Genomic DNA, 115,107 nt, shown 5'->3' with positions numbered 1-115,107 from the left:
CAAAACATGTGACGAAGATGTGTTTGTTGTGCTTCAGGTGACAATTAAATACTCTAAACGTGGACGGGAAGATTTTGACTTCAAACATTACAACAGGACCTTGTTTGCTGGCCTGGAGCCGCAGATTCCCAACGCCTACTGTAACTGCATGATCCAGGTAAGAAGCTGAAGGTTCACAATGTGTACATTTAATTTTTAATATGAGACAATTTGTCAAATGTTCCATGGGTCTTTTATGTTTGCATCTTAGGTGTTATACTTCCTGGAGCCAGTTCGCTGCCTTGTTCAGAATCATTTGTGCCACAAGGAGTTTTGTTTGGCTTGTGAACTCGGCTTCCTCTTCCACATGTTGGATTTGTCACAAGGAGATCCATGTCAGGTAAGTTTCTTTCTTTCTTTGTTTTCAATCTGTTGGGGATTGCAAGGCTCTTACTTTGAAATCTCATTTTGTTGTGACTGCCCAAAGTAACCTCTAATGTCTTCTTCCTTAACAGTAGCATCCCCAGGCTTCTACCTTTCTACCTTTAAAACCCGGAGAGCAGCCAAATGGCTGGTAGGCTTTTAGCTAAGCTTTAGCTTCAGCCAAGTGGAAGCTAAATTGGCTAGTCATTCATATGTATATTAGGTTGTTACCTGGGAATTCTGGAGGGAGGGGAGTGGGGGTTTGAGTGGATTGAGGAATTTCCCTGCGAATCTTGTTGACTGTGCCGAGGATGGTGGTTTTCCGTCTAAGAAGTTTTTGCGCAAGTGAAAGCGATGTGAAAAAATTGTCCGTGGTAACATTTCTGCCCTTGTCTACTCCTCTAAGAGTCGTTGACTGTTCCTGCATTAAACGTTAGGCTCACAGGTTTCAGGGTCTGAATCAAGGTGAGTGCGGCTGAGTTTACATGAATACAGGTGTGAATTCTTTGGGAGACGTGGGCATCGTGTCATCATTAAGCCCACATTAAGGTGTCAGAGGGGGGTCGACCCAGTTTTTGCCTGAGCGTATTGTTTCTGAATTGCACCAAGATAATGAGTTTGATCAGACTGGGAGGACCTCGTTTAGCACGCTTAATCCACACCTTGATTAACAGCCGTCGTCAACAGGTCGTCAAAAGCACCAAATTCCTTGATGTCCGAGATGCACCAGATGTTGAGTTTGATTCTTCTGAGCTTCTCCAACAAATTTGCTGCATGTTGGACAACAGTTATGTTACACATATTGTAACAAACTAACCATGATTTAATCAATTAAATGGTCCTTTAGCGTGACTGTTGTTAAAATTCACTGGATTAATGTCAGAGTTCAGTCTTGATCCTGTGTATCCAGGTAGTTGTTGTTCTGAAGTGGTGATCAAAAAGTTGTGGAAATGGATCCATATAGATGAAAAACATTATCATCAGTGGTGAATTCAACATTTCAGTAACAATTAAAATAAAAATTGACTGGATTAATCTCAGAGTTCAACATTGATTAAATGAAATTAAAGCTTTAAACTTTACAGGCTTTATTTTCTCATCCACTTAATGAAAAATACAACTTTTGGTTTAGTCCTAGCTGAAACCATATAATCCAAATTTGATGCCCTCATTGGTTGAGTCAGTTTAATTGAAGCTAATAGTTGACTGTTGATTAAAGATAGTTTCAGCTATTGTCTGTTATCTGTTTCAGTGGTATTGATTAACCTTGGAATGGTGATTGTTTGGTTTTAATTAACAAAGGACCATCAGCACTTATCCAAACTGCATTTGTGTGAATAAAATAAATGACAACCAACATTCAAAAACACAAAAATGAGCACTTTTATTGATTTCATCATGTTCCTGTTTCCATCAGTTTATTCAACAAACTAGCTATAACAAGTTTATGATCTTACAATAAAGACACTTAAGTCATTTTCCTCAGCCTGTGCTTTTCTGGGTCAACTTCCTGTTTCATGTTTGACCCACTCACCTGTGTCACAGCAATAGAACATGAAAATTTAAGCTTTTTAACTTTTTTAGCAAAGAATTTAACTCAGGAAAATAAACCCTGCCTTAATTCAGCTTTTAACATGTTTAGTGTTACTAACAAAGAAAAGATCCACAGACATGATTTGGGCCGAAACAAAAGAAAAAGTCTTTTATGGGGCAGGCTTGTTGGAGACCAGGCGGGGCTCATTTATGATTCACACCTTGATACCAGCTTGAAACCTGTGACCCTAAAAACAAAGACAAGCTCAACGACTCTCAGGACCACACCAACCATAAAATTAAACAACAGTTTGTCCCAATTTTTGGAAAACATCTTTTGCTTCTGGAGTAAAATAAAACAAATACTATAAAGATTAGTTTGAGTTTCAAACACAATTTGTCTAAATGTTGAAAAAGCCTGAATATTTAAATACTGTTTAAGTCTTCTTTGATCTTTTATTTCACAGTCTGACTTACACTGCAGCTGCCATCTTGTTGCCCTCCAGGAAAAATAAAATACATAAATTTGTATTACATGAACATTGCCAAGTCATTTACTGGCTAATAACTTATATTTATCAATTACATTTAGTACATTTAGGACCTCTGAAGGGTAACATCCTCTAGTGTCTCAAAAATGTTTTTACTTGCTGGTTTGACACAACCTGAGCTGTGATCTGATGAATGTTAACATTCAGTTCAACCTTTGTCCCATTTATCTACATTATATTTCATCCATATGCACAATGAAACAAATTGTTTATACTTTTCTCATTTTACTCAGCTTTTCAATCAGGTCCCAATCAGATATTCTTTCATTGATGTTTTGAATATGAGAGAGGGATCGAAATAATAATGATCGAAAGGTTGCGCTCCCGCTCTGTCTCTCTGTTTCTGCTCATCAGGAATAATTCTGATCAGTTATGGAACAGCAAAACTGAGCTGAACTTGTCGATCTTGCATTCACTGTAATGTACGGTTATGTTGGTTGTTGCTGTAGTTTCCCTGCTTTGTTGTTCTCTTCTCGCATGTTTTTCCTCTGGCAGGTGATCCAGTTAATTTTAGTGTCTTTTCTCTCTGTTCCATCTATTTTCTTTCCATCTCCTTTGTGGAGCCTCTTCCCAACTTCTCTCGTCTATTGAAACTGTTGGCTTCAACAGTTTTGTGGAAAATCCTTCCGCCTGCCTCTGTAACCAGGTATGTAAAAAACTTGTTTCTCTTTTAAACTGTCATTTTTACAATATTGTAATAAATTTACAAAAAAAGTTAAACCCATCTCCACGTGGTGTATTTTAAGTTTTTTTCCCTGTTTGTTGTTTGCAGGTCCCTGCAAATAAAGAAGGGTCACCTGTTTATTACAACCACATCCCTGAATCTCTAACAGAGAGTGATGAAGAGCCGCTCCTTCACACTGTTCCCGAAAAGTACAGAAAGGTTGGACTTGTTATGTTTCACCCTGGTGTTCATAGAGATACAGTTAAATATGATATGTAACAATTTCTAGAGTGTTGCTACAAGCTTTGATTTCCAAAACATGTGACGAAGATGTGTTTGTTGTGCTTCAGGTGACAATTAAATACTCTAAACGTGGACAGGAAGATTTTGACTTCAAACATTACAACAGGACCTTGTTTGCTGGCCTGGAGCCGCAGATTCCCAACGCCTACTGTAACTGCATGATCCAGGTAAGAAGCTGAAGGTTCACAATGTGTACATTTAATTTTTAATATGAGACAATTTGTCAAATGTTCCATGGGTCTTTTATGTTTGCATCTTAGGTGTTATACTTCCTGGAGCCAGTTCGCTGCCTTGTTCAGAATCATTTGTGCCACAAGGAGTTTTGTTTGGCTTGTGAACTCGGCTTCCTCTTCCACATGTTGGATTTGTCACAAGGAGATCCATGTCAGGTAAGTTTCTTTCTTTCTTTGTTTTCAATCTGTTGGGGATTGCAAGGCTCTTACTTTGAAATCTCATTTTGTTGTGACTGCCCAAAGTAACCTCTAATGTCTTCTTCCTTAACAGTAGCATCCCCAGGCTTCTACCTTTCTACCTTTAAAACCCGGAGAGCAGCCAAATGGCTGGTAGGCTTTTAGCTAAGCTTTAGCTTCAGCCAAGTGGAAGCTAAATTGGCTAGTCATTCATATGTATATTAGGTTGTTACCTGGGAATTCTGGAGGGAGGGGAGTGGGGGTTTGAGTGGATTGAGGAATTTCCCTGCGAATCTTGTTGACTGTGCCGAGGATGGTGGTTTTCCGTCTAAGAAGTTTTTGCGCAAGTGAAAGCGATGTGAAAAAATTGTCCGTGGTAACATTTCTGCCCTTGTCTACTCCTCTAAGAGTCGTTGACTGTTCCTGCATTAAACGTTAGGCTCACAGGTTTCAGGGTCTGAATCAAGGTGAGTGCGGCTGAGTTTACATGAATACAGGTGTGAATTCTTTGGGAGACGTGGGCATCGTGTCATCATTAAGTCCACATTAAGGTGTCAGAGGGGGGTCGACCCAGTTTTTGCCTGAGCGTATTGTTTCTGAATTGCACCAAGATAATGAGTTTGATCAGACTGGGAGGACCTCGTTTAGCACGCTTAATCCACACCTTGATTAACAGCCGTCGTCAACAGGTCGTCAAAAGCACCAAATTCCTTGATGTCCGAGATGCACCAGATGTTGAGTTTGATTCTTCTGAGCTTCTCCAACAAATTTGCTGCATGTTGGACAACAGTTATGTTACACATATTGTAACAAACTAACCATGATTTAATCAATTAAATGGTCCTTTAGCGTGACTGTTGTTAAAATTCACTGGATTAATGTCAGAGTTCAGTCTTGATCCTGTGTATCCAGGTAGTTGTTGTTCTGAAGTGGTGATCAAAAAGTTGTGGAAATGGATCCATATAGATGAAAAACATTATCATCAGTGGTGAATTCAACATTTCAGTAACAATTAAAATAAAAATTGACTGGATTAATCTCAGAGTTCAACATTGATTAAATGAAATTAAAGTTTTAAACTTTACAGGCTTTATTTTCTCATCCACTTAATGAAAAATACAACTTTTGGTTTAGTCCTAGCTGAAACCATATAATCCAAATTTGATGCTCTCATTGGTTGAGTCAGTTTAATTGAAGCTAATAGTTGACTGTTGATTAAAGATAGTTTCAGCTATTGTCTGTTATCTGTTTCAGTGGTATTGATTAACCTTGGAATGGTGATTGTTTGGTTTTAATTAACAAAGGACCATCAGCACTTATCCAAACTGCATTTGTGTGAATAAAATAAATGACAACCAACATTCAAAAACACAAAAATGAGCACTTTTATTGATTTCATCATGTTCCTGTTTCCATCAGTTTATTCAACAAACTAGCTATAACAAGTTTATGATCTTACAATAAAGACACTTAAGTCATTTTCCTCAGCCTGTGCTTTTCTGGGTCAACTTCCTGTTTCATGTTTGACCCACTCACCTGTGTCACAGCAATAGAACATGAAAATTTAAGCTTTTTAACTTTTTTAGCAAAGAATTTAACTCAGGAAAATAAACCCTGCCTTAATTCAGCTTTTAACATGTTTAGTGTTACTAACAAAGAAAAGATCCACAGACATGATTTGGGCCGAAACAAAAGAAAAAGTCTTTTATGGGGCAGGCTTGTTGGAGACCAGGCGGGGCTCATTTATGATTCACACCTTGATACCAGCTTGAAACCTGTGACCCTAAAAACAAAGACAAGCTCAACGACTCTCAGGACCACACCAACCATAAAATTAAACAACAGTTTGTCCCAATTTTTGGAAAACATCTTTTGCTTCTGGAGTAAAATAAAACAAATACTATAAAGATTAGTTTGAGTTTCAAACACAATTTGTCTAAATGTTGAAAAAGCCTGAATATTTAAATACTGTTTAAGTCTTCTTTGATCTTTTATTTCACAGTCTGACTTACACTGCAGCTGCCATCTTGTTGCCCTCCAGGAAAAATAAAATACATAAATTTGTATTACATGAACATTGCCAAGTCATTTACTGGCTAATAACTTATATTTATCAATTACATTTAGTACATTTAGGACCTCTGAAGGGTAACATCCTCTAGTGTCTCAAAAACGTTTTTACTTGCTGGTTTGACACAACCTGAGCTGTGATCTGATGAATGTTAACATTCAGTTCAACCTTTATCCCATTTATCTACATTATATTTCATCCATATGCACAATGAAACAAATTGTTTATACATTTCTCATTTTACTCAGCTTTTCAATCAGGTCCCAATCAGATATTCTTTCATTGATGTTTTGAATATGAGAGAGGGATCGAAATAATAATGATCGAAAGGTTGCGCTCCCGCTCTGTCTCTCTGTTTCTGCTCATCAGGAATAATTCTGATCAGTTATGGAACAGCAAAACTGAGCTGAACTTGTCGATCTTGCATTCACTGTAATGTACGGTTATGTTGGTGGTTGCTGTAGTTTCCCTGCTTTGTTGTTCTCTTCTCGCATGTTTTTCCTCTGGCAGGTGATCCAGTTAATTTTAGTGTCTTTTCTCTCTGTTCCATCTATTTTCTTTCCATCTCCTTTGTGGAGCCTCTTCCCAACTTCTCTCGTCTTTCTCTTCCTTGTCCACCGATCTAAAACATGTTTCTTTTCAACAGGTGGGCTTCTGGGATGGACCCAGAAATCCCACAAACTATTGAAACTGTTGGCTTCAACAGTTTTGTGGAAAATCCTTCCGCCTGCCCCTGTAACCAGGTATGTAAAAAACTTGTTTCTCTTTTAAACTGTCATTTTTACAATATTGTAATAAATTTACAAAAAAAGTTAAACCCATCTCCACGTGGTGTATTTTAAGTTTTTTTCCCTGTTTGTTGTTTGCAGGTCCCTGCAAATAAAGAAGGGTCACCTGTTTATTACAACCACATCCCTGAATCTCTAACAGAGAGTGATGAAGAGCCGCTCCTTCACACTGTTCCCGAAAAGTACAGAAAGGTTGGACTTGTTATGTTTCACCCTGGTGTTCATAGAGATACAGTTAAATATGATATGTAACAATTTCTAGAGTGTTGCTACAAGCTTTGATTTCCAAAACATGTGACGAAGATGTGTTTGTTGTGCTTCAGGTGACAATTAAATACTCTAAACGTGGACAGGAAGATTTTGACTTCAAACATTACAACAGGACGTTGTTTGCTGGCCTGGAGCCGCAGATTCCCAACGCCTACTGTAACTGCATGATCCAGGTAAGAAGCTGAAGGTTCACAATGTGTACATTTAATTTTTAATATGAGACAATTTGTCAAATGTTCCATGGGTCTTTTATGTTTGCATCTTAGGTGTTATACTTCCTGGAGCCAGTTCGCTGCCTTGTTCAGAATCATTTGTGCTACAAGGAGTTTTGTTTGGCTTGTGAACTCGGCTTCCTCTTCCACATGTTGGATTTGTCACAAGGAGATCCATGTCAGGTAAGTTTCTTTCTTTCTTTCTTTCTTTGTTTTCAATCTGTTGGGGATTGCAAGGCTCTTACTTTGAAATCTCATTTTGTTGTAACTGCCCAAAGTAACCTCTAATGTCTTCTTCCTTAAAACAGTAGCATCCCCAGGCTTCTACCTTTCTACCTTTAAAACCCGGAGAGCAGCCAAATGGCTGGTAGGCTTTTAGCTAAGCTTTAGCTTCAGCCAAGTGGAAGCTAAATTGGCTAGTCATTCATATGTATATTAGGTTGTTACCTGGGAATTCTGGAGGGAGGGGAGTGGGGGTTTGAGTGGATTGAGGAATTTCCCTGCGAATCTTGTTGACTGTGCCGAGGATGGTGGTTTTCCGTCTAAGAAGTTTTTGCGCAAGTGAAAGCGATGTGAAAAAATTGTCCATGGTAACATTTCTGCCCTTGTCTACTCCTCTAAGAGTCGTTGACTGTTCCTGCATTAAACGTTAGGCTCACAGGTTTCAGGGTCTGAATCAAGGTGAGTGCGGCTGAGTTACATGAATACAGGTGTGAATTCTTTGGGAGACGTGGGCATCGTGTCATCATTAAGCCCACATTAAGGTGTCAGAGGGGGGTCGACCCAGTTTGTGCCTGAGCGTATTGTTTCTGAATTGCACCAAGATAATGAGTTTGATCAGACTGGGAGGACCTCGTTTAGCACGCTTAATCCACACCTTGATTAACAGCCGTTGTCAACAGGTCGTCAAAAGCACCAAATTCCTTGATGTCCGAGATGCACCAGATGTTGAGTTTGATTCTACTGAGCTTCTCCAACAAATTTGCTGCATGTTGGACAACAGTTATGTTACACATATTGTAACAAACTAACCATGATTTAATCAATTAAATGGTCCTTTAGCGTGACTGTTGTTAAAATTCACTGGATTAATGTCAGAGTTCAGTCTTGATCCTGTGTATCCAGGTAGTTGTTGTTCTGAAGTGGTGATCAAAAAGTTGTGGAAATGGATCCATATAGATGAAAAACATTATCATCAGTGGTGAATTCAACATTTCAGTAGCAATTAAAATAAAAATTGACTGGATTAATCTCAGAGTTCAACATTGATTAAATGAAATTAAAGTTTTAAACTTTACAGGCTTTATTTTCTCATCCACTTAATGAAAAATACAACTTTTGGTTTAGTCCTAGCTGAAACCATATAATCCAAATTTGATGCTCTCATTGGTTGAGTCAGTTTAATTGAAGCTAATAGTTGACTGTTGATTAAAGATAGTTTCAGCTATTGTCTGTTATCTGTTTCAGTGGTATTGATTAACCTTGGAATGGTGATTGTTTGGTTTTAATTAACAAAGGACCATCAGCACTTATCCAAACTGCATTTGTGTGAATAAAATAAATGACAACCAACATTCAAAAACACAAAAATGAGCACTTTTATTGATTTCATCATGTTCCTGTTTCCATCAGTTTATTCAACAAACTAGCTATAACAAGTTTATGATCTTACAATAAAGACACTTAAGTCATTTTCCTCAGCCTGTGCTTTTCTGGGTCAACTTCCTGTTTCATGTTTGACCCACTCACCTGTGTCACAGCAATAGAACATGAAAATTTAAGCTTTTTAACTTTTTTAGCAAAGAATTTAACTCAGGAAAATAAACCCTGCCTTAATTCAGCTTTTAACATGTTTAGTGTTACTAACAAAGAAAAGATCCACAGACATGATTTGGGCCGAAACAAAAGAAAAAGTCTTTTATGGGGCAGGCTTGTTGGAGACCAGGCAGGGCTCATTTATGATTCACACCTTGATACCAGCTTGAAACCTGTGACCCTAAAAACAAAGACAAGCTCAACGACTCTCAGGACCACACCAACCATAAAATTAAACAACAGTTTGTCCCAATTTTTGGAAAACATCTTTTGCTTCTGGAGTAAAATAAAACAAATACTATAAAGATTAGTTTGAGTTTCAAACACAATTTGTCTAAATGTTGAAAAAGCCTGAATATTTAAATACTGTTTAAGTCTTCTTTGATCTTTTATTTCACAGTCTGACTTACACTGCAGCTGCCATCTTGTTGCCCTCCAGGAAAAATAAAATACATAAATTTGTATTACATGAACATTGCCAAGTCATTTACTGGCTAATAACTTATATTTATCAATTACATTTAGTACATTTAGGACCTCTGAAGGGTAACATCCTCTAGTGTCTCAAAAACGTTTTTACTTGCTGGTTTGACACAACCTGAGCTGTGATCTGATGAATGTTAACATTCAGTTCAACCTTTATCCCATTTATCTACATTATATTTCATCCATATGCACAATGAAACAAATTGTTTATACATTTCTCATTTTACTCAGCTTTTCAATCAGGTCCCAATCAGATATTCTTTCATTGATGTTTTGAATATGAGAGAGGGATCGAAATAATAATGATCGAAAGGTTGCGCTCCCGCTCTGTCTCTCTGTTTCTGCTCATCAGGAATAATTCTGATCAGTTATGGAACAGCAAAACTGAGCTGAACTTGTCGATCTTGCATTCACTGTAATGTACGGTTATGTTGGTGGTTGCTGTAGTTTCCCTGCTTTGTTGTTCTCTTCTCGCATGTTTTTCCTCTGGCAGGTGATCCAGTTAATTTTAGTGTCTTTTCTCTCTGTTCCATCTATTTTCTTTCCATCTCCTTTGTGGAGCCTCTTCCCAACTTCTCTCGTCTTTCTCTTCCTTGTCCACCGATCTAAAACATGTTTCTTTTCAACAGGTGGGCTTCTGGGATGGACCCAGAAATCCCACAAACTATTGAAACTGTTGGCTTCAACAGTTTTGTGGAAAATCCTTCCGCCTGCCCCTGTAACCAGGTATGTAAAAAACTTGTTTCTCTTTTAAACTGTCATTTTTACAATATTGTAATAAATTTACAAAAAAAGTTAAACCCATCTCCACGTGGTGTATTTTAAGTTTTTTTCCCTGTTTGTTGTTTGCAGGTCCCTGCAAATAAAGAAGGGTCACCTGTTTATTACAACCACATCCCTGAATCTCTAACAGAGAGTGATGAAGAGCCGCTCCTTCACACTGTTCCCGAAAAGTACAGAAAGGTTGGACTTGTTATGTTTCACCCTGGTGTTCATAGAGATACAGTTAAATATGATATGTAACAATTTCTAGAGTGTTGCTACAAGCTTTGATTTCCAAAACATGTGACGAAGATGTGTTTGTTGTGCTTCAGGTGACAATTAAATACTCTAAACGTGGACGGGAAGATTTTGACTTCAAACATTACAACAGGACGTTGTTTGCTGGCCTGGAGCCGCAGATTCCCAACGCCTACTGTAACTGCATGATCCAGGTAAGAAGCTGAAGGTTCACAATGTGTACATTTAATTTTTAATATGAGACAATTTGTCAAATGTTCCATGGGTCTTTTATGTTTGCATCTTAGGTGTTATACTTCCTGGAGCCAGTTCGCTGCCTTGTTCAGAATCATTTGTGCCACAAGGAGTTTTGTTTGGCTTGTGAACTCGGCTTCCTCTTCCACATGTTGGATTTGTCACAAGGAGATCCATGTCAGGTAAGTTTCTTTCTTTCTTTGTTTTCAATCTGTTGGGGATTGCAAGGCTCTTACTTTGAAATCTCATTTTGTTGTGACTGCCCAAAGTAACCTCTAATGTCTTCTTCCTTAAGTAGCATCCCCAGGCTTCTACCTTTCTACCTTTAAAACCCGGAGAGCAGCCAAATGGCTGGTAGGCTTTTAGCTAAGCTTTAGCTTCAGCCAAGTGGAAGCTAAATTGGCTAGTCATTCATATGTATATTAGGTTGTTACCTGGGAATTCTGGAGGGAGGGGAGTGGGGGTTTGAGTGGATTGAGGAATTTCCCTGCGAATCTTGTTGACTGTGCCGAGGATGGTGGTTTTCCGTCTAAGAAGTTTTTGCGCAAGTGAAAGCGATGTGAAAAAATTGTCCGTGGTAACATTTCTGCCCTTGTCTACTCCTCTAAGAGTCGTTGACTGTTCCTGCATTAAACGTTAGGCTCACAGGTTTCAGGGTCTGAATCAAGGTGAGTGCGGCTGAGTTTACATGAATACAGGTGTGAATTCTTTGGGAGACGTGGGCATCGTGTCATCATTAAGCCCACATTAAGGTGTCAGAGGGGGGTCGACCCAGTTTTTGCCTGAGCGTATTGTTTCTGAATTGCACCAAGATAATGAGTTTGATCAGACTGGGAGGACCTCGTTTAGCACGCTTAATCCACACCTTGATTAACAGCCGTCGTCAACAGGTCGTCAAAAGCACCAAATTCCTTGATGTCCGAGATGCACCAGATGTTGAGTTTGATTCTTCTGAGCTTCTCCAACAAATTTGCTGCATGTTGGACAACAGTTATGTTACACATATTGTAACAAACTAACAATGATTTAATCAATTAAATGGTCCTTTAGCGTGACTGTTGTTAAAATTCACTGGATTAATGTCAGAGTTCAGTCTTGATCCTGTGTATCCAGGTAGTTGTTGTTCTGAAGTGGTGATCAAAAAGTTGTGGAAATGGATCCATATAGATGAAAAACATTATCATCAGTGGTGAATTCAACATTTCAGTAACAATTAAAATAAAAATTGACTGGATTAATCTCAGAGTTCAACATTGATTAAATGAAATTAAAGTTTTAAACTTTACAGGCTTTATTTTCTCATCCACTTAATGAAAAATACAACTTTTGGTTTAGTCCTAGCTGAAACCATATAATCCAAATTTGATGCCCTCATTGGTTGAGTCAGTTTAATTGAAGCTAATAGTTGACTGTTGATTAAAGATAGTTTCAGCTATTGTCTGTTATCTGTTTCAGTGGTATTGATTAACCTTGGAATGGTGATTGTTTGGTTTTAATTAACAAAGGACCATCAGCACTTATCCAAACTGCATTTGTGTGAATAAAATAAATGACAACCAACATTCAAAAACACAAAAATGAGCACTTTTATTGATTTCATCATGTTCCTGTTTCCATCAGTTTATTCAACAAACTAGCTATAACAAGTTTATGATCTTACAATAAAGACACTTAAGTCATTTTCCTCAGCCTGTGCTTTTCTGGGTCAACTTCCTGTTTCATGTTTGACCCACTCACCTGTGTCACAGCAATAGAACATGAAAATTTAAGCTTTTTAACTTTTTTAGCAAAGAATTTAACTCAGGAAAATAAACCCTGCCTTAATTCAGCTTTTAACATGTTTAGTGTTACTAACAAAGAAAAGATCCACAGACATGATTTGGGCCGAAACAAAAGAAAAAGTCTTTTATGGGGCAGGCTTGTTGGAGACCAGGCGGGGCTCATTTATGATTCACACCTTGATACCAGCTTGAAACCTGTGACCCTAAAAACAAAGACAAGCTCAACGACTCTCAGGACCACACCAACCATAAAATTAAACAACAGTTTGTCCCAATTTTTGGAAAACATCTTTTGCTTCTGGAGTAAAATAAAACAAATACTATAAAGATTAGTTTGAGTTTCAAACACAATTTGTCTAAATGTTGAAAAAGCCTGAATATTTAAATACTGTTTAAGTCTTCTTTGATCTTTTATTTCACAGTCTGACTTACACTGCAGCTGCCATCTTGTTGCCCTCCAGGAAAAATAAAATACATAAATTTGTATTACATGAACATTGCCAAGTCATTTACTGGCTAATAACTTATATTTATCAATTACATTTAGTACATTTAGGACCTCTGAAGGGTAACATCCTCTAGTGTCTCAAAAATGTTTTTACTTGCTGGTTTGACACAACCTGAGCTGTGATCTGATGAATGTTAACATTCAGTTCAACCTTTATCCCATTTATCTACATTATATTTCATCCATATGCACAATGAAACAAATTGTTTATACATTTCTCATTTTACTCAGCTTTTCAATCAGGTCCCAATCAGATATTCTTTCATTGATGTTTTGAATATGAGAGAGGGATCGAAATAATAATGATCGAAAGGTTGCGCTCCCGCTCTGTCTCTCTGTTTCTGCTCATCAGGAATAATTCTGATCAGTTATGGAACAGCAAAACTGAGCTGAACTTGTCGATCTTGCATTCACTGTAATGTACGGTTATGTTGGTGGTTGCTGTAGTTTCCCTGCTTTGTTGTTCTCTTCTCGCATGTTTTTCCTCTGGCAGGTGATCCAGTTAATTTTAGTGTCTTTTCTCTCTGTTCCATCTATTTTCTTTCCATCTCCTTTGTGGAGCCTCTTCCCAACTTCTCTCGTCTTTCTCTTCCTTGTCCACCGATCTAAAACATGTTTCTTTTCAACAGGTGGGCTTCTGGGATGGACCCAGAAATCCCACAAACTATTGAAACTGTTGGCTTCAACAGTTTTGTGGAAAATCCTTCCGCCTGCCCCTGTAACCAGGTATGTAAAAAACTTGTTTCTCTTTTAAACTGTCATTTTTACAATATTGTAATAAATTTACAAAAAAAGTTAAACCCATCTCCACGTGGTGTATTTTAAGTTTTTTTCCCTGTTTGTTGTTTGCAGGTCCCTGCAAATAAAGAAGGGTCACCTGTTTATTACAACCACATCCCTGAATCTCTAACAGAGAGTGATGAAGAGCCGCTCCTTCACACTGTTCCCGAAAAGTACAGAAAGGTTGGACTTGTTATGTTTCACCCTGGTGTTCATAGAGATACAGTTAAATATGATATGTAACAATTTCTAGAGTGTTGCTACAAGCTTTGATTTCCAAAACATGTGACGAAGATGTGTTTGTTGTGCTTCAGGTGACAATTAAATACTCTAAACGTGGACAGGAAGATTTTGACTTCAAACATTACAACAGGACGTTGTTTGCTGGCCTGGAGCCGCAGATTCCCAACGCCTACTGTAACTGCATGATCCAGGTAAGAAGCTGAAGGTTCACAATGTGTACATTTAATTTTTAATATGAGACAATTTGTCAAATGTTCCATGGGTCTTTTATGTTTGCATCTTAGGTGTTATACTTCCTGGAGCCAGTTCGCTGCCTTGTTCAGAATCATTTGTGCCACAAGGAGTTTTGTTTGGCTTGTGAACTCGGCTTCCTCTTCCACATGTTGGATTTGTCACAAGGAGATCCATGTCAGGTAAGTTTCTTTCTTTCTTTGTTTTCAATCTGTTGGGGATTGCAAGGCTCTTACTTTGAAATCTCATTTTGTTGTGACTGCCCAAAGTAACCTCTAATGTCTTCTTCCTTAACAGTAGCATCCCCAGGCTTCTACCTTTCTACCTTTAAAACCCGGAGAGCAGCCAAATGGCTGGTAGGCTTTTAGCTAAGCTTTAGCTTCAGCCAAGTGGAAGCTAAATTGGCTAGTCATTCATATGTATATTAGGTTGTTACCTGGGAATTCTGGAGGGAGGGGAGTGGGGGTTTGAGTGGATTGAGGAATTTCCCTGCGAATCTTGTTGACTGTGCCGAGGATGGTGGTTTTCCGTCTAAGAAGTTTTTGCGCAAGTGAAAGCGATGTGAAAAAATTGTCCGTGGTAACATTTCTGCCCTTGTCTACTCCTCTAAGAGTCGTTGACTGTTCCTGCATTAAACGTTAGGCTCACAGGTTTCAGGGTCTGAATCAAGGTGAGTGCGGCTGAGTTTACATGAATACAGGTGTGAATTCTTTGGGAGACGTGGGCATCGTGTCATCATTAAGCCCACATTAAGGTGTCAGAGGGGGGTCGACCCAGTTTTTGCCTGAGCATATTGTTTCTGAATTGCACCAAGATAATGAGTTTGATCAGACTGGGAGGACCTCGTTTAGCACGCTTAATCCACACCTTGATTAACAGCCGTCGTCAACAGGTCGTCAAAAGCACCAAATTCCTTGATGTCCGAGATGCACCAGATGTTGAGTTTGATTCTTCTGAGCTTCTCCAACAAATTTGCTGCATGTTGGACAACAGTTATGTTACACATATTGTAACAAACTAACCATGATTTAATCAATTAAATGGTCCTTTAGCGTGACTGTTGTTAAAATTCACTGGATTAATGTCAGAGTTCAGTCTTGATCCTGTGTATCCAGGTAGTTGTTGTTCTGAAGTGGTGATCAAAAAGTTGTGGAAATGGATCCATATAGATGAAAAACATTATCATCAGTGGTGAATTCAACATTTCAGTAGCAATTAAAATAAAAATTGACTGGATTAATCTCAGAGTTCAACATTGATTAAATGAAATTAAAGTTTTAAACTTTACAGGCTTTATTTTCTCATCCACTTAATGAAAAATACAACTTTTGGTTTAGTCCTAGCTGAAACCATATAATCCAAATTTGATGCTCTCATTGGTTGAGTCAGTTTAATTGAAGCTAATAGTTGACTGTTGATTAAAGATAGTTTCAGCTATTGTCTGTTATCTGTTTCAGTGGTATTGATTAACCTTGGAATGGTGATTGTTTGGTTTTAATTAACAAAGGACCATCAGCACTTATCCAAACTGCATTTGTGTGAATAAAATAAATGACAACCAACATTCAAAAACACAAAAATGAGCACTTTTATTGATTTCATCATGTTCCTGTTTCCATCAGTTTATTCAACAAACTAGCTATAACAAGTTTATGATCTTACAATAAAGACACTTAAGTCATTTTCCTCAGCCTGTGCTTTTCTGGGTCAACTTCCTGTTTCATGTTTGACCCACTCACCTGTGTCACAGCAATAGAACATGAAAATTTAAGCTTTTTAACTTTTTTAGCAAAGAATTTAACTCAGGAAAATAAACCCTGCCTTAATTCAGCTTTTAACATGTTTAGTGTTACTAACAAAGAAAAGATCCACAGACATGATTTGGGCCGAAACAAAAGAAAAAGTCTTTTATGGGGCAGGCTTGTTGGAGACCAGGCAGGGCTCATTTATGATTCACACCTTGATACCAGCTTGAAACCTGTGACCCTAAAAACAAAGACAAGCTCAACGACTCTCAGGACCACACCAACCATAAAATTAAACAACAGTTTGTCCCAATTTTTGGAAAACATCTTTTGCTTCTGGAGTAAAATAAAACAAATACTATAAAGATTAGTTTGAGTTTCAAACACAATTTGTCTAAATGTTGAAAAAGCCTGAATATTTAAATACTGTTTAAGTCTTCTTTGATCTTTTATTTCACAGTCTGACTTACACTGCAGCTGCCATCTTGTTGCCCTCCAGGAAAAATAAAATACATAAATTTGTATTACATGAACATTGCCAAGTCATTTACTGGCTAATAACTTATATTTATCAATTACATTTAGTACATTTAGGACCTCTGAAGGGTAACATCCTCTAGTGTCTCAAAAACGTTTTTACTTGCTGGTTTGACACAACCTGAGCTGTGATCTGATGAATGTTAACATTCAGTTCAACCTTTATCCCATTTATCTACATTATATTTCATCCATATGCACAATGAAACAAATTGTTTATACTTTTCTCATTTTACTCAGCTTTTCAATCAGGTCCCAATCAGATATTCTTTCATTGATGTTTTGAATATGAGAGAGGGATCGAAATAATAATGATCGAAAGGTTGCGCTCCCGCTCTGTCTCTCTGTTTCTGCTCATCAGGAATAATTCTGATCAGTTATGGAACAGCAAAACTGAGCTGAACTTGTCGATCTTGCATTCACTGTAATGTACGGTTATGTTGGTGGTTGCTGTAGTTTCCCTGCTTTGTTGTTCTCTTCTCGCATGTTTTTCCTCTGGCAGGTGATCCAGTTAATTTTAGTGTCTTTTCTCTCTGTTCCATCTATTTTCTTTCCATCTCCTTTGTGGAGCCTCTTCCCAACTTCTCTCGTCTTTCTCTTCCTTGTCCACCGATCTAAAACATGTTTCTTTTCAACAGGTGGGCTTCTGGGATGGACCCAGAAATCCCACAAACTATTGAAACTGTTGGCTTCAACAGTTTTGTGGAAAATCCTTCCGCCTGCCCCTGTAACCAGGTATGTAAAAAACTTGTTTCTCTTTTAAACTGTCATTTTTACAATATTGTAATAAATTTACAAAAAAAGTTAAACCCATCTCCACGTGGTGTATTTTAAGTTTTTTTCCCTGTTTGTTGTTTGCAGGTCCCTGCAAATAAAGAAGGGTCACCTGTTTATTACAACCACATCCCTGAATCTCTAACAGAGAGTGATGAAGAGCCGCTCCTTCACACTGTTCCCGAAAAGTACAGAAAGGTTGGACTTGTTATGTTTCACCCTGGTGTTCATAGAGATACAGTTAAATATGATATGTAACAATTTCTAGAGTGTTGCTACAAGCTTTGATTTCCAAAACATGTGACGAAGATGTGTTTGTTGTGCTTCAGGTGACAATTAAATACTCTAAACGTGGACGGGAAGATTTTGACTTCAAACATTACAACAGGACGTTGTTTGCTGGCCTGGAGCCGCAGATTCCCAACGCCTACTGTAACTGCATGATCCAGGTAAGAAGCTGAAGGTTCACAATGTGTACATTTAATTTTTAATATGAGACAATTTGTCAAATGTTCCATGGGTCTTTTATGTTTGCATCTTAGGTGTTATACTTCCTGGAGCCAGTTCGCTGCCTTGTTCAGAATCATTTGTGCCACAAGGAGTTTTGTTTGGCTTGTGAACTCGGCTTCCTCTTCCACATGTTGGATTTGTCACAAGGAGATCCATGTCAGGTAAGTTTCTTTCTTTCTTTCTTTCTTTGTTTTCAATCTGTTGGGGCTTGCAAGGCTCTTACTTTGAAATCTCATTTTGTTGTAACTGCCCAAAGTAACCTCTAATGTCTTCTTCCTTAACAGTAGCATCCCCAGGCTTCTACCTTTCTACCTTTAAAACCCGGAGAGCAGCCAAATGGCTGGTAGGCTTTTAGCTAAGCTTTAGCTTCAGCCAAGTGGAAGCTAAACTGGCTAGTCATTCATATGTATATTAGGTTGTTACCTGGGAATTCTGGAGGGAGGGGAGTGGGGGTTTGAGTGGATTGAGGAATTTCCCTGCGAATCTTGTTGACTGTGCCGAGGATCTCCGTGGATCGGGTTTCCTCCGAGGCGTGGGCACCTATAAGCAGAGTTTTGTCTTTACCCTATAAGATTCAAAATTATTCAAAGTAACACTCAGGTTCAGCAGGTTAGTTACAGCGCCGGGAGTAGCTTGGGAGAACAAGGAAACACAGACTGCTTCAGGTTGCTTTCCCAAAATCAACTCAAAGGTTTATTCATCAGACAACAGTTTATATAGAGGAAAAAGGTTCGTGTGTCAGCAGATTCTCAGTTCAAACCGGTACAGACCAAATAAGGAAGCGTCTTCCTGCCCTCTGAGCAAAGAAGTATCCTTTGTATAGTTTATCAGTTCAGCTACAATTTATGATTATCCCAGCAAAATACTCTCCTAGACATAGAATACAGAGTTCTTTCATTAGTGAATTCTGAAACAAACCACCTGGCCTTTAACAAGCTCTTTTCTAGGAGATAAAGAAGGGAGGATGGGAATAAGGAAGTGATCTCTGTGGTATTTTCGACCTTGGTACCAGCCTGTGATTCTTACACATTAATTCTTGGGTCACAGAGAAAGAGAAAAACAACTAGTAAATGGGCCTTATTGAGTAACAGTTTTCCTGTATAATATCACTATAAAACAATATCCTGTAAATGCTACCATGGTATCAAAATATCACAACAGTTCCCTCCTTTTATCATGAAATGATAACATAGTATAAAGACAGAATGTAATAACATAATCTAAAGACAAATCATAAACATAAAACAAATCATAAATGTAACTGGTCCTTCTTTGCTCGATCACTGCGGGTGGACTTGTCATCAAAGCGTAGGTGTTGCATGATGTCTTGGAAGCGGTTTCGTGCCATAGTTCCAATTATCTGTGGGTTTCCCAGGTTTGCTGACCAGCAGTCATTTAGAGATGGAACCCTGTTAACCCCCCACAAGATGACAATTGCAATAAATGCCATTAGTTCAGGGAGGTCCATGAACCAATGAACATGCTCCATGCACCACTCAGCAGGCCATTTGTAAATATGTGTACAAATGGTTGGTTTTTTGTACTGTTTTTATCAATAAATCTCAGCAACAAAGGACATACACCCATGTGTGTTGATTTCTCCCTAAGATGGCAAACTGAAACACTCCAAGTTGGTGACTTTTGGAGATTTGTTTCCCTGGATGATTGAGAATGCATCAAGATGAAACACAAAAGGAAGCTCACCGCTTTTAGCAGCTCCCCCACCCCCTCAATCACACACCCCCACTCCCCTCCCTCCAGAATTCCCAGGTAACAACCTAATATACATATGAATGACTAGGCAATTTAGCTTCCACTTGGCTGAAGCTAAAGCTTAGCTAAAAGCCTACCAGCCATTTGGCTGCTCTCCGGGTTTTAAAGGTAGAAAAGCCAAATGGCTGCTCTCCGGGAGTTTAAGTTAAGGCCAGCAACTTCCTCAGAGCACTTCGAAACGTACCTGAAGCCAAAGAGATGGGCCTGATCCTCTCAAACTGTGAGGAGACGATAGGAACAGTCGAGCTGGTGTTAGATTATAACTTAACTTCAAAAAAGACACTGGTCTGACCAACCAGTGAAGACACAACAAATTTAGTGGTAAAAAGAGTCAAATTGTGACATGTTTTCTGCTGATTGATTAATACAAGTGATTACTGAATGAAGGAAAATCCCATTTTTGGGCTTTTAAACATGATCTTAAGAATTTTAACATGTACCTGTGTTGTCCTGTCGACTTGGCGGGTCATGAGTGGATTATATGGTGAGAAAAAACAAAAAAGGGGGAGAGAAGGCTGACACAGGGCCTGGTCCCGTTGTTTCGCCCCTATCTGAATAACGCAGCCAAAATAACATCATTTTCCTGTTCGTTTGTTTTTGTTTTGTTTTTTCTCTTTATGTTTGATTACAGGCTGCTTTGTCGGCCCGGAAAGCCGAGGCTGACCCTGGACTCCTGCTCCCCCCCTACCATCTTTGCTCTCTCCTCTACCATCTTTAATGTGACCCTGACCAAATGCTACAGCAGCTGGACCCACAACAACAACCTGAAAATGTCAACAGTGCTGCAGGAAAACGATCTCATGCAGCGGAGACGGAGAGCGTTAAATCCAAGGCCCGTTTCACTACACGGGGGAGATTTCCAGACAGCTTCAGCTGACAGAGCTGTGACGAGACGCCCATTAAGCCCGGAGGAAAAGTGAGGCCAAGCAAGACAATGCTGACCTTAACAACTCTGCATTAAAACTGTGCAGGACAGTGACGGACCAACACGGATGATCGGGCAGCAAAAAGGGCGTGCCAGAGACAGGAGGAGTAACTGAGGTCAGGAGGCACCTCGGAATGAACAAAAGCACCAGGAGAAAATAAGCTGAAGGCACAGGTGTCGGGGCTCGGCCAGGAGCTGACCTCTGAGAAGAGCCGAACAGCAGAGCTGTAGAAGGCCGTGGAGCAAAGCAAGGGAAACATCAATGGACTTCAATCTGACTTGTACGGAAAAGACTCTGAGGTTTCTGCCCTCAGTAAGAGCTCAAGGCATCAGAGCAGGAACTGAGCATGGCTCAGAAGGAGCTGGCTGATAATCGAACCAATCAGGCTTGGAGTCCCAGAGACAGGACTTGAAATCAGGCCGGAGCTTGCTGGAGCAGGAGGTCGCAAAAACCTGACGAAAAAGCTCCAACAGCAGGAGCAAGCCCTGAAGGAGGTACAGAAGCAAAAGGGTCAAGTTAAGGAGGAGCGGAACAAGGAGAAGATGCAGGACACTGGAGAAAAGCACTGCCTCAATTGGGGCCAGAACCAGTATGGACAGAACTTTGAGCAGCAGCACCAACGGATGCAAACGGACTGAAAAGGAGGAGGGCAGGACCCCAGGGCACGCTTCAGGCCGTGGTTTACCCAGAACACCAGAACAGGAAAGTGATGAACACAAACACCCACACAAACACACACATCCACATGCACTGACTCAGAATGAAGTGAAACACACATATGCACTCGTTGATTGAGTGAGAAATGACACACACACACACGTGCACAAATCGAAATGCTGATTCAATTCACTGAGAAATGACACACACATTCACAAGCTTGTGCAATGAAGAATGCTTTCCTAACAAATGCTGCACACAAACATCCAAATACGGAGTCGGTTACAACAACAAGAACCCATTGATTGTTTATTGGTTAAATGCATTTCATGCCACCCAGAGGGCATTTGTGTAGATTTAGGGGACAAGGTCTAAAGTAGTTTGGTTGTGAAAACAATGTCTGTGCGTGATGTCTGTTTATGGCTTAAGGCCTCCACTGAATTGTTTACTGTGCTTCACACAGCCTGATAAGGAGCAGTGGTACAGAGTGAAAATGATGAATTAACGGGGTGAGTTTTATTTCGGAGAGAATATGAAAAGGTTGTGTTGATTTGACTCAGTTGTTTACGTTTCTGCCAAAGCAAAGCATTTGTGTGCAACCAGTGTCCACTATTGAATTAAGTCAATCCAACATGTTTTTGTCAGTGCAAAAAGGAGTTACGGTACCTGTATGCTTACACAACATTGTCCCGGGAGGGAGAAAAACTTTCTGGTGAAGTTTTGGTTGATCTTTGGGTTTTGTTTGACACTAGGTTGATTCTATCAGTGAGGTTTGGATTGTTCTCTTTCTCTAAGAGAGAGAAGGATGGTTTTATGCTTGGACATGTTTGCAATGGGCCCCAGTATTTGTTACTATATGAGTATTTTATTGTTTACGTTTGTTTTTGCTTTTGTTACAGTGCACTGAGATAAGAACATCAGAGAGGTGTGATCCACCAGTGATGATATTTTGGTATTTTGTGAGTTCCTGATTTAACAAATCAGCTCTTTAATCCAGGCCTGAGAGATTGAACTTTAAAGCGCTATAAAATATTCTTACTGAAAACAGTCGCAAAGTATTTTTCTCCATGATTATAATGGGCTTGGGAGAAATTCACTTATATGGGACACTGATCGAATGAGAAGTCCTGAGCTTAAAAGGATTGCAGCGAGTCAATCCAGTCCAAAAAAGGAAAAAACAAACAAGGAACTGTTTCCTTTAAAATGATGACGTCATCTTGCTGGTGATGGAGCCTCGAATAGGTTGCGCGTGAGACTCCATTATCAGCAATATCTGGTATGAATGTGTGTGGATGTATGCATGTGACTGGACTGTGACGGACTGACGACTAAAAGTTTTAACTGACTTGGTACTGAGACAAAAACGGTACTGGCTTTAGGATTAGTAGATGTCCACAGACAATTCACCCAGCCTGTAAAAGAAGGGTGGATGTTTTGTCTTGCTTTGTTTTGTTTTTGCAAGGACAGAGGGTTGACAGAGAATAAGGGGGGAGGCTGTAGCTTCACACGCGTGTGAACTGCAGACTTAACCCTTTGGTTGCTAAAGTGAAGAAAAGGTTTGATTCCACTCATGACTGAGCATGTTATTATTAACTATGGCGGGCCACTGTAAAGAGTCAATCAACTTTTATAGAGGTAAAAAAAAAAACTAAAAAAAACCCTCCATTGAGGTCTATGAATAACAGGGGAATGATAGACTTGCCACACTCAAAATGGAGATATGTAATGATAAACACTGGTCCCCGCCTTTTGGGTGCTTTCTTGAAATAGTCAGCAATTTAAAAGTAAGATAGAACCGACAGGGGCATGTGCTGAGGGGTGGTGCTGCACAAGAACAAGAGCAAGATAAAGAAAAATATTCTGTTTAGCTTTGAGAAATTCAAATTAAAATGTACCATTACACTCAGAGGATCAATATGAAGTTCGATATATGCTAATTTCGTATGAAGTACATGACTGGTGACTGTTCTGTCCTGAGCTTTTGTTTTTACAGCACCCGCTTGACCACACCAACAGTTTCTCACCTCCGAAAAGGAGTACTTGCAAAGAATAGAGAATGGGGAGGAATATCATCAAAACTGGGAAAGGTAAGCCCCAAAGGGGGTGATAACGACATAACTTTCACTTATGGTCAAATTCTTAAAATTTGGCCCCGAACTTGAAAAATTCTTCAAACATTTAGAGACAGAGTGGAGGTTTAGATAAACATAATGTCACAAACCACATAAGGATGGAGCACTTGAATCGATAAGATGGTGCATTGACACGCAGTAAAATGTGGATCATGTTGATTATGTTTATTCCAGTGTGCAGAGCAAGGTTATCATTATTAAAGAAAACAAATGAAATAAAGAAAACTAGAAGTGAAAAAACATTTGCGTTAACGGAAATAAAATCAAAACAAAAATGGAAAACTAACTAAAACTGTAATGAATGTTCACAAAACTAACTAAAATTGACTGGATTTATAGCAAAATGTGTTTAGTTTCATTGATGTGCGCGTGCCCTGCAATAGAAGTCAAGGCAGTACGTTAGTCGAGTCGTCTGTGTTGCTGCTCCGTCCATGCGCAGAATCATGTCAGGAAAAGTCGGGAGAAAGCGCCAGAGTCCAATTTGGGATTACTTTGAATATGACTATTTTTTAGATATAGCAAGTGTCTTGTAGTGGAAAGAGACACAATGTCCTCCTGAGGCCCAGGGAAAGAAGAAAAAAAAAAAAAGGAAAAGTATTTTCATTTTTTCTTTTTCTTTTTCTTTTTCTTTTTTCTTTAAGATAAATCAAATGTTGGGACGGTAAAAAAAAACACATTACAAAAACAAAATTGTTTTTAACTAATTTTATTTAAATTCTACAACATGTGCACTACAGTGCACAAGGGGAGTTCATTGATCACGAATGTGAAACTAACAACATTCAAGAGCTATTTAAGAAAATTAAAAGCTCCACTGAAATTTTTGTAAGCAGGATATTAAAACGTATTTATATAACAATATCATAAAAATGTAGATCAGGGATCAACTTAGTAGTCACTGACACTTCACTAGCTGTAAGCCATTGGTTCAGGAACAAGTGATTGCACTGGGCTTTCTATTTCACAAAAGTCAATTCATTTATGATATCTGAGGAAGTACTGTGATTTTTTATTTGGAGACACAAAGGAACATTTGGCACTTCCCACATCTCACATATGTTTTACTGTTGCACCCAACCATTCTACAACTGAAATGCTTTGGACTGTTAACCATTTCAGGCAAGTGGAGTGAACCATATTTTGTTACACTCTCATCTGATTGGGGCCTCCTTTTCTTGATTTTTGGAGAGAACTCTTCATTACTGGTATTATTCAGGTCTTGTTCACATGTTTGTCCCAGGTTTCTCAGCCAAGAGGAGCTTGAACTCCAGATACTGTGAGTTCTTTTCGCACATTGAGATCACTGATAACTTTTAGCAATGACGTGATCTTGTAGAAACAATTAGGTGTCATGGATTCAGCTATAAATGCGACTCTTATTTTTTACTTTACTGGAAAACATTTCTGCATTTTACCCATATTTTATTTTTAACTCAAAATCAAAAATTCCAGATTCTCCTACATGTTGGTTTTGGACCAGATAGGACGACAGATTTCAGGTGGCCCTGTGTTTTTCTCTATTAGATCTGCCACTGCATCTCGATAATCTTTGTGTGGCTCCTCCTGGGTTCTCACCCTCTCCTATCTGGCTCACATGACTCTCATCTTCTGAAGAATCTATGTCTGAATCTCGCTCAATTATTCTGTTAAGAATTCTCTCCGCCTTTGTTAAAGAGTTGTCTACTAGGAAAAAGTGAAATAAATATAAGTACAAAGTCCTGACGTGCACTAGAGTACACAGTAATAAATTAGTCATTTCCTCTGTGAAACTAAATAAGCTTAATTCTTAAAGACCCCTCAAATTATTTACTAGATGTTTATTTTTGAAAATTAATAAAAATCTGAGTTTAACAAAACATTTTAAATGTAAATATCAAGCTTACCTTTCTTTCTTCCAGAAAATGTGCTTGTGGGCATGCCAGCCATTTTGAAAAACAATTGGCAAGGCCACACCCCCACACATGTGATATAATTTTAAAGGTACTGTTGTCCTCTTTAAGAAACATCAGGACTTAGATGAGTGGCGAGTATGAGAGCTACAAGCAAAAACTAAATGTGTACTACAGTGCGCAAAAATGAAGTACTGGGTCATCAGGGGGTTATGAGGGACATTTATAAAACGAAAAATCCCACAAACCTTGAAGTGCACTTGAAAAGCTCACACAAGAAGGTTAACTTATCTTGAAGAGCTCATCAGGGGGAGCACACTCCCCCTCCTTGAAGAGCTCCCCCACTCAACCCGCATCCCAAGACAACAGGACTGGGACATCTAAATAACTGTGTGAGTCAATCGCCTTCAAAAAGTTTATCAATTCACTTGAACCAAAATTAGGCGCACCCGGTGCTGCAAGAGTTAATAGTCTCAATACCCAAGGATAAGCAGAAGAGCATGACTGATATGATGGAACTGGGATTTGGTTACACTTAATTTTTGCAAGACACTACTAAAACTATAACTGGCGCTAATCAAAACTAAGCTGAAAACTAACGATTTTCAGAAAATAAAAAAAACTAGACTAAACTAGCAAAGAATTGGTAAAAACTAATTACAACTGGTATAAAATTGAAAATCTGGAGTTGAAACTAAATAAAAATAAAAACTAATGAAGATTGCAAAACAATTAAAACCCTGGTGCAGAGATTGGCAAATCTGACCAGGAAACGTTATAAAATGGATTGTCGGAACAGTCAGCGTTAAAGTCACCTTTGACAGTCCAGACTAAGATGGCGTTGAACATCTTCAGGGCGGAAAAGGGTTGGTGTGACCAAGGTGTGGTTTGGCTTGTTGTATGTATATTTCGAGATCATATGGCTCTGGATGGACCAGTTACCAGGGCATGGAAGGAGGACAGACTCAGGGAGTTTAAGTCAATCAACCATGAATCCAGCTCACCAGATTCATCACTGAGCCCCACCGTCACTGGGGTCTGACAGGGTGGCGCTGCATACTCTTCCTTTAATGTCACTATTTTCAACCTGTTAATTAGAGTGCTTAACCATGAAGTAAACTACGTCCACAACAAGTCAATACAGCTGTAAAGGTGGCCAATTATCAATCTATTACCAATCAATAACAACAGATAGCTTATGTTTTATGCATGCTTTCAGTCAACCACACACCCAGAGGATCTCCAATCCCAGAAAATTCCTTCTCCTCATTTAAAACACCTGCAAAGCCAGGCTTCTACCTTTCTACCTATAAAACCCGAGAGCAGCCAAATGGCTGGTAGGCTTTTAGCTAAGCTTTAGCTTCAGCCAAGTGGAAGCTAAATTGGCTAGTCATTCATATGTATATTAGGTTGTTACCTGGGAATTCTGGAGGGAGGGGAGTGGGGGTGTGTGATTGAGGGCGTGGGGGAGCTGCTAAAAGCTGTGCACTTCCTTTTGTGTTTCATCTTGATGCATTCTCAATCATCCAGGGAAATAAATCTCCAAAAGTCACCAACTTGGAGTGTTTCAGTTTGCCATCTTAGGGAGAAATCAACACACATGGGTGGGTGTATGTCCTTTGTTGCTGAGATTTATTGATAAAAACAGTACAAAAAACCAACCATTTGTACACATATTTACAAATAATAATAAAAAGTAAGTGAGTTTACTGTTTACTTGTTATACCTCGCATTTCCAAGTGTGAGCCTTTGCATGCATGACGGAGAGAAAAGGACGCATTGACAAGAGGTTCCTCAGCTCAGGGCACTGCTGAGCCACCTTGGTTAAATAGGGGAAATATTTACAGGCCACATTGGAGCAAAGGAACGTAATATGTCCTGGGACGCTAGCTGCCAACTTCCTCTGGAGAAAAAGAGGGTAAGCAAAGATCTCCCCTTGAAACATGTCCAATGCAGCTAAGAGGACTCCGTGGCGACAAACAGCTATTTCCATGTACTTAACTTAACATCAATGGTACTAAGAGTAGCTGTAGATAATATTACATCTGTGGGATGATTATTGGTAATTTTTTCTCTAATGATAAAAATTTTATTTGTGAAGAAGTTCATGAAGTCATTACTAGTTAACGTTAAAGAGATGGTTGGCTCAAAAGAGCTCTGACTTTTTGTCAGCTATGCTAACAGGACCGTCCTTTCCCCAACAGAATCCGGTTCACAGTGATGAGCAAGCCTCCAGAGGAAGAGGAGCAGGAGAGGGAGTGTGAGGATGTGAGCGTGGCCTCCCTGAGGATCCCTGACATCCTTTAGAAACGGCGAGACATGACGGAGGAGCGTTTGAACGGTCAGCACGCACCAAAAAGATAACTACTTACTGATCAATCGGTAATCTGTGGCTGGTTTAAAAGAAGCTGCAGCAGGAGTTTGTGTAGTCTCAGCCGTGTTTCAGCTTTTAGTTCATGCTTAACATCAGGAGCTTGTCATCAGTGATGTAAACAAAGTAAACAAAGGTCAGCGATTAGCTAATGAACCTTCTAACGATGGCGTCAGTGAGCAAACAGACATCAGGTGCACCTGAATGCACGTGATGTCCTCTGCTTTTGCGGGTTCACAGATGTTTCTGCAAAAAGCCTGGAAGACAAAACTGAGACATGAACACACTGCAGGTCCGCCTCAGATTTAGACCTGCAGCCGTGTGTGTGTTTTAAACCTGTGAATAAAGAGGACTGTTCTGAAGTCTGGTGTGAGTCTGTGGCTCTGTAAATATAATTTATCATTCGTTCTGAGTTTCAGCAGCTTCACACTCTTCTGTAGTTTTGCGGTTTGTGCGTGGGAAATAAAACGTGCCTTAAATTTTATCTTTCCTGTACAAACATTTATATTTTGTGCTCTAACAAAGAGAACATGTGTCTGCAAGTGTGGCTTAGAAATAAATAAATAAATCATCATGTTTCTATTTTTGTCACTGGCTGTCATTTATGGATTTCAAATATTATTATTGTTATTTTATTTTTTGTGTTCACAAGTTTCCCCGTACTCACACGGGGCGTGTGAGTGTGTGTATGACGTTGAAAAAATAAACTCACTCACAAAACGGTGTCTAATTTATACTATATTAGGGGGAAAAGACAGTTTGGAAATTTATGACAAATATCTGTAAAATTCTTTTGGAAAGTCTAAACATTTTAAGTCAAGGAGTAAGATCTATGTATTTTATTTTCAAGGTTATAATGGAAAAATGTAGACATTTGAACTGCTAGTAGAAATAATTAGTAAATATAGTTTTATAGAACACCCACAAATTAAGGCTGACAACAAGCTACAAGCTCATCTGCTGCTCACTGCGAGAATAGTGTGCAGGGACCATCTACAAAGTGCAACACCCAAATATGTAAAACATGCATATTCAGCAATAACCATGGTGCCTTGTAGTGTTACCACTGCACTGGGGTTTTCAGACTAAAAAGTCTGAATTTTACCTCACTTTCCTTAGCCCGGCCCATGGCTTCAGCTGCAACATAAAAGTGACTGGGGAATTTCAAGATGTACATCATAGACCTTTCTTATGCTACAAACCGCAGGTCCTTTTAAAAGATGCCAAACGGCTCTTAAAGAATGAGGAAATTTTGAGAAAATGTCCTACAATCCTTTGGCATTCAATAAATCCATATTTTAAAACACCCCTGTGGAAACGTTAAGAGTTCACAGATTGTCCAGCAGGGGGCACCGTTACATTTAAATGTGATTTAGAGCGCTTCACCAATCAAAACGGAGTTTTTCCAAGCAGGTCGCTGCTGGGATCTGATCACCGCCTGACTGGGTCAGGCCATGTAATGTTTAAAAACCTGCCCTTCTTCAAGAGATGTTTTATCTACAATTATAGCAATCTATAATTTTTTTCTTTTCCTTTTTAATGACATCGGACCCATGATTTTATACGAGCGATCTTTATGACGCACATTTCCACGAAATTAAAGTTAAGCTATATATGTCTAAGTAAGTGACTCGCGGTCGTCTTTAAAGCTCCAGAAGCCACTTATCAGTAAAATTATTCTTGGTTTGGGTGGTGCTCCTTCCCCGTGTTTTGTTTGTTTTGGAGGCGACTGTTGTTGTGATTTGGCACTGAAAAAATAAAATAGAATTGAATTTAATGTAACAGCAAAAACAATCTACAAATCAGTTTTCCAGTAACTGCTGTTAAAATATTTGATGCTTCCAGGTCTTGGTTTGTTTAAAAAACGAGAAGTTTAGAGGGAAGATGTTTCTGTAGTAGATCAGCTAACACAACACACGTCTGAAACTTGAAAAGGAGTCCAACTAGACAGGGTACCCTTTTTGTTTTTTTCTGCATGAGGGAACAAAGGCAATGAAACTTCACTTTATTTAAATCACAACTAATTCTGACAAATCCAGACAAAAAGGTGGAGGGGCCAGATGTGATGTAATGTAGTTTTAGCTTATTGGTATTGACTAACTTCAGTGATCCATTGTGTTTGGAAATGCTCTCTGGTCACAGTTGCATTTGAATACATTTTTTCATACTTTAGCAGAACAAACTGTACTAAAACAGGAAAAGAAAAAATAGTTCTGCATTGAGATTTGTAAGAAATCATTTAAATTATTTTCCAGAAGTTACCTGGAAAATTAACAATGATAGCAGATTTCACAGAAGGATAGGGAAAAGACCAAACTAAAGTCATTGTTAGATGTAAATAGATTTCTCTGAACAGTCACAGAGTTTGGGTTATTCGATTTTAATCAAGATTGACAAGTATTCATGTACCGTAATTCCCGGACTACAGAGCGCACCTGATTAAAAGCCGCATGCTCTAATTTTAGAAAGAAAATCAATTTCATACTTGTACAGGCCGCACCGGATTTTAATTCACTTGTAATAAAAGATATTTACACAGAAATATTACATGTGAGGATTTTTAAAGTTTAATTTAATCCGTAAGGTAACATAAACGTTATGGTAACATACAAAAATACATACTGCAAATGCTTTTTTTCCTCGAACAGCGCCTGTAACACGGCTACCTTTAAGTATACGTACGTATCAGTAACACACAAATTACGTTTCTTATGGTTTTTTTACGGAACAGTGCACAAACAACATTAAAACATCTCTTAACAACCGGTAAAAATATATACCGTATATATACACTACTTATCAATTTTATTGGTCTACTGTTACCAGGCAAAATGTTTTTGGCCACATGAAAAAAAAAAAATGCATTAGCCGCATGTCAGTATAAGCCGCAGTGTTCACAAGTAGCGGCTTATGACCCGAAAACTACGGTACATTTCCCACTTCCCGGTATAAAAAAAGCATCTTACACGCTCAGGATGCGTTCGTTTACAGCAACAAAAATCTTTTTTATTTAATGTTTCAAAAAGATAAAATACAAACCAATTTTTTTGAAAACCTTTGACCTAAAAAGCCCAAATTTATTCATGACTAAAAATGATCAGTCACTGACTCAGTCTGTTTACAGATGCAGACATACCTGCATGAAAACTGTACACAAAGCAAACGAGTATAAAATGTGACACATCTGAAGAAAATAAGCAAGAGAATCTCCCGGTCACGGTGTTGCTCACAGCCCCATCACAGAGGGAAACACAGCAGCACCTGTGGAAGGAAGGAGAGTGCATTCAATCCATTCACAATGTCTCTCATTAACCCCTGTCATCTAAACTCACACGACGTCAAAATCAGTCTGCGTCTACTTCAGCGCAGTCTCGTACTTTTTGGGCTACCTTGACCATCTCCTGTGTCCGATTCCGGGACTTTCCAGTCCAGTTGGCGCCCTTTTTCATAGAGTCCCTTAAGGACCTTCCTCACTTCATCATTCCCGCCGCCATGACTCAGCTCCAGGTACTTCCTGTACAGCTGCAGGGCAGTGCGTGCATCCTCTATGCTGTCATGGGTTTCCCCCTGGATGTTGAGGTCTGTGGACATCAAGAAGAAAACAATCAGAAATGAGTTAAGGTAAACTGTTATCTTCAGATTTCAGAAGAGAATTACATTTATTGATAACGAGTGAAATAAAATGATTATCTTTATACATTTTTAAGTGTTTCAGCTTGAAATGTGTCTATAACCTTGACAGAAAGGTCTCCGACACTCATACATCAGTGTACTGTAATCTGCTACCATCTGGGATTTTTTTACACTGTGTGTATGTTGGAAGTTGTGATTTTATTTATTAATTTATTAATTTTTTGATTGGTTGGTTTAAGACTTCAAGATTTAAAGGAAAACTCACACATATTTGAATTAGTTAATTTAATTAAATAAAAAGTACAGGATTATTTTTTGAGGCATTCATCTGTATGTCTGAAGATCATTGAATGCAAAGACTTTAATGCTGTACATAGACGTGAGTTGCAGGTAAGGCTCATGGGCTTTTGTAGAAAATGCTAATGTCAGCTGGTCCCTTGCACCACGGCATCGCCAAATGTGTTAACTACTAACCTTTGTTTTTTGTACATTTTTTGATTTGTTTGTTTTTACAGTAAGCTCTATATTTTAACCTTGACTTACCGAGAAAATACCAGGCAAGAAATCTAAGAGAAATCATCCTCTTGCGGGGCAAATGGAAGAGATGGACAGTATCAACAACTTGATCTTTTGGAACCTTAAAAAACAAAAGAAAAACCTTAAAAATCACATCTAATCACTCTAAAAGTTGTGAGATGACTAAATTTGACTTTACTGAGCTCTAAATTATACACACTAGTTTATAGCAACAACATACCAGTAAGTTGATGACACGAAAATCTTTCTGTAGGCCGTGACCTACAAAGCGAACTCCTGTGTCAATGAGGAAGCGCAACTTTAGGTAGGTTGACTTCAGAGTGGTCAGATGCTTAGACGATATTTTGGCATCCAGGTCTCCAGGTTTGATGCCAGAGTATTGTGTCAAATAGTCGACCACCTGGAAGAACAAATTGACCAGTTAGCAGGTGGATCCTTTAAACATTATGTAATCATACTCTCTGCAGCTTCTCACCTGCTCCTGAGTGGAGATGTAGTCATCGATGAAGGGGACCCCCTCGTTGGGCCCCTGACCCCTCACACAGGTGATCCTGGCCACAGACATCTGACTGGGCTTAATGGTTGATTTGGTGCCATCACTGCGTAGCTCTGCTTCTTCCTGCAGACGCACACATTAAAGAGTTGGGTTTAATAACAACAAGATTACTTTAGAAAGACTCCAGGTTGTCAGTGGACTCGAACCCAGTACCTTTTCACGATAATACATCAGCTTTTTACTGCTTATGGGTAAAAAGCATTCCATTTAACACAGTCTAACCTAGGAGAGCACAGATTACTAACCTTATTAACTGGACACCTGGATTAGTTTCATGAGTTAACCATTATGACCAGTCTGTTGTGACAAAGAGCTCCCTGTAAATGTCTATAATATTTTTTTATCATGAAAGATTATGTCTTCCCACCTTCTTCTTCAATCGGCAGGCTTTAGGGGTCACCTCCATCTCACCCTACCCATAACACCCACCATGTCTTCCTTCACTACATCCATAAACCACCTCTGTGGCCTTCCTCTTTTCCACCAGGCTGTCCAATATATCCACCATCCCTCCTCTGCACATGTCCAAACCACCTCAGTCTTGCCTGTCTAACTTTGTCGTGGCTGAGCAGCCCCTCTGATGAACTCATTTCTAATCCTATTCTTTCTGTAACACTTTTTCCTCATAACCAGGTCATCAGCTACAGGTAATACTTAATATTTAGTGTTATAGATTTCAACCTGGAAGCAATTTTTTTTTTAGTTATTTGGTTTAACATAAGACGATACAAATCATAATCAGATCATGATTAAAAAGGGCCTGATGTCTCCAGGTCACTGTAAATTTCCATGTCATGGAGATTTGTGTAGACTTTATTGTCAGCTTTTCGCAGGTAAACAACTCCAAACAAAAACTTCAAAGAGTACACTGCGCTTTGAAGTCACACTGCTACAGGAAAAGCAGAAGTGGTTTAATCCCATGGATTCCTCTTTATTATCAAAGTGTTTACACTAACCACAAAACAATGTGACAAATATCTGGCAATTTCACTCCTTTGAAATCCCACACAATATATTATTTTCAGTTTCAAGTTAACACCAGTGCATTATGGTTAGAATAGTTCTCCTTTAAGATGGGGAATGTTGTAATGGAGTGGGTGGATAAAACTTGAATGGGTTTTGAATTAAATTCATCCAAAATCAGAAAAAAAATTCAAAGCCACACAAAGCAGAAGTATGCGGAATGAAGAGGAAGGATCTTTTAATACGGTAAAGCAAGCAACGACAACCCGATTAATGTGGTTACAAGTGTTTTACAGGGTAATGTATTCACACTAGGGCTGCCACAAACGATTATTTTGATAGTCGACTAGTCACCGATTATTTTTGCGATTAGTCGACTAATCAGATCATCATCCATTAGACGTAAAACTACAGCTTATTGCACCAGCAGCATCTGCTTTTATATAACTATCATTAGCTTACAGCTTTAAGTGTGTAAGGTCTGTGCTAACTAAAAATAAAGACAAGATGATAGTTTATTAAATTTTAATGAAATTTGCAGATTGTTTCGGTGAAGTTTAATAAACTCCTTGCTATCTAAAATATAACAGGACACTGGAGTATATTCTGGAGCATCTCACACTTCTGATAATCAGCTGTCTGCTTGAAGTTTATTCAGCTGTGTAAAAACTATAACTTTAATCTCAGACAAACTGATTTACTCAGGAACAAATAAAATACTAAAAAAAAAGCCAAACAATAACATTTTAAGTTATCTAAGTGACTCATATATATTTAACCTGAGTAGCGAAAGACGGCGGTGGGTTTGAAAACGATTTGCGGGGAGTCCGGTGTTCTCACAGCGCTAGTGAGCCTAGCCCCCGGCTCGCTAACGAGCTAGTGGGTAACAGACGTCTCTGAAAACGTCGGAGCGCTTTTGAAAATATGTGGTGTCCTGGTAAACTGAGCAGATATTTGAGGTTTACACAGCTACATTCTCACCTGAAAATATGTTAAACGTTTATTTTGTGACCCAGAAAGAATAATAAGAGTAATATTAAAACTAACTAGCTGCCGCCATTGTTGGAAACTGAGCTGGGCTGCGCTATGAATTCTGGGACACAGCTGCTGCTTCTTCTTCTTCTTCTTCTTCGGGGTTTAACGGTAGCTGACATCCTTGTACATGCAATGCTGCCATCTTCTGTTTCAGTCCGTTATTACACTCTTAAATCCTGCCACTTATTCCTCTTACAAAGCTTCAAACGACGCGTCGACTATTAAATCAGTCGTCGACGATTTTGATAGTCGACGTAATCGTGACTAGTCGACAAATCGTGGCAGCCCTACTTCACACAGTGGTATTGTGGTTAGAGTTACCTGATTGAGTGTTACAAACTCAGCGTCCAGCCCCACCAGATCACCAGCCTGCGGCATCTCACTGACCATGAGAGGGATAAAAGTGGCATGTGTCTTCCTCTGCTTCCGAGCCAGTGACGCCTCTGTGAGCAGCACGCTAGCATCTATGGGATTTTTAACTGAGGCAAACAGCAGAGCATGAGCAGTTAGATCAATAAAAAGAAAACCTTCAGATTTATTATGCTGAAACTTACTGCGGAGGTCGTATTTGGTGTGGTAGTTTCTCTTAGCGTAATACAGAATGGCTGGCACTTTCCAGCTCACATCAAACTGTGCAGCCTCAGTCTGAAAACAAAAACAATAAATCAACAGATAAAATAATAAATAGCTTTAGGTGACTGCACACGTTTACATTAGCAAAAATAAATAAGCAGTAAAATCCTTACTTTATCAATCGGTTCAATGAGGAAGTCATTGAAAAGGTACCACTGCTGGTGTGTGACTCCCTGAAATAATAAAATCATTTTAAATGTTAAAAATGTAACTTTTCAAAGTGAGTTTATCTCAGACTGCAATTTCTTATCTAAGACTAACGCACCTCTTTTCTTTGATGGTAGGTCTCACCCACTTTAATGTGTGCAACCAGATTACCACCCGTGCGAGCATCCAGGATGTGCGGCACCGTGACCACCAAGTCATACAGAGAAGCTCCCTCCGCCTCTTCAGCAGCACTTAACTAGTAACAGATAAAGTACGAGATAAAGAGAAGATAAACTTTTTTTTTTAACCACATGCTGTTACAGCAGCCAAAACAGTACACCCAATTTAAGATAAATAACCGTTAAAATAGAATATCTCAGTAACTCAAACTCTAATCTTTCTGTTTTTGTTTAAAAAAAACCAAAACAGAAAGGAGCACAAATGAACAGAAAAAAAAATGAAGTAAAATAAATACAGGGGTTAGAGATCTAAAACTCTTAAGTTAAAGACAATAATGGTTTAAAATTATCTAAAAATTGAAATAAAATATAGCTAAATGCTATATATAAAAAATAATAATATGGCAGCAGGTTATTCCAGAGATTTTCCCCTAATACTCTCCAGTTACTCCTGAAGTCCCCAGATGGGAGAGCAGGCCAGATGAGATATATAATGTTTTCAATGGTTTCTGAGACATCCCGGACTACACCCATTCACCTCAACTAACACTTTTGGTAATAACCATAGGTGACTTGGAGGTGCTTATACCAGCTGTTTCCCACTTGACTGCAAACCACACCAGTACATGCTAACAGTCTCACTCAGATGAAGCCCGCAGAACCAAAAAAAAGGGATGCTATTCTGAGCTTCCCAAAGCAGATACCCACCCCAGCTACATCTGCACTAATTCAGGTTTCTTCCACACCAGTGAGGGAACATTCCACATCCCAATGAACAGACAGTGATGCTTCGAGTCAACATATCCAAGCCCCTGTCTTTTCTTGATACCTTGATACCCAGGTCACACTGCACCTGAGCCCAGCGTCTCTCCCTGCATGTGGTGGGTCCATAGAGGGGCAGATCTGTTTACAGGTTTTGCCCCGCTCAGTGCCCGGCAATGTGGATTTTCTACATCTCTCTTAGTCTCTTATCCCTGCCCTGATAGCAGTTAGCCTTGGAACATGAAACAGATCCCTGGATCAAAGGGATGTGCAAATCCCTCTCTCATCAATAAGGTGTCAGTTTGTCAGGGGTTGTAAAAAAACTATATAAAAAGTTACATAATATATAATATAATGAAGTGTGTGTGTACAGTAAAACAAAATAAGAGATATAAATTTAACAAAGAAAGAATAAAGATGTCTTACTAAATGTAATGGGGAAAAAAGTGCAGCAAAGTTGCTCAATAAAACAATGTCTAAGTGTGGCCAGCAGATTTACTGCTCAGGGATACTGCAGTGAGTGGACAGGGAGGAAAATTACAGACTGAAATTATTTCAAATTATTGTTAGCTCAAGAAGCTCTAAAGGCCTCACCTCCTCGGTCTCAGACCACCTGCTGATCTCTAGTCCTTGACTTTTGCTGATGGACATCTTGAGAGTGGCGGGGATCCAGATGTGCCGCAGATCCTCTGTGCGAGTGTCAAAGGTGATGCCCTCCATACCGCAAATCTCCTCCCCACTGCACAAAGTTTAAAGTGTAAAGTTCAACAACATATTTAATCACAATTTAAGATAAAGAAGTGCAATTTCAACAGCACATTTCAGTTTTTCTCCATGATCAATGTAGAAAATTACAGAAAAAGATCTGATAGCTCAGTGCCAAAAGACTGTCCCATATTTGATGTTTCTTTTTTTCCTACTGAAACTTTTCTGTCATTTAATTGTTTATCCAATCCTCACTACTTTGGTGTAGTATGAATGGACACAGGGGAAGGTCTTTATCGGGAGGAAAAACTATAACACAACAAACACAGTTAAAAGTCCAATAATTTATACCTACCTTCATTTTTCCAAAGTTGTCTACCGGACCAGATTGGAGTCTTTGTCAAGCTCATTCTGGCCCAACTAAGGCCTCCAAACCTTATGTTTGACACCCCTAAGGCTTCTCAAAGTGCTCCTTCCAATGTACAGCTGTGTGTGTGTGTGTGTGTGTGTGTGTGTGTGTGTGTGTGTGTGTGTGTGTGTGTGTGTGTGTGTGTGTGTGTGTGTGTGTGTGTGAGAGACTATTTCTTTAAAATGAAAAGGGGTCTTACTCTACTTACTCTAAGCACCACTCAGTGGGCATGGGAGGTGGTTCTTTAGGTTTTGCTGGTTTCTCTTTCTGCTTGGCTTTATTGAAAGCATACTATAAAAAACATTCATATAATTAATAACAAGTTGAAGAAGACCATCTTGGTTTTAATTTTTATCTTTTTAATGACAGAATCAATGTCGCTTACCTCGGCCTGAACCTTCCAGAATTCAGCCTCTTTAGCACTGTTCACCTCACAGTTTATCACCAAAACATCTGGTAGACATCGAATGTTTCGTGTCTGCACCTACAGTGTAACACAAACACACTATCACTCTGCAGCATGGCTAACAATCTGTTATGTATTGACAATATGAGTGAATAAAAGCTGTAACTCACTGTGGGCTGATACTTCTCACAGTTTTCACACCATGCCTGAGTGCTCTGCTCCAGGCAGATGCTTTTCTTCAGGATCTCAGCAAAGTCATACTCCTTTATTGTTTTTTCTGAAAAATATCAGAGTCAAATGAATATACTGGTAACAGATATAGCCTACTGCTCACTCAACATTAAAACTACCCATCTGTAATGGAGGACATTCAAATATTTAAAGCTACAAATACAGAACAATAAAATATAGTAGCTCTGGAAAAGGATATACAGAGGAAGATAATTAAATTTCTAAATACAGGATTAAAAAAACATATATTGGAAACTGATAAGATAAAATTATCATTATTATTATTATTTTTAAATGTAAGCATATGATATATATATACACGTGTAAGAAAGAGGAGATATTATGAGTGTGAAATGCACACCTCAGTGCTCTCAAACTGACCTTGAGTGTTCTGCTCGGGGTAATGCATGGTGAAGAGCAGCGTGAGGGAGGAGCGGACCGTTTCTTTGCCACAGCGACACAAACTACTGTTCTCAACTTCACAACCAAACAGCTTTCCAATGACAGACTCACCAGAGGAGCCCAGACAACTGCAACACAAACACAGAGCAGTCACATTTGTTACGCAGATGTTATCTTTTAAACGGTTTCTACTTTTATAAACAAACTTAATAAGACTGGAAATATGTTCAGTAAGACTGCAGGGCTTTCTAGACTCAGAGCAGTTTTTGCTCTGTGAGTGACTAGCGGTGGGGAAAGAGTAAGGAATCCTGCAAATGATTCACTTTCTCTCAACAGAGGTACAAGTTCCTGTCAAGGTACTCGTCTGATCTTTTATACAGTCTCACGTAACAATAAACTGGATGTTAAATAAATCCAGGTGATATGAGGTGTTTTGTAATGTTACTGTCACTTAATTGTTAGATGTATGTAATTATGTCTGTAATTGTGATGCCTTTTTTGATGTGGTTGTCTTTATCGAACAATCACCACACTCAGAAAGAGAATTTCTCAAAGGATAATGACAACATAACAATTGAACTATTTCCAAGCATTGGTCCCCAGGCACAACACCCATATGTGTGTGCTTTGGCCAAGGCCACAGTGACGGGAAGTGTAAAGTAACCATGTTAAGGATGGAAGAAACACCAGCTCCAGAGGAAACCCACAGACCCAGGGCTCTTTCTCTAAGCAGCCTAGAACACATCCAGACTGATGTATTATACCTGCTGCTAGCACCTCTGTAGGCTTGCGGACCCTCCTGCTCCTGTGTCTCCTGGTGAAGCTGGGTGAGGATGAAACGATTCCAACTTTGGATTAAGCGACCAAGCCTAGCCTTCCCCGTTTGCTCGTCCGAGTCTGAGAGGATCAGGCCCAACGCCGAGGCTTCAGGGATGGTTCGAAATGCTCTGAGGAAGTTACTGGCCTTGAGGAAGATGATAGGAGATGGTACTTTGGGAAAGCTACATAATAAATTATTGTCCAGTTGCAAAGAAATGAGGATTCAATTTAAGGGTTCTGTATTTCCCAAGAGGCTGAATCGTTATTTCAGAGAAATGAATGAAAAAACTTACCTGACATGGATCTCCTCGTGACAAATCTAACATGTGAAAGAGGAAGCCGAGCTCACAGGCCAAACAAAACTCTTTCTGGCACAAATGATTCTGAACAAGGCAGCGAATCGGCTCCAGGAAATATAACACCTAAGACAAAAAACCAGAGAGCAACTCTTGATGATGTCTCATATCAAAAAAATAAATTTTTACCAAACACATTGTAAATCTTCAGTCTCTTACCTGGATCATGCAGTTACAGTAGGCATTGGGAATGTGTGGCTCCAGGCCAGCAAACAAGGTCCTGTTGTAATGTTTGAAGTCAAAGTCCTCCAATCCAAGTTTAGAGTATTTAATTGTGACCTGAAGCAGAACAAAGACATCTTCATCACGTGTTTTGGAAATCTAAATTTACAGTAAAACTTTATAGATTGTGATACGTCAACAATAAATCTCATCTCTATATGAGAACGAGAATGAAATAAAGTCCAACCTTTCTATACTTTTTGGGCACCATGTAAAGATGTGGCTCTTCATCACGTCCTATTGGTGACTCAGGGACCTGGTTGTAATTATCATAATCAGGCTCCACATCTTTAATCTTATAAGGAACCTGAAACCAAAACAGGGACCACAAAAAAATGTTAAATTATGTTAAAAACCATGTGTTTAACTGGTTTTCAACCTTAAAATAGAAGGATTGTTAGGATTTTGTGAAGAAGGACAATTAAAAATCTTTTTTCCCCATTTAAATTAGCATAACCAAGTTCTTCACATGCCTGGTTCCTGGGGCGGGTACGAGGATTTGCTGCGTAACCAATGAAGCCAACAGTTTTCATAGTGCGGAGGATTTCTGGGTCCACCGGAGGGGCTCGTCTGTTTAAAAAAAAAAGAAGAAAAAAACAAAAACCAAAAAAAAAAACCCCACACGTTTTAGATTGTAAAGCAGTTAAGGGGAAAAGGGGGAAGGGGCAGCTACAAGCCATGCTTCTCATTCTGAAGTGCCTTTAATAGTGAAACAGGAGTAAATTAATATATTCGTTCAAAAAAAAAAAAAAAACCAAAAAAAAACTGCATCACAAACTTTACAAAATCTGAACACGAAATCCAACCAATTTCAAGCCATAGTTTACATGTTTTAATTAGTGTCATAAAATATGGCGTGTCTCTGTCCCTTCACATAAAGTGTGTAATATATAGCTTCAAATACAGATGTCATCATTTTCATAGGTAATGTTATCAACTATGACTGCAGAGAAGAGAAATTAACCACTTCCAGATTGTCAAGTAATATGTTTATGGTATGAACAGTTATGTCATGCATGAGATCGTACATCTCCACTGATCCAGCTTCTCTTTCCTGGTTTGGTTTTACCATATAAATTCAGAAAAGCTTGAAAATGTTTGATATTTCTCCACACTGTTTAAAAACTTTTTTTCTTCTTTTTTTTTGGTAAAGAAAAACGATCCTTAAAAAACTGAAGTCAACAATGCTTTACTCTGTCTCTCAATTCTTTCCAACTTCCTTATTCTGTCTGTGGCATCCAGCCCCGAGCCCACAGGTTCCTGATGAAAATGTAAATTTCTTAAAAACACGTCATAAACCTATAGTTTAATTTTCCACCGAGGCTAAATAAATTCCTAAAACAGCTGGGAACTTAAAGTCTTGGCAATAGTGTATTTTTTGGAACCACTTTCTGCCTTTGATGTATTTCTTTGTATTTTGAGAAGTGTGACAGTGTAATGTGGAGTTCGTTTGAGATAAACTATAGTGACCCTGATGAACTTTTAAAGACAAAAACAGTTTGGTTTTCTATCCGAGTTACTTTCCAGAGTGTGTGTTTCAGTTCAGTTTTTGGTGACTTATTTGTTTTTAATTTAAGTACAACAGTTTTGTATATACTGTTAATAATTGTGTTACCTGGGGCTGGGTGTAGCCAGGGCAGTGGGCCAGTCTGACAGCAGAGGCTCAGTGCTCGTCAGCGGCATGGGGATCAGAGAGAGGGGCAGCAGGTCGTGATTCCAGTCCAGCTGAGGCAGTGTGTCCACGAGGCAGGGCAGGGCAAATTCCGTCTCCCGTGAGTAGTCGTTGAATGAAACTTCTGGAGCATCGGACCAAAGGTGCACACATCCCCCTGAATCCCCAAAGGCTAAGGCTTGTTTGCTTGTTGACACGTCAAAACTCATGAGCAACTGGCCCACTGTGTTGACGTGAAAAATATCTGCCATGTTGGCAAGGCCGGTGGGCTCACAGAACTGGCACTGACCTGGAAAAAGAGAGAATACAGGCGGTTATAATGAAGCTAAATGTACCATCCATCCACTCTCTTGCACTTTCAATTCAGGATCACGAGGCAGCGGGGCTGGAGCATATTCCAGCTATCATAGGATGACAGGCTGTCGGACTGTTGCAGGGCCAACACAGAGAGACATACAACCATTTGCACTCACATTCACACCTATGGTCAACTGAGAATCACCAGATAACCTAATGCCACTAACTGCATGTCTTTGAACTGCAGGAGGGAGCCACAGAGAATGCAAACTCTGGCCAGAAGGCGGATTCATATCCAGGACTAGCGCTAACCCCCACATAACCATGTTGCCCGGCTACATGTACCAGTTTTTGGAAGCATAAGAGACTGCGGTAAACTACTTATCAGATGTCAGTTTTGTTATTGACTTTCCTAATGATAATATATAAAAACTAAATGATGACTCCTATCATCAAAGTGTTCTGCTTTAGCTCTTAAAACCATACAAGACCAGAAAACTACAGTCATTGCATGAGGTCCTGTGCAACAGCTGGAAAGAGGAACAAACACATCAGGAATGCCACAACAGCTCTTGCTGGCCTCACTGTACAGCATTAAAATGAAAATAATTGTGTACATTGCTTGTGTCATGAGCACACTCTTCTATAGCACTAAGAGCTGGACAACATACTCCAGGTGGGAAAAAGACTCAACCCCTTTTCACTTATGATACCATAGTTACAAAGAGAAAAAAATACATTTGACTGTAATGACGAAATTTCGTCTTGGTATTTCTTGGTATTTCACTTGTGTTGACCAAACAAACCAAGGAAACTAACAAGCAATCAGACTAAAGAACTCTAAAATTGACTAGACTCTTTAGTTCATACCTGTCTGTGAGAGGATTGCAAGCCGTGACGTGTAGGTAGGAATGAAGCGCAAGAAGAGGGGATCCACATGCACCTGAAGGGGGGTTACAGCACGCATCATGCGGAGGTCATACACCATGAGGAAACGGTCACATGCCAACCCATTCAGGCCTCGGCTGGAGAATCCACATGCAGCCAGAAGGTTTCCGTGAACATCAAAGTCTGACAAGCTGCCAGAAAATGCGTCAAACTCATGCTCCATCTTAAAGGTACGCAAGTCACGAAGGGTCACCTGTTTTGAACGGAGGGTAAATGTGAGAGTCATGTAAAACAAACAAATATATTTTTTCAAAACTGATATAATCATATGAGACTTACTTTGCCAGAAGTGTGTCCACAGAAGAAGAAACGATTGGTCTGACGCATTATTGCCACTCCAGGTACCTCCACTGTGAACTGGAAGTACAACCAAAACAGCAGACAGTCAGACACTCGCTGTGAAGTGCTATGTTGTGCCAGTGGTCTATGCTTATATCAGGCTTGATAAATGCAAGCCTGATGTCTTACTTTTTGAGTTTCTTGGACTGTATTCAGGTCAACTTCAGCCACATAGTTTTGCAATCCACCCATGAGCAGCGTGTTGTTATCAGTCATGAGGAGGCTGTGCATATCAGCTCCTTCCTCCATCCTGCAAAGCACCAAAAATGGCCATTAATTCCATAACCGTAAAAATATTTTCATATCTCCATGTCATATACAATCACTATGAGCACAAAAACATAGAGGAAAAACACACCCCTATTTAAGATAGGTAGGATTCACAATAATATCTACTGACAGTGTTTCTTCTGTATTTTTGCAGAAAACTTCACCAGGACACTTAATGTTGTATTTTCTCTAATTTCTCACCAATATTGTGCAACATATCAACAATCAATGTAAAAGTAAACTCTTACGGATAATCAAACATGACGAGACCTCCACGAGTGTAACATCTCAGGTTGCATTTAGAGAGGACCAGCACGCCTGTTTCCAAACTCTGAATATGTCGGATGTCATCGGTTGCGTGGACTTGGAAAGAAGAGTAGCGTGCCATTGTTGGTCCAAAGAATGATGTTACATGACCCTTAATAGAACACAAAAAAGGAATATTACAAAGTGTAACGGCTGACGAAACGATCTGTCCTCCAATATAATTCTGGTTCTCACTCTGTGGTTTCCCATCCAGAGCATTTCCTCCTGCAGGTCAAAATGTGTTGCAGTGACAGGGATGCCAACTTCTGAAACTACACTGTGCAGCTCAGAAAAGATCCCCTCCATCAGGTGTACAGGCTCCGGGACGGTCACAGCCTGTCCCTCTGGGTATAGCTCCACACCCTGGAGTAGTTTTGGGTTTAGGTGTGGGTCCATGGAGGGTTCCAGGCCTGCATCTAGAGTTCCATGAAGGCTGGCTGAGTATTCACCCATCCCAGGGTCAAGACCGTCAAAGTTCATCATGGATTCAGTTAAATCAACCTAAAGAGAAACGCCAACGCATGTTAATAGTGACACCGGGGTCATGTTAAGGTGTTGGATTGGAACCAGTTTGTCTTTGTATTTTTGTTGCTGGGTCTGAAGTGCTCTAATGTTAGGATGTTAGGCTTGGAGAAGGTTCTTTCGAGTTTTTCCTTTTCCAAGACGGTAGTCTTGTTTTATTTCTTTTTGGTTAAAATCTGAGGTTGTTTCTTTGACTTAACACTGACTTAATATCCCATCATACTTTTAGAGTTGGAGAAGGAATTCGGATGAGAGGTGAAACATCTTAAAAAACCTAAGAAGAAGTCCAGTAGTCCTAAAAGCAGGCGCTACTACAATGACCTGGATTACTGAGAATCTGCAAAAACATCCTGCAGCTTTGATGCTAGCTTTGACGTAGCTTTAGAGTTCGCGTTTGTAAGCTAACAGGGGGAAAGACCCGAAAGACGATTCTCTGGTATCCATTTCTAAAACATAAATAGGGTAGATAATCTAAAAAGTAAAATAAAATATCTCACACACAAGAGTATTGTCTAATTCAGCCGTGTTTGAACGCTGTTTGTGTCCTGTATCTAAATTAGCTAATGTTAGCAGCGTTGTGGCTAACCTGAATTGTTCATGCTAAACTGTACGATACCTGTAATACTAAACAGGCCCACCCATTTCTTAAACTTAAAAATATACCGATTTAAGGTAATCACCTACCTAAGCCTGAACTGCAAAGGTGTCCATGCTCACACTTCATTCACAACAACAAACACACGGATACTGGAAAACGTTTCCGGGGCACCTCTGGTGCGTTTAGGAACCGCGCTGGAGCGTAGGCTTCCGTTGTTATGCCAGACGCACATTTCATTTTAAGAGTACAGTAGGCCTATTCATTAAGTCTTTAAGTTGATTTAGCTAGTCATTCAGTAAAACACTAGTAAATTATCTTATTAATCATAGTTCATAGTTTATGTTTTTCACTGACAAAAACACAAGCACATGAGATTTATAGGTCCTTTTGGAGTTGTTTTCAAACATCTCAGTTATCTTGACAGCTAACTTGACAGCGCTAAAAATATATATATTAATCTAATACTAACATCAATTATTCTCTTTGTATGGCTAGCTCTCTAACCCTAGCGCCGCATGATACGTGAATGCACCGTGAACTCCCGTGTGTGTTTGTGAGTTCCTGAGTTCGACTCAGGTCGGGTTCCTTTTATATAGAGTTTGCGTGTTTTCTTTGAGGGTACTCCGGCTTCTTCCCACGGTGATAAGACATCCAATTAGCGGGGTTAGACTAACTGATTGATTCTAAATTTCTCATAGCTGTGAATGTTGGGTTACTATGGTCACTATGGTAACTGCGAAAACGCTCCATCAGATTAAGGTATGCCAGAGTTCAAGGGAAATTTTAAAATTACGCATTGTTTATTTCATCATCAGAAAGGTGACAATTAAAAGGTTTTTTTTCTCTATACTCAAATTTCCATGCCATCATGGGTGTAATGACAATTCAGGCTAATTTTATATCATAAGGTCATGAACAAACATTAACAAACAAAGCCAGTCAAAGCCAGTAGCTGTATTGCATGAGGCATTTCTGGAAATATGAACATATTGAAGTCAATGAAAGTGTTAACATCATGTTTTGGTTGTTTTTCGTTGGGATTTGCCAGTGATTACTCATCCTGATAGTTTCAATTATCGTTTGCTATGTCAAATCAAATTTGCAATATTAAAAACAGCTAATAATAATTCAAAATATGGTATTTCTTTATCTACAGCTGGGATAAATGTGTAAATTATATTCAGTGAAATATATGTAACCTTGCTATTAAACATGGGCTGTTTCTAACATAAAAAGCAGAGTTTATAACACGATTTTCTTCAATGTAAAGATTAGTTTAAAATAATTCTTTAGCACTTCACTGATGGCCAGCCGTTCAGCGCACTTCGGGAAATAATCACGACCTTTTCCCCCAAGATGAGGTACTTTTCATCAATCCACTCTTATCTGTGTCCATCGACATAAAAATAATATTTTCCAAATGATGTCAAAAATTCCATATGATGAGGTTGGAGGCGGTGGATTTAGACTCATACACAGATGTTCACACATGGCTTGTATCAATTCGACTACGCAATGAATTAAAAATATGTCGCTTGTTTAAATTTAGGAATTAAAAACTATGCTACCTTGGGCTTAGAGAATATTAAAATTCAACAAATTCCCAAGTTTTAAATCTTTGTTTTAAACTTGGGAATCATCATGTTATCATGGTGACGCAACCCACAAAGCGTGTTCAGTGACACTAAAGACGTAGGGGAAAAGTGATAATTCGTGTCCACGGAAAAGCAATCATTTATTTAAAATAAATAAATAAATCTTGTCTCTTTGTAGGGTAATTGAGGTGATTAAAGAACTACTTGTGCTTCAAAAGTTCTTATTTCTTACGCTTATTTCTTATACTGCTTGTCAGGGACCAAGGCATAGGACACATGTGTTTAATTCAAAAATTGGATTTTATCTATCCAAAAATATGAAAAATAATTGACAAAGCCAAAACCTTAAATAGGCAGACCAATAAAAGAGGACAACTCAATAAACTAAACTCAAAATAACCACTAACAAAATCTCAAACAAAGATAAGAAAAACTGGTCACCTGAAATGACGCAAGGGAACTTCCTGGCTTAGCTAAATTATATGAAAGACAAGGGGAAAACAAAGTGGTTGCCATATAACCAATTAACACAAAACAATTAAACAAACTCCAAACACCCCCGAGGCAATGAAGCATGTGGTTTAGTCCAATGAGGCTGTCAGCGGTATTTCAGATCCCCCAGCCCTTTGCCAAACCTTTTGCCAAACCTTTTGCCAACTGGAAAGGAGAAACAGAACCCCCAGGTAACTCAGCCAAAGAAAGCTGCTGTACTATACCATAAAACAGAACTTTGGCCCTGCAGTGTTGACATGTGCGCAGTCCATATAAACCTTGGAAGGTGTGATGGAGAAAAATACATTTAATAAAGAAAAAATATATTGGACAATAAGTTAAATATATTTAAAGTATTGACTGCAGAGTAAACTAAAGTGAAGCAACTAGTGGTGAGTTGTGGAGCTTGCCATCACAGAAAGTGAATAGTGAAGTCGATCAGAAATCAACGTGGAGTGTTAAAAGAAATTATATATTTAAATAAATATGCATTTGTATCAAATTAAAGTGAAGATATTAAAATGAATGGCGCAGAAATAATCAAATGTGGCAGTTAATATAAACTGTTATGATGGAACCATGATGGCTCTTCTTTTTTACAGAAAGGTATCCGTGGTGTTTCACCTGCATGTGTCGATAAACTGTGGAAGTACGAGTTTATGATCCATCACTTGCAAACTCTGTGAAATGCAAGAACTCCCTCCGATTTTCTTTCTTTCTTTGTTTAAAAAAAATCATATTAAACTAAATATCTTTGAATCTTGGATTACTGCCTTGGTAAAACACCTGCACCTACCGGATGTGTTCCAATATTTTCTAATAAATAATTATTGCCATACAAATTATTTCTAAACGAAATATTTAGTGTGGATAATAAAAGTAATTGTTCGCTGCTACTGAAAATAACAAAGAGGACTGCACCATTTGATAACAGCACAAACCGACTATAAACGACCTGAGCAGGAGCTTTTTCTGGACTTTTATTCCTGGACAAAGTGTGATAAGAATTATGTGCATAATATGGTTTTCTCACAAGCCTAAAGTGAGGAGCTATAACGTTTATGCTTTTATTGGTCATGTCTTTGCCGTATTTTTGAGTGGTTCTCAAACCTTTTCTGGCATGTCCTCTCCCTCCCCCTACAGTTAAAAGTAATAATAATAATAATAATAATAATAATAATAATAATAATAATAATAATAATAATAACGGTCGCCTTGATTACACCAACACACTCTTGTTTATTTCCCCTATATCATAAGTTTAATCAGCTTGGTTTCAGTTTATATTCTCCCCCTGGTCGTGTCACAGTGAGTGCCTATAGCATCGCGTGGTTTAACTGCGCAGCCACAAGTTAGAAGTGATTAATCCCAGCAACAACTAGGACACACAGAAGTGGGACTGTGCGTGATCCAGGGGTTTACATAGCAGCGTATGTTGACGTTGTTCAGGGGGAAATCTCCCATAGCAGCGAGAACATCAAAGCAACAGAGAGTGTGTGAAAGAGATGGTTGACCCGCAATTTTCGGATCCTCTGTCGTGTTAATCTTTCTTGATTGGACAAAAACGCCATATATGTGTTTATCCTATCAGCTGAGGATGAGCTATTTGACAGAGGTAGGAGCTTAATGCATTTTTCTGCTAATCTGAAATAAAGTCTCTAACCAAAGCTTTTTAATTGACAAATAAACACATAGATGGTCAGTAAATGTAATAGCAGGACCAAATCATTAGTGTTTGTGTGTTTTCGCAATAACGTTGAACAGAAATGGGAAAGATAAAGGAAGTGTATATCTTATGTCTTCCCTGAACTTTTTCTTTCTCAGAAAAAAAACAGACTATTTGGTTTTTCTCTGGTAGTGAAGAGGGGCAGATCATGGACACAAACGGAAAGTTTGCCCAATAAGAACTCACCTCGTTATCGCTCTGAAATACAAAGGTTACTCTCACTTCCTCGCCAGATGTGAAACTTTGATTAGAAAGACTTTAGTTGGTGTCTTTTTCCTTGTAATCTTTCGCACATAATAAGTGAAAAATGTGGTCATTGTGAATGATTTGATATTACACGATTAAAGCGACCCATAAAGGGGAAGACATGAACATTGTCAGACTGAATAACATTGTTGCTAACCTGGATTTTTTCTTTTGTCTTTCTTTCATTGTATTGTATACGGCGCGGGACATCTTGGGCTCTTTAGCGTCATGGTTTAAAGCCCACAGCCTGCCGACCCGAGTATTTTTGCTAACCGTGTACCCATCTTCTGATAGCTGATGGCAGCAGCCTTATCTGAAACATGACAGTGAGTTCACTGTACTCAAATGGCCTCCACAGCCACCAGATCTAAGTCGAGATTCGGGATGATGGAGAATCACATCGTGGTTAAGCAGCCGCAACAACTATTTGATGCTATCACGCCGATATGAACCACAATCTCTGATAAATGTCACCTTCATCTTGAGGTTTGACACGAAGAATTAAGACTGTGCTTAAGGCACACAACGGAGGGCTCAACCAGGTCTTGTGCCAAAGAGTGACAGTCTGCAAATAAAAATAAAAATGACGTTGTTGTCCTATAACCTGTCAAACAAATGCCAAACACATCTCTCATGAATGATATCAAGCCATTTTTAATCAAAAAGAACATTCCTATCACCAGCCAGTTAGTTTTACATATTGTTTTTATTTATCTGGTAAAAAGTGAAATTGATGTTAAAATACTTCTTTCAAGAGAGATCCTGCCAAGAGGGCGGCAATATGGAATTCATATAAAGATATTTTATGTGCCCAAAAAGGCTTGGTTGATCATAAACCTAAAAAGTAGGTATTGTACAACAACGCAGTCACAAATAGCTAAACTTGCAAAACAGGTAACTTCTTTATTTTATATATAACATATATATTTAACATATATACATGGCATTTATTAACATGAGCAAAGATATTAGAAACAACAAAATCGCAAATCACTTTCAGCAGGCACAAGGCTGGTACGAGTGAGGCGTCCCCAGTTAAGTGACCGGTGAATGCAGTTTCCCCTTTGAGGGTAACAGCATGACTGTGCCCCGATGTGAAACTTTGATTAGAAAATGTTTAAGCGAGTTGGCCTTTTTCGCTTGTAGCCTTATCACAAACAGTAAAGCATGAAACTGTGGTGGCGCTGACTAATTTCATATGATGTGTAATTAGAGCAACTCAATAATTAAAAAAGGGAAAGACGTGGATTTTGCAAGCCGACGAATATCATTGTTATGATCGGAGTTTCGCATTCTTCCAATGAATTCGACCTGAATTACCTAATGCGTTTCCTGTCTTCCTGTTGCGTAGTTAATTGGCTCACACCTGAGAGGGAAGCCCTTGGGAAACCCTGCATTGAGTCACAAGTTAAAAGCATCCCTCGCGCTCTCATTCTCAAATCACACTCAGACGGGGCGAGTTCTTTTTAACAGACGATATTTAAGGTCCCAGCACCTCTCTCACAGAAAGGATCTCACAGCAGGAGGCAAATAACTAACCATGGCGCACTCTTTTACTTTTGCTGTTCTCTCTTTAATGTTTTTTTCCACCGCGTCTGCTGCTCCAGCCGGGCATCAAGAATCCTGCGTTGACGTACAGACCAGTTCGCTGGAACTTAATAAAATTGCTAGAAATGTATCTCTGGAGGTGAGTTGTTCAATTTTTTTCCCAAGCTATTTCTTAATTTCTCCTTTTTAACCACTAGTGGAGGGGAAAACAAACTTTTTACTGCGCATTTGGAATATGTTTTGCTCACTCAAACGCATGCTTAGACGATGCCAAACCAATAAACACATTTAAAAAGTCTAGTTTTAAAGTATGAAAGGTTTTTCTCACAGGAGATACATTACATTGTACCACGATGTGCTCATACCGACTGTTTCCAAATGTTCTGCAGGCACGAAAGGGATTAGTTACGAGGGAAGAGATACAATTTAGCACCTTACTTGTGTGGATGAACTCAAAAGACATGTGTGATCCTGGGACCCTCAAACAGGAATCTCTGGTAATATCACCTATAAGAATTATAAACTGTGACATGAATTTAATTGAACTGATATTGACATAAATCTGTGACTTCAAAATACGATATGTTATCTGATTAGGTGCGATTTCTAATCCTTTTTGTCTATTCTTCGTCCTTAGCCATGCTTTGGGAAGATCATCAAAGTCCTTGACCGTTACAGAAGTCTGGTGAGGAGGATTTCTGAATTTGAAAGGTGCTCAGAGTTTGCCAGCCAGGTGGTGCCAGTGATAAATAAGCTGCACACTGACGTGACGAAGTGCGCTGATTCGAAGGGAGAATGGGGAGCAGTGGTAAGTTTGGTCATCAAAGTATTTGCTTTTGACAACAGCACTGATACAGCATGCTTGATGATCGGTCTGATTCTGCAGGATCTAGCCGTCGGAGAAGTAACAATTCCGGAGTGGGAGAAGCCGTATCTGTGTCACTACATTCTGGACAGACTCTTCTCCTTCTCCATCTTCACCGCTCGCGTCCTTTCAGTTGGAGATCCGGCTCACCACACAGACGGGACAACTCAGAAATGCATGTAGAACCTCACAGTATTTTAAATACTCAATGTATTGAGCATCTTTTAAATTGATCACAGTGATCGCAGTTTGTAGTGCAGTTTTCTGTAGTTAATAATTTATCGATTTTAATGATCTTTCCGAAAGGTTTGATATATTTATTAAAGTTTTTATTTATTGTATTTATTGTTTTTATTCATAATAATCAATGAATACTTAATGTATTCACCACTGTATTTTTCATTCAAACTGTATACAATATTTATTATAATAAAAACTGCTACGCATGATAACGTGTTTTGACCCTTAAATTTATTTAGATATATATTATTTATCCTATGGCGATTGTTCTTTTTGCCCAAACGATCACAATAAATGCTTACTCATTCAGGAAATTTATGAAGTTACCTGCGCTGAGGTATCCCTCTTCTCATCGAATAATTTTGAATAATAATGTTATGGTGCTAAAAGGAAGCTGTGCTTTCCTAAAACATTCCTGCTGCACTACTTCCTGCATATTTCCTCCCAGTCAACGCCTCTGCTCAGACCTGTTTGTTTGCATTCAGATGATGCAACGCATGTACAGCGGTAATTCAAAGAAAGGGGAAAAGAGAGAGAATGTGACACGTTTTTAAGGGGAAGAGGAAGTATTAATGAGCGTAAAGGCACTATAGGCTGCTCAACAAGGAAGTCTCTCCTACTGTGAGTGGTTTGATATCCTGAAATTATTCCGCCTCCCTCGTGTCCCACCCACCTGCACTCTTTGTGAGTTCGAAACTCCATACTCTACAGTTTCCATCCACTGCTGGAGAGCACAACTTATTTTCCTGGCTCTCGGAGCACATGAGGAAATTATTTACCTATTGAGCACATTTGCAAAAACTGAAAAATGTTCAATAAGTAATCACGTCAAATATAACACACAAAGAAAAATAACAGATGTGAACCCACATACAGCATTTAAGGTGCTACACTAATCAGCAATAGATGCTTTTGATGTCTGTGGGTAGGATCAGTTTTTTTTTTTTTGTTTTTTTTTTTTTTAAATCACCTGCATGGTTTATTGTATGAGACGTGACGTTTACTCTGCAGAGGATTTGTGATGCAATCAGGAAGTTCAGAAATGTTACGATTAGTCACTCGAGAGATTTTGTAATTACGGTTATGATAATTTAAAAAAAATCCTGGGCGGTGTATTGAAGGGATTAGGTCAAAATTATTTCCTTTAAAAAAATCTTGAACCAAATACGACACAATATACTCATGGCAATCAGATGTAATCACATGATTTATATACAATAATGCAAGCTTTTCCTTTTGATAAAGCTTACAGACTGGGGAACTTCCAGTGATGCACTGAGCATTTCTTTCCTTTTCCCCTCATTCATCACGCATATTATTAACTCCTGTCTTCTCTCCCCCTAAGTCCATTGCTTTATGATAAAAATCTAAAATGTAAATGTTAAAAATTTCAGTCTGGATTGAAGAGCTGCCAATGTGACTCAAAATGTTTTGTTTTGTTTTTGTTTTTTGCTTTTGCGCACCAGTATCAAAACAGCAACTGTTTGAGTCTGTTATTTTGCAGAAACTGAAGATTTTCAGTTATTCCTTCCCACCTTTGGAAAGGACAGCTCAAGTTAATCAATAGGATTACTGCTGAAAAACAAAACAAAAACAAAACAAAAAAACTAGATGGCTGTGTAAAGATGTTTGACCATACTGGAACATATTGTACAGTCTTTTTTTATTTATTTAAACTCAAACAGCAGCTGTCAAAACAGCAGCTCATGATCCACTTTTTTTCTTTTTTTGTCCATACTGTGAGTGTGCTCTATTATGTTGCAAACACTTAAGCTGTTCAGTGTCCCTGATTCTGAAACGCTCGTCGTTTATGACAGGGGTCCCCAATCCCAGTCCACGAGGGCCGGTGTCCCTGCAGGTTTTAGATGTGTCCTTGATCCATCACAGCTGATTTAAATGGATAAATTACCTTCTCAACATGTCTTGAAGTTCTTCAGAGGCCTGGTAATGAACTAATCATGTGATTCAGGTGTGTTGACCCAGGGTGAGATCTAAAACCTGCAGGGACACCGGCCCTCGCGGACTAGGATTGGGGACCCCTGGTTTATGATTATGTCGATTGGTCAATCAGAGGATTCTTAGATTAGCCTTTATTGTCTCCCTTGGGAGAAATTCACCTTGGTCAAATGAGGCAAACATGTCATCTAAGAGATCAGACACATAGAAATCCTCATTACCACATGCAGCCACCCATTGCCATTTAATAATATGATTGATAATGGCACTATAGAAAATGTGGTTTGGTCAGTGGTTGTTGATCAGTGGTCATGAGAATTTGCATAATCATGATGAAGGAACTGACCACCCAGCCCATTGTTCCTTCAGTGGGCTGGTTTCAGTCACTATGCGAATGTACTGTTTTTAAGATTTGGGGAAACCTGCAGTCAGCTGAGACTGAAGAAGTCACTTGGATGAGTGACGAAACATTTCTGCCACTGAAAACGTTACGTCCACATGAATCAACTTTTGGAGAGTGGGGTTTCAACAATCCATTCAAATTTGGCTTACATTCACTGAGAATTTCAAGGTCAGCTTAATTTATTTATTTGTCAAAGATTTGAAAACAAAATATATTGTAAGACTTTTTTGCCAATATATACAGATATATAAAAAAAACAAAATGAATTTGTGATCAAAAACTTTATTCACCTGATATTTACTAAAAATGTAAGCAAATTTTACTAAACATTAAAATTAATGCTACACATTTACTATATCCACAAAAATAACAAATAAATATACTCAAAATTATGTCAGGTATATTAAAATAGGTTTCAACAGAGCAAATAACAAAAGCTTCTACTGTGTGCTTCTTTTTACTGCACTACAAACTCCTTAAAGTATATGTAAAAAGAACAAAGAAAACAAAATGAACATGTCCATAATACAATAATTCATTTACTACTATAAAAGTAAATACTGCCCAGAAAGGGACCTGTGTTGGCGGATATTTGTGCTCTCAGAGTGCTTCTTGTTTAATTGTGTGAAAAAAGTGTGACGCTTAAATTCATCAGAACATAGTGTACGGTAATCGTGTGGTCAATAGCAGTGACATCACTTCTCTTTTTATTTATTTATTTATTTAACAACATGCACATGCTACCGGGAAACAATATCCTCAGGATCCTCCAGCACTACCCCCCCCCCCCCCCCCCCCCCTTTTACTGTTAGAGGGACAATAACCAGGTGAACTCAGGTGTAGATACCAAGTGAGAGACACAGCATAGGTCAAATGATTTTTGCGAAGAGTAAGGGAAAATGACTAGGGATGGCCAACTCAGACTTGGCAAGGGAAAGCCAAGTCTGAGTTGGAAGGGGGAAGTGGTTTGAGTGCAGTGATGTAGTGAGTCAGAAGGAGATAAACACTGCAGCCAAAACAGAAAATCTCCAAGTGGTAATTGTTAGCATATATGTGAACAGTTTGGCCACACATTGCAGCAGAGACCATGATGTGGCCACCTGTAAATATAAGTAGTAGTAGTTTGTTTTTGTTTGTTTGTTTCTTGGGGGGGGGGGGGGGGGGTTCTGCCTGTCCTAAATATGGTGTTTGACTTGGACAAACTCAGACACATTGACAGTGCTGGGAGGTAGTCAGATACATATTATATTTGACTGTGTTGACCTTTCCTACTCTTTTTTACTATGTTAATACAATAAGAATAAAAGAAAACTGAGGGGTTTTTTGTGGTCTCAAATGATAAAAGTCACTGGGATTCAGTAAAGATGCATGCACAGACTGACATACCTTGGAGGAGGTATGGAGCCATATCTGACAATTTGGCCAATTATGAAACAAACATTTCCCCCCTCTGTGTGAAACTGAAAAATAATTCTAGCAGAAAATGACAAAACCTCCATTTCTCAGTATATTTCTTGGTGCTTCATTTTCCTTTCAGTGCTTTCCATCATATTCAACAAAATCTGCCAAGTTTGTGACTTTCTGTTGACTTGTAATTTTCACCGATGGGCATAGCATTAGAGAGGCTAACCTTCATTTTACTGCAATAAAAATCCTTCCCTTCACAACCATTGGGTGGAAGCCAGACTTTAGAAAAGTGCATGGTCATCCAAATATGGGACACTTAGAGAAGGACATCTGGTCACCTTAGCTCTGGCTTCAGTATTCAAGCCAGCGCCGCTGTTAGTTATTTGATCCATATTTCTTTGAGGACAATAAATGTCTTTACAAAATTTCAGTCTAGACCAAAGAAGAGGTTCCTTAGAGCTGCTTGCTTTTGGATAGAAATTCTCTTATTCTGAGCCCCTCTATGACTTCTCATTTACATCATCCCCTAAAATATACTGATAAATATACATTTTCCACTCAAAAAAGTTTGTCAGAACACCCTGAACATTCAGTCAGTGGTCATTAGGAATAACATGATTTGTGCTTTTTAATTGTTTTCACACAATGCTGGGAAGCAACCACATCAGAGTGACATAACAGGTAACAGCACTTCTGCTTTATTTCTCTTCAATCATTCTACTCATTCCCGCTCTCCAAGACGCTTCCCTTACTGCACCATCAGACTCATCAAATCAAGGTTGAATTTCCACACTTGAGTTTACAGCTCATTGTTAAGTACTAAGTGATTATAACCCATCAACTGCTGCAGATGATCAGACAAATTCTGTGTGGACAATTCAACTATTGTTTAATAAGGGCAAATAAAAGACTCAGAGGTAAATATTAAATTTCCCTAAAGAAAAATGTCTGACGCAGCAAGCTTAAGTTTTTCAGAATATCCAAGACATTCAGCCAGTTCAGTAACGACATCACTTTCTTTTTCTCCTTTTTTACACAGCTCTTGTGCTACTGAAGAGGAGTCTCCTCAGTGTGACAGAATAGCAAACAGTACTTCTGACTTTGTTCACACTGGCATAGGCTTACTTATTTCCCTCCTAAGAGGTATTCCCATTTCCATAAAATCAAGCTTGTTAAATTAAGAATGAATTGCCACACTTATACTTAAACACTTTACTGCTCTGAGCATTCTGAAATCACAATGCATCAACAGCAGCTACAAAGAGATTCTCTGTTTACTTTACTTCAGCTTTATAATAGGACTGCACTGGAGTTTACCCAATGGCTAACTCAGTTTTCACAAAGTAAAAGAGATTAATAAATCATAATATAAGCCCATTTTATGAGTTCTGCATTCAATAAATAAAATCTTAATAGGCTATATCAACTGGAATCATCAGAAGTACTCATTATGCAAAATTATGTTTTTTGAAGCTTGGTGGGATTAATAAGTCACGGGGCTCTGGCACAAAAAATACGCTCCAACTGATCGACTCACCCAACTGTTTGCTTACTGTGGAAGGGGCATGCATTGAATCACAAAGCTTGACTAAAGGAAATGAAATAAAAAATATGCATCTATTAGAGACCTGAAACTGATGTTTATGTAAAAACAAAAATAAATGATTAAATAGAGAAAAGGATGGTCAGGTGACTGGCTTACTTCCAGAGCTTTTTTTGCAGCTGTGTTGTGTAAAAATAATACTAATAATAATACTAATAATAATTATCCTTTTATGTGTCAAGATGATTATGACTGCTTGCGCCTGTGAATCAAGCTCATGGTGAATCAACTGATGATTGTAAGACCGTCACTGCAGACAGTCTTACAATCAATCATCAGTTGTACAATCAGTGTTGTCTGGGTTCAGCTGATGAGCATATTTCTCTTTCTCACTATATTTATAATATAACATAAATGCTATAAGAGTCAAAGCATTTGCCCTTTTAACTGCTCAAACCAAAAATGCAGGTTAGTGATGACTGCTTCCCCTTGCTCTCCATTTAGCAAAAAGCCATATTTTTAAGCTAAGGAGTCTCTTATCAAAGAGAGAATACACACTGTTTGGAAAGGGAGTTGGCCAGTAACGTTGCACATAGAGACTCATTACAGAGTTGCAGTATAAAGAAGAACAAGGGGTGTCAAACTCCAGGCCTCGAGGGACGGTGTCCTGCAGGTTTTAGATAACACCCTGGGTCAATACACGTGAATCAAATGATTAGTTTATTACCAGGTCTCTGGAGAACTACAAGACATTTTGAGGAGGTAATTTAGCCATTTAAATCAGCTGTGTTGGATCAAAGACACATCTAAAACCTGCAGGACACCGGCCACTGAGGCCTGGAGTTCGACACCTGTGACTGTTAAACAAATTCACAAACTTGATACTAAGAAAACAAATGCAACTTAACAAGATGTCAAAGTGAAATAGATATCGAGTTTAACTCTCGATTTATCAGCATAAACTTGATGGTCTTAGGGAAAAAATACCACTTCCTTTCTCAAGTGAGTGCTGTGCATTCACAGCCGGACTGAAACTGAAGTATCTGCTCAGAAGGAACAGAGAATCAAAACAGGCCATTTGCATGACTCAACTGAGCAATTGCTCTTCACAGAATAAATTCAGATCCTCCAAGTGAAGACATCCTGTTTTCAAGGATTAAAAAACAATAAGTCTGTGAACTAAGAACATCAAAGTAGCTGGGACCTTCCTGTGAATTCACAAGGTTCCTTTCAGGTAGTCCAGTCTTCCTACACAGTCCATTCATGTGAGGCTAACTGGATGTGAGGTAAATAAAGTGCATAATGTGTAGAACAAAGTACGGTATAATCAAATGAATGTATGACTACATGGTTAAATGTGGCCACTTCATACTACAGTATAAAGCATTCTGGGTAGTCAGAAAGTCTAGAAAAGACTATGAATGTCAGTTCACTCCATTTATGTATTATTTTTAATTTCATGGCAAAATTAATCAATGCCCACGATACCATAGAAGCTAACAGTATAATTCTGTAGTTCACTGGTGGCTTTGTACAAAAAAATAGACAAAGATATAGCTCAGAGTTACAAATGGAAAACATACTGAGCTGCAAGACCCGTTTGTAGAAAACATGATTATATTATTCATCTCTATAGTAGAAAAGAGGAATACAAAGGTTACCTAGTCATAGTTTTAAAGTAATTTCCAATACTAGCTTCATAATACTTTTACACTAGACTAATATTTCATCTGCTGGCAGAGTGGTTTAGTTTTACTGCATAAAACACTGTCAGCTATGAATATTTAAAATTCAGTTTCACTGCGTTCCTAAACAGCACTAAAAGTAAATATTTATGTAAAACAATAAATAAGAATTTGGGGTTAATTAAGGCAAGGCAAGGCAAATTTATTTGTATAGCACAATTCAACAACAAGGTGATTCAAAGTGCTTTACAGAGACATTAGAAACAAAAACAAATAAAAAGCATGATTTAAAATTGATTAAAACAAGCAAACAAACAAACTAACTAAACACACACATTTCACACCTGTTCGCGCAATCTGAACCCTTATCGTAAGGGGAGCTACCAGTCCTTCTGTGGACGAGCTACTTTCTATTTTAAATTCCCTGAATTTAAAATACTCTCTAGACCCAGTCTAGACCCAGTTGGGGAGCTACCCAGAGCTCTAATCCCACACCTGTTCGCGCGATCTGAACCCTTATCGTAAGGGGAGCTACCAGTCCTTCTGTGGACGAGCTACTTTCTATTTTAAATTCCCTGAATTTAAAATACTCTCTAGACCCAGTCTAGACCCAGTTGGGGAGCTACCCAGAGCTCTAAACCCACTTAACAAACAAACAAACAAACAAACAAAACAGTATATAAAATCAAAACAGATAGAATCAGAACAGTAGATAAAATCAGTAGTTAGTGTAAGTTTTGAAATTTAAGCTTAAAAGTGTGGATTTGGTGCTTTATTCAAATGCAGCTGAGAATAGGTGAGTCTTCAACATGGATTTAAATAAACTGAGTGTTTCAGCTGATCTGAGGCTTTCTGGGAGTTTGTTCCAGATATAAGGAGCATAAAAGCTGAATGCAGCTTCTCCGTGTCTGGTTCTGACTCTGGGAACTGATAAAAGACCGGATCCAGGTTAAGGGTGATTTGGACAGATTTTAACGTCCTGCTATTACAACACAAAACAAAAATATATAAATGTATTAAAGAGGATGACTTATTTGAAGGAAGTCAAGTGAATTTTGATGACACCTGACGATTGCATTCAGTCGATGATTTCTTGAAAGGGAAAAAAGTTGTTTGTGTACCGACTATAGTTTCCCTTAAAAAATAAATAAACTGAATTACCGAGCACTGTTGATGAAAATATTACTGATTAAAAATTATATATTGGAAATACTTTACATATTGTTAGAATTAATATTTGAAGCCTTAGTATCAGAGCTAGCCTTCTTGCCTAGTAAACAAAAATCATTGGTTATAATTTAGGTCTTTTATCTTAAAATCTGTGAATTTTAGAAATGATATAATTTGTTATAATCTTTGGCTGCCATACATGAATTGTCTATTAAATATTATTCCCACACATACTAAATTATGATTTCTACAGGCATCCAAATCTACCTTCAAAGACCAAACATCCAAATATCTTAGGGACTTCCATCAATCATGCTGCAGTAACTTTAGCTACATTCCCAAGATTCCACATTAATAAAGCCAGGAAACCTTCCATTTTTTTCCTATTTCTTTTTGTTTATTTTGTTTTACAATTCATATTAAATGTACTTTTCCCCCCCTTTTTTTCAATATTTTGACAAGCTGTGAGGAGGGAATTTTTTTATTAAACACGATGAACTGAGATGGAATTACCCTCATCTATTTGATGTGAAAAGGTCATATCATGTCCTCCTGAGAACTGAGGAAATCTTTCGGTTTAACTCTTTTGTCCACTACAGAGGACATAATGAATAGACTGGGTCTCAGAAGGACATGATCATATCATATTCTGAACGTGTAACCTAAGCCAAAAACTTTTTTGGAAACATCTGGGTGGTTTGAACAGCAGATATTTATCATTGGCTTACACTAGGTTAAGTACTTTTTTGTACAGTTCCGTTCATACTTAGTTTATAGTTTTTTGGTCATAATAGTTCATGTAATCATGTTTTTATCATTATGAATTTGAACTCAACTTTCATTTCTTTACTGTAAAAACAACGCTCTTACCAATAGATGTGTGACTAGGTATTTGTCATGTCATGGCTTCCATCCTCACTTTAGAAAGACCCACTGTTATCATATGTGTCCTGTCCAACCCAGAATGGGGGAAAGATTATTACCTTATAAAACCACCTGAGAAATGGCCAATCAACATGCTAATAACTGAAGTTGCAATGGGCATGATGCATTATTTCAAAAATAAATAAATAAAATTAAACGAATAATAAAAGAAGGCTACTTCTTACAGATTTTCTGATATGCACTAGAAATTGAATTCTATTCTTGTTGTTGTTTTAGAGGTTGTTTGGTGTTCCTTTTAAGATGCAGTGGGTCACATCGACATGGTCCTTTGGCTCGTATTTTGCCTGTATATTGTTTATTTGATAAATGAGAGAAGGTACTTTTGGCTGCTTTCTTGGCCCAGAAGCTAGCTTGTGACCCCCTGGGGATTTCTAGCAAATGTGTTATTCACTACACCAGCAAGTGTTATTATTTTATTGTAACGTTGGTCCAATATGGCTGTAGTTAGCATGAATCCTGAAAAGAGGGTTAGAATATCTCATCTGACAACATTCAACCAGTTCATGAACCTTTTGTTGTTGATCTGGTGTCGGCACATATGAAGACCCACTGATATAGAGTCTGTTGAATACTTTTCTATTGCACGGGTGATAATTACTTGGTTTGGATGATCTAATATCATGTTCCTAAGATAGAGATGATGATAAGAAGAAAATTTACTGGTTTCATCATGTTCACTATAATCACTTATGTAATATATTTGATTAAAACTAGCTTGTGTCATTTTCCTCTGCTTTTCAAAGTCAACTTCCTCTTTGATCCTTAACCACTACAACATGTCATGTCACACTGATGAGAACATTATAGTGACTCTAGTGGCTTAACAAAAACATTCCACTATCAATCATCGGACAAGAAAACCAAACCTAGTATTACTGTGCTTTTCAATCTTATGTTCCCTAAATTCACCCCATTTGTTGATTGTTAGTGTGAGAGTTATTGTTAATCTGCAGAGGATATTGTGCTGAATATTTAGATTAGTGCATACAAACTCACTACATACTTTATTAGTACACCTTGCTAGTACTGAGTCAGAGCCCCTTTTGCCTTCAGAGCTGCCGTCTTTGTGACTGAGATTCAAAAAGTTCCTGGAAACATTTACAGATTTTAATCCATAGTGACAGGATAGCTTAATGTAGTTGTTGCAGATTTATTGGCCGCATATCCATGATGTGAAAACCTTTTATTTCACCACATTCCAAAGATGCTCTACTGGCCTGAGTTCTGGTGACTGTGGAGGCAATTTCCATGCAGTGAATCCTGCTGGAAGCAGCCATCAGAAGATGGGTACACTATGGTGATAAAGGGGTGAACATGGTCAGCAACACTACTGATTCAGAGTGTGTTTAAATGATGCTCATCTTGTACTAAGGAGCCCAAAGTGTAACAACAAAATATCCCCCACACCATTACATTACCACCACCCTGAACTGCTCATAGGTTTAAGTTATTTACCCTATTTTTGACCCCTCCAATCCATCTGAAAACCTTTTCCAATCTTTCATCATCCAATTTTGGCAAGCCAGTGTCCAGCAGGCAGCAGGTAACAAGATCCCTAAACAAAAAGAAAAAGAGTCACGAGGGAAACTGACAAACAGTATGACATGAGAAGAAACTGAGACAAAAGTAAACACAAGGAAATCAAGGAAAGTGGATGCTGGAGAGCAACAAGATACGGCTAAAACTAATTACACAAGACAAGAAGGTCAAACTGAACACAAGGCACAAAAAAATCATGACTATCAAAGTTAAACAGGAAAATGGATACAGGGATCTTAACTATATACAGGGAACACAAGGGAGGCAGGATAAACTACAAGAAGGAATACAACACTAACAAACTGCTACCATGGGGGAAAAAAACAAGATGGCAAATCAAACTGCACGAGTATATAATTCACAAACTCAACTTACAAAAGAGAAAACAAATGCTCTCCGATAATAGGCAATAAAAGGCATAATAATAATTCAGAATAATTATAGGAAGGCAAACTTAAGAAACCAACTGAAGATATTTAATAACAAACAGAATGTGAAAGCTCAAAAACCACAAAACTGTGTAAGATGACAAAGTGGTTATTTGAGTCACTGTTACCTTCCTCTCAGCTTAAAGGAGCCTGACCGCTATCCTATAACTTCTGGCATCAAGAAGGAATTTACCCACAGAGCTGCTGCTCACTGGATACTTTCTGTTTTTCAGACCATTCTCTATAAACCCTTGAGATGCTTGTGTGTGATAATTCCAGTAGATCAGCAGCTCTGGAAATACACAAGCCTGTTTGGCACCACATCAAAGTCTGTTACCTTACCTTTTTTCTGAATTTTGGCGCTCTGGTCGTCTTGACCATTTCTACATGCTCAAATAACGCCGTTGCTGCCGTGATTCTTAATTACATTGATGTGTTAAGAAGCAGTGGAACAGTTGTACCTAATGAAGTGCCCAGCGAGTAAGTGTATAAAGGGTTTTTTTGTTTGTTTTTTTGTCCATGTGCGTTCCTGAAAGATGATCTGAAAGCTTCTGCATGCCTGCAGCCACCCTGATATCTAGGTAGTTATATGGGAATTAACAGTAGCACTAAATTGTGGCCAACACATTTACTGGGGCATCTCGGGAATTTCTTGGACAGCTGATCTTTAGTGTACCTCTCACAGTTTTCCCCTTTCACCTGTTTACCTGCCGTTGTTAAAGACAGGCTGGAGTTTTGACAGAGGAACCAGTCCAGCTCAAGCGAAGGCGGGGTTAAGAAGACAAAACAAGGAATTTCCTGGTGAGCTACGACAACACAGGAAGGTAAAGTTTTCTCCGGTGAAATGTAGCGCTTTAAATCTAGAAATACCACACGAGCTAGATTTGTTACTCACCGCACGACGGAATCGGTTTACGTCCTCAGTGCTTACGTATCGTGTGAAACGATTAATTGTAATTAAAGTACATTTAAACTGGTGTTAGCTTGTCAACCTGTAGGTAGCGGCTGTTAGCTAGCCCGCGAACGTCACGTGACTCGTATTTAGTTAAATAATATACTCGAAAAGTCTGAGCATTTTCTGAAAGGTTGTCTGTGTTGTTCTTGTGGTATATTTAACACTGTTCGAGTCTAAGGAGTCTGAAAATTGCGGTGAGACGACTGAATGTTGGCCCACTGATGTTGGGGACGGCTAAAAGAGGAAGCGTGTGTTTTGGTAACCAGAAGAACTCAGTCGGGTGGAGTCATTTTTCCCATAACCTCAACATGCTAGTTATGTTGACCACATCTAGCATGATAAGGCTTTGGTGCATGTGCTTTGTTGCATCTACTTTGAGAGGAAGCGTGTATTTTGGCAGCGAAACAAAATTCATAATAAGTCATTTTTCCCCCCCCCAGCACTTTTTCCCAAAGCCTCATCATGCTGCTTACGTTGACCACATCTAGCACGATAAGCCTTTGGTGCATCTACTTGAGAGGAAGCGTGTATTTTGGCCACCAAAACAAAATTCGTATTAAGTGTTTTTTTTTCCCCCCCAGCGCTTTTTTTCCAAACCCTCATCATGCTAGTTGAGGTTTTGGGGATTGTGTGCATTTGAAACTGTCATGCCTGCATGACTTTGAGACATCTGCACCAACAAAGTGCTGTGTTTGCAATGTGACATATACTCTGAACTTCTTTAATTTAAATTTTAAATGCCCCTGCAGAGCATGTTTAAAAAAAAAAAAAGAAAAGAAAAAGAAAAGAAAAGAAAAGAAAAAAGATTAACGCGAAAGTTGCACAAGAAAGCCCACTCTGGAAACTAACTGGAAGTTAACGAGATTATAAACAAAAGGCAAATTGATACACTTGACTGAAATGTCAAAGTAGGGTTATTCCATCTCAAATCGTCACTTTTTTTGTAATATTTCTTTGTTAAATCAGCTCCGATTTGAGATTGAGATCTAAGGCAGTGTTTGAACATGGATATATATAAAAAATAAGACAAAGGTTTGAAATGCTCACTCGCCTCTGTTACCTTGAATTAAGATCTCTGATTTGATAAAATACATTTAAATATCAAGTAGTCCTGCAAAGTCCTACATGAATCAAAAATCACTTTGCAAAAATTAACTAGTGAGAACCTCTGAATGGTATGCAGTTGAATTTCGCAATAATGCAAAATAAAACTTTTTAGCATAAAAAAGGTCACAGAAATGAAGACAATGCTACTTTCATTCAACTGTCATTGTGGATTGAGCAGTTTTATTAGAATTCTTGCAGCACTTATTCTTGTACAAAAAATTACAATCAGTAATTACATTCAGTTTGATGGTAAAAGAGGCTAGTGAACATTTTTTACTTCTATCTTTAAAATTTTTGAGAGATTCATGTTCAAACATTGCTCAGGTTTGAAAGTCTGAATATGCTAGAAGCATGTTAACGAGCCATTTAGTAGAAGATGGAAAGTTTTGGGGGTTTGTTTTTTTCCTACCAGAAAACATTGTATAGCAGGTTATTAATAATTTGTCACATCTGAACTTGAATTTGAGCCAGACATCAGCCAGGTTGGCTGATACTACAGGTCAGTGGAGAACAGTTTGAACTGTTAGGAAGGCAACAATAACTTAAAAAACAAGTTACTACATCCAGAAAAGCACCTCTGAATCCACAACACGCAGGAAAACAGACAAAGACACGCTGTGGAAGAGAGCAGGGGATTAATAATAACGAATAATTAAACACAGAGAGGTGTTGCTGGTGTTTTGGTGTGGGGGTGTTTTCATGCCACATTTCGGTTAATTTGTGCCAACTGATATGGTGGCTCTGACAGGTCAGATGCACTGCAACCTAAAAAACACCAGTGAATAGCAAAATGCTGCAAAAGCACACAAAAACACAAAGGTTGAATAAAGCACAACAGAAATTGAAACCAAAAAAAATCCAACTTGTAAAACACAAGTGTTTTGGGGAAGACAAAATGACAGAACAATTGCGAGATTGAATTCCAGTGCTTTTTCTGTGCTTGCGTAGAATTTCTCTATTTGCTGATCTTTTATTATGTTGTGTTGCATTCGACCTCTCAGGGTCGCTGTAACAGAGCATCATTTAAATGACATAAGCAAAAGAGAATGTACCCCTCCTCTGATAGCTGCTTCCAGAAAAGCTGAAAAGAATCTCCAACTGTTTTGTTTTTTGTTTTTTTTTGAACACGACAAAGTTCAAATGGCCTCCAGAGTCACCAGATCTCAATGCAAACACCAGCTTTGGGATGTGGTAAAAATGGAGATTAACATCATGGATATGCACCTGACAAATCTGCAGCAACTGCAGGAAGCATCACGTCGGTATGAACTCAGGTCTTTGAGGAATATTTTCTAGCACCATGCTGAAATTAAGCCACAAAGAATTAAGGCAGTTCTGAAGGTGAAAGGGGTCCAACCAGTATTCGAAAGGTGTGCCTAATAAAGTGAATGGTACATGAATAAAGTGAAACCAAGTGAAGGGTTTTTGTATGTGAATAGTTCATATAATGTGAGCATTTTCAGGACTTTTTACAGCTTAAACAAAGAGGAACATTTGGATGATGATGAATGTGTAATTTGTTTGTAGTGGTCTATCTTGTTTCAGATCAGATTGGGCTGTATAGGGGCCATAAACCACTGCTTGAAATTTAGACTTCAAGAAAGAGGGACTTCCCCCAATTAAATGCCTCCCACAGGGGGGATTTCTACACTTTGGTGGGTTATAGCCAGTTCTAGATATAATACAACCTGAAAAAGACTGATTTCAGAGGTTTCAACAGATAACCGATAACCTGAAGCTTGTGGATTTGAGTCATTGTTGAGATATTGGCTTCTCTGAGATGACCGAAAAACTTTTTTTACCAGTGCTACTGTAAGTGAGCTAGCTTACTTCCAGTAAAAGGAAATAATTAATGAGTGTCCACTAAAACAAAATAATTTCACAGAGCATCTCTTCAAAGGCAGGGAGAAAAAAAGTGTTAATAAGATAAGCAGATAAGCTTCTTTACACATTATTAGGCTGTTCTTGTTCTTCGATGCCATAAGTAACTTCTAATTGAAAAGTTTATACTTGTTACCTGTATGTGACCACAGTTAGGGCTGTGCAATATGACCAAAATCTCATATCCCGATATAAGAATTCTATCGTCCGATAACGATATAAATCACAAAAATGTAACATTTTCTGTAAATTCTGTGAATCTCGGGCAGCTCGACTTGCGTGAAGTGTTTCCAGCTGCGCGTCATGTACCTGGAGTCGAGTGTTTTAACATATGCATGAAACGATATATTTTTAGACATAAGTTGTAACGGCCGCCGTTTTCTTTGTGAGTATTTATTACACAGCGTGCTGCGGGGAAAAGCCTGTTCTAACGTTTGAGTCTAAGGTTTATTTTTTAGCACCTGTCGGCTCTTTTTTACTTCTCATCCGTAAATAATCTGCTCTTTCACGTGATTCAGTTTATTTTGAAAAGTCTCAACAGGATCTTGAGCTTTATTGTGAAAGGTTTATGTGGAACATAAACAAGCGGACACGCGATGGTGTTACCGTCGTTGTTGCTAACCACAAGGCATAAAAACAGGCGCTTGTCCGTCTGTAGTGTGGTTATATTAAATATAAGAGAAAGAGAGAACTTTAAGAAATTAATATAGCCACTACAGGGACCATCAAAACGGTGAAAAAATATTGCCGTAAACAGTTTATTTTGCAATACCACGAAACAAACGATAGCGTAAAATGAAACATAGACGTTTGTATATCATCATCCGATATATATCGTTATATCAAACAGCCCTACTTGTTACCTGTATGAAGTTGACTGGGCTTAATATTATTAGATTCAGTTAATTGTGTGGGGGATTTTCCCACATTATAAGCGCTATATTTGCAAGATTACGTCACATACAGTTTGCACAGTCCTGCACTGATGAACTAAAATTAGTTTGATAGCCCTGCTTCTTTTTATATGAATGAAATGAGTAGCTAACATGACAGAAAACATTTCCATGAAAAAATATGGACCCACTCCTTACCTCCTCAAAATCAGCAAAATATCTTTCTAAAATAATCTAAGCATATTATGAAAGCATTTAAAACAGTCACAGACCCTTGGAGGTCATAGAGGACATAGTGGGAGGGTAAACATTTTGTACTTTTTAATTGGTGTGTAATTTTATCTCTTATATTGAAGAAGTTATAAAATATACAAAAATAATTTGAATTAAAATAAGGATTTCATCTCTCTCCCTACTTAGCATACTTCATGCTGCTGTAACTTGGAAAATGTTGATAGTATGAAAGTAACATTTTGCACGAAATGTACTAAAGTGATTGTACAAAATGAAGAAAAAAAACCAGCTGATTCTGACAGGTCACATGGGATTGTTGTTGGTTTTTTTTCATGGAATGGCCCAGAATAAATTAAAAGTATTATTCACTGATTTAACGTCCTTTTAGCTGCAGAGCAGATCAAGATCTTGACGTTATTGTTGTCTATATGAAAGGTACAGCAAGCAAAACTCAGGAACAAACAATGTACTGAGCTTGCGTGCAAAGGTTGTAGTCACTGCTGTAATGTAAAGCTTTTTGAAGCTTTTGTTGCATAAACAGATACCTTTGTTGCTAATAGGCATGTTGATGTGAAGATAAGATTTACATTAGGTATCCCAAATATCTGGAAATTCCTGTGTTACACAAGCCAAACCATTAAACAAAATCTATAATAAAATAGCATAAATAGACTAGCTGAAAAAAATAAATACAATATGATGAGCTCAAAAATATAAAAATGACCTAAGAGAAAAAAGTTCTGTAAAATATAATAAAGGAGATAAATGAATGAAAATTTAAATAAAATAATAAAACGCAACGTAAAAAGATGATTCGCAATACAGCAACAAAACAAAAAGCAACTGAAATTAGCCACTGTTATAAAATTACTACTGTTTAAATTGTCCAAGTTTCTGCTTGCTTACGTCTCGAAGCTGGAACTCTGTGGGGTCAAATGTTTACATTTGAGTGCTTCTGAAGCATGTGGGTTTTTGTTTGGTTTTTTTCCATTTACATTTTCTTTCCTTTTCTAGATGAATGTGGGCGTCGCTCACAGCGAGGTAAACCCCAACACACGGGTGATGAACAGCAGAGGGATATGGCTTACCTATCTGTTGCTCACTGTCGTCTTACACATCGTCCTGCTCAGCATCCCTTTCTTCACTGTCCCGCTGGTCTGGACACTAACTAACGTCATCCACAATCTGGTCAGTAAAGCCTAAACAGCTGTGCTGTGTAGAAATGAACATTTTCATGCAGTTCATCAGTTCATTTTTCTTTTTTTCATGAGCCTAGTTTCAGTTTTTATTTCAGTTAACTAAAATCTTTTTCCACACTTAGTTTCAGTTTTTACCTTTCAGCCGTAAAAGGTTGATGGGCTTCCGGATGGGCAGGCAGCGTGGACACGAGAGCTTCAAATTGATGGTGTAGCTACTAAAAATCTCTGACAAGTTCAGATCTCAGGGACCTCAACCTACAGGTCAGAGGTCAAGTTTTCTGAGAGTCTTCTGAACATGATGGTCGTGTCCAAATTCATGGGCTGCATCCTCCTGAGGACTCGCCCTTCGCGGTCTACGTGGGCGAGGTCGTCAGAAGGTTGGGTAGGCCGGAAGTAAACGGCTGTGAAATTGGACGGTCTAGCCTTCAGATTTGTGTCGCCGCTGTCTCGGTGGAGTTTAATAAACTCAGCCGTCTGCTCCTTGCTATCTAAAATATAACAGGACACTGGTGTAAATTCTCGACTATCTCACACTTCTGTTTAATCAGTTTTTGGTTTGACGTTTATTCAGCTGTGTGAAAACCAAGGAGGAACCCACCCGGGGGATTAATAAAGTTTTATTTTATGTAACCTAATAACTTTAATCTCAGCCAAACCGATTTACTCACGAACAAATAAAACACTGAAAAAAGCCAAACAAGAAAATTTTTAGGTTATCTAAGTGACTTATATATATATTACGTTTAACCTGAGTAGCGAAAGACCGCGATAATCTGAAAAATGATCTGCCGGGAGTTTGCTGCTCTCGGCGGCTCTAGTGACCCTCGAGCTCCCGGCTAGCTATCGAGCTGGTGGATAACAGACGTCTCCGAAAACGTCAGAGCACTTTTGCAAATATGCGATGTCTTGATAAACTGAGCAGATATTTGAAGTTTACAGACCCACATTCTCGCCTGAAAATATGTTAAACATTTATTTTGTGACCCAGAGTAATAAGAGTAATATTAAAAACTTAGTGGCCGCCATTGTTTTATAACTGGAATTGGCTGCGCAATGAATTCTGGGATATGATGGGCCACGAAGGATACACCTGACCCATCCTTTAAATTCAGGGAAAAGGAGGACGCATTTGTCGGTTGCATTCGGAGGAGTGTACGACTTTGGACAGCCTTCGTCGCGTCGCTGTGATGTAATCGGCCTACAAATGCAGCCCATGAATTTGGACACGACTGATAACTGTGGGACAAGTCGACATAGGATTTTTAAATTGATACAATAGTTGTGTACTAGGAGTCTGAGCGTTATCACTGGCAGTTGCTAGTATTTGTAGTCTAGCAGGTGACAGGTATAGATACAGATAATATCAGAATCTAATCTGATTAATTCATAATTTAGCTTCTATATTTTGTGAGATCATAAAAACATCAAATTATTAAACAATGCTATTACACTAAACTGACAAATAGATGACAGTAAAACCTTTTGGTATATGACGTCAAAGACAGTGGACACTTGCATATTTAATCAGCTTTTCTTCAGTTTTATCATGACTTGTGCTGACATGTTTTTGTGTGGCACCCCCGCCTAACAATATTGCGTGATCCTGGGATGTTATTCCATTTTACATGCTGAAAGGTGGCATTGTCTGTTTTACTGTAGGGTGCGTATGTGTCGTAAAATATCGGTTTATCTGTTTTCAGGTGAAAAGAAACTGAAATTGTGGTCACGCTTTCATTTGCATTTAATCTGCAGATCAGCACACAGCACTACTTTCCTTAACACCTCCCTCCCCCAATATCAGTAAAGCGTGCTGGTGTCCAGAGTTAATGAGAAAAGTACAACTTTGTGAAGTACCATGATCTTGGTTGTTCATAACAGTGCTAAACAGTTTATCAGAAGTCGTCTGCTTCAGAGATAAAAATTTTTTGATTTTGATATGCTAAATTCAAATCATGTACAGTTGTTTTGTTTTTTTTAATTTTCACCAATTTGCTGCTTAGATGAGTTTTACTTATAAATTGTAAGCTTATGTCTTCTCATCTGTTTATAGTTTTATATATTAATACAGTTATGTCCATAATTTGTTGAGTTAAGACTCAGTTTTTGTAGTTTTCTCTGTACACCATCACAGTGGATTTGAACTCAAACAGTGATTGAAGTGCAGACTTTCTGGGGTTCCAGAAAACTGCATTAACTGTTTAGGAATTGTTGCAATTTTTATACATAGTTTGTGGATGTTTCCGCAACAAAACCAAATTATTTATCGCTGTAAAGCCCGAACCATTAAGTACTTGCCAGAATATTCAATCGTTTTGAAACTGGAGTCTTTATTGATTCTTCTGAGAATTTAAAACAAAGCTGAATAAAAATGTGCATTATGAGTTTTAATTTGGATATTTTTTTACTACACCTGGCATTTTCCGATCCCTGTAGGATTATCCATCACACTGATGATGTGTGATGGATAAAGAGATACGAAAGAATTCAAATGTGATGCACTCTGCATTACAGGGTTAAGAGTGAAGGGGATCAATAAAAGAAAGTATTTACTTAGTACTAAGTTTACATGCATTTCGCTGGTACAATTTCCATTATTTACAGTACTTTATACAGCATATTGTGAAAGAAAACTAAAAAAATTACTTGTGAGATATTTTATATCTAATATTTTAATATGCTTTAAGAAAACATGTAACTTTACTGTGTGGCATTAGATTTCCTGCTACTAGAAAGGTCAAATCTAAGGTCAGAGTGGAAGTTGAAGGGTCAAATTTCAATGTCACATTTGAAATCTGTATAAGAGCCCAACTTCATCAACTTTAGATGAATAGTTTAAGAATAATAATTTGGTCTAAGAGGCAAGCTGGTAACATATCATTTAAAACTGGAGCCAACCAATGTACAGCATCATTTTCAGTTCCAGTGACTAAAAATTAGCGAACATTGGCAATTGTTTCAGAATCATTTTGGCTTTACATCAGTATGATTGAAAATCTAAAAACCAGCTGAATTGCTGCTGTTGTTGAAAGTGTATTAGTTGTTGTTTTAATATCTCAGGGAAGCGCTGTTCTTTAAAAAACAAAACCAAAAAAACCACCAGTTTTGCAGTGCACATCAGACAAAATGTATGTTGTTTTTCTTTTCCCACGGTTTATACCTTCAGTGTGGTTTGCACCTGGGGGAGGTAATTTTGCTCTCCACAATACTGCTCTTACATGTCAGAGCTGGGAAAATTTGTTGGGTCACTTCCAGGGTTAATGAAAACATCAGCTCTCCGGGCAGTGACTGAAATGTCTCCTTGATTCGTCGTTGCACTTGAACTTGCATGGAGTATTACTTCTTCTTCCCCCTGATAATGTTTGTAGATGACTGTTGTTATGTCTCCTCTGCAGGTGATGTACCTGTTTCTGCACACAGTGAAGGGCACTCCCTTTGAAACACCAGACCAAGGCAAAGCCCGTCTGCTCACACACTGGGAACAGATGGATTACGGCGTCCAGTTCACATCTTCACGCAAATTTCTTACCATCTCACCAATTGTTCTGTAAGTACATACACTGTTCACAACAGAACGTCACAGATAGCTTACAGTTTCACTTTCATTAGGATGAGTAATTTAACATGTAAAGGTTGCATAACTGCTGTATGTTATTTGACAACAATTTAGGCTTTTAACCGCTTTTTAAAGGATTTGTTAACAGTGATCAGCCGACAGAAACAGAAATATCAGCCCAAATAGCGACTGGCTACCCCAAGAATTACCCGTTGCCCTTATCAGTGGATAGAAAGTTAAACTTTGCTATGTTCTTTAGCCAACATGAGTCCTACATGTGTTTGTGTAAAGTAATTAAATTAAAAAGTAGTCTGCTTTTATAATAAATAAAAGATTTGGCAGTTTAATAGTTCTCCAAAGAGTAAAAGTAAAAAAGTACACCAGTTTCAATATAATTTTGACTGCAGCTGAGCAAATTAGTAAGCCAGCAGGGATGGTAGTGAAAGCAAGTGAAAGCAAACAAATCTGTCAACTCACTGTTAAATCCCCTGTTTTATTCTGTGACTGTTTTTTTTGTTTTTGTTTTTTTTCCTTTTGGATTTCAAAACCATAGTTAGGGACGCTCGGGAAAAGCAATTTGCATGTATTCATTCATGCTAACCACCGCTACTGAGGTTCAGTGAAACTAAGAGGAAAAGGTCTGAGGTGATAGACGTAGGCCGGTGATTCCCAAAGTGTGGGCTGTGAAGGCATGGACGATGGGGCATGAGAGGTCATTTATAATAAATGCAGTTTTTTTTAAAACATATATATTAAATATATATATATATTATATGATTTTTATAGTAGAGGTTAAACTTGTATGATCCCCTTTTATAGGTTGAATCCAATGATAATTCTTTTGGCTTTGGTTCCAGAAGTTTGTTAGAATTTTTTTCTTTTTGTTTTTAGATTTGTAATTTTGTTTAAAATTGTTGTGATGAATATGAGTTTCTGGGATTGAGGTTGGCCAAAAACTGAAAAGCTAAGGCCAAATATTCTCAGCCTGAACTTTCTGTGTGTCATGTACTTTTGTTTTATCATGTATTTGTGTGTGTGTTATAATCCTGAAGAATTCATGTTGATGCTGATGCTTTCTTTCTCTCACTCTCTTTCTTTACAGATATATTCTTGCAAGTTTCTACACAAAATACGATCCTACGCATTTCCTCATCAACACGTGCTCGCTCCTTAGCGTCCTCCTCCCAAAGCTGCCTCAGTTTCATGGAGTACGGATATTTGGGATCAACAAGTACTGACAGAACACTGGATTTTAAACTTCAACACTGGACTGTTTCAATTTTAGAGGCTGCAAAAGAAGAAAATCTGTTTAAATGGTCTGAACATGTACACATTGTTTGGAGTATTACATGAAAGTTGCTTGCAGCCTGGTGAAAGTAAATGCACTGCTGCTGTTTAATCAAAGTAAACGATGACATTCCCGATGTAAAGGCCAGACATGTTTGCTCTTGTCTTGGAGAAAGAGCATATTTATAACTGCACTGCTTTCACGTGTAGCTTTTCTACAGATGTTGGTTGTTGTCATGAATGTAAATGAATATTTTTGATTCATGTTGCAAATGGCACTTGAAAGTTTTCTTTTTCTTAATTTACTATGAAGGATTAACATGCAGCATGCATTTACATGCCCATAATAATAATAAACATTTTGCCATGATAAACATAATCATGTAATGTTTGATTCAACAGCAGGGTTATCTTTATTTCACAGAATCTAGTGGGAAAAGTGCAAAATCCCATTGTACAGAGGTGTGCAGGAATCAAATCCTGCCAAAATCTCTATTATAAATGATCAATTGTAAGTCAGTGTACAAGCTCCGGGGAAATCCAGACACTTTACATGAAGCAGCCATGTGGGGGCCATCACAGAGATTGCAATATACTCGTATATCCAAGGGATTCTCCCCCTTCCACATGCACCGTGGTCGCGTTTGCATTGCAGCGAGGTTTCCCTGTTTGTGACGTTCTTTGGGGAAGTTAAAAAAGAAAAAAGAGCGACGTGTGAATGTGATTACACTGCCAAACAGTGCCTGGGAAACACATGCAAATAACGCCAGATGTTTCAAACAAGTTGTGTAATCGAGTGTAATCATTTGCAAAAGTGGTATTTGGGTTGTTCCCTGTCTCCAAATGTTGTGAGGGCAGACGTATAATGTAAAGAAGCCAGAGATGGAATGCACAGGGCAGTCGGGTTTAAATGTCAAAATGTCCCCAATACATCAGAAATGGCTCACTGAAACTAGAGAGTGGGAGAGAAAGAATGAATACAATGTTTTAGCTCTAACGTATACTTAAAGCTGCCTGATTGAAGATAACACTGTGTGGCTTTAACAGCAAGTTAGGTCCACTGCAGTTTTTCCCTGTTCTGTTTCCACTTTCAGTTTATTGTGAACTTAGTAAAACCTTGAAGATACGTACCGTATATTTAAACGCTTGACTCAACATTGCATATGTAATGCGAGTGTTTGCCAGTCATGACTGGATTACATAGAAGGTTGTGTGGCACGATATGTCGGAAGTAATGCGAAGATATGAGAAATGTCGCACATTCTTACTTTACAGCTGAGTGGTGGTTTCTTTGAAGTTAAGGTCATATTTTAACAGATTTAAAGATGCCCCTTTAAATGCGAACACCAGCGAAAATCATTTGAAAGATGCGTGTTTCAAACTGAAAATACTGTTTTGCTTGTTTTGTTTCTAGATAAGTGAGGAACAACAGAAGATATCGTGTCTAAAGTACATTTGAATCTGCATACTGGACAAATGAATCACTTGACAGAAACAACAAAAACAGTTTCTGCAAATGCTGTTTGATTCAAATCACTCCATTGTTGTCTGCAAAGTGGGTTTGCTGCTATGACAGGAGTTACCAAAAGAAGCATCAATGATTTACAGATAGAATCTACTTATCCAATTCAGGGTGACTGAGGGGCTGGAGCCCATTCCAGCTATCCACAGAGCAAAATATGCTACAACCTGGGCAGGTCACCAGCCTGCTGCGGGGCTAACAGCAGGCAGGTTAACTAGTGTTAACCCAACACCACTACATGTCTTTGGACTGTGGGAGGAAGCTGGAGTGCGGGGACAACATGCAAACTCTACACAGAAAAGCCCTGCCAGGTGCAATCCACCACCTGATTTTATTTTCAAAAAAAATGATCCGATCTTTAGTAAATCAGTTGTTAAACCTGTTGAAATGTGACCTGGTTGTCAAAAAGAAGCAGGACAGAATTGGGCTCCGACATCAAATTGGTGGAAAAGAAGTATTTTATTAAAACAAGCAGGTCCTCTTAAAAGATTCCCATGCTAATTTCATTCACCGAAGTCATGGCATTTTGACCAGACCACCAAACAAACCTGGCACCAACACAGCACCACAAAACTGCTGTGACCAAATTCAAACCGAAATGTGGGTTGCTTCCTAAAAGGCATCAAGGTAGAACTGGCTCTGTACCAGGACGGGGATAGAGCTGGTAGAAAGGCCACCTACTAAACAAAAGTGAATAGAAGTAAACCAAGAAAGACAGTAGCACAACCTAAATAATCAAGAATTATAATCCACACTCACACCATATAACCGAATGCTTACATTATGCCTGCTTTTTTTTTTTTTTTTTTAAAAAGGCCGCTTTATTCCCCTGCGAGTGACCCCAAATCCTTGTAACATCTAGTCACTGCTAGATGACTAAAATTCAAATTTTACATTCACAGGTATCTGGCATTAGGGAATACACAATTTTCCCTTCTAGAGGCCTGTTTGACCGGGGGCTTTACCTACATATGGTAATATGTCATTAATGATGACACGTCATGTGTTGGTGTGATGGAAGGATTGTTCAAGCGCAACACAACAAAATGTTTTATATGATAAATAAGTATTGTTATTGCATTACTCATTTTCATCCAGCCCGAACTTGGCCCCTCGAAATCTTCCTCCCACTGATGCCAGATGCTGCTAATAAGAGTTCATTGCATCCTTGAACTTGTCTCTCTGATACTACAGAGTCTTTACTTAAAATAAAGGTGCTTGAAATGACAATTGTGTCAACCGGCACTAAACAAGAAAAATAACTTCTTTTCTTTGCATCAAAGGCATATGATAAAACCATGCTGACATTTACAAAACTTATAAATGTCATATATATATATATATCTTTATTCAAATTACTTGGGGACACTTCTACTGATGGTTTTTGTTTAAAATGAATGAAATAAGTCAAATTTAAAAAATGACATCTCTTTCTCTTCCCAAGCAGGAAACTAGAGTAATAACTGGTAATAGTGATCTACAAGCATAATCTCATTACATTCCACAGCAGAAAATCCAATTAGAGCCAAAGGCTGTAAACAAAATATGTTTAGAAAACTGAAAACTTATCTGGGCCACAACTGGGCACAAGGAAACCTGCAAGTCTCAGCTTTCACTGTCTTTAAACCTCTCAACAGAAATCTTAATTCCCTGAAATAAAGAAGTATTACACATTCTTTGACAGTACTTTGTTTACTTTGCCTGTGGTGATACAAAATGGCTCTTTATCCTGGAATTCAGGGATGCCGCTAATCCCGTCTCCAAAGAAGCCATTTAAAAGTCAGTCTGGACGGCCCTGGAGAGCTGGTCTCCCATCACCTTTCTGAAAGGCAGTAATAAGTGTTTTTGTTTCCAACACTGCGCCGTCTCACTCTGGTTTCATCACAGGTACAATATCGTCGTCATCTTCGTCGTCTGTATCAAAGAGTTCATCCTCAAAGAAAGATCCTCCAAAACCGTATTCCTGAGCATGGACGGACACCTCGTTAGGCATCAAGTGTGGGGAGCCTTCGACAAAATCAGCAAACCTGTGGGTAAGCATGACGACATCGTGGACCAAAACTGAACCAAAGCATGCTGCAATACTTAGTCTTTGTTATACATGTCTCTCTCTCTCTCTCTCACACACACACACACACGCACACGCACACACACGCTAGTTATCCCTTATTAATGTCAACCTCCTGTTTCTGACCTGTTGCCAATTAACCTAATTAGTTGCCAAATCCTAAAGTACCACTTACTTTTCCAGCCTTTTTTTGCCCCATCTCAACTTTCTTGAGACATGCATTTTATTTCACGAAATACTGAAATGTCCCAGACATTAAAATGTTTAAATACTTGATTTTTTCATGCTCTGTAAATACAATAATGGTTTATAATGACTGCATTCAGATCTTTATTCATTTATTTATTTACATTTTACACAGGACAGGCTACCAATGTACCTTGTATTTAAACCCTTGACTCAAAATTGCAAATGTAGTGTGAGTGTTTGCCAGTCATGACTGGATTACATAGAAAGTTTTGTGGCACGATATATCGGAAGTAATGTTAAGATATGAGAAATGTCGCACATTCTTACTGAAGTTTAGGTCATTTAATAGATTTAGTGACGCCCCTTTAGACAGGAAAACCAATGAAGATCATTTGACAGATAGGTGTTTCAAAGTGAAAATGCTGTTTTGCTTGCTTTTCTTCTAGATAAGTGAGGAAAAACAAAAGATATCATTCATAAAGTGCATTTGAATATGCATACTGGGAAAATGAATCACTCAGCAGAAACCATGAACTAAAGCAGTTTCTGCAAATGCTGTTTGATTCAAATCATTACTTTGGTGTCTGTAAAGTGGGTTTTTCAAATGTTCTTCCCCCAGGTTTGTTGTCTAAAACATTATTGCACAAGCAGTGCAGAAAAGGCTTACTGATAAATAAGCTAGATAGAAAGTTCTTATATGATTTTAGCAATATTTGTAATGTTTCTGGCATAAAGTAGTAATTTTGATGGTTGTCATTTATCCAGACAAGAAGCCTAATATTTGTGACACTAGCTGATTTATTGCAGTCTTTGTATTGCAGATATTTTTTTCCAGATTTTAGAAATGATCTTAAAAAAAACATGGTTACAGCAATTTACTGTGTGTAATTAAGGGGTGTTTGTATTATAAACCGTGTCTAAAGCAGTCAGCTATTGGTGATCAATATTGTTTCCCATTAGTTTTGTATAGATGATTTCAGAAAGTTGCAAGGCAATAATAAAAATGAAAACTTAAAATAAATTATTTTATAAGAAACATAACTGAATCAGAAAACAATTAGTAGATATAACACTCCTCTCTTTATTTTAGGATTAGGGGGAAGTTAAGCCAAAATTGGCATTGAATCATATCTGTTATTAACCTCTGTCTCTCTTCCACAGCATGTCTTTTATCCTGTTTTCCTTCTCTCACCCCAACCGGTTGCAGCAGATGGCCCCGCCCCTCCCTGAGCCTGGTTCTGCCGGAGGTTTCTTCCTGTTAAAAGGGAGTTTTTCCTTCCCACTGTCGCCAAAGTGCTTGCTCATAGGTCATATGATTGTTGGGTTTTTCTCTGTATCTATGAAGCGCCTTGAGGCGACTTTTGTTGTGATTTGGCGCTATATAAATAAAATTGAATTGAATTGAATTAGCAAATGACAAATGTACGAGCATAAACCCACCTTTTTGGAGACTGAATTCTAGAGACTGTCTTCCACGGGCTGAACTCTGGGCTGTTACAATATTTCCGCAGCTCCTCCAGAGCCCGCCGAGTCTCTTCCTCAGCTTCCTTCTGATACTCCTCCTCAGTCAGCAGGCGTCGTGGCTGTGGCTTCCAGTAGATGTACTGCTTGATTTTTCTGCAAAAAGAGTATTTTCATGGCTTAAATAAATCCATATTATATGAACTTAATATGACTATTGTTCTTTATTCTACAACAAGCACAGTATCACTACTTTTAAGTTCAGCAGTTCACATAAAATAATTTACCGTGTTAAGAACATGCAATAGAAAAGTGTTTTTCTTCATTTATTCTGTGAAACTAAGTGTGTGTTTACCACAGAAGTCAGATTATACTGCCTGTGGAACAATTATCCACAGTACACTGTGCTCTTACGCCACCTTGTGTCAGCATTTTAAAATGCATACCTCCATGCAGCAACCAGCAGATAGACTGGGTACCCCAGGTTTTTGGTAAACAAAGCAGCTACAATAAGAGCGAAGGCAACTTGCTGAATCTGAATTCCTAAATAAACCAGGAGCAGACCAAAGAGCTGCAGGGTCCACGACAGGATGTTAATGCTCTTCTCATCAACCAGAGGGCCATAACGGTAACACACAGCAAAGCTGATGAATCCCACAATTGCTACATAACCTGCCAAAAAAAAAAAACCAAGCACACAAACAAAGAGAGAGAGAGTGAGATGTTTTTACACTGCATTAAAAATAGTTAAATCACTGCAAAGTTATGTACCAAATGCCCATATGCTTTACTTTTAGAACAAAGTTTTACAATTACAGCCATTTTTATACAATTTCCCATTTTCAAATGCTATGAAGTAATTGGATTATTGAGAAAGCAAACAGTTTCATGGCCAGGTCAAACCCATTTCCTCTGGTTCAATCTGGTTAACAACAAGGAGCAAACCGCAGGTTACCGTCCAGAAAAAGAAAGCCAGATGTCAGTGTGTCACAAAACATTTAAAAGTACTTGCAGAGGCTGCCAATGGAACTGGGTCACTAGTGTTTATTGATGCTGTGATTGTTGATAGATGTAGCAAGATGATTTCTGAATGTAAAGGGTTTTCCTTTTTGCTCAGAAACTGGTAAGACAGATCTTCACAGTTAAAATGATAGTGCCCCACAGAAAAAGTTTTTCAACACAAAGAAATTAGATATTCATCAGTCACCTGATTTCAAATTAAAAGACCATGCTTTTAGTTACTGAAGAAAAAACCTGACAAACAAGCAGCAACTGGAGACTGCTGCAGTAAAGATCGAACAGAACATCTTAAGGGAAGACACATAGCATTTGGTGCCCCCATGGGTTCATGGAACATCCAAGTATTATACAAAATTGTTATATATTTTTTATTTTTGTTAGTTTGTCCAATTCTTTCTAAGCCTCTGAAAATGGAGAAATGCAAATAAAAATTGCTGTAATTTCTAAACAGTTAAAACAATAGTTTTCTTAAACTCCATGAATTAAAGTTTAAAGTCCCTACTTCAATCACATAGTGATCATTTGCTTTAAAATCAAACCGTCACTGATTTTGCAGCTGCAAAATGACAAAATACTGGTAGCCGCCAGTGCAACCCCTCAGCCTCATAGTAGATACAAATATTTCCCAATCCTACATCATCTTGTGCTCAAATTATTAACATTCACAAGATTTTCAGAAAACTTGACCTCTGACCTTGCCCTTGAGGTTGAAGTCACTGAGATTCAAACTTATCTGAGATTTTTGGTAGATACAGCTATCATATCCATGTTTACATTCGTATGTTGCCTTGTTCTCACATTCACCTACCCCACCCGCCCAGTGGGGTGATAACAATGACAAGTGCGTCACTACCAAAAGAACATATGGACCCAAGTGAAAACTCCTCCATGACCGACGAGCTGCTTTGTTGCTTAGGTTATATTTTTAACAGTCTAAAACCCTAAATAATTCAAAAATAATGCTTGATTTTTATAAGGTTAAGCGGACATGTAGAAAGTTATGGCTGATTAATTATCTATCACTTTAAGTTTTGATTAGCGGAATAATCAGAAGCTGTAAAAATATATGTATGTGTGTATATATACGTGGCAAATCTCTGTTAACGAGATTTGCCGCGGTGACTCTGTTAATGAGTCACCGCGGATCGCCCCTTTTAACATGTTGGCGCCGTCCAGCAATCGTTAACAGAGATTTGCCGCGTTAATGCAGTTATGGCGTTAACGTCATTTTAACTAGATTAACACTGACAACACAATTATTTTTTTTTTAAATATTAGGATATTTGCTTTGGTCCTCAGTTATCAGCTAGTCACAACCTGTCCATGAAGAGTCTGTACCTAATGCCACATGCCAGTGCTCTCGAAGAATAATGCTGAGGTTCCTGAACACAAGCTGGATTGCGTACACAGAGAATGACCAGCCTCCAACTATCAACACATAAAAGGGGCTTTTCTGTGTGAAGGAACAAACACAAATGGTATAAATATCAAACATATTAGAGATATTCAATATTTTTAAAAAACTTGGATTTTGGATAAAAATTAAAAACTTTACCTTTGGTAAAAAGCGTGCCAGAATGAAAAAGAGGATTATGAGAGAGGCAATCATGCCAGTGCTCATACCGGCAGAATAGAAGAAAGCCTGACTCCTTCATACAGGTGGTGAAAAAAATATATCAATTACTATGATAAACCCAACAAACCTGAAAAAGAAACTTTAGTCCATGAGAAAAAATTACCTGCTGAGTGAGTCTGCAAAGAAAAACAGCAATGCTCCAGCGAGGAATAACAAGAATAGATATATATCAAACTCTGCAAGGGAATGAAGAACAGTAAAACACCCATATTTTAACTGCCAATAACCAGCAAATTTGTTTTATTCCATACCCCCATCCCACTTACTGCGAATGGGTTTGACAGTGTATTGCGCATTGCCAATAGGATCAACCTTGAAGCACGTCTTCTTGCTGAACAGGCTGACGTTAATAACAGTCTCATTGTGCTTCTCTCGCAGCAGGCTCTGGAACCAGCCCCAAAAACTGAAGCGATCAAGCTCCTGCAGCTCCTCCTCACCTTCCACAGTGTCCACCTTAAACACCTTTGAACTCCACACTTTGACCTGTCAGATATTGGTAATATTATATCACTCACAAATTTAATCCAGAGGCTCTTTTTAGCTGACTGTCAAGCTGTAAATAAAATTTGAAGTATGTTAGAGTAGATTACATTAGACCACTAAAATACCCAAACTGAGGGATGATTTTAAAGAAAGAAAGAAAGAAAGAAAGAAAGGATTTCAGTATTTTACCAGTTGTGGGCTGGCAGATTCACCTACTTGAATTCTTGTCCATGTCTGCCTCCAGGTTGGCAATACGGTGTTTCTGTAACAGAACCGGTTGGATCCTGACATGACATACTCGTCACCATCCCGCAGATTAGTTATTTCATGTTCTTCACCTGGGATGCATGCCAATAAATAGTAAGACTGCAACTGCCATTGTACCTTATAAGCAATATTGTTTGTGCAAGAATAACCTTTGACCAGAACACATTTGAACTCTCATTGTTTACAGCATTTACAGTATAATACAAACATTATAAAAAAATTGTAGTGTCTGTAAATCCCAAGAAAAGACAAAAACCTGCAACTATATCAGTTCACACTTAATGTCTCTAATATTTCACAGTGCTATGGCCCACCGGGTGTCAGGGTACCCAACATAGTTGCCCTTTAATTTTCAAAAAAGTACTCAATTACCCATGTGTGGTTGAGACTTTTTATTTTATCATTATTATTAATGATTTTGTTTGCTGGTAGGGATGTTCTATATGTTTTCACACTGTTGCATTATCCGCTAGTTATGTTACAAAATATAGCAAATGGTAGTGTAATAATGGAAACAATGCTCATTATTTAAACGACACACGGCAAAAAATACTCAGTTTTTCTCAGGAAATATTTCAGTTTTGGGACAGAGTTAATAATAATTTGCATTTACTTTAAATTATAGGCTAAGCATTCAAGTTGTTTCCGTTAAGGAAAATATACAAGTGTTAACTGCAACCTCTTTTCGGGCAAGTTCATGCAGGTTTCTAGGGTTTCGGTTCGACAAATTTAAACCTAACAAATCTGAAAGAGCTGCATAAATAATGTTTAGTCTAATTTATTATTTATACGAACACACAACCGGAGCCAGGGAATAATCAAGATGTAGGAATCTTAGAAAATAGCCACCAATGTTCACCATACAATAACCTTTCTGCGGTCTCACTGACTCAAAGACTGAACACAAGCTAACAATAATTAGCCTGAGCAAAACCAGTTCGAAATATGCCCCCGTGTAACTCGCGGTGTATGTTTCTGCTTCACAAGACCGCTTCTTACCCGTATCCTGTTGTGAGATTTGAGGTAAACACATAAGGAGCACCGCAAGAACCATGAATCTAGCGTTTGCTGAAATAAAACCGTTTATGATTTTCATGCATCCCGCCATGATAATTCCACTGTACCCCGCCTCTAACGCCTTGTCCCGCCCCTTCCGTCTCCGGAGAACTCGGTTGAGTCGCAGGCCGATCAGCCAATCACCGCGTTACACTGGATCGTTCGTCATCGTTTTTAGAGTACGTCTCTTTATTTTCCCGAAATCCACTCCTATTTGCCCTGTATGTCTACTGTACAAACTGAACTGGAATGACTTACAATTTCAAATAAAGTTATAAAAAAATCTTCCTTAAATCCACAAGAAAAATTGTTTTGATAGTTAGAAGATGTTTTATTTTTTAGATAAATCATTTAAGTATTATGTTCCAACCCCCCCCCCCCCCCCACAATACTTAAATTACTTCACTGAAGATATCATTCAAGTTCATATGCATGTGAAATCAGATGAGCAAATACACAAAAATCTGAACTCCACAATGCCCTGCACAGCTCAGGGTAAAGAAGGCTTTGATTAAAAGATAGAATTGTGTTATTCCTACCCAGTATATTCTTAAGTCTATGGGAGAATTCACATTCATTGTTTCAGTATTAATATAATCCTTGCTGTGGTCAGTTAATGATTTGTAAGAACATGTACTGCTGTTTAGCCTTTTATGTGGTCTTGTCTGTTTTGTATTATTGCACAGGACCGACTGATCTCCAGAAAGAGGAATCTCAAAGTTTATGAAAGAGGTCCAGACAAAGAATTAAACATAAAGCAATCGCCACAATTCAATATCACATTGAATACATTAAATTATCTAATAGATTACATTAGTCTGATCAGGAAGGCTGGCTCTGTGGTCAGCATGAAGCTGGACACTCTGGTGACAGTGGCAGAGAAAAGGACATTTAAAAAATTGCTGGACATTATGGACAATGCTGGGCATCCTCTGCACACGGCCATAGACAACCAGAGGAGTCTGTTCAGTGGCAGGTTGCTTCTCCCAAAGACAAGGACCAACAGACTTAAAAACTCCTTTGTCCCACATGCCATCAGACTGTTTAACTCCTCTCTGGAGGGGAGAGGGAGGGGAAACAGGAGGACAAAGTAGGGGGGAACAACTAAGCTGTAGTGCCTCTTCACTGTGCAATACTTTTTGTTAATATCCAACGGTGCAATAGACTTCAATACTTGAAATGTGCAATTCCCTTCTATTCTTATTCCTATTTATTCTATTTATCCCTTTTGTATATTTTATTTATATATGTCTCTGTATTTATATATGTGTATATAATGTGTATATAATCTAGTCTTGATACAGCCTGTTGCGATGATGTTGTTTATTATATTGCTCTCTCTTTTTTTGCTTGTTTTCTCTTTTATCTTTCTCAACAGGTGATCCAGGTGATTGATATATGTTTTTTCTGTCTGTTTGTTTTGTTGGTTTTTGTTTTTTTGCCTTTATCACCGTTCCTCTCCCCGCTGTTTTTCTTTCCCTGCCTCTCTTTCTTTCTCCCTTCTCTTTCCCCCAGTCATGTCTGTCCCGTGTGTAGCAAGTGAAAATAAAATAAAATAAACAATAAAAGCAAAGGTGAATCAAATAGACCAATAGAGCAAGGCCGGGATGGTCCATTTGGTAAAGTAAATCCGTTGGGCATCTTTCTTTCCCTTTAGACAATAATTCTGGTTGGCAAAAGAACCAAACGGGACAGGCAGAAAGAAAAAATAAAAAAATTAAAGCTTCAATATTAAAGTTCTGACCTCTTTGCGATCCTGAATAGAGTACGCTAAAACCACTCCATCTGCTCATTTTATTTGTTAAATTGTTGATAATATGCGTTAAGAAAAAAAATCAGGCCATTTTATTACATTTTATGGTCGTGTAACCAAGGGTGATATTTTTGTTTGTTTGTTTGTTTGTTTGTTTGTTTGTTTGTTTGTTTGTTTGTTTGTTTGTTTGTTTGTTTGTTTGTTTGTTTGTTTGTTTGTTTTGGCTGCTAAAGGGGAAAACTGCTGAGAAAAACTCAGCACTAACAGCACAGTGACAACTTCCACTGAACTTCTGTGAACTTCCACTTAAGTTCAGTAATGTCAAACAAGTGTTGCCCTCTTGTGGACATGTAAGTACTTAATCATTATCAAGAGCTTGAATACAAATGAAGTTGTTCTTATCTTCACACAGTGAAATGTCTGTGTAAGTTTTCAGTCATCCAGATCATAGTAGTCTTGAGGGCTTGAATAAGGTAACTCGACGTCTTTAGGAATTTTACCTCTCAAGAAGCCAACTGCATGAGAGCTGAAAGGTCTTGGGAAACGTAAAAATGTCCAGTTGTCTTCTTTTTTTCAAGCCCTCAAGACCACACACTGACATATTTAAATGTCACAAGCTGCAAAGGACAAGTGTAATTGATCATATTAATTCATGACTCATTTTTGTGCTCACCCAGTTTTAAGATCCTGGTCTCGCCTTGAAGACCAGGAGGTAGACTGTCATGTGAAGGGTGGTGCAACTGTTTGGGTTAAGCCATCATTACTTCTTTAGTATCACCCACGCCTTTCCTGTTATGAGGAGTGAAAATGACCACCACTTCAAAAGCTTGGCATTAAAGCACAAAGGACTTTTAGCATGTAATTTTAGCAACTAATTGGTGAAGTGTTCAAAGGATGTTGAAAGATACCGCCTTACCGACAACAAAAATAATGTGGACATACACTTACGAAATGCATAAATATATTTTTATGATATGTCTCTAGTGTGATTAGCAAAATTGAAAACATGGCAAACACAACACCTAAAAATGTTTTAAATATGCTGAAGCAAGCATTCAGCTCAAAGTAGTGCTACATAAACACAGTGAGTGTAGCTCTAGGCTCCGGTTACAAACTGAACAGCTGCCCTGACCTACTGGCATACGTGTCATTTAATATTGTCAAATGGCGGAACCACATGACGCTGCATTTCACAATGTTATCACTATGTTCCCGCAGCATGCAGAGAGTGTAGCAGCTTTGAAATGTGTTCGTGGAAGGAAGCAAAGTGCTGTTTAATATTTCGCAGTTAGACACTCAGTGAAGGTTAAACTAAAAGCTGCTGCTGTGCATACATCAAATTAGCCAACTGTGACACCATCTGTCACTTGTGTCACTTATTTTATTTTATTTTAAACTAGGTCACACGTATTATTACTACTTTATGGTCTATTCAGGAATGTAGGTTACTCGGGTGGTTTTTGTGTGTGATACATTTATGAACCAACTACACATTTATTACTTTGCAGGTAACAAGGAGAGCACCTAGGATTAGTGATTTAGTTTCCTCTGGAAAACACTGGAAAACATATTTAAAAGTAAGAGAAAAATAATCATATAACTGTTTGCAAATAGAGCACCATAAAAATATAAGTGTTCAGCATTTGAACTGTTTTATGATGACCTGAGGAATACCATAAGTTGAAATGTGTTGGTTAAATAATAAAGTTGTTGTATGAACTAAAGTGTTGCTGGAGGTTTATCTTTATCTGTACTGGATTTGTTCACATCATTCAGACTTTTACCACATGATCATAAATGATAATAATACTTTCTGATGTTATAAAAGCACAGCCTTACTGTAATTTATATGTCACAGGAAGTGACAGTGACTTGAGTGATCACAGCTCATTTGAATTCTTTGTAAATTTTGGTCAGTAAGACACTTAATCACCAGGATAAGAACGTTAGTGTGTAAAATGGGGAAATATATGAGGAGTTCACCTTTCACACATTGTGTTGTAACTTGTGTATTAAACATAACTTGTGTCACACTTTACATTTGCACCCTTTTTTTTAATGGAAGTGAGATAATTTAATAACAAATGGATGGAGATAATCATGGCTTTGTGCACATAGTATACTACTCGTTTGTTGTGAAATACAAACTGGTGCAATTAATGTAGATATTTTAAATCAGTAGCCCTTTATTGATGTATGTGTAAATTTTGAACAATAGCAGCATGTTAAGAGAATGTGAACCAAATTTACAAATAACAAGAAGAGAAAATACATTTTCCCTGACAACCCAAAATTGGTTGTTAATGCCTTACAACGAATTTATATTAATTAGCAGCTTATGACGCTGGTATTTACAACTTGCAAATATTTGTATGAGTGAATGAAGAGAAAGTATTAGCTTTACTCAAAAAATAAGCTATACATAATAAACATGCGCACACAGACAAACAGCTAACATGAAGTGACACTGGGATTATATGATGCTGTGGTCCTAGAGTTACCTCTATTTATACTAATTAAAGTGATCTCTAGGTGACTGATGGAGTTATTTTTATGGATTCAAACTTCCAGACTATGTAAACAAGTCAGGTCAGTTTCTAAATAGATGGATGTATGGGGCTCATTTAAAAATGGGAAAATGAAAGTCAAACTGATTGGTATGTATAAAGTTCTGGAATTACAGCTTTGCCATATTGGTTTTGCCACACCTCAACCTGACTCCAATTCTCCAATAACACCAACTAGTTAATCAACCGATATATCTTTACATATCCTAACATTAACCGACTACGCTAGAATATTACACAGCAGTAGGAGTTTGCATTTAACGACGGGGCCCTGAAGGCAGCATTGAAGGGTAGAGTTGCGCAGGACAGTAAAAAGGAGGGAGCAGGAGGTAGCAGAGAACGTGAAAGAAAGAGGAGGGAGTATAAACGGCAGAACGCATCAGAGTCCCCTACAGCTTCAACTTTGTCTTCGCCTTTCGTGGCAAGATTTTAAAAACTTCTTCTGAAAGGTAGGTGTTAAAATAGCACTGAAAAAGTTTTCTTTTTCTCCTAACCGTTTTCCGTCCGGTGTTTTTTTTGGGTCGCTTTCTAAACTGTGCATCTAGCGGTTCCGTTGTCTTTTCTTTTAGACAAAAGAAAAATGTCGCCTAATGTAGATAAGGGTGGTTTATCGTAATTCTTTTAACTTAATTTGTAGACTTATTTGTGTGTATTTAAGAATAATTCAGTTTTCAGACTAACAGCTGTCGGTAATTTGATCTTGGCTGTTTGTGTAAAAAGTTTGACTCGTTGACAAAGCTGGTTTTGTTGCTTGCTAGCAGTGATTAACGGTCAGAGAAGTGGGGCTGTGTGTTCCTCAGACTCTTCTCAATTTACTCCAATTATTAAGTGTTATCCAGATCTGCGTGTTTCCTTAATTTTATCGTGTCTATATATAATGACATTAAAGTACAGTCCTAACATTTTTTGAGACTCCTTCGTAACTTTTAATTAGTAAATCTAAATACAAATATTTCAGCGAAATGTGTGACGCGTTGATCTAACTTTAAAAATATAAATCACCAAGCGTTTTCATAGCAATGAGAGTTAGTATCCTACTGAAAACGAGTCAGCTCTTCCACCCTTCAGCTGCTCGTATTACAGCTGATGTAATCAGTTAAGAATTAAACTTGCAATAAACTTGCTTTCTTTTTTTAATGTAGAAAACAGATCTTCGTCATTCATCATGAGCGTAACAGGAGGAATGAAATGTGTCAAGTATCTAGTTTTCTTTTTCAACTTCATCTTCTGGGTAAGTAGCAGCAATCACATTTCTTTTATAGTAAAACTGGGCTATGAAAAAAAGAAACAAAACACAGCAGAGTGGACATGGAAACCACCTAAAACTAACTGCAGGAAGGAAGGCAACACTGTTGTCTAGTATACGTTTATGTTTTCGGCTTATCTTCTTGATCTTGATCTACACAATATTTTCATTTCAGGACCTTTTTGTCACATTTCTCCTTTTACTAGCACTGTGACTCTGGCTTAAAGGTTGAGCATATAGGGTGGAATCATTTGTAAAATCAGATGATGAACACACACACACACACACACACACAGAAAGTCACATTACCCATTCTTCAGTTTTGTGTTTAAATCTAATGGGATAATTAGTGAACTTTTTCCAAGATTAGTTTGTTTTACATCACCTTCATGGTGACGATAAGAGAGAGGGTATAAGAGAGGCAGGAATGTGAATCTTATGACCAGATTTCCAAAGTGTTGCAGTACCATGTGACTCCAGATCATTTTTTCCTCCTGCTTAGTCACCCCATAAATTTCGGTAAGCTGGTGTTTGCACAGTTAACTCTAAATTAACAAACTGTTATTTATGATAGGGCAAGAGGAAGTAAAAATGACAAAGCTGTTTTGACGGGACTTCCCTTTAAGTCCCATTATTTAATACTTATACTCGGTAAACAGTTCAGTCTTTACAGCAGCATTTCCTTAAGTCCAGGTGTACCCTGGGATTTTGAGTCAACTGAGCAGTATTGTTTTAAGATGTCACCATAAAACCTAACTTAATCTAAAGAAAATGAAAATGAAATTGTTTTAAGAAAATAATACACAGTTTTTGTGAAGTCAATGGCCTTTAACTCGACAATACAGTCAAAGTTGTCATTGCCTTTATTTCAGATGTTTTTTTCACATTTGAACACTAGCATGCCTTTAAGTTTGACAAGTCTTGGGTAGAGCAGGGCGATGTGACCAAAAATATTTATCACGATATACATTTGAAAATTTGCTATAACAATATAACGGACGATATAATTGACACTAGACAAAGTACTTTGCAACTCCACAACTTTATTAGTGCAAAAAAACAAACAAACCATCAATGTATTTTCACTTAAACAAGCAGCTGTTTTTTGTGTGCATTAAAGTTATATAAAAATTTAACAGTGCAAATGCAAATTCCTTGCTGACAGTTTAACCAAAAGGCATTTCCAGTGGAAATTGGCCGACATATCCTCAGCATAACCATGTATAATATCCACAAAACTTAAAAAGAGGTTATACACACACAATACAGTAATATTATGTTGAAGCACAGTACGTATCACTCCGCGAGGCTCCTGCCTACGATAGTCGTAATGCTCCGACAATCCATCAAGCGGTGCAGGTTCGTAGCTTAGCAAAGTCGTACTAAAACATTTGACAGATTTTCAAGCGCAGTGTACGACATAAAATCGTTTCAAGGTCAGTAAACACAACCAGAATTCATACATAAGGCACACGGGATTATAAGCGGCACTGTCGATTTTCAGAAAAATCAAAGGATTGATTTTAAGTGTGCCGTATTTTCCAAAAACAAGGTAATAACGACGGCCCGCTAGCATGCTCTAGCAAAAATAGTGCTTTGTTGTGTATCTGACAGACGAAAGCTAAACCAGTTCCACACCACTGAAGTTGCAGCATTTTTACAAACCAATTCTGGTTCATCCGTTTCATTCAACGATCCGCTTTCGCTCTTCTCATTCTCTGTCACCGCCATGCTTTTTCCGCCATGTTTGCATGAAAACAAAGGCACTGCGCGTGCATATTTTACCCATATTCTATTGCGATATTTCATTTTCTTATCGTTGCCCAACATTATACTGGTATTACCGTGAACGGTATGATATGGCCCGGCCCTAGTCTTGGGCACATAAAGTCTACAGTCTAAGGCAGAAATAAAAACTTTTTCTGTTTATTTGTTTTAGGTGGCAATTTTCTCAACTCCTATTAAGAGCTTTTTTGTTGGTCATGAGTGAGCGGAGAATAACAATAAACAGTTATAAACAATAAACTGTTACAGATGCACTTTGGTATTGTTAATTTTTTCCACTTTTTTAGAAGTGCTGTCATTATTTTCATTATTTATTGGGACACCTTATTTCACTCTTCTGGTCAGTATTTATAAACAGTATATAATAATTTAATGTGTGTAGCACACTGATGTAAGTGGAGGCATATATAAACATTATGCTGACGAATTCCGATCAATAATAATTGACTATTACTTTAATTGATTTAATTGATAGTTGTAAATAAATAAATTAGACAGTAGTAAGAAATGCCTCTCGACTCTATGGTGCCTTTCCATATATGAAAATTGTCTACTCAATGACCCACTCAAACATCACAACTCTACAAAGGTGTATTAGGGCCACATTAAGAAAACATATTATTGATCATTTTGAGAATGAGGTGAAAATTTTGAGATTAAAGTCGTAATTGCATTTCGAGAAAAAAGTCAAAATGTGCACACTACATATGTTCTTTCAAGATAAACCGTCACTGCTGCTATAACCTCAACAAAAAGCCTTGTGTAGATGAGTTAATGAAACAAATTGGCATCTTGTGAGCTCCTCCAGGTTTGTGTGGTTTTTCCATGTGACCAGATGCAGCTTTCTGAACCATCCTGAACCATCATACTTATCACCATGCTGTGTTTATGTGCTATATGAGACATCATTTCCTTCCTTGTTACTAGAAACGATTCTGAAGTGCGATTTTTAATGCAGTTGTCAGGAAACAACAACTGTAAATAATCTCCACATTTTGACCTTTTTCTCAAAAAAGGTCAAAATGTGTATTGACACTGGTTACTGACAATTTACTACTTAATAATAACTAAAATTGAGCCCTGCACGCTAAAGAAGAAAGTATAACAGAAAAATGAAGAAACATAAGATAAGATAAGATAAGATAAGATAAGATAAGATAGAACTTTATTAATCCCTCGGGTGGGTTCCTCTGGGAAATTCGACTTCCAAAAAAAGCACAGCAACGACCGAAGTTACAGTTACAGAACTGTTATATATATATATATACACACACACACACACACACACACACACACACACACACACACACACACACACACACACACACACACACATATATATAAATACAGAGACAAATATAAATAAAATATACAAAGGGGATAAATAGAATAAATAGGAATAAAAAATAAAAATACAAGTGAATTGCACATTTCAAGTATTGAGGTCTATTGCACTGTTGACTATTTACAAAAAGTATTGCACAAGGTATTGTACAGTGAGGTGAAGAGGCACTACAGCTTAGTTGTTCCCCCCTCCTTTGTCCTCCTGTTTCCCCTCCCTCTCCCCTCCAGAGAGGAGTTAAACAGTCTGATGGCGTGTGGGACAAAGGAGTTTTTAAGTCTGTTAGTTCTTGTCTTGGGGAGAAGCAACCTGTCACTGAACAGACTCTTCTGGTTGTTTATGGCCGTGTGCAGAGGATGCCTGGCATTGTCCATAATGTCCATCAGTTTCTTTAATGTCCTTTTCTCTGCCACTGTCACCAGAGTGTCCAGCTTCATGCCGACCACAGAGCTAGCCCTCCTGATCAGTTTCTCCAGCCTGGATGAGTCCCTCTTTGCTGTGCTGCTCCCCCAGCACACCACAGCATAGAAAAGTACTCCAGCAACCACTGACTGGTAAAACATCCTCAGGAGCTTCCTGCAGATGTTAAAAGACCTCAGCCTCCTGAGGAAGTACAGTCGGCTTTGGGCTTTTTTATACAGGTGCTCTGTGTTGCATGACCAGTCCAGTTTATTGTCCACCCTGTCATGTCAGTGTTCACTCACTGATAACTCCCCATATAGGAAATACTCAGTGGATTTCGCAGTGTTGAGCAGTGGTTTGACATTAGGGGTGGGGGAAAAAATCGATACTGTGTAGTATCGTGATATTTTGTTTGCTAATAATGTATCGATACAGGGACAGCAGAAATCGATATTTTGTTACAAACAATTTTTTCGTGGACTGGAACATGCTCTGACTTCAGAGCATGTTGATCAGCTCCTTTTTCTGAGCAAGAATCCTGACATTCCTTCACTGTCCAAATGTGTTTAACTTTTTTTTGGCAGCAATAAACATGACAGTTTATTTATTTTAATTTAAGACATGTTTTATTTTAATGAAGTTTAAAACTTTTTTATTTAATGTAAAATTATAGTTTGTTTTAATTTACTTTCAAATTCTTCAGTTGCTGAATGGGCTGCATAGTTTTCATAAATTGCATAGTTCAGAATAGCTATAATTGTACCAGATGGTTGCATTCAGTTAAGTTGGACTAGACTGTAATACAAACCGTTCAGTTTATAAAACTGACTGAAATGAGAGAAAGACTGAGTGTGAGACTTTGATATTAGATAAAATGAATATTGATAAAGTTTACCTTTATGTACAGAATTTGCATATCGCAAAATATTTTTAAAAATTGCAATAATATCGTATTGTGCGTTAAGTATTGTGATAATGTCATATCGTGAGTTGTATGGTGATTCCCACCTCTATTTGACATGTTGTGAAATTTCCTCAGCTGGTTGCACCATTATGTATTTTGACATCGCTTTGCCTTGTGGGAGTGTTAGTAAAAAAGGATGTTCGTAGCCATAGACTGACTGTTTTTCTAGCCCTTTGCCACTTTTTCTCTTTTTTTTTTTGTAGATTGAAGTTTCATTCGCTCAGGCATAAAAGACATATAGGTTTTTGGATTTCAAATAAAACAACTTTTAAAATAATGCATACAGTTTCTTAAAATAAAGAAACAGCCACTCCCTTATCTGTTTGCGGAACGATCATGCTGACTGTGGTGACCGCAGTGAGTCGTGAAAAATTAATGCTGTGAAACTGTGTGTATTTGATTGGCTAGTTTCTGCGTCTGGTTCATACATTTGTCTTCTCCCTTTCAGTTCGAGTAAGATTTTAAAATTACTACCTGAATTCTTTTTACTATGGTTGCTGAGTTGTGATACTTCCTTGTAAAAGGACTTTGGTTACACCTGTAGACACTGTAAATAAGTAAACTGGAGCCTCATGGTGAGTGACCTGTGAGTTTCAGCCCTATTGTGTTGCTAGTTTGCGCAAGTTTTTCTTGATTTTCAGATCAGAGTGGCAACACAACTAGTGCCTCTGGCTGAATAACAGACATTCGAATAGTTTCTGGAGAGAGCTATTGAAAATCTATCCAGTACAATCTTCTATATCTTTTCAATGATAACCAATTCTGATGAGTGTTGTGAACTCTTTTGATTGATTGATTGATTGATTGATTGAATCTTTATTTTGAACATGTTGAAAAAGTACAACAAAATAGAATTAAAAGAGACAAATGAACACAGCAAAACAAAAGGAAAACGAGCAACCACAACTCCAAATAACGTTCATGTTCAAAAAGTCTTAACAGCACAGTTGTCTTGTACGTTAATCTCACAGTCTGATCTGCCTGTTGATTAGCTCTTCAGTTGTGAGAGCAAGAGAGCCACCAAATTTTGCCACAGCTTCCTTCTCAGGAAACATGAAGTATACTCTCTTCTGAATTTCTGTGACTTTCTGGGCTCTGCTTGGCTTCTCTGTTCACTCCTTTATATTTTGTCCTACACCAACCATTAGCTGTTTGTTTGACTCAGGCTCAAATATTTACATTGGTGGAGCCAACACAGAAGGATCTACAGTAGCAGCCAGGTCTTAATATGGATAGCATAGCAAACATGTGACTGACACTGAGGCTGGAGAGGTATCAGGTTGTCATACTGGTATGAAAACATTTATTTTCCCTTAAATGTTTCAAATATTAAACCCCTACAATAGTGAGCATACTGTTGGGAGCTGAAGTTGTTCTTCAGGGACTCCCAGTGGTATCTCCAGCCACAATATATTTGTTTTTGCCCTCGCCCATGTGTATCAAGAACAATAAAAACAGGTTAATGAATAATTTAATCTTACTCACACCTTATACAAAAGCTTTAAAATATCTAACATAGGTCTACATTTTACAGTTTAGCAATTTTTATACTGTTAGTCATTCGAAACATGATGTTTGATATGGCAAATAAATAACACCTGTTCTTTTATATATATATATATATATATATATATATATATATAATTTTTTTTTCTTGAAAAAGTGCACAACTGAACAATTGTTTATCAGAAAAGTAGCAGGACTGAGTTAAAAGGGAATAAAAGTAAAAAGAATACAGTTTGCTCAAGGACACAGCTGATTGCGGTCAGACATTAGTGTTTGTAAAAGATCGAATGAATTGCTCTTATCACCCAAACCAGACAGTGACACTGTCATTGTATCATCTGATTGTTTTACATCCGCATTCAGGGACTGAAAAATGTTGCAACTTCCTCTTTTGTTTTAGACCTTTCTCATGTTGTTTGCTTACATGAAATGAAAAAGTACAATAATATAAAAATCAAATTGATTTAATGATACCATAATCAGATTTTTTTTTTTTCAATCTTTAAAATTTGTAGTAGCTATATTAAGATAAAAAACTTGTCTTGGGAAATTTGTCCCCCCTTGAGGTGGCTGTAGGAGGCAGAGCAGGTCCCCTACTGATCGGAAGGTTAGTGATTTGATCCCAGGCTCCTCCAGTCTGAATGTCAAGTATCCTTGGGCAAGATATTAACCCCAAGTTGCTCTCCGATGCATCCATCTGAATATGAATGTGTATGAATGAAGCTAGGAAGCACTAAGTATAGAAAGAAAGTGCTTGTTTGAATGGGGGTGATTGGGTGACTGTGGCATGTTGTATAGAGCGCTTTGAGTACTCCAGGAGACTAGAAAAGCTCTATATAAGAATCAGTCCATTTACCATTACCCCTTGGCATTGCTGCCAACTGTCAGAGAAGGTTAACATACACCTATTAAAGTAGTGGTATTCACCCTCCATAACTGGCACACAGGTGTGACACTTTCTAGATTGATCCCTATCAAAGTCAAGTACCTGGGTGTATAAAAACACAAGTGTATTTGGTACAGTTTTATTGTTTAGCTGCTAATAAGAATCAAATTATTGTTGCTTTTCTTTGCTATCATACTTTTGTCAAATAGCCAAATAAAATATTACATTACAAATTATAAACCTTTCCCCATGAATTCACTCTAGCCTAACTTCTTATTCTTGCAGCTATGTGGCCTAGCACTGATTGTGGTAGGAATCATGGTTCAGGTGTCGCTTAACAAAACCCTCAAGATCACTGATCCCACTGCCTCGGCAGCTCCCATTATCCTGATCGGAGTTGGTGTGGTGATTTTCTTCATCAGCTTCTTTGGTTGCTGTGGAGCCTTCAAAGAAAACCACTGCATGGTCACCACGGTAATTCACACAGCACCATATGCAGTAACTTTGTTTTTGTTAACTTTTTTGCACGAGATTTCATTGTAAAAATTGCTGTTTATTTGTGTGACAACCACTCAGGTAGATCATTCAATTCCTCATTCGTTCCTTTTCTCCTCCCTCAGTTTGCTGTCCTTCTCTCACTGATTGTTATCGTTGAGATTGCAGCAGCAATTGTTGGATACGTCTTCAGAAACAAGGTAAGTGTTGAATACATCTGTTTTATGTGAGTCCCTGCAGAAGGTGTGGTTTTAATTTGAGCTGCAATGTTGTGTGTGTTGTGCCTCCCGTGTAGCTCTCAACTATCGTCCACGATAGCGTCACTGAAATGATCTCCAAGTACGAAAAGGGTACACCAGAATTCAAAGAGACCGTGGACAATCTTCAGCATAACGTAAGTTCACTGTAAATGTTCCTGTTCACTGTTTGGTTAGTATGGTACCACCCTGTCAAAACATTTTGCATCCTGTTGGTAAGTTTCGTGTGACAGGATATTGTTGCTGTTTGCACAATGTGTTCCATATCATTTTACTCTACATCTCAAGTTCATAGCTGTTGTTCATAGACTTGTTTGCATTTTCCAGCTGAAATGCTGCGGTGTGAACGGTTCTTCTGACTGGGAAAACTTCACTAGCAAAGGAAACTCTGTGCCTGACTCATGCTGCAAGAATGTCACTAAAGGCTGTGGAATAGGAACCATGACTGACTCTGACAAAGTGTATCAGCAGGTAAACAGGGGTCAATTTCTTTCTAAGTTTATTTAACCTGAAATTCACTTTCTTAATTCTTAAGTCCTGTTTATTTAGTAAAACATCTAAGTTATCAGCATGTTGCTTAAATAGGTAAAAAAATATATATATCTGGCAAGCTAAAGAGACATACAGTAAATAATTGTTACCAAACTGCAACTGGATGGCATGTAAATATTAGAAACAGGACTCCAGCTGCGTAACAGTCTTGCTTTGTGCCAAGCACAGAAAAGGATTAAAGGATTTGGAACTGCAAACTCATCTGCTAACGACTGATTGATATGTTGTTAGGCAATGAGTGCGCACTAGTTAATCATCCTTTGTGAATCCAGTAGTGAGCATAATTTACAAAATGGACTTTGTGCTATTAAATGAGTGTCTGAGGTCATAAACTCTTAAGAAAAGTGTTTGAGGCTACAAAGCAAAGAAGCCTAGTGCTGTTTTCTCACAGACTATACAACTGGCAAACAGAGTACCTCCAAAGTTAAATCTTTGAAACAAATTTTCCACCAGGAGATTAGTGACTAAAACAAACAAACAAAAAAAGATTTACTGCTTTACGTGCACGAGAAAATGGTTGAGCTAGCTGCTCTCATTGTCACACTATGTGATTTGTAGAACCTCAAATGTGGAAGGAGGAAAGAAAAACGAAACGGCAAAAAGCCCACAAGCATACAGAGTGTACTCTGAGTTAACCTTTCTCAGACACAGTGGAGATCAATTCTAACTTTTCTGTTTGTTCTCTTTAGGGTTGTAGTGCTGCTATGGAGACATTTCTAAAGAATAACATCTTATGGGTGATAGTAGCAGCGGTTGTCATTGCTATCCTGCAGGTATGTAACACCATTAAACAAAATTTGCTCTTAAACTCAAGAGTCTATCAGCTCATTTTAGTTTCCTTTGTTACTATGGTAATGTGTTGTTGCTCATCTTGCTTCTGGACTCTACAGACTTTTAGTTTTTAAAAAGTTGTAAACAAAAATGATGACCGTTTTCTCTCTTCCTTCCAGTTACTCGGTATTGTGTTTGCCTGCTGTTTGATCAAAGGCATTCGGGACGGCTACGAAGTTATGTGATCGACACCAGAAGAGGAGTTGACTGTTCGGGCTACTCACAAAGTTCTTCACTTGGATATTTTAAAATGTTCATCATACTTTCCACATATAACGCAGAATATAATTTTCTTCATACAGATAATATTTTCATAGTTAATGGCTCTGCTTTGATGCTGTACATGGAATGGAAATGGAGATTAATGTACAGTGTCATATTAGCATAAGTGAATGTTCTCTCTTAACTTTGCTTGCTTTGTTGTAAACATGAGTTTATTTTGGTGTTCCTGGATCTGTTCTAAGCTTTGAACTGCTTTGGTGTTTATACGTCGTACTGGGTTCCAGTTTTTAATTTTTTCATTAAAGACCTTTTTAATTTCATCTGAATTTTCTGTATAAAGTTATACAGGAGGAAAATGCACCTTTAAGATTTTTATTTCAGACACATTTCCAAGATATTGTATATAATATTGGCACAACACAACACTGAACATTTGCAGAGCAAGTAATAAAAAAAATCTTAAAAAACACAACATAATTTTTGCATCTTCTATTTCAGATAAACTCTGTGTGCTCTTGCAAAAGGCACAGGAAGCGATGACATGTTCAGTTTTACACTTACACAAGTCACCAGCAGATACAACAGGAATTTCCTCTTCGTAGGAGTAACCAGAAAGCAGGCGAAGGGCTTACAACAAATTTTGCACTTAAGTTAATGTCATTCCAGCCTTTCAAAAAAATAAGAAGGTAAACAATAAAGTGATATCTTGTCAGAAATGTGTGCTGTGCCACAAACCAAAAACTTTGAGAACGTGCAAGACGTTCAGCATCTCATCACACAAGCAAGCTTCAATGACTTTACAGCTGGGCCACCAGTGGGCTTTTTCTTTACATAGTTACTCTCAGGGACTTTCATATTGTCTACTGCTGTTTGACGTCAACCAAGTTATAACGCCTCTTCATCTCCACATTACCCACCACAAGTCCTGTTACCCACAACCTTGATCATGGTAAACAATATTCAAAGTATGTAAAAAAAAAAAACACAAAGTGAGGTACTGGCATGAAAGAACACAGGACATGTTTGATGTGAAATGTAAAAACAAACATGCCCATCTTAATGTAATTCTTTTAAATGGAATGTGTCTGAGCATATCACCAAACAAAAAGAACTGCTGAACTTAAATAACATGTATCAGTTCACACATGCAAACAAGGTTCACATATAGCAATAGATAATCATTACATTACTTCCACATCACCAGTATAGCACTAATGTCTAATAGATGACAATGGATTCATCTTGTTTTTAAATGCTATTAACTGCAAAGGCTTCTTTTTTGTGGTAAATCCTTTGAATAGAAATGGTTTCTTGCCAAAAACACCCTTAAAATGTTGTTTACTTTCCAAAAAGGAGCTGTTGAAAACCTCTTGGAAAGTTTTGCTTTTCATTGCACGTAAGAGAGTATAATCACAACAGCAGATAGCATGTGGCTTCCTGTCAGTGATGGCTGGGACCACTTGGGTAGTTTGCAGAGAGAAACACAATGCTGTGCAAAAGCAGTGACACCTCTGAGTCTGCAAAAATGAAAGTAAAAAATACATGCTAATGTAATAGCTATAAAATAATCATGCAACATTTAGGAAATACTTAAAAGGTCTTTTAAAGCACCCCCCAAAATGCTTTAAATATAACTCAAAGCCTGATCTTTAAGTCACAAAAGGTAGTGGATATTTTGTCTTGACTATTGTACATAGAACAAGTAGTTCCTATATTGTTTAATGTGTGGAGACAATGTGCATTTATTACATTAGCTAGTTAGCAGATTTAGCCTCTAAACAGTTTTTCAAGCCTCCCGTTATAACCTAAAAGAGCCAAGATTTTTGTGTCCGGCCGCTACTTAAGAATGCAGAATATCTTGATAAAGCTGATTAAAAAGATAGACAATAGCCTGATGGTTTCCAGATGCATTTTGGCAAATGCAATCCCTCTTGCTCTCATTCTGAATTGTACTTGGATTAAAAGCAAAGCCTGCTCAAATGTAATTGTCAGCAGATTCTGAATTATGAGAGAAACAAAAAATGCTGTTAGTGTCAAAAAAAATCTTATTCCTTGACTTGGCATAAATCTGTAGAGCAGCAGATTGTGCACTTATCAGGCTGTTCACACTGCTTTGTTAGGGCCATAAGCTGTGCACCAAACACCTCCTCTAGAAAGTTCACCGGCTCATCATCTAGGGTCATGTACTGAACAATAAATGCAACATGCACAGGTAATGCTGAATTATATTGAATTTTGGTTCCAATTAAATGCCCTTTCAGATTAAGTATTTTTTAAATGTTTAACTTTAGAGTAAAGTCCTGCATCAGTGAATGAACTGAGTATTAACATTCAAGTACAAACAGACACTTCATATTCAAATAAGAATTAACTTAAATAATTTTCTGTTCTGTCACTACACATGTTCTTGAGTGAGACCGTTTCTGGAGCTACTTTGATACTACTGCAGTACATAGAAGGAGAAAGACTTGGTTACTCTTCATAAAGATGATTTATATGTTAGATAAACATGCAGTATATTTCATCAGCCATTATCTGCAGGGTGTTTCATTTGTTTAGAGCGCAGGTGTTGAACTCCAGGCCTCAGTGGCCTGGTAATGAACGAATCATTTGATTCAGGTGTGTTGACCCAGGGTGATATCTAAAACCTGCAGGACACCAGCCCTTGAGGCCTGGAGTTTGACACCCCTGGTTTACCGAAACAAAAAGTGGAGTGCCATCTGTTGGAATCATGTCAAATAGCAGTACAGACTCATTCCACTCATTTGGCTACAGATACACTGGAGTTTAGTAAAACTGGAACAAAGATGATTTGTGGGACAGTCTAAGCCTTATACACTGATCAAAAAATTAAAGGAACACTTTTTAGGAACACTTCTGGGATGTTGATCTGGTCAGTTAAGTAGCAGAGTGTGTTTATAACCATTTTCAGCTTTTTTGGTGCACTGGAGGGGCACCAATGAGACAACCATGAAAATAGGAATGATTTTACCTCATGGGGGCAAGTGACATTTTTACCCTTCTCATCTTTTCTGACAGATTTTTCACTCGATGGCTTGGGTCAGTCTCACTATTGGTAACATGAGGCAATACCTGGGCCCTATAGAGGCTGCACAGGTAGTCCCACTTCTACAGGATAGCACATTAATGTGTACAATTTCCAGAAGTTTTGCTGTGTCTTTCAGTGCAGTCTCAAGAACAGGTGGATTCCAGGGGACAGGCTGTAGAAGGTCGTTAACCCATCAGCAGCACCGGGATCGATTAAATTTTGGCAAAAAGGACGAGCCTGTTAAATAACTTTTTCACTTTAACTTTCAGGGTGTCATTAAATTTAGCCCTCTGTAGGTTGATACTTCCATGTCCATCACACAGTATGCCATTCTTTCATTCCTAACATATTACCCAGTCCACATCAATATCTAGCGCGATTTCTTTTCGGATGTCCTTTCAAAGTGTTTTTAATGTTTTTGAGCAGTGTACATCCAACAGATGTGCTGCACTTCAGCTATCCACAGCATCCACAAAGCACATCAACTCTAAATTGTGCTCCACATACACATGCATAAAGCCAGAACTTTAGTTTAGGCTCATATTTACTTACATTTTGAACTATTATTTTGTTTTATTTTAATCCATGGTTTTTCTGACTCATTATGGACATTTTGGGGCTGACTATACAGGTAAGCACAGTAGAAGCAATCAAGTCTCAGCTACTTTATTAGGGAGAAATCTGTGCAATATTCTGTCTGGAAATTTCTCTTCACATAAATCCTCTTAAGGAAACAGGTAAAGTTATTTTTATTACAATTCTGGTCATTTTTCTTTGGCTCTCATCAAAATCTTTAGGGTAGGTGACAGAAAAAAAAGAATCTATACTGCAAATCCAAATAATAATAATACCTTTCAATGAGCTTGACACCTGTAGCCACTGGGACAACCATTCACGACACTGGTTAACACCAAGAACATCAGCATTGAGGCCCCTTAGATAACAAGCCTGAAAGGAGAAAAACATCAAGTATTTATAAAATGGCTTAAAGAGGAAGGCACTCAGTATATAAAGTCATGGAGAGTGATGGACCTGTCTGAGTTCAGAGTCATTCAGCTGGTGAACGCCCAGTCTGCTGAGGCCCCGGTCCAGTTGGAGCAACTCCAGCCCGTGGCTGCTTAGCCGCTGGCCAATCAAGAAGCCGGGGAGCCGTGGCGTCAAGAAGAGCAGCGGGCTGATGTGTCTCTGATTAGCCATAAAAACATGAATACGAAGGCTTTACTAAGCCTTTTGCATTCCTGTTAACTGAGACAGAAAATTGGAGGAGTTTTACTGACCATGTGATCAACGCTCATTCTCCTTATACCCAAAGGAGGTCCAGAAAACAGGCTTCGGATAGCAAGGATTTCAGACGCTTTGGGGTTTGCTCCACTTTGGACCTGAACAAATATCAAACATACATGTACTGGTTAGAAATGAACAGATCTGCAAATCTGTACTGTTTCACACAGTTCACAGCCAAACATCATGACTGACTCCTGCAATGTTTATTAAACTGAAGAATGAGAACTAGGGTGCACTTACTATTTGTGCATCCATAATGAACAGTTTAAAATTTAACAAATAAGTTGTAGTTTTCTAATGAAAAGAAATGACAGTTATCCTCGCAAACTGGCCAAGTATCCCAGCTATGTGTCCAAAGTTTGAAGTGAAAAACTGCACGAAAGAATACTTAGCAGAGCAGAAAAACAATGCACTATTTTAAAACCACTGACAATTTAGAGTGAGGATTTCCATTGTCTTAATAAGAGGGGGGATACATTAAATAGCAAGTGAGGAGTCAGTTTTCACAGTCGACATGGAAGTGGGGAAAAAATTGGACAGCATAAGAATCTCTCAGACAGAACTGTAATGGCCAGATCACTTGCACAGATCATCTTCAAACCACAGGTATCAGGTGTTTCCCCAATAAGCATGGGTTAGTACTAGAAGCAGGCCAAGCACAGACAAGCAACAAGATTTCTTGGGTGCTTACAAGATTATAAGCACCCAAGAAAGCTGACAGGACACATGCATGGAGCACAATAACCACAGACAGGTCATAGTGCGCATGCTCTCGGCTCTCCACCACTAAAATCTACCCAAATCATCAGCTGGATAGCCTTTAGTGATTATGCAAGTGCAAAGCTGGGTTATTGAGCAAGGGAAGAAGATGGATCAGTTTGATGAGTCACATTTTCTCTTACATCATGTGCACGGCCAAGAGGATGTGTGTGCGTGTCCTTAACTTTGGAAGAGTGCTGGCAGGATATGCTACAGATTTAGTGCAAGACAGTAGAAGAAAAGTGATGTCTGGGCAATGTTCGGCTGAAAAATCTTTGGTTCTGACATTAATGAGGATGTTACTTTGAGACATAATATCTAGTTATTCCCTGATAACTCGTGCTACATTCAGGAAGATAACATTATAAGGGGCCACACTGTAAAAACTGTTCGTGAATGATTAGTGTACTTTGAAAGCAGAAAGCAGTACTGCTACACATTCCCGATACTTACTTTTGCACACAGGTCCTTAAGTTGTCTCTGTAAGTGACCATTTTTGACCTGCTGACTCGTGCACTCAAGTCCTTTGAGCACCGGCCAGTGGTGCCGAGCTCTGAGGGAGTGGTACACTCTCCGAAACTCCAGCTGCTGGCTGGGAGTCCAGAAGTGAGGGATCAGGAGCTGACGGGGGAAGAAATACCTGTCGATGCAGGAGGAGGTGTTGTTAGCAGAGTGAGGCACACTAAGTGACAGAAAATGATTAATGAACAGGGACAGCAACATAAATAAGCCTGCAAATCAAATGAGATGGTTATTTCAAGAGGACTCACATCAAGACAAAAACCAGGTAGTTGGCAAAGGGAGGGATGGATATGATCACCAGCGGGATGGCCTTGATCAAGTCTCTGCGAAACTGTCAAACACAAGTCAAGTGAGCCAAGTTACTGTGAGACATTACAGCCCTGAAACACTGACAATGCATAAACTAAAAATACTACACTGCCATAAACACAGGAATTGAAACTCTACCAAAATCTACACTAATTTATGAGAATGGGTGACTAAACGCTAATCCCTCCCCTTAAAGGATGCTCTGACAGTCCTCACGATTATGAAATTCTTTTTAAATACCATTAGTATTTACTCAGAGCGATAGCTCAGATTGAATACCTGACGTACAAAATCAGAGAGATGAATCGGCTGAGATGTATGGAGGGGAGAAAGTGGGATTATCGGGAAAAGGATGCAGAAGATGAGGCTGACAAGCAAGAAAAAAACAAAAGAAAAAGGAGCTTTACGGTTGTTTTGACAGGAAACGCTGATGGTTGGCATGAAAAGGGAAGATTTAGAAGACAAGAAGAGTTGGAAACAGACATTCCACTGAACTGATCAAAAAGAAGAAGCTGCCAAAAATAAATAAGAGCATTGCTTACATCAGCATTACACATTTTTCAATGCTGATAAAGTAGATGACCTCCTCTACCTCCTGAGGCATGCCATCCCACCCCTAATGAAGTGCTAGCATCTTGATAAATCCTCACGCCTGTTAACCTAATACCAGACAGAATTAACTCATTATGACCGGTTCAAACAGTAGGTGTTTGTTTTTTCTTTTTATGGTTGATTTAAGCCTTTTCATTTTAGGAGTTTAAATTAGAATATATTAATTTGTTATTTTGATCTTGAATTCTGTTTTTCTGTCTATTTATTCTTTTAATGAATACAAACTGATGGCTGCACTAAATAATATGATAGTTTATTTGCCTTTAAAATTTTATACAGTTTTGCCAATTAGTGTCAAAACAAAATAGAACTGGTTTTATTTGTGTGCATGGAGATGGTGTTAACCCGACATGAATTCCCATTGCCGGTATTACACTAATAATACTCCAATCGATAATCTAAATAAAATAGGATTATATTGGATTTTCTGTGACAAAATGCATCACATTTTGGTAGATAACGTGATAGAAAACGCAACTTTTTTTTGCTAAGAGTGAATGTATGAAGGAAAGGATTTTTAAAAAGATCCCAGATAAAAAAAAAAAAAGCAGAGGGAATTTCTATACAAGGGAATTTCTTTTTGCAACCAGGGTTCGCCTCCTGCTGGCCATTAGATAGAATGCAGTCAAAAGAAAATTTTACACTCAGAAGCAATAGCATCATATTAACAATCAAAATCAAGTATATTCCAAACTTTTGCAATTTGAAAGATTAAAAAAAATCAAATAATGTTTTTCTGACTTATTGCAGATTTAATAATAACAAAATAAATGTAATTATATTTAATACAAATTTAATAATAATAAAGAAATTACTCATTTTCACTGAGCTATAAGCAGTTTGATTCCCTCCATTTCTAATATGTGTGGAAAATTCTGATATTTCTGTGTGCAGTGTGGTAAACAGACCCACCTGTCTGAGTTTCTCCATGTCCCTGTAAGGCAAATCCTGGAACTTTACTCCATCAGACCACATTTTTCCTTTTATCCTCCTGATATCTTTGGCATCTCGGAACAGTAGCTTGAATCCTGGAATGAGTGACAGAAAAAATTGTTTTAAATATTACTGTAGATTTTAAAAAATTTATTTGACTCTTAGAACAAAGTGCTTTGTAGCATGCTGTTTATTTAGACACCAACTCCTTAGCCTGCTTGTACTCTGTAGATGTTCGCTTTAGATTGGGGCCACAAAATGATGTAATTGTATAATCATTTGTATATTACAAACAGTATGTAGTATGCAATGTTTGTTTGCTTGTTTAATGCAGTTTTAATAAAGTAAAATGAAAATTTGACTTGCAAGACCTGAAAAAAATAAGCTCGGGTAAGTGATGGACAAGAACAGTGTTTTCTGGATATAATGCTGCTGATGGGGTGATGTTTGAAAGAAGACAACTGGACTTCTTTAGGTTTTTGAAGACATTTCACCTACCATCCAAAAGGCTTTTCAATTCTAGAACAAAAGCAGACACACCTATACAGGAAGTAAAGACCCTGAGGACCCTGATGTTAGTAGACCAGGTGAAACGATCATATTAAGGCCATGGAAGGCCATGGAATATGAGAAATCTGGCTATTAAATGTCTTATTTTAACTCCAGATTCTGATCATGAGTTGGGTCTTGAATTCTCTCTCTCAGCAACTTTCATCTTCAAAAACCTTCATATATAAGGTGCCTATGTACTACAGCAGCCTGTTTCCTGGTCCCTAGTCAGGTTTCCCAACCTCATTGTTGGGCTAACAACACTCACAGGGCTCTCCTACAGTTTTTTGGAGACCTCAGGAGTGAGTAAACCGTGAGCTTACCTTCCACGAAAGTGTGATAGAGCAGAAAAAAGCGGGGAAATCGCTTTTTAAGGAAATCTTCATATTTGGTATTAGCCCACTGGAGTTTGGAGGCAACATAACGAGCAAAACCTCGTCTGACTTCGGACGATGAGTAGTGTCTACACAGGGGCAGTCTGTCAGAGAGGAAAGATATCTGTCATTAAAGGAATAAAATAATTGTTTGTACATTAAAGAATTAAACATGATTACTCTTTATCGTTGGGGTATGCACCGATCACGATATAATAATTGCTCTGATGAAAATATCAACAACGTACTTTATTTTTTATTTTAAATTTTATTTTCAATATCTCTTATCAGCCGGTAGGTATAGCTAGCTTAGCAAAGGTTTACGAAACACGAGTAAAACAAAAATGATAAATGATGGAAGCGACGATGTTAATCGGCTTCATATATACCTGAACTGACAGACCACGTAGGGAGAGTAAAGACCATGTGTTATCCTGTTTTTACCGAGACGACAGTGTCGGATTAAAGACAGTTGACTACACAGACTCGAACAGGACAGCGCCATGTTTGACAGGCAGCGCACTTACCGTAATGACGCTCATATACAGCAAAGATTAAAGTGAGTCAGTTACCGTAATGGAAAAAAATGGTACCAGGGTAAATAAGAGTCACATGCTACTAAGTGTGTAAAATGATGGCAAAAAATAACCTTTTTTGTTTTATAAATGTAAATAAGCATTCTAAAAACACTGACTCTTTCATATTTTAATGAACCATCTATTCACAAAATAAAACGTCTGCTTTAATATAAGAAAAATATGATATGATGTGATACAAATAGGTCCAGTTACAAATAAGTATTTTATTATAAGTATATTACATTTTGTTGTTTTTCGCTGCTCTAATACAATAATTTCTAACCTTTTAAGATCACTAAAGAATTTCAGATTTTTTCTTATTCTTCATACTACTTCTTTGCCAGTAGCTGTGTACTTTTACGTTAGCATTTTACTTTGAGTACTGGAATTTCACATGTAATCAGTAGTGTCTACTGTATGTACTCTTACTTTTGCAGTTCATTTAATTTAGCAATCCTTCCAAAAGTCAGTGCAATTTAATTAGCATGTTTTATTGATGCTATTTATCATCTTTACTTAAAAATGAGTGGGTAGTTTTTGCACGGACAACTAATTTAATTAGCTGCTTCTTCCACCAAAAGCCAGAGATTCAGTTTGCACATTTTATTGATAGTATTCATAGTTCATATAAAAATATTTTTTAAAAAGAAAAAAGGTAAAATCGGCCCTGCGACAGACTGGCGACCTGTCCAGGGTGTACCCCGCCTCTCGCCCTATGACAGCTGGGATAGGCTCCAGCGCCCCCCGCGACCCTGAAAAGGATAAGCGGAAGCGAATGGATGGATGGAAAAAGGTAAAATCCCCGTAGAGCTAATAAAAAAAATTTAACTGCCAAAAATCACGTGACTCTTCGCGAGATTTAAAGAAGTGGGGCGGCTCTGGTTGTTTGATGTCTTTTGAGAGAAACGGATCTCTTTCATGGTAATTTTAAACTGCTTCTAGGCTTTATTCGAACCATTTTCTATAAACGTTACAAAAGTTAAGTGCAGGTGTTTAAAATTCACGTGTTAGTGTCTCAGGCAATGTGCTGAGTAGCTAGGCAACTTTTTTGCTAACAGACTTTGGAAACCGGCCAGGTCTTCTTGCTGCATATTTTACGGTAACGTTTGATGAGCTAGGTACTGTGTAGCGTGTCCACGAGTTAGCTCTGCGACTTATTTTATCCATATAGAATGGCTTTATATCAGTCAAACGTGAATATTTGGTCATCATGGGATGTTTAATCAGGTCAAAGAAGAACTGGGGGTGTAGGAACCACCTGCACCTATACTGAGACACAAAGAGTTGGGGGGGGGGAAGAGCTAGCTTCATTCACTAAGGTCACTCATGTTTCTGTCTTTGTACACACATTAGGAGTATTTTTTTCTTCTTCTCTATATTTAAAAATAATCCAAACCAGCAGGCTAAGTTAAGCTCACTTTGGGGTAACAGAAAAATGTTGCACACCTGCAGAGCTGAAGGGTTAATGTGGTTATGTAGCTTGTAAATGCTGTGCCATGTGTTGGCATTACCAAAGTGCAAGCATTTAGCTTACACAATTCCTGCGTGTCTATTTGGGGGTGGGTGGTTGTATTTTAATTTAAACTGTTTGCCTGCCCACAGTAAATTCCAGCTACAGATGGCGAGCAATTTTGTAATTGGAAGCACCAGCAGTCCCTGCAGGACCTCTTCTGCAGAGCCAGCACAGCTGGTGGAGGAATATGGTGAAACTTTTTTTTAACATTAAGGTGTTGTCAGTACTTTAAATCCTAAGTTAATGCATTTGCTTCTTCCCCCCCCCCCCCCCCTTAAAGATGGGAAAGGAAACACAGACCCAGAAAAACTTCTTCAGTGCCCTTTTGATAAAAACCACAAGATCCGGTCCAGCCGCTTTCCTTACCACATCATAAAGTGCAGGAAGGTGAGTCAAGTGCTAGTATCTTTAAAATTTTAGGTTTTAGTTGTATTTTCTTTCTATTTTACATTAGTCTGTCAAATTGAGTTTACTCATTTTAGTTTTGTTTTTTAGTTTCTGTAGTTCCAGTGATGGTTTTAATCTTATAAGAGACTTTGGCCTTGTTAGATGTTCACAGCAGCCATTACAATGCAAACATTAAATCTTGGAAGGGCCTCTGGATTTCATGCAGCTGAGTTAAACAGGATCCTATTGAATAATCTAACCACTGAACCAGTGCTTACAATTATTTTTATTCAGCAGAACATCAAAACGCTAAAGTAGCCAAATTTTCTCCACTGGTGGATGAGGGAGAATAAAAATTGCTAAATGGCGAAGCTGGTACTGGTCTTGAGTAATTTCCTGGCTTGAATGAAACTTTAGCCATGATTGAAAGTTTGATTGTTTATACAAACTCTCTGCAGAACCATCCCAAACTGGCCCGTGAACTAAAAACCTGCCCTTTTAATGCTCGCCACCTGGTCCCCAAACATGAGCTGGCTCACCACACTGAGACCTGCGAGGACAGAGTTCCTGTGGACATGGAAGAAGGTAAGACTGCTTTTTTTTTTTTTTTTTTTTTTTTTTTTCTTTTTTTTTTCTTTAACTTAAATTTAATCATGTTTAACCTCGTGAATATTTCTTATTTTACACCCCTGTTACAGATGGAAGTTCAAGTTCAAATGGACCTTGTAACTGGCATGTCCCAGTCAGCACTTGGGTTAACCCAAACATGACTGAGGATTGGGATCAAGGTATGACTTATAACCTCATCATCTTGGTATTGGCACAAGGATGACTAACCCTTACCTGGCTGTGTGAATCAAGCGTTAAAGTGCTTTAGACTCGTTTTCCTTGTAATGGAAAGCTGAAGACAACTGCTCCTCCTGCTTGAAGCTTACGCTCACTTGATCTGTGACCTCTGTAAACGCTTCATCTGGGTTAATGGTCTTGGTTGCTAGTTTTAGTAATTATTACTGAATAAAACTCTTTAACTCTGGAAGATTGTTCAGGGCTGTTGTGATGAACTGCTACTGTGTAAAATGTGAAATATCCCATTTCTCACCTAGGTCAACCTTTTTCGAACCTTGTGTCTGAAAACTGCTTTTCCCCCTTCAGTTTCTGACTGTTAAACAATACTTTCCATTTTAAGAATGGGTCTGGGTCTAAATGCACCTGAAATATAAACTTTTTGTGCTGCACCCTGAGACATTGAGACAATACTTAGTGAAAGTATTAAGGTAACTGTCCCATCTTGCAGAGGCAGATAACACTGCTCCTCCATTTGTGTGGGGTGAAACCAAAACCATTGGGCCAAAGTAAGTCAGCTCTTCCATCAGTCTGAATCGGCTAACAGTAGTTTTTCTTTGTTCTCTAACTGTTGTCTCTCTCCCACCAGACAGGAAACAAGACCCACCAACAATCTTGGTCCAACGTTTAGATCACCCAGTGACATTCCATGGTCTGGTTTTTAAGCTATAATTTGTATTTACTGCATATGCAAGCATGTTTAGGCATTTCCCTTTTTAAATTTGTTCTTAACATTTTTTTTTTTTAAAATCTCCCTCAATGTGACTCATGCCTTCTGCCAGATGCAGACTACGTTGATGTGATATGTCCACTTTTTTTTTTTTTTTTTTCTAGCATCCTCACTGTTTAGTCAGACTGCATTGTTGCTTAATAAAGCTGTTTACGTGAAGAAACTTGAGTAAATTCATTTTCAGTCACATGCTATGCAATGATTCAAGATGGTTTAAAGGCAAACTTTTCAAGTCCTATATTTGCAGCACATCCTATATTTGACATCAAGTCACAAGGTCTGATTAAACGCCAAAAACAGTTGGTGTAGAGCAGGGATGGGGGAACTGGAGGCCTCAAGGGCCTGTGTCCTGCAGGTTTTGGATGTCACCCTGGGTCGACACACCTGAATCAAATGGTTAGTTCATTACCAGGCCTCTGGAGAATTTCAAGACATTTTGAGGAGGTAATTCAGCCATTTTAAACAAACTGCTTGGTGTAACATGAGTTGTGTAGTGGCTATTCTAGTTGTGCAGCATGCATACGTACGCTTATAACAGCTTGGAACACTTTGACTTCAGTGTTGCTTTGATTGGTTAGCATTCAATATAACGCACCCTGAGGTAGCTGTGTTTTAGTACTATATAAAATTGAGTTGGAATGAGTTCTTGGCATAATTTCATCAAGGTGCTCCACGCATTCCTCAGATTTTGAGTGACATGATTGCATCACAGTTGCTACACATCCATGACTGGAATTTCATGTTCCGCCACATTGCAAACGTGCTCTATTGCAGCGGTCCCCAACCTTTTTTTGCGCCACGGGCCGGTTTATGCCCGACAATATTTTCATGGACCGGCCTAAGGTGTCGTGGATAACTACAACAAAATAAAACTAGTACCGGTACCGAAAAAAGAAAATTTATTCATAACACATGGTACCGGTCCGAGGCCCGGGGGTTAGGGACTGCTGCTCTATTGGATTGAGATCTGATGACGTGGAGGTCATTTGAGTACAGTGAACTTGCTATCAAGTTCAAGAAACCAGTTTGACATGACTTAAGAGGTTTGCAAAGTCCTGCTGGGCCTTTGTGTGGAGTGGTTGGATGTGGTTGTAATTTTTAATAGAGGTAAAATGTTTGGGTTTTTTAGCCCTTAAATATCCTGTGGATCAGGGCTCATAAACGCTTGAAAATAAAATTAACTGAAGTAAAAACCTAATTGTTTTTAGGTTTCAACTGGTCTAGCTGTTGGTTTGAGGTGAAGTTGAATTTGTAGGTACACGTCATCCTCTATTACTCTTTCCACTTTTCATAATGCACCAGTGACTGTAAACCATCCCCAGAGCCTCACCTTTACTCCGTCAATCATGCTTCTTGTCATTGTGGCTAGATAGTTCTGCCTTTGTCTAATCCAACCATAAAACTTTTCTCCAGAAGGCTAATCCACGTGGACAGCTGGAAATTTCAGTCGAGTTTGAAGGTGTCAGTTTTGGAGCAGGGGTGTCTTTCTTGGCCAGCACCTTCTTAGACCATGACAATGGTAAACTGTGATACTGGTTTCCAGTTCATGGCAGGCTTCACTCTGAGTGATTCCTGGGTTGTTCCTGAACTTGCATACAGTTGTCTGAACATGCTCAATCATCCAGGTAAGGAGATCCTGAGGACAAGTTTGAACTGTTTAGAAACGGCCTTCCCAACTCGTGTAAATCTACAATTGTCCTTAGATGTTAACTGAATTCCTTGGACTTTCACATTGTGCAGGGTATTGGTCAATCCAGTAAGTGCTGTCAAACAAATCCTTTTTATTCTGGCAAAAAGAAACTACCAGTTGTAGTCAATCATGATCAGTAACTAGAAGATAATGTGCTTTGGCCCTCATCATGTATTAAAAGATTAAAGTGAATATACGTAAATATTTGATCCTGTGTGGATTATGCAGAACCATTAAAAGGCCAGAGTAACATTCATACCCAAGATCAGTCTGAGCACAGCTGTGTATTAACTGTCATTTTCTGACCTCTGGATGGCGCTATTTGTCAACTTTCTACATTCATTCTTTCTCTTTACGTTCTGTCACTTTGACTTCATTATCACACATCGATTCAATGATCTTCTCTTGTCGGACATGTTTAACATGTGGCTTTTCCGGGTATAAAGAACATTTCTCTCTTGACATTAACTTTGTCATGCATCCAAAGCTGCCGCATAAGAGTGAGCTTAGTTGCAAGTGTCACGATAATCCAAGTGTGAGGGGCAGCATGCCAGCCCACTCTGTCATATCTAAGTGGCATTATTGATTTCATGTGATGACTGTCTATTTTAGTTGTGGCTATTATTAGAAATGTTCACGGGGGCGCTAAACTGCTCTGTGACCATCTGTAAGAACCGGTGACTGAGTAAAGAAAAAAACGTGAACCCTTCACCTCTAAGGCGAAGTGATCTCTCTATTAAACAGTGAGGGAACATTTTGTTCTAAGGTTTTCCGGTCCTATTAGAGGAAAGCATCTCTACAAAGCAATAAAAAGTTTATAGTAAGTGACCAAATTTGTTATATTTCTGTATTTCTGGGATTGGTATCCTACAGAATGACATTAACTCCATCCATGGACATTCACCAATCATCTGATAAATATTAAATTGATGTTAACCATTTTAGCTAACATCAACTTAATTAAATATGATTGACCTTTTGATGACAACCGTCATCAAAATACCAAATACGGGAATTTCTTTTTTAGGATTGTTGTACAATCCCCAATCCCTACCAGTAATTTTCAGTTGTAGAATCCATGCCAAGGATCATTGAAGCTGATCAAGCAAGACACGGTGTCAACACCTGACTAAGAAACTTGATGCTGTTTTTTCCTTTTATTTTTCATGCATCTGTACCCAGTCTGCTGGACCTCTGTTCTATATATTAACACCCATATGTTTCAATGAGCTACAAGAGCTGCTTATAGTTGTGTTACTACTTGTATGACCACTTAAGGTGGAACATGAAGATGCTTGTATTGATATAGATCTTGCCACTAAGCAGGCTTAAATGTCACGGTGCCCTTTTTAAACCAGCCAATGATGTAATTGTGTATTATCAACGAATAACTGCTAGTAGGAGCCCATGCTGTCTATTTAAATAACACGTTATGTGACATAAAGGTACCGAAAACTAAGTATAAATTTAAAGGTGATCGTGCTTTTGCTGTAGCTGCTCCAAAGTTGTGGAATGATCTGCCCTTGCATGTTAGGCAGGCCTCTTCTGTCTCTGAATTTAAAAGTCTTCTTAAAACATATTTATTCGCTGAAGCCTTTGGCATTGATTAGAGGGGTTGACTCAATTTGTTTTAACATGTTTTAATTTATTGTATCTATTTATTTTATCGTATCTCATTTTAATTTTCTTTACGTATGCTATTAACATGTACAGCACTTTGTGAAACCCTGGTTTTATGTTAAAGTGCTTTAGAAATAAAGTTGGTATGGTATGGTATGGTATGGTATGGTATAAAGTGTCTTTAAAAAAAAAGGAGGTAAACTGAACTGAGCCAGTATTATAAATAGCTCTTCAGATGCTCTCTGATTTCTTAATACCGCGGGTGTTCGTATCTGAGATTTTATGAGTATTTTTAGAAAGTGATTTTATCTCAGCATGGAAGAAATCTTCAGATTTTTAGTAGTACCCTGTGCTCATTGTCGTGGTTGTGCATCAGATACATATGTGATTATTTCAAGGCTGCCAGTTTATTTAAAGACATCACAGGGAGGGAGGGTGTTATGTTATGTCAAAAAGTGGAAAAAGATCCGTTCCTTAGTTGAGAAGTTGGACTGTGTTAAAACTTTTGAACAAGAAGGGTCTTTATGTGAAGAATCAAAATGTATTAGATTTAAAAGTAGAATTAAAAACCGGAAAGTACCACAGTTGTAAATACTGAATTTAACTTAAACATCCTGAATGTTTATTTTTTCATCTGTAGCAACAAGTAAAATTAAATTTGTCATACAAAATTGTCATATGTATCACAATTTTTAATTTCACAATTACTGTAACCAACAGAACTGGCAAAGTAATCAATGCTATCAGTTAAAATCGTCTTTGTCTCTGGTTTTACTCTTTTCTTTTCTTTTTTTATGGTAGGTTGCAGTCACCAGCTCTATCAGCTACATGCTGACATGTTGGAGTGACAAGATCAGTTCATCTTGTGATACAGTCTTCGATGCACTGGCACCTGAAGTTACTTTTGGTTGCTGCCTTGTTTCTCACTGGGAGTTCACTGCTTCGTGTCTCCTTCCAGGCTTCAGACTGGGGAGCATACAACTAACCAGAGTCACTGTTTTAGGATTAATTGTGATGATGCTAATGAACAGAGTAAAAATGATCAGAAGTTGCAAAATAGCGAAAAAGAAAGGGGTACCATTAGGTTCAAAGTCACCATACAAGCCTCCATACAAAGAGGATGTAATTTGATGTGCAGGTGTTCAACCGTATTTAATTTCATTTTCAACTCTTTAGGAATTATTCATAAAGAAGTTAATATTCAGTTCCTTATATTAAGTTCCTCATTTTCAGAACCTCAAAAGTAATTCAGCAAGCTAATATAATTTTAAGTCATGGTTTTGAAGTCAATAACTGTCTGAAGACTGGAAAACCACCAATTCTTCTGTGTCCTCCTTTGAGATGCTTTGCCAGCCCTAAATTGTTTATGGGCCTCTCTGCCTTTA

At 38.2% G+C, this 115,107-nt stretch overlaps 7 protein-coding genes and 1 long non-coding RNA gene across 12 annotated transcripts; 4 read left to right on the top strand and 4 right to left on the bottom strand.

Moving 5' to 3' along the window:
* Positions 1-29,829: 29,829 nt before the first annotated feature.
* On the bottom strand, positions 29,830-44,929 carry pan2 (poly(A) specific ribonuclease subunit PAN2). Of its 2 annotated transcripts, none has more exons than XM_085260880.1 (26): positions 44,650-44,929; positions 43,639-43,944; positions 43,386-43,555; positions 42,997-43,117; positions 42,808-42,885; positions 42,451-42,721; positions 41,227-41,572; positions 40,085-40,181; positions 39,799-39,918; positions 39,549-39,668; positions 39,327-39,455; positions 38,979-39,178; positions 38,194-38,342; positions 37,752-37,858; positions 37,561-37,659; positions 37,384-37,466; positions 36,656-36,800; positions 35,239-35,376; positions 35,087-35,146; positions 34,895-34,985; positions 34,662-34,819; positions 32,262-32,405; positions 32,007-32,186; positions 31,793-31,886; positions 31,006-31,197; positions 29,830-30,877 (listed from the first exon to the last, which is right to left on the bottom strand). In XM_085260880.1, the coding sequence occupies exons 2-26, from the start codon at positions 43,924-43,926 to the stop codon at positions 30,843-30,845; spliced, it is 3,615 nt and encodes a 1,204-aa protein (XP_085117006.1). In that variant the 5' UTR covers positions 43,927-43,944; positions 44,650-44,929; the 3' UTR covers positions 29,830-30,842. The 2 variants fall into 2 exon arrangements, with proteins under 2 accessions (XP_085117006.1, XP_085117004.1); XM_085260878.1 differs by having other exon boundaries at positions 29,831-30,877; positions 30,994-31,197; positions 44,650-44,928.
* A 5,119-nt stretch (positions 44,930-50,048) lies between these two features.
* Positions 50,049-51,481, top strand: LOC146551212 (uncharacterized). The gene is made up of 4 exons (XM_085260188.1): positions 50,049-50,309; positions 50,560-50,667; positions 50,808-50,978; positions 51,057-51,481. Exons 1-4 carry the CDS (start codon positions 50,163-50,165, stop codon positions 51,216-51,218), a joined length of 588 nt encoding a protein of 195 aa, XP_085116314.1. The 5' UTR covers positions 50,049-50,162; the 3' UTR covers positions 51,219-51,481.
* A 6,971-nt stretch (positions 51,482-58,452) lies between these two features.
* On the bottom strand, positions 58,453-63,528 carry LOC146551211 (uncharacterized). Its single transcript, XR_014890276.1, has 3 exons — positions 63,247-63,528; positions 61,840-61,939; positions 58,453-61,676 (listed from the first exon to the last, which is right to left on the bottom strand). It is a non-coding gene; the product is annotated as an uncharacterized LOC146551211 (long non-coding RNA).
* ormdl2 (ORMDL sphingolipid biosynthesis regulator 2) lies at positions 63,019-73,839 on the top strand. The gene is made up of 4 exons (XM_085260883.1): positions 63,019-63,175; positions 68,436-68,609; positions 72,013-72,164; positions 73,276-73,839. Exons 2-4 carry the CDS (start codon positions 68,436-68,438, stop codon positions 73,409-73,411), a joined length of 462 nt encoding a protein of 153 aa, XP_085117009.1. The 5' UTR covers positions 63,019-63,175; the 3' UTR covers positions 73,412-73,839.
* A 10-nt stretch (positions 73,840-73,849) lies between these two features.
* On the bottom strand, positions 73,850-83,256 carry nemp1 (nuclear envelope integral membrane protein 1). 2 transcript variants are annotated; one of them, XM_085260881.1, is made up of 9 exons: positions 83,106-83,256; positions 82,056-82,177; positions 81,623-81,839; positions 81,460-81,532; positions 81,276-81,369; positions 81,038-81,173; positions 79,147-79,372; positions 78,680-78,856; positions 73,850-77,009 (listed from the first exon to the last, which is right to left on the bottom strand). In XM_085260881.1, the coding sequence occupies exons 1-9, from the start codon at positions 83,212-83,214 to the stop codon at positions 76,850-76,852; spliced, it is 1,314 nt and encodes a 437-aa protein (XP_085117007.1). In that variant the 5' UTR covers positions 83,215-83,256; the 3' UTR covers positions 73,850-76,849. The 2 variants fall into 2 exon arrangements, with proteins under 2 accessions (XP_085117007.1, XP_085117008.1); XM_085260882.1 differs by having other exon boundaries at positions 81,059-81,173.
* A 4,518-nt stretch (positions 83,257-87,774) lies between these two features.
* Positions 87,775-98,290, top strand: cd63 (CD63 molecule). The gene is made up of 8 exons (XM_085258956.1): positions 87,775-87,931; positions 88,625-88,713; positions 95,899-96,087; positions 96,234-96,308; positions 96,404-96,502; positions 96,693-96,836; positions 97,607-97,690; positions 97,868-98,290. The coding sequence occupies exons 2-8, from the start codon at positions 88,648-88,650 to the stop codon at positions 97,931-97,933; spliced, it is 723 nt and encodes a 240-aa protein (XP_085115082.1). The 5' UTR covers positions 87,775-87,931; positions 88,625-88,647; the 3' UTR covers positions 97,934-98,290.
* A 38-nt stretch (positions 98,291-98,328) lies between these two features.
* On the bottom strand, positions 98,329-106,874 carry letmd1 (LETM1 domain containing 1). The gene is made up of 9 exons (XM_085258955.1): positions 106,751-106,874; positions 106,311-106,465; positions 105,418-105,533; positions 103,833-103,915; positions 103,516-103,702; positions 102,297-102,398; positions 102,052-102,204; positions 101,871-101,967; positions 98,329-99,487 (listed from the first exon to the last, which is right to left on the bottom strand). Exons 1-9 carry the CDS (start codon positions 106,864-106,866, stop codon positions 99,411-99,413), a joined length of 1,086 nt encoding a protein of 361 aa, XP_085115081.1. The 5' UTR covers positions 106,867-106,874; the 3' UTR covers positions 98,329-99,410.
* An 838-nt stretch (positions 106,875-107,712) lies between these two features.
* On the top strand, positions 107,713-110,600 carry gtsf1 (gametocyte specific factor 1). Of its 3 annotated transcripts, none has more exons than XM_085259471.1 (7): positions 107,713-107,732; positions 108,542-108,642; positions 108,733-108,839; positions 109,298-109,424; positions 109,538-109,627; positions 110,134-110,191; positions 110,272-110,600. In XM_085259471.1, the coding sequence occupies exons 1-7, from the start codon at positions 107,719-107,721 to the stop codon at positions 110,345-110,347; spliced, it is 573 nt and encodes a 190-aa protein (XP_085115597.1). In that variant the 5' UTR covers positions 107,713-107,718; the 3' UTR covers positions 110,348-110,600. The 3 variants fall into 3 exon arrangements, with proteins under 3 accessions (XP_085115597.1, XP_085115596.1, XP_085115598.1); XM_085259470.1 differs by lacking the exon at positions 107,713-107,732 and adding an exon at positions 107,733-107,860 and having other exon boundaries at positions 110,272-110,595; XM_085259472.1 differs by lacking the exon at positions 107,713-107,732 and adding an exon at positions 107,883-108,038 and having other exon boundaries at positions 110,272-110,596.
* The last annotated feature ends 4,507 nt before the right edge of the window (positions 110,601-115,107 follow it).

The sequence above is a fragment of the Mchenga conophoros genome, linkage group LG20 (assembly GCF_057382185.1).
Source record: "Mchenga conophoros isolate Kocher_MC1m ecotype Shallow Benthic linkage group LG20, M_conophoros_male_GT1.1, whole genome shotgun sequence".
Lineage (NCBI taxonomy): Eukaryota > Metazoa > Chordata > Actinopteri > Cichliformes > Cichlidae > Mchenga > Mchenga conophoros.
This window is presented reverse-complemented; position numbering and strand designations above follow the sequence as displayed.

Excerpts from the sequence above, each read along its gene's own strand:
- ormdl2 (XM_085260883.1), top strand. The coding sequence starts at position 68,436 with ATGAATGTGGGCGTCGCTCACAGCGAGGTAAACCCCAACACACGGGTG. Across the intron at positions 68,610-72,012 it reads CTAACGTCATCCACAATCTG|GTGATGTACCTGTTTCTGCA; the intron begins GTCAGTAAAGCC and ends TCTCCTCTGCAG. Across the intron at positions 72,165-73,275 it reads ACCATCTCACCAATTGTTCT|ATATATTCTTGCAAGTTTCT; the intron begins GTAAGTACATAC and ends CTTTCTTTACAG.
- nemp1 (XM_085260881.1), bottom strand. The coding sequence starts at position 83,214 with ATGGCGGGATGCATGAAAATCATAAACGGTTTTATTTCAGCAAACGCT. Across the intron at positions 81,174-81,275 it reads TGGCACGCTTTTTACCAAAG|AAAAGCCCCTTTTATGTGTT; the intron begins GTAAAGTTTTTA and ends TCCTTCACACAG. Across the intron at positions 77,010-78,679 it reads AGAATTCAGTCTCCAAAAAG|GTTTGCTGATTTTGTCGAAG; the intron begins GTGGGTTTATGC and ends GCTTACCCACAG.
- pan2 (XM_085260878.1), bottom strand. The coding sequence starts at position 43,926 with ATGATGAACTTTGACGGTCTTGACCCTGGGATGGGTGAATACTCAGCC. Across the intron at positions 34,986-35,086 it reads TCATTGAACCGATTGATAAA|ACTGAGGCTGCACAGTTTGA; the intron begins GTAAGGATTTTA and ends TTTTGTTTTCAG. Across the intron at positions 30,878-30,993 it reads TGGTCAAGGTAGCCCAAAAA|GTGCTGCTGTGTTTCCCTCT; the intron begins GTACGAGACTGC and ends TTCCTTCCACAG.
- gtsf1 (XM_085259470.1), top strand. The coding sequence starts at position 107,829 with ATGTCTTTTGAGAGAAACGGATCTCTTTCATG. Across the intron at positions 107,861-108,541 it reads AGAAACGGATCTCTTTCATG|TAAATTCCAGCTACAGATGG; the intron begins GTAATTTTAAAC and ends GCCTGCCCACAG. Across the intron at positions 109,628-110,133 it reads GACTGAGGATTGGGATCAAG|AGGCAGATAACACTGCTCCT; the intron begins GTATGACTTATA and ends CCCATCTTGCAG.
- letmd1 (XM_085258955.1), bottom strand. The coding sequence starts at position 106,866 with ATGGCGCTGTCCTGTTCGAGTCTGTGTAGTCAACTGTCTTTAATCCGA. Across the intron at positions 106,466-106,750 it reads TACGTGGTCTGTCAGTTCAG|ACTGCCCCTGTGTAGACACT; the intron begins GTATATATGAAG and ends CCTCTCTGACAG. Across the intron at positions 103,703-103,832 it reads TACCTGGTTTTTGTCTTGAT|GTATTTCTTCCCCCGTCAGC; the intron begins GTGAGTCCTCTT and ends CTGCATCGACAG.
- LOC146551212 (XM_085260188.1), top strand. The coding sequence starts at position 50,163 with ATGGCGCACTCTTTTACTTTTGCTGTTCTCTCTTTAATGTTTTTTTCC. Across the intron at positions 50,668-50,807 it reads CCCTCAAACAGGAATCTCTG|CCATGCTTTGGGAAGATCAT; the intron begins GTAATATCACCT and ends CTTCGTCCTTAG. Across the intron at positions 50,979-51,056 it reads AGGGAGAATGGGGAGCAGTG|GATCTAGCCGTCGGAGAAGT; the intron begins GTAAGTTTGGTC and ends CTGATTCTGCAG.
- cd63 (XM_085258956.1), top strand. The coding sequence starts at position 88,648 with ATGAGCGTAACAGGAGGAATGAAATGTGTCAAGTATCTAGTTTTCTTT. Across the intron at positions 88,714-95,898 it reads TTTTCAACTTCATCTTCTGG|CTATGTGGCCTAGCACTGAT; the intron begins GTAAGTAGCAGC and ends TTATTCTTGCAG. Across the intron at positions 96,503-96,692 it reads TGGACAATCTTCAGCATAAC|CTGAAATGCTGCGGTGTGAA; the intron begins GTAAGTTCACTG and ends TGCATTTTCCAG.